The following is a 144,179-nucleotide window of genomic DNA, read 5'->3' as shown; positions in this document are numbered from 1 at the left end:
AGCCTTCTCTCTTGAATATCAAGTAAGAGAATTCATAGAAAATGATTGATATTTTTTTTCTAAAATATTGAACTTGAACAGCAGGAAAGTTAGAGAAAGTAACAACAGGAAAAATGAAAAAGGAATTTATTAAATTGGCAACAATCATGTCCAATTTGAGTCAAAGCTACAGGAGTCTTTTATTGAATTTTAAAATGGTGGTTGATCAATCAGAATTTTTCCCAACTAAGCACACCAGATTCTAAAGGCTCTTTTAAAATTAGTAACTTTAAGTGGCAGCACATCATTAAATGAACTCTTTCTAGTGATAAGCACTTATATTTGAAATAGAACTATAAAGACCCACTCCTGGGTCAGTCATGCTCTCCCGCATCACCAATTATAGTTTTATAATGCAGCTTTCAGCATACTGCAGGCAAGCCACAGTACTAAGCCAAACAAGGACTCACCTACTTATGATCAGTTGCACTGTTTAGCTACATTTAGGTAGATGTACCATACAGAGTGTTAAAATAAACAACCAGTCACAGAATGTTTAACAGATTACCTGTCATTGGCAGTAAATATAGTGACCCCCAATTGTACCACTTGGGCAACAGGTTTACCAAAAAGCTTACATAAGGTGCCAGATTTAGCTTCCCTTATTTTATGTTTCCTGAGCAGGAATAACAAACACAAACACCCCATAGACTTCCACTGCACTTAACTTTACAGGTTCAGCAATACAATATTTATTGATAAATGAATTAAAAAATATTTACAACATTCCAGAATGTCAGAAAAAATGTTTGTGCTAGCTATTAACAAAAATGTAAAAATGTAATGATCCTGTAATATATATGTGTGTGTGGGGGGGTGGTTATTGTGGGAAGGCTATGAACACTTGCCTCCATTTAATTCTCAACCGTCTGAATCCCCTACAATATCTGCTAATTATAGCGCTATTCATACAATCTGCATGCTTGGGCTTGATTATGGGATATGGGTATCTCAAAGTAGCATGGCTAAGGCCAATGTGCCCTAGAATTTGCATCAATAATATAATCCAGCTGATAGTTGACTGTGCTGTGACAGATTTTACATTGAATCAGGAGCCCTGACAGGGAGAGCTTTTCTACCTGCACTGCCACTATTGCCATAATGAATCAAGTCTCCCATAGATTCTGCAAAATAGATTTAAAGAGCATGAGCTGAAGAAGAAATTAGTCATCAACAAGGCTAGTGGCCACTGAAAATATTTTCACAAATACCCACACAGTCAGTGGGTCTTACATTAATTTGTATATACGTATCCATTCATCTGACATTTTAGCTGATATACATTGGTGGTCTTTAGGGATGATCATACTTTTTTTGCAATGTACAGTCTTGCAGCAAGGTTCACTAGCAACAAACTTTTTAATGAATATGTACTAAAATTTTTCAATGTAATCTGTTTCAGTGAAAAAAACCCAGTCCTTTTAGCCAGAAAAAAATAACATACGTCATTATTATCCATCCCTTGCCTTCCACATCAACCGATGTGTTTTCCTTTGATATACATGTTTTCATTTATCCAGATCAGGAAATACAGTATCTAGCAGTGACAAGTCTAAATCAATTGGACATACACATAAGAACCCTTACAAACATTTCACTACTCATCTTTTAAATCCAATATTTGAAGGAGCCTTTTATTTTATTTAAAAATCTGTTTAATACCCTCAGGAGAGAATAAGACTACTAGGAAGCACTGTGGGCGGCATGTAATAAAATATGTCAATGGACGTTAAAAATGGTGGTAATAAAAATGAAAGTTTAGCATTTTTCAATGCAATTATGTGCAATATACATTTAATTATGCTGCAAATTTTTATTGATCATTGCACATTTTTAAGATTGTGAGAGTGGAGTAATTATTTGGCACAAAATAAGTGATTTTTCCATAAGACATTTTTTTTTATTCTTTCCATTAACTCTGTTTATTACTTTCCCGCTTATGTTTATTATATATAAAAACATGAATCACTACATTTTAACTTCTAAGGGGGGACCAAGGAAATCTTTTAACAGAACAGGAGATAATTTTTCAGACAAAAATACCAAAAGTATTAAAAGAGGGACTGTATATAAAGAGCACTGTAAAAATGTTATGATTTGCAGACCTGCTTGTTTATAATTGTATCCCATAGAGCAGCGTGCCTGATATAGCAATAGATATAGTCATGTTATAGGTGCTTTCCCTCATAGGAAGAAAATATGTATCCTTTCCATAAATCCAAATACATAAATCTTCTGTTTGTACCTATCATTTAAATTTAATGGAGAACTAAACCCTAAAAATTCCATATTTTATATACTGCACCTACTATACCAGCTTAAAGTTTCAGGATCTCAATAGCAGCCATGATTAGGACTTCAGATTTATCACAGGGGCTCCCCATCTGGGACACTCACATGCTCAGTGCTCTCTGAGCAGCTGTTGAGAAGCTAAGCTTAGGGGTTGTTACAAATTATTATAAGCAGAATATGAGGCTGGCCTGTCATATGATAAGCTGATGCTACATGGCTAATTATTGAACCCCTGTTCTATTAATTTATTGTTCTGTTGTACAGTGCTGTATACATAAGTAGCACTATATAAATATAAAATATACAAACATACATACAAATGAGAACTATTGTTTAAAATGGCAGGTGGACAATCTTCGCTAATTAGAAAGACAGGGCTTTAGTATGGTCCCATACAGCAGAAAATCAGATGTGAAAACTTAGTGATACTGACACTAAAAAACTATTTTTAATGTACATTACGGGTCCCATTCATTAAAGCACAAATTTTCGCTAGTTAAAAGCACGATTGGAAAAAATTTGGACGTAACCACGATAATTCCTGATGTTTGAAAATGTCCCGAAAAGTCATTTCTTGGACGTACGAAGAATAGTGGTTGCGATCCGAAAGTTACGAAATTTTCTTATCTGAACAATCATAAACTGCGCCAAAACCTTTCTGGCTTTGAAACTTCAGTGCATGATTTTGGAAGCCTTCCATAGGACTAAATGGCACTCTGCAGCTCCAACCTGGCCCAAGGAAAAACACAAATGAGGAAAATACAAATTTTTCGTGGAAGTTGATGAAAAGCACAAAAAAGCAATTTTAACGATAGTATCGTGGTCATTAGAAAAAATAAGATTTTTTCTGCAAAAAATATGTGTGCTTTAATGAATGGGCCCCTACAAGTTACCTATAGGTCATGTTGATCGTTTTGCTCCAATATGGCTGCATTTGTAAGCAATTGTTACTTGCAGTTCCTAAACCTGACTGTTTTGCCAGCCTGACTGTCCCTTCTCAGCCTGCCAGTTCCAGCTTTTAATGCTTTTGGACTCCTGATGCACAAATATGGCAGCCCCCTCATAGAGGAACATGGGGGATCAGATAGGTAAAGTAAGGGTTTAGTTTCAAGTGTCAGTATCTCTTTAAAGTAGAAGCAAAAAGTGATTTACCAGAAGCTGAAAAATATGAAGAGGCTACAGTTATTGCCAGCTGGTCACATTTCTATCAATTATTTTTTTTCAAACTTTAATTTATGTTGCAATACTGTTTTAATGATTTAATTGGATTCAATTAACAGATTGTCATACTGCAATATTGCAGCATTCCATTTCCTAACTAAACCTACTAATTATCAAAGAGGGTTTTTTTTATAGAGATTAGTTTGTTGCTTAACATGTAGTAAAGTTGCTAATATGCAGCAAATGTGCAAATTTGAAAATGCTGGTATAGGATCTATTATCCAAAATGTTTCTGACCTGGGGTTTTCCGGATAAAAGGTCATTCCATACTTTGGCTTACCATACCATCAGTCTGCAAAAAAAGGTTTAAACATTAAAATAAACCAATAGAATTGTTTTGCCACCAATATGGATTCATGCAGCTTAGTTACCATCAAGTACAAGGGACTGTTTTATTATTAAATAGGAAATTATTTTTAAAAATCTGAATTATTTGCTTAAAATTTTGTAATTGGGACATGGCCTTCTGGTAATTTGACACTTTCTGGATAAGGGATCATGTACAATTTTTACTTCTTCACAGTATTTAGAAGATTCAACTTATGCCTTAGGGCAATAGCACAAGGTAAGATGTGTCACTCGCGGTTAAATCCATTAATTGACTAATGATAGTTGGTTAATTAAATAATGTAATTTTTCTTTTGAAAAGATCTTTAAACTAAACATAAGTTACAGATAACCTAAATTAAAGGTGTGGAAATAAAAGCTGTATAGTGCCTCAGTCTTTTATATCACAGTTAATATATTGGAAAAAGGGCCAGCTCTGTCTAAGAATGCAAAGACAAGAATATACTTTTAAAGTAGAGATTCCAATCTCACAAACAAGTAAGTATTTAGATATAACCCAAAATTGATGCTTATTTCACAGTGGTGCTGGGCACAGGGTGGGAATGGCTGTTGCTACTACCATACAAAGTGTATACAGGTAAAGATAAGCAGAACTCCATATCACAAGCGATATAACACTGCTTCCTAATGCTTTGCTAGTAGGATATACAATATTTATTGTACAGTAGTTGTTGTCAGTTGGTCAAGGACGTTTAGATTCATTACTTTGAAGAGTATATCAGAATATGGCTTACTTCAGTTCTGTGTTCCCACATGATGTTTCAGGTTGAAGTCCATCTTAACAACAGCATCATTCATTTTCTATTACAGCTGCACAGGTATTCTAGAAAGATTAGAAAAGATTAAAATGATTTTAAACCAAACTTAAATCAGTGCTGCCTTTAATTAAATGACTGCTGTACTCCACTTATTATGCAAGTTCCATTCTTACCGATACCTTACCTATATTTATCCTGCCATATTACACTGGTGGTGCATGTGTGCCATATTGGGTGCCAAGAGCTGCATGGTGATGCTTTAGAGTGCAGTTGCCCGTTTGTTTGCCCATTTTGGGGTCATATAACAGGTTCTTTGGTGTTCTGTTTGCTACATTTACTTTCTGGACCATTGCTGTACATCCAAAACATAATTGTGCAAGTGCAAAAAGTATATAGCATATTATGAAAAATAGCTGCTATGTGATAATACAGTATTCACAATTCTTTCAGAGCTTGGTCTGTGCCCTGCATACTATAAAATATAAGAATAGGTGGTATGGGATTTCTTTTTAATTGTTTACTTTTTCTGTTTTACTGTTTTACTGAGTATACTCGTATTTAGCTTAGTAAATGATGTCCATAACATCCCAAAGATTTGACTACATCTTCAAACATTATTTTTACTTTCATTTCTTTATTTTGGAAAGCATCCATTAGCTGTAACATTTATAGAGGATAGGTGATACAGCCACAGTCAAATGTAAAAAGCAACACAAGCATCATAAAAGTTCGTGGAGGAGCCAAATAAGAGCTAAGATTGGCTATTAGGCAGCCTCTATGCACGCTATCAGCTTACAGGGAGCTTTATTTGGTAGGAAATCTTGTTTTTATTTAACCAAAACTTGCCACCAAGTCAGAAATTCAAAAACAACTACCTGGTTTGGGGGCACTGAGAGCAACATGCAAGGGGTTGGTGAGCAAGCCACTGGTTGGGGATCACTGCCCTAGAGGTATGTTAAATTGTGATGGCAACTTAAACAGCACAAATGTGTGCTAAAAGCACACAATATAGATTGTATGCCAGAACATGCCAAGTTCTCAGATGCCTACCAAACTTCATATAAGTCTTCATAAGTCATCTCTTTTACTTTCATTTTAAAGCTAGTCATAGGCAAAGCAAGCAGAAATGTATAATACATGTCTATGAGCCATTAGGGTGCTTGATCCTGCTTGGTCTTGTAAGACAGTGGCCCTGAGAGTAGATGTAAAATCCATGCCATAAAGCAAGATAAGCTTACGTTGTTTCATTTCGTTGTTTGCATTCTGAGGACCTTATCTATATAAAGAACAAGGGAGATCCTAGATAAATAAACAATTCAAAAATAGCAATACCAAAAATATAATCTTATGTGAACCATCAGACCAATGACATATTAAGCCTTATTTATGAACGCTTGTAGAAGTCTCATTAATGAATGCAGTGCAATGTGGAAAGTGCACCTCTTGTCTTGTTAAAAATTGTGACTGCTGGCCAATTTTAAAGTTAAGATTACTATTTAATTACTAGAACAAATAGTTCCTATTATTTTTATATTGGTAAGTTGGTATGTAAATATCTTCCTTTTAATCACATAAAATGTACACTATCAAATGTCTTATTATGAGAAAGTGAATATAAAATCACAGGTTCTTACATGGATCAAACACAGTGTGAGTCTAATGCCAACTCCCCCCAAAAAAACGATTTAATTAAAGACCACTGTAGGGAGAGAACAGTTGGGCTGCTGTTCTTAGGAAAAGAGTCTAAACTTCAAACAAAAGGTAATTTATAAGTAAAATAAAATCTCCCTTCATTGCTATTTTTCAGCTTAGCCTGACATTGATGGACTCATTCTTGTATTTACTAACTATTCATAGGTAGCTAAATCAAATGCAAAATTGGGAACAAGCACTTCTAATATTCCTAATGAAAGAAAGAAAGTGGGAGGGAAATTCCTTTATACCTGATTTTGTTAGTCTTAAAATTGCTGCTTGATAAGCTTCCTTTTTGTGTTGGTGTGATTGCTGTATGTAGGCGTTCAAACAGGAATCGGTGTAGCAGCTAGAAATATGTGCAGGCTCCGCGGCAAGAAATAATTCGTACTATAAAACATATACTATAATATTAGTACATTACAAAGTTTTCCTTCTTATACAGTAATTAGATATGGAATCTTTGTTGTTGTTGTACCTTCTTCCAGAAACCTAAAGATCCGACAGTATGGAGTCAAGAAAATGTTGAATGTCTGCAGTGCATCTACTTATATATACTTATATGGTTTGCATACAAAAATCTTTTCTCACCTCTACAACAAAGCCTAATAATGTACAATTGTGCTAATGTGAATTCATTGTATAGGAAGAATCTGTAACTATAATTACATGAAAAAAATCATGGGAAGGCTTATTTATCAAAATTCAAATTTGTAAAATTATTGTAAAATTTTTTTCTGATACGAATAAACTCTTATTTTACAAAACTGTAATGTTTGGTTATTTAGTAAAAACTCCAAATATAAAAAAAACGGGAATGTATCAAATTCATATTCTATTCCTCATTTTAATGGGTCTACAGACTTTCAAAAAAATTCGAGAAATTTGAAAAATGTGAAAATCTTAAATTGAAAAAAAAAAAAAGTTAAAATTTTGCCTGAACTCGCATGCTTTAAAACAGTGTTTTTCAACCTTTTTTGGGCAAAGGCACACTTGTTTCATGAAAAAAATCACGAGGCACACCACCATTAGAAAATGTTAAAAAATTTAACTCTGTGCCCAGCAACAGTGCCCCCCTAGTACATTGGTGCCAAGAGCAGTGCCCCCCTAGTACATTGGTGCCAAGAGCAGTGCCCCCCTAGTACATTGGTGCCAAGAGCAGGGCCCCCCTAGTACATTGGTGCCAAGAGCAGTGCCCCCCTAGTACATTGGTGCCAAGAGCAGTGCCCCCCTAGTACATTGGTGCCAAGAGCAGTGCCCCCCTAGTACATTGGTGCCCAGCAGCAGTGCCCCCCTAGTACATTGGTGCCCAGCAGCAGTGCCCCCCTAGTACATTGGTGCCAAGAGCAGTGCCCCCCTAGTACATTGGTGCCCAGCAGCAGTGCCCCCCTAGTACATTGGTGCCAAGAGCAGGGCCCCCCTAGTACATTGGTGCCCAGCAGCAGTGCCCCCCTAGTACATTGGTGCCCAGCAGCAGTGCCCCCCTAGTACATTGGTGCCAAGAGCAGTGCCCCCCTAGTACATTGGTGCCCAGCAGCAGTGCCCCCCTAGTACATTGGTGCCAAGAGCAGTGCCCCCCTAGTACATTGGTGCCCAGCAGCAGTGCCCCCCAGTACATTGGTGCCAAGAGCCAGCCCCCCTAGTACATTGGTGCCCAGCAGCAGTGCCCCCATAAGTCAGTGTGCCCCGTGGCCCCCCCTAATACATTGGTGCCCAGCAGCATTTTACTCTTCGGCGGCTTCAGCAGCATCTTCCCCTCACGCGCGCCGCCTCTGCACTTCTGCCTACACGCGACCGCACACAGGCCCTTTTATAACGTTGCGCCCCGTGCGTACTGACGTCACCCGTACACACGGGGTGCAACCAATGACAGGGCCCGGAAGTAAAAATTGCGGCCCTGCCTACGGCACACCAGGCAACATCTCGCGGCGAACAGCGGTTGAAAAACGCTGCTTTAAAATACTAAAGTTTTACAACCAAGTTTTTTGCACTTGATAAATATAGAAATTTGACTTTAGGTAAAAAAAAAAATCAAATTTAATCATTGATTAATAAACCCCTTATTAAATAAAATTTCATGTGGACATCAAGGAACACTGGCGAGCTAAACACTATAGTATAGTAGTAACTTTATTAGGGATGCATATTATTACATGCTTCGGACCTCACAGGTCATTTTCTGGGGCAATTTACAGAAGATCCGAAACATGTAATACTATTCATCCCTAATAAAGTTACAACTATACTATAGTGTTAAGCTCTGCAGTGGATCCTTGATTTCTACATAGTATAGTGTCTACACTTTATAGTCTCTACACTTTAAACATATCAAGGACATTTATTAAAAGATTTATTGAAAGATTCAATAAAACATCTAATCTTCAGTTTGGCTGACACAAGTCGCATTGCACCATTCCACAGTGCAGTGTTGCTTGCATAAAAACTCATAAGGAGAAATTCTAACCTGCAACCTCATCACAAACATCAATAGTTGAGGAATGCAAAACTCCATATAAAAAAGGCAGAGGCCTTTGGGATACTAGTGCCATATCACCAAACAAGGAACAACGTTTGATGGGAAAAAAAAAAACCTTGCCAACTGGTGAACATGGAGGGTTGATCCATTATACTTTTTGATTGTGTGGCAGTCACTGGCAAAGAAAACACTGTACGTGGAGAAGAAGTAAAGAGTTTCATTAAACATCAGCATATGTATGGATGTGAAGGTGAAACAGTCAGCCAAACTCTGAAGCTGGAAAGGTAATGGCTCCTCCACAAAATAATGAGCCTAAACTTATCTCAAAAGCCAACTTTAAGCTCCTTGAAAAAAAAGCAAGCTAAAGGTTTGGGAATGGCCCTCATTCTCCTAACATAAATATTATTGAAAACTTTGGGTAGATCTAAAACATGCAAAGAGGCAAAAGAAGATCTCTGAATGTAAAGAACTGCAAGACTCTTTTATGGGGTTATGTAATAAAAGGCACTAAGTTTGCCCGGGAGCAGTAAGCCATAGCAACCAATCAGCAGGAAGTATTTTCTGATGACCTGTTTGAAAGCAAGCATCTTATTGGTAGCTATGGGTTACTGCTCCTGGGCAAACTTTCATTTCATGTGGGGGTTAGCTGGATACAATATCTTCTAGCCATAATAAATTGCTCAACCTCCACCTGCAACTTCACTTTTGGATCATGGTTTAGAATAAATGCAGGTTGTAATTTTTCAGTATTCGTATATGCAAAAACATAATGTCGGTTTGTATTCCATGTGATAAATAGTCACCGGGGCTCTTTATAAATTCTGGGCAAGCTTCACCTGAGCAGTAATGCATAGCAACCAATCTCTGATTTCCTTGTTTCGCTTATAAATGTGCTCCTGTGTATCTTGTCCATAAAGACTACTTATGGATTGGACTGGAGCAAAAAATGCAAATATGTAACAGCTCCTATAATAAAACCAATGGCAATTAATTATTTGTTTTTAAAAGTCCATAGGGACCAAATAGCTAAAGTGGTTACTGAGGAGTGTTATGCTGGTACAATATATAAGCAAAAAAAAAAAAAAGTTCCGGATCTTCCTCTCTTATTGTCAGATCAGATCATTTGCCAGGACATATGGCCAGAAAGTACAATATCTGACAGTTTATGGCCAACTTTAGAAGTTATAATTTCTTTCTGAATGCCACATCATAGTTACAGTTTCTTCTGCTGTCATGAGTAAATAAATTAAAATGAATGACTTGATCAATATCTTCTTGATGGCATGAAATCCACTGTATATCTGACTTTAATGCTACAGTTTCAGGCAAAGTTTCAGGCAAAGCACATTAATGGAATCAAGGTGACTACTCTTTAGTTTCCAACTTATCAATTAATTAATATATGGCTTTTGACTGTTAATGTATTTTCTTAAATTTTCTAAAGTTGTCCTTTAATATGATATATGTAAAGTGACTGTATAGAAATACAATAAAGAATAAAACTTTATTATATGTTAAGCTCTGCTGATGAACTTCATTAACAGTAAGGTAAGTCCTGGAATGTAAGTTTGTCTTGTGGAATTTTTTCCTTTGAAATGTGTTGCTAAATTGTTTCTTCTTTTTTATTTGTTGATCTAGAAAGTAAGCAAAGAAGAATGTAAGCCCACCCATACAATATGAGAAGAATTTTTACCTTGGGGGGTTACATTCATCATGAATTCAAGTTTTCCAGATGACTCATACATTGTATAAAAGGTTGCATTGTGAATCACACATTTATTATTGCTGCACCTTAGCCCTGTACATGTTATAACTCCTTGTATATATCCACATCAAAGGAGAAGTAAAGAGATATTTTTCCATATTTAGTGCTGATCAGTGGTCTAGGGAGTGCCTCTACCAGGGACATAGGATTAATGCTTCTCAGTGTACTAGAGCTAAGTCTGCAAATATTATTTTCCAAATCCCTAGAGGCAGCCAGCTCAAGAAGTCAAATGGAGCAAGTTACAGAATAGCACTAGTCACACACAGATGGCAAATGGGACTGACTTGATGGATTGGCCAAATGACTACCATATGTTCCTGATGGGATCATTGGTTAGCTCTGCTTTCAAATGTGGCAGATCTGCTTTGGTGCAATTGTGATGGGTGATTCAGTAAGAGGGATATCCGATTGAGGCCCAGTTTATTTTATTACTGCAATGTTGGCGTATCATTTTTTGCCTAATAAAAGAAAAAATAATTCTATTGCAATTTTTCAATATACATTCATTACAAATTTGCAATGTTCTTTGACTTATTTGTGTATATAACTGCTATTAAAAGCAGCATTTGTCTGTCCTTTTCTATTCCCTACCCTGGTGGCTCTGGCATTTGAAACAATGTAACACAAGGCACCAGACTGACAGACCTGCCTTGCTGGAGGAGACTGACCTTTGCAACATTGTTTAAATAGTAACAACCAGGAGTTCAGCAAATGATTCTTTTAATAGCAATTACATTTACAAATAACTTTTAAAGGAGAATGCAAGTCAAAATTTAAAAAGCATACTGCCCAATAGTCCTCCTATTGTTTAGTAAAAACGCCACACTTTTGGCTCACCTAATCAAATATTTACTCAGTCACACTTACTCACATTTTTTAGAACAGGCAGCCATCTCTAAAAAGGTATTCTCCCTTCCTTTCCCTCCTTGCTTCATACTGCACATGTGTTTCATTCCCTCCCCCCCTCCCCTCTGCCAGATCCGCTTCTGATTGGCTGGTGGGCATGTGTAGCTCAGAACAGGAGACAGGATCAAGTTACACACATGCTCAGAGAATAGGAAGGCTGCCGCTGGCACCTACAGGAAGGGGAGAGAGATTTCAGTGATGTCACTGTAGTCTTCACACTGCTGTAGGCTGCCAGCACCATATCTCATAGAAGCAAGCAGGGATCTGGGAATTTAGATATGCAGGAAGTACTTTAAAAGAATGCCTTTAGACTTACTTTTAATTTATATTAACCTTTCATTGTCCTTTAAAGCACTGAAATTTTTTATAAATTCACATCGTAAAGTAGCTTGGAATTATGTTTTCTTTCATTAGGCAAAAAATGGTTCTTGGGGTTGACATGCCCTTTAAATAATATTGTTCTCTTAGTAAATGAAAACAGGTTTAAAGGCTGTTGATATATCAAAGTGTGAGTGCAAACAGGGGTGCTTCTCCCATAAGGCAAGGTGAGAAGCATTAGAAAAATAAAGCCAGCACTTTTAACATAGGGAAAAAAGACAAAAAAAAATCCAATATAATGTAGTATTCCTTTTTTGAAAATATGTGTGTTATAATTTAAAATAGAAAAAGTGGATACTCACAAACAGAAGTTGCCTGTTGTGTCCAGCATTCCTGCCTCAATCACAAACTTTTATTGTATCCACTAATTCTGCTTTCATCCTGAACTAATCTTTGCTGGGATCTTTAAAGATTTCACAGGAAATATAAGGAAAGAAACCCATGCTCATAGATGCCAAGGAAGCCATAGACAAAACGCTTCAGCTTTGCAACATCACCCAGGTGCGCCTTTGTGACCTGCTATGCTGAACTCTGGCTTGAAACATCTCAACCAGCGGGAACCGATGCAAACACCTATGAGAGACTATTTCAAAGCAATATGATGGCTTTTAAATTGTGAGTGTGGTGATTTTAAATGGTTTATATACATATATATATATATATATACACTATTTGAGCACTCCTGTTTTATAGAATTTCCAATCTGCTGTTTGAAAAAGGATTTACTTAAGGCATAAAAGCTTTTGCACAGTTTGTGAGTACCCACCTTCACCATACAGTGCGCACCAAAATTAAGAAATAATTGCACCATTCATTTTGTGTGTTTGGACAAGTAAAGAGTGTGAGAACACGTTTCCCATTTTTTCCATTTTAAATTATAAATTGGCTTTTTACGCTATGCTTGAAGTGCTGGCTTTATTTTTTTATGGCTTGTTGACTACTATATCCAGAGGAGAACGGAGAGAAGCCGTCAGGGATTCCCACACCTTGTGTCTCAACCCTTTCTCCTTGTAGATTGTAAGCTCTTTTGGGCAGGGCCCTCTTCACCTCTTGTATCGGTTATTGATTGCTTTATATGTTACTCTGTATGTCCAATGTATGAAACCCACTTATTGTACAGCGCTGCGGAATATGTTGGCGCTTTATAAATAAATGTTAATAATAATAATAATAATATATTAGAGATCTGGGACAATTGAACAATTTTTCCTTAAGGTGAAAATCATGCCTCAGGCGGCAGTGCCCCACAAGTTACCAAGGACATCAAAAAGCTGCTCCTAGTAACTAATAGAGACCAATTTCCAGTTATTACCAGAAAATGTAGCGCTTTTAGTATAAATGCACTCTTTGCACTACCAATGCACCCAACTCTGTACCCCTTTCAGTGCTGGAAAGGTAAGTACAAAAGAAGTGGCATCGAAAAAACCCGCCTCAGTGTTGGTGAAGGGACAAGGATCACCCCAAGTGCAAAGCTCTAGTTTGGACACAAAATATTAAAACTAATTACAAGAGACCATACATGCTTCTAGAAATTTGAAACTACAAGGATTGCCAATGCACTTACTTAATAACAAAAAGGGAGATATGAGACACCGCTACTCACACCCATATATAAAGAGCATTAAGACTTGCATAAAGCTGCTAAAAATTGTCTTTTCCCTTCAAAATAAACAGTAATTGTGTGTACGTATTATATTGCAATATATACAGACGATTTGGCCAGTACTACACCACTTTCATCTAAGTTTTGCAAGGGTAAAACTTCCAAATTGTTGCCCTTTTAATTGGTCAATAAAATGGGCAACCATATGGGAGGTTTAATCTAAGAAAGCAATCCTGCAGGTTCAGCTTAGTGCCTATGAAAAATGTATAATGAAGTAATAGAATTCTTAATGACTTGGATGAAAGTAAGTGTAGGACTGGCCAGACCGGGGATGACTTTGACAAAGTTGGCCAGCTTGAATATATTGCAATATATGAATTTATTTTATCTTAATATCCTTAATATAGTGCTAAGCATCTTAAGAATCTACCACCATCTTGAATATGATGGGGGTTTCCTTAGCAGGATGCATCATAACTGACTAGCCATTATTAATGCTGCATGCCATTCCAACACATCATGTGCTGTAATTCGAAATGAATGCTACATTGCTTTCATGTTGGTGCATTGTATACAAACTGTGAGACTAGAAATGAAGCTGGAAGTCTTGGGGGGAAATGCTGCAAGTAGTTACAGCGCTAAATCTGATATTGCTTATGATTGTATTTTGAGGAAATGTTGCATTTGGGTAAAACATTGTACAGATTTTTTTTTTTATACTTTGCATTTTGAGCCTTTATAGTGGTTTAATAAATGATGTTTTAGAAAACAAATTCCTGAAAATTGGACTACAGGTAACCAGGTGATGTGAAAACAAGATCCTTGCAATAAAGGTAAAAAACGCTGAGGTAGATACTTGGGCTTACTTTGTGGTATAGAATTATGTTAACACTAGGGGGCTGATTTACTAAGACACGATTTCGAATCCGAATTGGAAAAATTCCGATTGGAAACGAACATTTTGCGACTTTTTCGTATTTTCTGTGATTTTTTCAGCGTCTTTACGATTTTTGCGAAAAAACGCGAGTTTTTCGTAGCCATTCCGAAAGTTGCGCAAAGTCGCGATTTTTTCGTAGCGTTAACACTTGCGCGCAAAGTCGCACCTTTTTCGTGGCATTAAAACGCAAAAGGCGCGTTGTTTCGCGCAAGTTTTAACGCTACGAAAAAATCGCGACTTTGCGCAACTTTCGTAATGGCTACGAAAAACTCCCGTTTTTTCGCAAAAATCGTAAAGACGCAGAAAAAAATCGCAAAAAATACGAAAAAATCGCAAAATACCGATCATTACGAAAAAAACGCAATCGGACGCATTCGGCCCGTTCGTGGGTTAGTAAATGTGCCCCTAGATATTCTAGGTGAAGAATTATGCTACAATTATACTACATCAAGAAATTGAGAGACAGACAGAGCACCAAAATGTGAGCACTGGGGATGCCTTTTGGTCTGAATAAATTTGTTTGTTGGAATGTGTGTGGGTTTTAATGGCTTGGTATAAAACAAATGCTTAACACATGAAGAACAATATAACAAGAGATTTACCTGTGCTCTCTCTGTTTCATTTTAAAGGGTGTGCTTTCCAAACCACAGGAATTTAAAGCCATCCTTCCAGAAAGGATAGTTTTTAACATTAAAAGACATTAATCTTCACTTTCCCACGCTCCAAGTTTCGATTAGTTATTCTGGGTAAGTTTCTATTATCATGGCAACCACTGAACCCTATCAATACAAACTATGATCAGTGAAATTCCATGCATTCTTAGGAACACAGCAAAGAGACACTAACTAAAACCTATATGCAGTTTAGATTTGCTGCTATACAAGCACACCAATACTACACCAAAGCGTGTGGTTTCCTCAAATAATCCTGATCTGTAATTGTCTTCTATAATGTCTTAATATCTTGTATAGATAAATGCTATTCATTTTATGGAAAAATCTACGTAGTAGCTGAAGATGAAAGAACACACATGTCCATCAGGTTTGACCTTTTTTTCAGAGAGATCCTCACCAACCTCTAATTGATCAAAAAGATGATTTAAAATATATTATATTTTATTATTATTTATTATATTTGCTATGTAAGCAATGCACACTTAATTTTTAAAACAACCTAATGAATTTGATATTATGGCTTGGAGGCATAGGAATATAGCACTTACTTTATATTATGACATCAAAGGGGTGGTTCACCTTTAAATTAAATGTGGCATGTTATAGAATAGCCTATTCTTAGCAATATTGCAATTGGTCAAATTTTTTTAAAAAAAACTTTTAAACTTTTAAAAAATTATTTTTTCAGCTTTCCAATGAGAGTAACTGACCTTGGCAGCCAAAAACAATAACTCTATAAGGCTACAATTTTATTGTACAATTCAATGTTTTAATACTTCTATTCAGGCCTTTCCTATTAATATTCCAGTTTCTCACTCAAACCACTCCCAGGGTAATTTGTAGCAGCCAGATAGCTCCTGAAGTCCCAATCTACAGAATAGTTAAAGTTAAATTAAACGTAAACCCCTTTAATGATAGTCTTATTACTTTATTAAATGCTTTCTATGGGCTTTTAGTAGCTTTCTATTGTAGGATCTTGTGCATTAAGTAACATATGTATTTGTGATTGGCACAAAATATTCATCTAATCTTTGTCTGTGGGATATTGACACATGGTTATATGTACATACAATTCATACAACATTCCTGGGTTAAAGGAGAAGTAAAGGTAAAAACTAAGTAAGCTTTATCAGACAGGTCTATGTAAATACAGCCATAAGCACTCACAGAAACGCTGCACTGGGTCCTCTGTCAAAAGATTTGTTATCGCTTTGTTTTCCTGTGCCAGAGACACACAGCTCTCTCCTCTCTCCCCTCTCCTGCTCCCCCCTCCCTCAAGAATGCTAAGAACTCCCTCCCCCCTTAGGAATGTGGATCTGAGCCAATCAGCAGGAAGCTTCTTCATAGTCTTACAAACTGAGCATGTACAGAGGTCTTGGTCTTGGTGCAGGAGCAAGGCATTATTGGAACCTTCTTTACAGAGCTCAGTGTTTTTTTTTCCTATGAGGCTTCTGATCATCTGAATGGGATAAATATGGGGAGACTTAAGGGTACTACTGAGAGAACTGAAGGTATGCCTGCAGCTTAAGATTAACTCTTTATTAGCCTTTCCTTCTCCTTTAAAGGGAAAGAGTTAGAAAGGGGGTGTAACCTGTAGAAATGTTGGCACTGTGCTGCACATGTACTTGCACATGTATTTTGTTTGAGATTCAGAATCTGGTAACATTAACACAAATTGATTTATAAAAGCATTAGAATTACAAACATACATGTGTGTGTATTATTATTTATGCACACCATTAATAAAACAGAGTTTAATAACAAAAAAATTTAAATAAATTAAAAAAAATAAAATAAATTTAATAACAAAAAAAAAAAAGATTTACATTCATGATTAGGTAGTAAATGTTAAAAGACAAGAGAAGGGAGGGTCCTGCCCTGAAGAACATACAATCTAGGTGGGTAACTATAACTATAACCTTCTCATTGCATTACTGGAACTCTTGCTCTACACAAACCTCACCCACCCGCCTCATTTAAGAAAGTGGCTCAGCCCACCATACTGGTTGGCTAGATCACTTCCTCTTACTGGCTCTAACTGACAGTATTTTACCAACAGACTCTGTACTTGAGGACTCTTTACTGGAGGAAACTTTTTAGACAGAAAAAAGCAAATGGCTGGTAGGAATTTGTCTCAAAGTATTCACAGAACAAATGTGTAACAGTTTTCCATATATATGTATCTGTTATAGGTCTGATTTGCACTTGTCAGTCACTATTTTATATTTGTGTAACGTCAGTATCCTTCTTTTTCCTTGTCTCAAAGTATTCACAGAACAAATGTGTAACAGTTTTCCATATATATGTATCTGTTATAGGTCTGATTTGCACTTGTCAGTCACTATTTTATATTTGTGTAACGTCAGTATCCTTTTTTTTCCTATTGATCTACCACTAGCTTATTTCTATGTATAAAGGTACAACTAATGAGACTATATAGGTATTCTGTAATAAGGTAATAATATGGTTAATAAGGTCATTGTAAGCCATAGTGATCAGCAGCATTTACTGGTCAGAAGGGGATCGTTGGCTGAGCTACAGTAGGATTTTTTAAACTTTGAATACATGGCGGGTGTGTATGGTTATTATAGTTATAGCCAGGTAAATCCAATTAGTAGTTATGCTAGACAGATGCAGGACTGCTGTATTAAATTTGTTTTATTAATAGTACGTACACCCATTGTGCTCTATGCAGTGACCATTCAGCTGTAATGTTCAGTATGTCTCTTTTGTGAGCCACATTTATGTATAAATGTCCAAGTATGTCCATATCCTCATGATGGACCATGGGGCTTTAAAATGAATTAATCCCCTTAAATGCTTTTATTGAATTTTTCATGTTACACAGTTGATCTGTTACTAGGGAGATGAAATAAATATATTTTTGTCAACAAATTATATGCCAGCATACACATACAGTATGACAGGCATTCACTACCTATACTACATAGAAGTATAGATATAGGATCTGTTATCCAGAAACCCATTATGTAGAAAGCTTCACATTATTAGAAGACCATCTACTATAAAGTTAATTTTAAACAAATAATAAAACAGTACCTTGTGTTTAATCCTAAATATGATCATTTATCCTTACTGGAGGCAAAACAGTCCTATTGGGTTTATTTAATGTTTAAATGATTTTTTTTTAGAATTTAAGTATGGTGAGTGGAAAGTAGGGCACTGGAAAGTAGGAATATTCTTAGGTTGTTGTTTTAATACCATGTAGTTTTGTAACTTACATATAATATTAAACAGTTTGTCATTTTCTTACATATGTAATTAAAGGTTCTCCTAGCTATCTGCATGCAAAACCCAATTCCTTAATATATAAATGTAATAAACGTCACTGAGGCATTCAATAACCATATAAAAACACAAGGCAGCAAACTGAATTACAGTATATATACAGGTCGTGGAACTCCAGTGCGGCTACAAATATTTTTCTATTTTTCAGTAGGGGTGAGTGATTTCATACAATACAATTGTTTCAGTAAATCATGTGACACAAGTAAAACCACCCTGGGAAATGTACATAGAAGCCTGTAGATGTTACAGCTATTTTTATTTCCAGTTTGTGATCAAATTTACTTTTTAGCATGTGTCCCTTTTAATACTGCCACACAATTAGGGGTATATTTATCATGCTGTGTTAAAAGTGGAGTGAAGCATTACTGGTGATGTTGCCCAGGGCAACCAATCAGCAATCAGATTTCAACAGCTAGAAAACCAAAGCAAAGCATCTAATTGGCTGCTATGAGCAACATTGCCAGTAATGTTTCACTCTACTTTTTACACAACATGATAAATATACCCCTTAGTGTATGCCATACACGTAAATCATATTTAAATAAAAATACATCTGAGTATGGAGTCATCAGTTACAGTTTAGACATAAGCTTAAAACTTAATTCAATTTTTCCACATTTCTAACAAGCTTCTTAAACTGGAAATCAGTCCTGTCCACCTGGAGGCCCAAGGGCCAGATTTGGCCCTTCAAAGGATATGACATCACTATATGACATCATCATTTTCATTTAATCTGGCCCTCAAACACAGCCACCATATGATATTTTATTTGCCCACTACATGTAATAAATTGGACAACACTGGTCTAAACAATGGTTTGTCAAGTTTCTCTGGGGGGAAACCTTGTGTCAGTCATGGAAATATGGCATATGGTACAAGTCAGATGCTCAAGGCAAGTCAGAGACACCTCTCCTTTGCCCTTGGTTTTCTGGTGTGGCAATATTATTGATTTCAGCATTTTTCTCATTGTATCTCAGATAATTTCCTCTTTCTCCCGTCAGAATTCTCTATATCTTGCCTCTGTCACTCAGCTTCAACAATTGCTACAGATTTGATTTAACTATTACTGTTGATTGGTTGCTCTAGGGTACTGCACTAATACAAAGATACACCAATATTTGTAAACTCCACCATAAGAGTTACCCATAATGTGTGATTAAAAGAGGGCTATGGTTCCTGGGAGCATTGTTTCAAGGCTTCCCATGAGGCAATAGGATTCTCTCAGTCTTTGTCATGTGGGCGCAGAATCACCAAGACAAGTACAGATTAGAGGAGAAGGAAAGGGTTAATAATTGGGGGTTATTATAATTGTGTATGTCACACCCCAGGCCAAATGTCTTCTTTTGCTGATAAACTCAGCAGCCCAGGATACTATTCTAATAAGTGCCACAATCCCATCTTCTTTCCTGTCTCTGGAGTCTTTGCTGCAGCCCTGGGCTGAAGTAAGCGATTATAATCACTGAGGGGTCCCTATCAAATTGGCAACCCCCAGTGACCTTTACTACTATAAGCATAATAGAGTAAGTGCACCTCAGGAAACTATGTGTAGACTTGTACTCAATGGGCTTCAGGTCAAGCATAAATGACCCTGTTTGTATACACATACTTTGAGGGGGACATTTTGCATGACTAATTGACAACAATGTGCAATGTTTATTTAGCTACAGCAGAGTTGGGTTTTGATAATGTTATAGTTACTTATGTGCTTGAATTGAGTATTGTATTTTCTTTTACTTGTTGCTATGGCTTTTTTTTGTCATAATGCAGCATTCCTTACATGCTTTATGTTCATGTTATGTTTTCTCGATTTATTTATAACACAACATTATGTCAATGTAATTACAAATTCTATCTGAAACCTTTTGTTAAAACCTGATTATTGGTAGATAGTATACATTACAGTAACTGTGCTGAACTAATTTAGTCTTCATAAAAAGTCAAATGATAATAGAAAAAAAGAAAATATTGTGAGATCAGTGTTAAATATCATTGGTTGTGTGAGGGGAACCAATGTGTAAATCCCTGGAGGTCAGCCTTGACCAGACGCATTGCACCAACTGCAAGCCCAGCCTCTGCCCACACTGTCACTTACTCACTAGGAAACTGTGAAATGTAAGCTCAGGGCTGTCTGAAACAAACTGGCAGGCAGTTAGGGCTGTCACATCATCCTTAAACCTGGACACCTGTAGTGTGGCTGCTTGCTAGTCAGTTTTGTCTCCTTTGTGCTATGCAGCAGAACTCATTATTAATCAGCAATGAAGCATGTATCTTACCATATTTTCAGTTTTAATGGGATGATTTGGCTACCTTGGTGGCAGTCATATGGCCTTAGCATACTGTAGGTACCACCAATATAGTGCGGATGATAGGTAAGCTGTTGGATTTAAATATGTATATGTGTGTGTATGTATGTATATATATATACATATATATATATATACACACATATATATATATATATATACACCTATAATTAAGGGTTTATTACCTGACGTGTCAGCAGGTGTGATCTTCTTCCCTTTTTTTGTTGATTTTAGCATAGGTACCACCAAAATAAAAGTGCACCTAAATTACAGATGATGGGCAAGCTGTTAGCTTTAAATATATATCACAGATGTAAAGGCAACAGTGCATACATACTTCTTGAGAATTTATTCAGTAGTGTGAAGTTTTGTACATGCAGTTAATTCCATATATCAGAACTGTCAAGTATCTTGTAATTATTGTAATAGTCACTGATGTACTGTATTTGAGATTATACCCCACAAGAAATGAATGTCACTCTGCTTCCTGCTCCTGTTGCTCTATGAGTTTTCCCTGCTTGTCATCACTAGTGGGAAGGAAAGTGTCCTTGCATCCACTGATTCCAATGCAGCAGAACAAGCCTTTCAAGGTCTATATTTAATAAATTATGGAATCAGGCTTGTATTTGTCTGTCTCTACCTGTAGCCTGTGCTTTCACTTACCTAGGATTTCTACCTGGACAGTACAAATGATATTAGAGGCTTGTGTAATTGGGAAGAAAGATAAAAAGTAAAGGAGGCCAGTATTTTTCTCAAGACATGGTGGCAACCCCATACCTACCTCGCACAGCTACCTTTCGCACCAGCACTGCTGCACTGCTGACATCTAGTAACAGTTCTGGTAGAGGAGTCCTGTAATATAGTGTTAACCATAGCACTACAGCAAAATTATTCCTTTCTCGCCTTCTTCGCTTTTATCCTTCTTTCACTCAACAAACACTCATTTGCATTCCCTTTTTTTTCAGAACTTTATCTCTGCTTCTCTCAATACCCAAGAGACTGGTTATGCAATATATGTATTATTATTAACATACAGCTGCATCTACTTTGGTACTTACTAGCTATTCTGAAACTTAAATCACATTTAAGTGATGATGGGGGTAATAACAGTCTCAAAGTATGCACCAAATCCAGCAACCTTTAGCATGTATTTAACAGGTAGTATTTACTGGCCACCTGTTTAAAGGCAGACATCTGTTTTAAATAAATAAATATATATTTATATACAGGCATAGGACCCTTTATCCAGAATGCTTGGGACCTGGGGTTTTCCAGATAAGAGAGATTTCCATCATTTGGATCTTCATAGTTGAAGTCTACAGAAACATCATGAAACATTTAAACATAGAATTGTTTTTAATAAGGATTAATTATATCTTAGTTTGGATAAAATACAAGGTACTGTTTTAATAGTACAGAGAAAAAGGAAATTAATTTGAAAAAAATTAAGTTATTTGATTAAAATGGAGTCTATGGGAGATTGTCTTTTCATAATTTGAAGTTTTCTGGATAACAGGTTTTCAGATAACAGAGTCCCATGTCTGTATATATATACAGTATATATATATATCCAACTGATGCACGCCATTTGCTTGGCCATGACCTGGGTGCTTGAGCTAAAATGTACAAAATATATGGGGTTTAAAATAAAAGATTGTTTTTTTGCACTTTCTCCATCCTGACGAAGGACCCTGTGGGGGACTGAAACATTGAAAAAATAAATTATTCTTTTCACTTTATCAAAGCTTTTTAAATAAAAATATAAACAGTTTGCAAAACTTTTATTGTTATGTAACTGTGCATACAGGCAAAACTTGTAAGAATAATGCAAACAGTGACCTCTTGTGGTAGATATAGACATATACAAAATGAAGAGAAACTGGATCTAGGCTTAGTACTACATCACATAATTGGATTAGAGCACAAATATTCTGATGTGTATGGGACTCACTACAAATAATTTAAGGCCACAGATCAGTACTGGGTTCAGGGGTTGGAGGGGCCTACAGTTTTTTTTAATGGTTTGCATACAAATGAGATAGTTGGTTGGTGCATGTTTCTTGCTAAAAATGTATATATATATATTTAAAATCCAAAATGGGAAGCACACCTACAAAAGTTACTATACCTAGGTGCTAGAGCCAGGAAATCTTTAAATCGACAAAGTGTCAGCACTCTTAGGATTTTCACACGGAATCAAATCAAACCATCAAAGCAATTATAATGCAAACGGTGAGGCTTTAATACCAACGTTTCAGTCCGCACTTGGGACTTTCGTCAGGGAATTCCCTGACGAAAGTCCCAAGTGCGGACTGAAACGTTGGTATTAAAGCCTCACCGTTTGCATTATAATTGCTTTGATGGTTTGATTTGATTCCGTGTGAAAATCCTAAGAGTGCTGACACTTTGTCGATTTATATATATATTTATGTATAAAACCTTTTCCTGGCTTTGGCTTTTCTACACAAAATCTTCAAATTGGCAGTCATTAAATCATTTTTAGCAGATATAAGCGCAGATTTATCTGTGTGAAGTGTGAAATTAGAGCTCGCTACAGAAAAATTCACCTACATTCTATTCATTCTTATGGGATTTTTATAAGTATGGATGAATAAGTTCACCATTTGATAAATACATTTCTAGAAATCCTATAGGAAGGAACAGAATGTAGGTGAATTTTTCTGTAGTGAGCTCTAATTTCACACTTTGATGAATCTTAGATTAAGATCTGTGGAATACTCAAGGTCTGAAGCATAACAGATAAATTAGATTATACATATTATACATAAGGGCTTTAAATATACTGGGAACTATACCCTCTGGTCTGGCACTTCTATTCTATTCCTTCTCCTTTCCATACAACTTTACATAGGGCCTTCCTACACCAGAAAATGTCTGTATCTATACCAAGATAAATAATACTGCAACATTTTCACATATCTGTTAGGGGGCCATGGGCAAATAAACCAAGCGTAAATTGAGCCCAAATGGTGTAAGGGCCAATGATGGTATCATCAATGGCACTCACCAATTACAATCACTTAGAACTGATTCATAGAGCCTGGTAAGCTTTTTTTTTTTTTTTATATAAGACCCCAGTTATGGGGTGGTGAAACTTCCCCAAGGGCTCCAAGAGAGTATGGCTAAAATCTTACTGCCCATTAAACAGGAGAGTCTATTTTTGTCTATTTTTGGGTCCTCGGAAATCTCAAATAAGGGAAACAAATTTGCGCATAAAAAAATAATATCGTGGGGGGATGCAATCATAAGCACTTTACAGAAAATGTTTTACAAAAGTCAAAGTGCTTTTAGACTTCTGTAACCATGGAAACCAACAGCTATAATTCTATACAGTGGTACCCATAGTGGTTAAAAGTTGGAAACGTGATAATAAAAAAGCAAAAAAGCATTTATACTCAGTAAGAGCACGTCACGCACATCTCTTTTTGACAGCTATAACCTCTGTTGTTTTAGACAACAAACAAATTGGCCATACACATGCTAAAGTTAAAATACTGTGATGGGACCTCTGAACAGTAGCAAAATGTGCAGGAGGATCTACCCACACATCATTTAGATTTACAAAGCAAAAGAAATGGGCCATTAATGCACTATGTGACAAGCTGGGACTTGGTATTGTAGAATAATCTGGAACACTTGCAGATTCTATTGCTGTCTTTCAACACAACATTATCTTAAGCCAACTGAATATCTTGATAAACAGGTAATTTTGAATGCATTATCATTATTTATTTTGCGCTATTATTTGTTTGTGTGTTATGACTCAGGATTCTTATACGTCTGCATTCTTGCTCTAATATCTGCCTGTTGACTATGAAGGATGAATACAAGCTAACCACTTAAAACTGTAAAGCATCCTGGGAGACTGCCATGCACTCTTGCCTCTCAGCATGCTGGTCTTCTCATGCACGCTGATGCACATTCTGGACACACTTGTGCGTGCTGACATCATTATGGCACTAGAATTTAATCTAAAAAGCCCTATCTGTCTGTAAACATATCCCAAGCTGGCTCTGTTTTGCTACAGTTTCTATTAAAGCCTTGTCCCTGATTCTGATTCCCTGGTTATTCACTTCTGCCTGTTTTTCTGATTCTGATTGTATGCTGCCTGCCCTGACTTCTTGCCTGCTTTTGACTACAATTTTGATTAACCCTTGTCTATAACGTGTTGGGATCTAACTCTGCAGTGTCCAGGTTCTCTCTCTCGGTCCAAAGCAGAAAGTTCTGGGGCTGAAAAAGGACATCAGTGAAGACCAGTTCCACAGTGCTCTCCTGTTCACTAAGTAGTGTGATCTTTTAGCAGTCCCCAGGGTTCCTGCCACACAGATGGCATGTGTGGCGAATCAAACATCAACATGCATGCACGACTTGTCAGAATGCATCATGAAGCACGTATGCGCAAAGAAGACCAGGTACCAGTGTGCCGGGCTTCCCAGATGCTTTAAAACAATCCTGTCTGTTTCCTTCTCTAAAACTATAGACCTGCTATGATGCTTTGGTCTTCAGATCACAACTTACTGCTGCAATCCCTTGTGTGAGGCCCCCAGCACATTTCTCCACCTTGTGATGATAATAAGTGCTTTGTTTGGGGTGGGGGCTGTTGTAGAATATGTAAAATATTCAACACTTGCACAAATAACAGTACTGAGCAATAGATACTGGACTGTAGCTAAGGGTGAAAAAAATCAGCATGAAGACATACAAGTTTTGGAAGCCAGCAAGGTGAAGTAAACTTCAAAGTCCAGTAATAAAAGAAAAAGAGCTTTGAAGTTTACTTTGGAGGGATTTTATTTACTATTTTACAAGCAACATGTTTTCAGTCTCTCCATGACATCCATCAACCACTTCTAATATGTACCAAAACAAATATATCTGTTTATCTATCATGGAAGAAATGTATCACCCCCCTGTTTATTGGTGGCTGCACAAACCAAGTGGGGATTCAGATGCAGTCCATGCATACAGGAAAATACAAACTCTGACACTCATTTTGCTTATGCAAGGAATATGGGGTTTCTTGCAACTATTTCTCTGTATACAGCATGTTTTTTTTGTCTTTAAACCCTGTTTGTTTGTCCTTTCCCCATGGGCAGCACACATATCCCCATGCTACTGGCATTATAACGAATTGTATGAAATTTCCTCCATAAAAGATTCAGCCGAATAATGAACCAAATCCTAATTTGCATATACAGGGAAGGGTTAAATAGAGGTGTATGCGTAAAATATTTTTTTTTACTTCTGTGTTCATGAGACCAAAAGTCATGTGAATATAAAGATTCAGATTCGGGACAACCAAGCACTTGGATTTGGGCGAATCCAAATCCTGCCAAAGAAAGCCAAATCCTGAACCAGATCCTGGATTTGGTGCATCCTTAATATAAATATTATTTTACTATTGGTACATGGTTTCATTGTGTTTATTGTACTGTGTTTAAATGGTAAGGTGTTAAGCTATTGTTGGAAATCTAAACTGAAGATCAAGTAGCAATATTGTGTTCTTGGTTGCTCTGTTCTTTGTCTATGTTGGGCTCTTTTTATAAACTTGAAATTATGCAATTACCTTGTGGACAGTCAAGTGTACTACAAATGCAGTTGATTCTAATCAGTTTATAATGTCAGTAATTTAATAATGTACATAAATGAAGTATATTCTGCAATGAATGCCAGCCCAGATTCATACACACAGCTAAGGTGTTTTTCTTATGGCTATCCCAAATGGCCAAAGGGCTTTCCAGATCCCTATATAACTTGTATCTGCAGGGGGATCACTGGCAGCTGATTTGAGCATGTTTGTGGCCATGGGCACTGGTATGTGGGTGGCAACAAGTCTAAATGCAAATGTGAGATCACATAACTAATTGTGAAGGGCACAGAAAAGTTTGGTGTACTTTTTCAGACCTACCCATGTCTCTGCACACAAAGATTTTTGAAGTGCTGTTGAAAGATAATCTTTGTGGACATAGCGGAAAGCAACTTAGATAGCAACTTGTATATTTAAATAATGGAAAAGTATAGTGCAATACGAAAAACATTTATTCATTTGCAGTACAATGTAAATTAGCACAAATATATAAAGAGTCTTGCCATGACCAGTTCTCTCATTTTAGTAAATAATGAATCCTGTAGTTACTGTCATCAATGATATTTTAATGCAAAGCAGTGAAACTCAAAATCAATTATATAATTTTATGTCAGAATCCAGCAGTGTAATAAGCAGGCACTGGGACCCCCAGCAAAAAAAACTTTGGAAGGGTGCCGGTGCACAGCCATTGTTACCTGGCACCATGCCCACCCATTGCCCACCTCCCGCCTGCCTGTTTTGCCATGCTCCCATCCACAGGTATGAGAGTGGCTGGGGAAGGGTGATTTTTTAAAAACGTCTTCAAAATTCCTAACCTTAGAGGAAGCAGACCTCACGGTCCGGGCCCCCCTGTCCCCTGCCTCACCCCCTTTGACTGTGGGGTCTGCTTCCTCAATATTTATGCCACTGTCCCAGAAGTTTCGCAAAGCAATTCGCCAATGGCGAAATGCGGAAATTTGCTGCAAATCCATGCCTGGTGAAAAAATCCGCTCATCACTATCTCTGAACAATATAAATATATAGGGACCTTACAATAAACTTTCTGCTTCCTTATTCAACAGTAGATCTTTCAAAAGGACACAGGGGCATCTATTGACATTAGAAGAAAAAAGGTTTACAGTGGGTTTTACAATGAGAAGTGTGATAAGAGTTGATACATTTGATAATCTTAAGAAGGGGCTATATGCTTCTTTAGAATGTAGGAAAATACAAGGTTATTGATATTATCCCTATCTATCAAAGTTTGCCCAGGCAAAGTAAGCTATAGCAGTCAATAAGATGTTTGCTTTAAAACAAGTGACCACTAAATGCTACCTGCCGATTGGTAGATATAGCTGACTAGACCTGTTACAAACTTTGCACCTTTTATTACATAACCTTAAGTACAGAGTCAATCCGTGGGTTTTAATTGCACTATTGCATCTTGAAGAATATATTCCCTTCTGAGACAACTTGTAGATAGCTTATGATTTTTTTCCACTATCCCCTGTGTCAAATAGCTTGGGTAAAACGTAAATCATCAGGAACATTTTTTTAGCTACAACTACTATTTAATTTTTGCATAATTCTGTTGTCATCTACTAATAGCTACATGTATATTTTTGGAATTAATGAGTTCTCCCCTTCTGCAGATAGCAACAGCAGTGCTACAGAACTGATAGCAAGGATTGGAATGCCTAGGATGGATGGACTTGCCTTAGTAGTGGCAGCTGAACTCTCCATAATTGTGCTGATTCTCATCTTTTTCTTTATCTGGTACGTTAAAACTGACATGATTCTTACCAATAAAATATGTAACATTAAAGGACAAGTAAAGTGAACCTCCCTGTGGGATGCCAATGTGGCACACCCCAGTGAATATAATCGCAAAAGTTTCAGTGGCCCTGAGTATTATTTCTGCCTGACAGTGGACAGGGGTAGTGGCCTAGGCTCTAAGGTTAGTGATTATATTAACTGAGAGCGTAAAAGGCACATTTATACTGGTGTAAAAAGAGGTTTAGTAGTGGTGTGTAGCTTACACACTTACTTACTACACAAGGGAAAGGCTAATACATTGGGAGGTAAAAGTTAGTTGGGCACTCCACAGTGTATTAAATTGCTCACTTTTTTCCCCTGAGCCCATTGTTTCACATAGGAAAAAACTGCTTTGGCATGGGGTTCTTTCTGTGTAAGTGGCAAATCCCTGTTTTACTTCCCAAGAATCCCTGAGCAGACTTTCTAGACTTACACATGCAAAGTTCAGTACATTTTTATGCCTACTATATTGCACAGGCGTAGATCTTAATAGGGTGCAAGGGAACTCTGGGAAAACAGGGTAAGATGTCAGTCAGGAGCTTGCAAAGAGAAATCCTTGGTCTGGCACACCTAATGAATTAGAACCCCAAGTATGTGATAAATGGGCAAAATCCAGGTGGTAAAAAAAAATTGTCAAAAAGTCAGAATTTATAAATAGGTGCTTCGGAGCTTTTACGTATAGAAATTATACACAAGGAGAAACTGGGTGGTCCTTTAAACCCCCCAGCTTTATAAATATGCTTTTGCACTTCTGATGTAAAATTACATTTGCATGTTTATAAATAAGCAACTTATTATATTATATGTATAAATAATAAGTCATGTTCTGATATGTTGTTTTTATTTGTTTTGTTATGGCTCATAGGAATCCTTAAGAGAATCATTTAATATAAATTGTAAATAATTCCCCATCTGGTGTTCTGTTTCAGGCATTTTGTCATGCAAAGGAAGATAGTTTATGATTCAGAGGAGGAGATCTATCAGTACACTGCAAAAGGTACTACAAAAATATGGGTCTCTTTGGAAGCAAGTAGTCCTTAATGATCCTGCCAGGGTTGTCAAAAGTGTGTCAAACCCAGGCACTATTGGGTTAAAGAGAAAGTTTGCCATTAAATAAACATTATGTTTATTTAATGTAGATAGATATGTTATAAACCACTTTTCTTCCTGTTTTTAACATGTCTGAATTATTAGCCTTCCTTATCTGCAAGCCTGCAACTATCTGATTGTGGTGCTCCCTGAACCAGGTGTCCAAAAAGAGATTGAACCTCATTTAATAATGGAGGCAAGGCACAAAAATGCAAAAACTGTGATGCAATATGATGCAATCAATTGTATTTATACTTCACTCAAAGTGTCTTGCCTGGCACCTGCCTTGTGAACAGCCTACACCAAATTTGAAAATGATGTCTGTAGAGAAAGAAAGTGCACACACACGGCAATAATGACACTATAATGAGACACAAGGTAATAAAAGGGAATGGTTCCCAATGCCACTAAGGTGAATGATAAGATTATAATAGGAGTGATGTAGTTGTTAATATATCAATATGCTCAACAATAGTACAAGCAGTCTTACAGATTGCTAATGCTTCAACATGCCGGTATTTAAAACAGTAAAGAGAAGGAAAAATAGTGTAACATAATAATATGAGTGCTGCTGGTTGTCAATTCACATGCATCTCCCAATATTAGGAGCACAACTACCATAAAATGTAAGGCTGGACTCATCAAGGGCAGTTAGATCCTTCAGGGTCCCCAGAGGAAGTGGACTGGAAAGCCCACAAAACAAGGGCCTGTGTGGTACACTGGGTTGGAACTAGAGGAAGGCAGAAGAGGAGCCTGCCTAAGGTACAATGGTGGGGGGGCGCTAGGCAGGCACCCTAGGCAACCCAGCCAGCCACCTCTGGCCTACCCCTATTGTTGACTCCTACCCCTATTTTGCCCCCACAGCTATTTGTTACTCTACTTGTCGCTGCATGCTCCCCCCATGATGCCACAGTATGTGTGTGCCTTTGTTAGTGTGCGGGTACATGTGAGGGAGAGGGGAAAGGTGGCCGGCTGGGTTGCCTAGTGTGTCTGACCAGCTTGGCCTGCCTCTGGTGGGACACGTTTGTCGAAAGCCAGCTGAATCCTGGCTCAATCTAGCACCAACTGCCCTAAATGAGTCCAAACTTTCGTAGATTGGTAGTTTTAGCACGTAATGTTGGGAGGCGCTTTTGAGCAGACAGCTGACAGCACTTATATTAAGGGCATATTTATTAACATTGGAGATGAATATCACCGGTGATTTTGCAACCAATCAGCAGTTAGATTTGAACGGTCACCAACAAGTTAGTAAATTGATTGCTATGGGAAACATCACCAGTGATGTTTGTCTCCTGTGTTAATAAATACACCTTACTACACTATTCTAACTCCTGTGAGTATACATCCTATCACCCCTATATTGTTTCCCCCACCAGAGGTGCGGGCTCATAAATCATGGCTGCCCTGGTGCGGGCATGTTGGGGCATGAGCTCATTATGCCCATGTGTGTGATGTGGGAGGGTGAGTGACATCTACCAGTCCTACATCAGGCGCATGTGCATAGTAAGTGAGCGGGGTAGATCTGCTTATGTATGTGCGCCAACATGGCTGTCCAGGAGCTCACTTCTGGTGCGGGTAGCCCAGGGTTTCCCCCAACCAAAGTGTGGGCTCTATAAGGCCGCACCTCTGGTAGAGGAAACAATATAGGGGTGATAGGTGCCCTTTAAAGGGGGACCTTACACTGGGATCACAACCTTACCTTGAATGTGTTGGGGATTTTTCCCTTTATTACTGTACTGTCTATTGTAGAATATTTGTCAGTATTATCCTATGTGTGTGCTCTCTTTCTAGACAGAAATAGCAACAAAAATCTGCAAGCGATACTGGGTGCATGTTATGCTGCAACAGAACTCATGTCTGTTTGTAAGTCCCATGCAAGGTACCCTGCCCTGTATTTAGTAAATGATTGGTATGAATTACAAGGAACCCTTTTGCACTGTGCCTTATGCCCGAGTGGCAACAGGATCATTGATGATAGCTATTGGAAAACCAGGGGACATTCCCTAGTGTATGGTCTTTTAAATTTGTGCTTTAAATGATTTATTATGCCATCATTCCACCTGCTGATAATAAATGAGGGTTATTAACTCTGAGGCTTCAATATTACTTTTTTATGTTTTCAATTCTTCAATGCATCTTGAATTCTGATTTCCAAGTTCCTATATGTTTGCTAGGATAATTTGTCCTTATCAGCCACAGAGACATATAATTCACAAATGCAAAAGTGGCAGAACATAAAACTTTTTAAAAAATGTATTATAAATAGAATTATCCCTTTTCTGCACACTGTGGCATTCACTTCCTTCTGTGTTCCTGCTTACCCTATTTAGCAAACCCTAACCCCTGAAACACTGATGCCCATGATGTTTAAGGTTTAATAAACAATGTAAGGACCTAGTTTCTCTGCTTGGTGTGCCCGGTAACATGTTATCGCTTTTGGTATTTACATATGAAATGGTAACCATGCAGACTATTACATATTCTGGAAAGTTGCATAAAACACTATACACTAAGCAAAGTGGAAACACATTAAGATAGTGTGACTTATTTGCACATTATTGGGGAAATATAATAAAAGGCGTTTGCTCAGGTGTTATTACCAATAGCAACAAATCAGTTGATTGCAATCAAACACATGACTTGTAAATGCTACATGCTGCATTCTTGCTATAGCTGACTAGGCCAATAGCAAACTTTGTATCTTTTATTACATTATTTCCAATGGCCATATGGTATCATCAAGTATTTGTAATGTTCAACTCAGTAGTAGAATTGGGAAACATGTACTATTATAGCAAATGTTATAAGGAAGAAAATAATAAACTAGAATATTTTATATTTAGATCTCCCGGCTGAACATGACCCACCATACCACGGGGGAGGAGATGACAAGAGATTTTACATGAATAATATGAAGCAAAAGCAGGAATTAGAATGGAAAGCACAGGATTCTTGTCAGAATAAAATAGCCAAGTATGACATTTTAGAAGAGGTGGAGAGCAAGAACAATAAAGAACACCACAAAGGCAAAAAAGATGAAAAAGCCCAGGACAAAAGTCAAATGGTCCTGAATCAATCAGCTGAGGGGGACACGGAAAAAAAAGATAAGAAAGCATGTGGTGCATGCTGCAAGATGAGATGCAAAATCACAATACCTGAATTCCTGAAAAACAAGTTAAAAAAGGAAACTAAAGACTTAAGTATGTAAGGAGGGCAGAGGAAAACACTGAAAAAGAAGAGAAGAAAAAATATAACATTAGAGATATTAAACAGCTGCAAACTAATGAACTCATTAAAAATCACAAAAACTTGCTTTATTTTTCTGTATGCTAGAGTTGTTATTAATAATTTACATTTATCCCAACACGTAACTGTTACACTGCCCTGTATCTAAACTGCAAACATTTTTACAGATTGTCTTCAGCCACTTCTTTTGTTCTCAGTCAGACCTGAAGAGGTTTATGGCAGGGCAATGCCAAAATGAGATACCTAGCTGATGTGTTTATAGACTTCTGCCTAAATATTCTGTAACCCTATCTTGGCTAAAAATGTCTGTCCAGCTAGATTTTAAATAGAGCATCGGTTACGACTCTAAAGGTGGCCAATGTCACTAAGCGAGCAGATCCTCTCCCAATATCCCCCACCTACGTGTGGGCAATATTGGGCGAATCCAGGCTAATTGGGTCATTTGGCCCGTATAGGCAAAGTCATATTGGGGACCGCATCAACGAGCTGATGCGGTCCCCGACTAAATTTTTTAACCTGCCCAATCGATATCTGCCCGATTTCAGGCCAGATATTGATCAGGCAGGCCCATCAGTAGTGCCCCTACACAGGCCAATTAGCTAAGGGACCAATATCGCCAGCTAGAATCTGCCCGTGTATGGCAGCCTTAACACACGAGGATGGGCATTTGATAGAAGGATTGAAGTGGAGATGTAGTGCAACCACAACTCATTTGTGCTGTGTGCTAAAAATGAAATAAAGGGTGCCAGAAGCTTCTTGCAGGAAACTCAAACAGAACTGATTTATTGTCTAAGACAAATTCCAATAGGAATACCATATACTCATAAATCCACAGATGCAATATTGCAGCAGCAAAAGATGGTAAAATGTCAATGCATTGGGAAGGCAGCGACAGCACGCTGAGGTCCATATTCCATACAGCAGACATGGATGAGGGAGAGGACTATTCCTGAATCCCTCATCAGAACTGTGATCCCTACACTTGGACAGGCAGAGCCTAGGGAAGAGCTCCAGAAAAACAGTAGGAGGTTAATCTACAATAACAGTTCCGACTTTACATATATGGCTCCTGCCAATAAGGTCATGCTGTATTTTATAACATTTATGGTACAGCTATAATAAAGCAAAGACATAATAATACTTTATAAAAATTGGGCAGCAACCTAATATTGGTTGTTGTTTGAATCAGGCCCGGATTTGAATAAGCGGCGGCATGCCGCCCCACCGCAACATAATTTTTAAAATTTGGCTCCCATACGGAGCAATGGGGACCCCTCCCTACTGCTCTGTATGGGACTTTAAATGTTTGCGCATGCGCACTTGAGCTCCCAGCTGGTGGGGGGCATGGGGTGTCCGCGCGCATGCGCACGTGGACGGGCACCAAAGGGGGCAGCCTAGGAGCCGCCCCCATTGGAAAAGACCCATTAATAGCTGGGTAATGAGCGGAAGCCACAGAAAGGTGAAAGGGAGGTAAAACAGATGGAAGTGCAGACTGAAAACCAGAGTCTAAATACAGGCCTGTGGTGAGGTTAATGATAGATAAGCAGAGTCTGGTAACAGGCTGGAAAGACAGGGCTGGCAGAAGACCGGTGAGGTCCATAAGGCAGGCTGAGGTCAGTGGCAGGCAGCAGGCAAGCAATGTTGAGAAAACAGGCCAGAGGTCTAACCATGGAATTCACAGAAGATGGGTACCAGGTGTGGACAGGAGAGCAGGAACAAGGAACCAGGCAGGAAGCAAAGGAACAAGGAATCAAAGGCTTGATCAGGTTTGGAGCTTTGATGATGAAACAACTGTGTTGCAAGGAGCAGCCCTTTAATTGCTTGATCATTAGCACCTGTTGTTAACAAGATAAAGTAAATTGGTAAATTGTCAGCAGGGAGAGATATAGGATGCATATTACAAATACCAAGCAGTCCAAACTCAAAAAATAAAACAGTAGCTCAGAAGGCAAATGCAGGATCTGTTCAGTGCACAGTTCAGAGTTTGATTCCACACAACTCCTGACATCATAAGATGAGATGATTTATCTATTTTTACTCTCCTAATCTCAACCCAGAGTTTCTAACTCATTTCTCTTCCTGCCTGTCCGCTATCTCCACTTGGATGTCCCAACGTTACCTTAAATTAAACCTCTCTAAGACTGAATTTGTTCTCTTTCCCCCATCCAACTCCCACATTGTTCCCGAGGTATCTATACAGGTTAACAATTCTACCATCACCCCATCTTCCCAGGCCCGGTGCCTTGGGGTTATCCTTGATTCTGCCCTGTCCTTCACTCCTCATATCCAATCACTTATCAAATCATGTCCCTTTGACCTAAGAAATATTTCCAAAATATGATCATTTATCACCCAAGATGCTGCCAAAATTCTTATTCACTCTCTTATAATATCTTACCTGGACTACTGTAACTCCCTACTAATTGGCCTTCCTCTCCAAAGACTGTCCCCTCTCCAGTCCATAATGAATACTGCTGCCAGGCTCATACACCTCTCCAACCGCTCCTCCTCTGCCATGCCGCTCTGCCAATCCCTGCACTGGCTTCTGCAGCTGAGTATCTCTGCTCTTCATTACACACCAGTGTCAATGGGATCTAGAAAGACATAGCTTTGATGAGGTCTACAGAATGTGTACAAAACTGAGGTTGCCATGGGACAGCATCTCTAGTAACTGTTTTATATGCCTGGTTTATAAATTATTATTATTATCATTTAGTTATAAAGCGCCAACATATTCCACAGCGCTGTACAATAAGTGGGTTTCATACATTGGACATACAGAGTAACATATAAAGCAATCAATAACCGATACAAGAGGTGAAGAGGGCCCTGCCCAAAAGAGCTTACAATCTGCAAGGAGAAAGGGTTGAGACACAAGGTGTGGGAATGGGCATGACTAGAGTTGTGAGAGGTGTGGCACAGGGTATTGCTAAACTAGATTAGGGTAAGCTTCTCTAAATAAGTGCGTTTTTAGAGATCTCTTGAAGGAGAGATTGGAAAAAAAAGTCTGACAGTTTGTGGGAGCGAATTCCAGAGAATTGGGGCAGCCCTTGCAAAGTCTTGAATGCGAGCGTGTGAGGAGGGAATGAGAGAGGAGTTGAGGAGCAGGTCAGTAGAGGAGCGTAACAAGCAGGTTGGATGGTACCTATAGATGAGTTCAGAGATGTAGGGTGGGGCAGAGTTATGAACTGCTTTAAATGTGAGGGTCAATAGTTTGAATTTTATCCTGGATGGTAGGGGAAGCCAGTGCAGGGATTGGCAGAGTGGCATGGCAGAGGAGGAGCGGTTGGAGAGGTGTATGAACCTGGCAGCAGTATTCATTATGGACTGGAGAGGGGACAGTCTTTGGAGGGGAAGGCCAATTAATAGGGAGTTACAGTAGTCCAGGCGAGATATTATAAGAGAGCGAATAAGAATTTTGGCAGCATCTTGGGTGATAAATGATCGGATTTTGGAAATATTTCTTAGGTGAAAGTGACATGATTTGATAAGTGACTGGATATGAGGAGTGAAGGACAAGGCAGAATCAAGGATAACCCCAAGGCCTGGGAAGATGGGGTGATGGTACAATTGTTAACGGTTATAGATACCTTGGGAGCAATGTGGGTGTTGGATGGGGGAAAGAGAACCAATTCAGTCTTAGAGAGGTTTAATTTAAAGGAACAGTAACACCAAAAAATGAAAGTGTATAAAAGTAACTAAAATATAATGTGCTGCTGCCCTGTACTGGTAAAAGTTGTGTGTTTACTTCAGAAAGTCTACTATAATTTATATAAATAAGCTGCTATGTAGCCATGGGGGCAGCCATTCAAAGGAGAAAAGGCACAGGCACATAGCAGATAACAGATAAAACACTATTGTATTCTACAGAACTTATCTGTTATCTGCTATGTAACCTGTGCCTTTTCTCCTTTTTTCCAGCTTGAATGGCTGCCCCCGTGGCTACACAGCAGCTTATTATATAAATTATAGTAGTGTTACTGTAGCAAACACACCAGTTTTACCAGTGCAGGGCAACAGTGCATTATATTTTTATTACTTTAAAGCTCTTTCATTTTTTTGTGTTACTGTTCCTTTAAGGTAACGTTGGGACTTCCAAGTGGAGATAGCGGACAGGCAGGAAGAGACGCGAGTTAGAAGCTCTGGGTTGAGATCAGGAGAGGAAAGATAGATCTGAGTATCGTCAGCATAGAGGAGGTACTGAAAGCCAAAAGAATTCATTAATTTGCCAAGTGAGTAATAAAATAGTATAAGACTTATTTATTATCAGGTATTTGTTTTAAATGTACAACTTGTATAAAATTGTTTCAAATTGATTGCTGAAGTGGGATAACTAATCTGTTTTAAATAGGTTTGTTCATGGCCTGACCTGCTCCCTCATATTTGATGCAAAGAATGCTCCAACCTAACCTTATCTCTAAAAGAATGTATCTACTGGGCAGTGTTAAGAGAGTGCCTTATTTACCCCTCCATGGCTCACACTCACACCATGTAACTATCATCTTACCCCTAAATCTGAAAGCTGAAGCTTCTGAAACCTCGCCTTTGCTAATGCCCCAGTAGTCCATCAAGTGTGAGATACTTTGCACTATTTCAATATAGTCTTCACAAGGTCACAACATGTTTGCCAATATACATACCAAGTGTAATTCATAGCAGAATGTGCTGCCACTACAGAGAATTAATGAAGTATGCTTCTTATTACTGACTTCTATTTGTCTTCATGTTCCAAACCGCATCAAAACCTCACTGATATAAAGCTGAATAGTTTATACCATATTGTTGTTTCTCACTACTTTGAATAAATTTACAATTTTAAAAAAACTTGAATGTTTGCTTATTTACACGCTGTTCCAAATTATTATCCAAATGATATTTTTCTCATTTACCAAAATAACTGATGTAAATAACAGTCAGCATAATTCTCATGTAATCAACTATTTAGAGTACAATTTAAATTTTATTGAACAAACCTCCAAATGATACAGTATTTTTTTTAAGAATAAAAAACTAACAAAGCACTGTTCCAAATGATTACGCGCAGTACGTTTCAATACACTTTATAGGTTGTAAAGAACTGAAAATTGTCATATGTTGTGTTTGCAGCATATTTACTGAAATCAAAAGCTATTTCAATCAAGCTTTTAACAACATTTTAACTTTTTAAACATTTTAACAGGTCACGTTACATTTTAACATAGGAGCCCTTATTTGATAGCAGCTTGACAAGTCTTGCATCCATTGAACTTGTGAGTTTTTGGACAGTTTCTGCTTGAATTTGTTTGCAAGATGTCATAGATCTTTCGCTTGAGGATGCTCTAAAGGTTCTTAATAGGACTGAGGTGAGGAGAGGATGGAGGCCATGACCTTATCCCCTTTTATCCCCATAGCAGCCATTGATGCAGAGGTATTCTTTGCAGCATGAGATGGTGCATTGTCATGCATGAAGATGATTTTATTACGGAAAGCATAGTTCTTCCTTCTGTACCAGGGAAGAAAGTGGTCAGTCAGAAACTCCACACAATTTGCCAAGGTCATCTTTACACCTTCGGGGACCCTAAAAGGGCCAACCAGCTCTCTTCCCATGATTCCGACTCCACCACCTCCTTGCTCCTTGTCACAGCCTTGTTGGAAGACGGTGGCCTTCCACCAACCATCCACTATTCCATCCATCAGGGCCATCCATGCACGGCATTCATCAGTGAACAGGACTGTTTGAAAATTAGTCTCCATGTATTTCTCTGCCCAATGCAGCCGTTTCTGCTTGTGAGCATTGGTGATGGCCAAACAGAAGGTTTATGCACAGTTGCAAGACTCTGGAGGACTCTACACCTTGATGTCCGTGGGACTCCAGAGGCACCAGCAGCTTCAAATATCCGTTTGCTGCTATGTGATGGCATTTTAGCGGCTGCTCTCTTGATCCGATGCATGGATCTGGCAGAAATCTTTCTCAATGTGCCTTTATCTGCACAAACACGTCTGTGCTCTGAATCAGTCACAAATCTCTTAATAGTGCGATGATCACACTTAAGTTTTCGTGAAATATCTGTTTTCATACCTCGTTCGAGGCATTGAGACACAATGCCATCCATGATTTTAATTGAAAACCAAAAAATCTAATCTTTGTGACACTTAAATAGAATTTGCATAATAATTTGGAACAGTGCATTGTAAGTTTTGTATTCTTAAAAAAAATACTATTATCATTAGGAGGTTTGTTCAATAAAACTTGAATTGTACTCTTAATAGTTGATAACATGAGAATTATGCTAACTGTTATTTACATCAGTTATTTTGGTAAATGAGAAAAATATAATTTGCATAATTTGGAACAGGGTGTATTAAAAAATCAGAATATGAAAACTTTAAATCAAATAAAAAACTCGAATACCTCAAATTTGTGAGTTTACAAATTGAATTGAAAAAATGTCTTGAATTTTGCCTAGGGTAACTCCCATTGATTTCTACATAAACTCTCAAGCTTTTACCTGCCGAAGTTTTACAATTAAGTTTTTGGATTTTTTGCACTTATTGAACATTCAAGTTTTTGAACCAATGTGAAAGGGCAATTAATTCTTTTAAAAGAGCCAGATGCCCTGCAATATTTAATGCAATATACTCTACAGGTTGGACAACTGATTCAAAACATTTCAATACTAGTGTCAATAGCTTTTATGTCAGTATTTTATGGCAGAACACTGTAATTCCTTATTCAAGTTTGACAAACAAGCTAGGGATGTGAAATAGAGTCAATTAAGAAACCAAGGCAGGGAAACACTATAAGTCATTAATGGGTAAATCATGGTGCAGTAGCGGAGTGCTGGCAACACTACCCGTCTGAAAGGTGCTTATTGGCAGGACTGGCCTTTAGGGGTGTTCAACCTGTGTGGCTACACCGGACGCCATAAGGAAAGGGGTGCCAGACTGGCCATTACACTTCTGTACAAACACTTAGAACTAACATACTGTATTACAGAAAACGTTATTTAATTGTGCCTCTCTGTTTCTTATTTGTGCACCTTAATTATACATGGCTACCTCTTGTATTCACAAGATAATATGATTAATATTGAAGCTAGGGGGGCTGTCATTTCCCCTAGACCAAGTGAGAACCAGAGCATGGTGCCTAAAGCAAAGTATGTTGTTGATCCAAAAACACCACCACATGTAGAAGTCAATGGCAGATGTATCTTTTACAACTGGAAGATCTTTCTTTCCTTCATGGTTTTAGAGGTTTTTGGGGTTTTTTGACACTTGTGTGACAATGTGAAAAAGTCAGTTTTCACGTTCTTTTTGCATCTTTTTAAATTTGTGATTTTTCAGTTTAGATCTTCTGAAAAATAATTGACATTCATAGAAATGAGTTTAGTTGTGGTTTAAAAATTTTTTTAAACCACGAAAATCTGAAAGTTGATAAATAACCCCTATGTGCCGAACTAGAAATCCAATGCCTGCCGGGGGGCCTGACCTCCAGGACCCCAGCCATGGACAAGCCACTTGCCCCCCCACCTACTGCCAAACCCTCCCTGCCATTGCACACATACATACTTTACCAGCATGCTGTAAAGTTAAATGTATGTAATATATATTTTATAGTATATTTTGCAGATCTTGCAAGCGTTAAAGGAACAGTAACACCAAAAAATGAAAGAGCTTTAAAGTAATAAAAATATAATGCACTGTTGCCCTGCACTGGTAAAACTGGTGTGTTTGCTACAGTAACACTACTATAATTTATATAATAAGCTGCTGTGTAGCCACGGGGGCAGCCATTCAAGCTGGAAAAAAAGGAGAAAAGGCACAGGTTATTTAGCAGATAACAGATAAGTTCTGTAGAATACAATAGTGTTTTATCTGTTATCTGCTATGTGCCTGTGCCTTTTCTCCTTTGAATGGCTGCCTCCATGGCTACATAGCAGCTTATTTATATAAATTATAGTAGACTTTCTGAAGTAAACACACACCTTTTACCAGTGCAGGGCAGCAGCACATTATATTTTAGTTACTTTTATACACTTTCATTTTTTGGTGTTACTGTTCCTTTAAGTGATGAATATAGGGATCATTTATGACCAGAAGTGCAGTAGCAATTGGCAGGACTTGTTTGCATGTAATTCTTTGGGCGAAAACCTGCTGCACCTATTGATGCAGCCCAAAGAGGCAACATTGTAATTGCTGCCACCTTGCTGGCTATAGCCTGGCTATAGCTAAAAGGGCTCATTTACACAGCAATCCAAGTTGCTGTCAGGTAAAAATGGATGAAGCTCTTCAATGTGACCATTAAGAACTCAAACTGATGAGTGTTTTTTTTATGCATTTACAAATACATGCTAAGTGCAAAAAAAAAATGCATATATTGCATTTCTATGTGTTTTTTTAACTCAGCAAAGTGCGTTTTTGGCAGTTCAAAAAACATAAAAAAATGCTCATCAGTATGAGCCCTTAAGTACATGCATCCAAAAACTTGCATAGTATGGCTCGGCACTGCTGTATCCATCCCACCTTCTGACTTTAACCCCAAGATACCACTTTTCGCTCAGACCCCTTAAACAAAAAGGCAAGTTTACTGGTTCTTGAAAATTAGTGTTTTAATGTGATAAGGACTTTAAGCTTAGACTGTAAGCTCCACTGGGGCAGGGGTACATATGATGTTTAATCTTCTGTAATGCACTGCAAAATATCTCAGCGCTATATGAAATGAAGAATAATAATATAAACTAATAAATGAAATATACAGCCAGGAAGTGGTAATTTGGAACAGTCTTCAGTACATCAAATTAGGATAATTGAGCCCTGGTGGAACTCTCTTCACAGATGGAATGAGTTATAAGGAGAACATTAAACTACTTATTCAAGAACACAAATACAGATACCAATATGTTAGAGCTAGCAGAACAATCTTTCCCAGTAGTAGGGAGTAGAAGGCAAGTAGGTGTATACCAAATTCATTTAGCATTTTGCTGAATTCTAGCACTTTTGCAGAATTCGGATTTAACCAACCCTTAAGTGCTGAGCTAAACTGAATCTGAGCCCTTATGACTTTAAAGGGCTGGACAGCAGGGTCTATGGTTGCCTCTTGTCTGTTTCTAAGCTAAACAGATCAGTTTATATGTAGTGATGACGAATCTGTCCTGTTTCGCTTCGCCATAAAATTTGCGAAACGGCACAAGATTGCCGAAACTGCAAAAAATTAGCAAAACACAATTTCTTTTGTCATGCATGTCTTTTTTTGGTCCCTTGCCCTTTTTTACGTTTTTGATATGACCAAGCCCAATTTGATGTGCCCAAATTTTTTTTTTTATGTGTGCCGAATTTTTCCTTTTTTTGACACACCGGTGCCCAATTTGCCGCAACCAGAACCAACCCTATTGCCCACGACCACGCCGAATTTGACAGCAAAAAAATACACAATATGAGTCATTAGGCATAATACAATGTAATAAAAACACTGACTTAATGCAGATAACTGGTGGTGAAGTGTGGACACACAGTGGGTAGCTTGTGCAAAGGTAACCACTAATTTACCAGGTTGAAGAAGTAGGCTTCTTTGGGCAGCACTGTGTTAGCCAGTGGCAGTGAGGCTGGCAATTCTGACAGAGCAACTGGCCTGCAGCCCATCACAGGGTCAGGCTTATGTTATACACAGTTTGCTTATTCAAAAAGTGCAGAGCAGAGCAGAGATGGTGTGAAGCTCCATGTTCTGCCTCTGTCTGCTCGCTCCATTCCAATGGTTAATATTAGTTGCTGTCAATCAGCATTGCACTGTAGCAAAGTGTTATGCAGCGGGTACCCTGTAAACTACCAAGGTATTTCCACAGCCAATAGTAGAGAAAAATAACTTACCCACTATAACTCATGGTTTGATATCTTAAGTAACACCATTTCAGCAGCAAGGGAAGGGGAGAAACTTGACCGTCATGGCACTTGCAATGGGAAGGGGTTTGCAGCAGTCCCAGATTCCATGCACTTCATGCTTCAAATGATTACCAAGACCCTGGCCCTACCACTAGATAAGATAATAGGACCAAGGGTAAAGTTATAAAAGTACCTGAGTTAGAGTTAGAGAATAAGACAACTGACTGCATAATCACTTCCACTGACCCAGGTCTGGAGAAAAAGTACCAATGACAATCACAGATCGTTGAACAAGGTTAAGGCCTATGGCACACGTTGAAGTTTCTATCAGATAAAAATGTGAGCAAAATACGAACAAATTCAAAGGGGTGCTGAACTCTAACACCCTATTGATCAGAAAGCAGCTTCTGCTGAAATAATAAATCTGCATTGATAAATATATCAGTATGTATTCACTTTCCTCACTATCCACAAAGCTTTCTGAATGTCCTAATATTGTAAGTGCTGATAATTCATTGGAATTCACCAGTGGAAAATATAGTAAATTGGCCCCTGAGTGTTTAATCTTGGAATGTGACTTCCTTGAAAATTTTAGTTTTTTCCTGCTTGCTTCAGCACCTCACAGGGAGTTATGTTCCATAATGAGTACCCAGTAGAATCAGCATGTGTTTTTCATTGAACCAGACTGGCAGCATATGTTAAAGCAAAACAGTTGCAATTAATGGTAAATATATTTTTGGGTGAAGCAAATATTTCATATTTTGGGCATAAACAAGAGTGAAACAGATAGTATACAATACATTTTGGATTTATGCTTATTAGCAAACTTTTTTGTTTACCTTTTTAAAAGGAACAGTCATAAATCAGCATCCATGCTATAATGACAGGTTTATAAGTAGTTTAAAATATTTAGTGCAAAAGTGCAAAGTAAAAAATGTGTAATTGACCATGTTTTTACCCACAAAGCAACATTTGTTCCACAAAGTTTTCATTTTCAAACATTACACCACTAATCTCGTTTTCCTGAACGTCTACTATTTACTAACAGAAATTGCAAGGAAAAGTCGCTGCGTCATAAAACACTTGTGTTTGACACATGTGATGTAGACAATTGTCTATTCTGAGACAATTTGTATTGTTTTTCATTTTTTTATTTTATGTGGTTTTAGAGTTATTTAGTTTTTTGTTTATAAGGTCTCTAGTTCGGAAATTCAGCAGCTAATGGGTTGTTAGGGTCTTGTTTACCGTAGCAACCAGTGGTTTAAATGAGAGACTGGAATATGAATAGGCGAGGGGTTGAATAGAATGTAATAGAAAAAATGAAAAGTAACAATAATAATAAACTTGTAAGATGATGAGCAATCGTTTTTGGCTGCTGGGGTCACTGACCCCCATTTAAAAGCTGGAAAGAGGCAGAAGAAGAAGGCAAATAATTTAAAAAACTATAAAAAATAAATATCTCAAAGTTTTTAGGAATAGGACATGCTATAACATACTAAAAGTTTACATAAAGGTGAACCACCCCTTTAATGAATTCATACAGAAATTCTTTGAGTATGTATTAGATATACTGTATATTATAATTTAAATGTTGGAAGTCTATAGACCCTAAACAGACCATCTGAATCTCTCTAAATTCAGCTTTTACAGTTACTAACTTTTTTGCTTTTCTATTCTGCAATATTCTAACTTGAAATCGAAATTGCTGTTTAGTTGCTATGCATAGCAACCCTGGCAACCATAAATTAAATTTGTAGTTAATCCAGATATGGAATCTTCATTACTTATCCTTCTTATATGGAATTCCCTTTTTTTATTGTACAGGTTGTACCATCCAATCCGGGTTATTAGAAAGGTAATTTGCATTTTATAATGTTGTATTGTTTGTAAAACAATTTGATTGTGATTTTAATTATGAATATTGCTTCTATAACCTATTATTATAACCTATTATATTACAAACTTTAATTTATGGGGTGGCAATGCATGCAGTCCACAACAGCCACAGTACTTACCACTTGCCGTATGGTAAGGACAGAGTTGGTCTCTGCTTGCCTATGCAGTGCTCTGCATCTTGCACCAATTTTCTTTTCAGCACCCCTACCCCAAGCTCAGATGCTCTTATGCTCTGGCACTCCTGCCTATTATTATTATTATTAACATTTATTTATAAAGCGCAAACATATTCCGCAGCGCTGTACAATAAGTGCTAGGGTCTACGTAAGTGACCCCTAAGCTCTGTGCTGGTACCTAATAGAGATGAACTGAATCCACTATTTTGGAATTCAGACGAATCCTAAATCCTTTGTAAAAGATTCAGCTGAATACCGATCCAAACCCTAATTTGCATATGCCAATTAGGATATGGAAGGGTTAAAGAGAACAGCCCACACAGCACGGGGCGAAAAATGTTCAACTTCTGTGTTTATGTGACAAAAAGTCATGTTATTTTAAGGATTTGGATTTGGTTCGGGGAGGAGTGTGGATTCGGCCAAAAAAGGCTAAAGGCCCCCATACACGGGCCGATAGAAGCTGCCGATATCGGTCCCTTGGACCGACTCGGCAGCTTATCTGCCCGTGTAGGGGCAGAAATGAGCGGGCTGGCCGACCGATATCTGGCCTGAAATTGGCCAGATATCAATCGGCCAGGTTAAAAGATTCAGTCGGATCGGGGGCCGCATCGGCTCGTTGATGCGGTCCCCGAACCGACTGCCCCATTGCCGCCTACATAATCCGGTCGGTTGGCCCCAGGGCCAAATGATCGGATTATTTTTTTTTTAACTTCAAGCTCCCCGATATCGCCCACCCGTAGGTGGGGATATCGGGGGATGATCCGCTCGCTTGGCGATCTCGCCAAGCGAGTGGATCTTACCTTGTATGGGGACCTTAAATCTTGGCCGAATCCCAAACTGAATCTGGATTTGGTGCATCCCTAGTACCTGATAAAATAAACTCGGAATAACGTCTGACTTTAGACGTTATAGAGAACTATACCCCTGGGCTCAAAAAGCACCCATAACTATAACTGCCTAGACCCCCTTATCGCATTGTTTTTAAGTTTAATGTCTGTCCCTACCGCTAATGACTTGTGACTTCAGTGCCAGCCAACCGTTATTGCACTCTGATATATAATAATAATAATAATAATAATAATAATAATATAAAGAATAATTATATAAATAATAAATAAATATATATATTTATAAAATATTAAGCATCCTAATTGCGCCATAATGCCTTTGCCAACAATCGCATGAACAAAAAAAAGGAAGTCAGGTGTACACAGGGAAGGAGGGCATTAAAGGGCTATTGGCTCTAGAGAGCAGTAACCCCTTGCAAAAGGGTTCCTTGAAAAATTCAGCACCTGATGTTGTTAGACCACAGATTGACACTCAAAGCGTTGCTCGACATTTTATATAGATCAGATTGTTGCCCAATATTAGTATATTAGTAGTTTTTATTACAGCGTAATTCCAACAATAGGAGATTTCTGTATCTGCTTTCAGTAACTCTGCTTTTGTTATTCAGCTCCCAGTATGCTTTAACCCTTGCTGAAGTATTCTGGGCATTGAATCCAGTAACATCTATGTCAAGGCCATTTTAAGGTACCAGTGGGCCCAGGGCAAAAATCTCATTGGTGGGCCCAACAACTGCTCCAATAAACTTCTTTAAATACCAGCTTTTTATTAAAAATATATCCTTTAAGAACATTTGGTCTAATAGAACATAAAACAAATGGTTATGTTGAGCTTTACCATCAGATTAAAATGAGGGATCTGCCATTTTGGGGGGGAGTGCATCAGTCAAAAGTTCTGGTGGGCCCTGGGCAATTGTCCCTTTTGCCCATTTATTGAAACGGCCCTGAACTGGGTTGCTCTGAAAGGTTTAGTCCCCCCTTAAAAGTAGTTCAAAAGATAGTTAGTAAAGAAAAGTGGAATGAAAGGCAAAATGCTTTATCTGACCGGTAGGACAACGTCACACAGAATGATACAAGAATCCTGTCCCTGCAGCAAACAGCTTGGTAAGCAGGTACAAAACACTCAACAGTCATTTTCTTTCTTTTTTTTTATTTCGGTAATCACCTATATGAGTGTAGGTGCACTTGGCACTCAGGCACTGGGTGCTTAGGTGATTGTCGATTGCAAACTTTAAAAAAACACCTTATGCAGAAATAAAAAATACACGTATCTATTCTACAAATGCAGAGCTAGAATTTTATGGTTATGAGAAACTTGTGGCCATGTCCACATATTTTTCCTAGACCACAATGTAACTTTGCCAACTTCTTGCCAAGAAATTCTGGGCTGATCCTTATTTCATAATCAATACCTCTACTATGTAATAAGTTGTATTTATAGAAAATGTAATTTCACATGGTGAAAGGAACACCATTTGCATTTTTACAAGTACATTTTACAGGGTACAAGATGAGATCCAAATACAGTCCAAAATAAAATACAAGAGCCTACAGTTTCCCATATTCTGGACAGCAGACAAGTTTTTTCAGCTGTCTACTGACTTAATAGTTTGTGTTTATAATGGCAACCAATGAATTGGAGATTAACTCTTTGAAACCAAAATAGGTCAGCCATAGGAAACTGATATTTAACCAGTTATCAATTTTCCCACCTCAACCCCTACAAGATATTTTTTCTTAAAAAAAAGCTTTGGTATTATAACTTGCTTAGAGGAAACATTACACAAACTGGCCCTCAAAGAGGCTCTCCCAGGCTGCTTAATGGATGTATATTCCTTTCTGCCCATTACCTACTACTGTATTCTGATGTAAAGGAAAACTATACTATATAACAATGTAGGTCGCTATAAAAATATATCACATAAAAATGTCATAAAAATATATTTATTTTAGTAGTATGTATCATTGGGTAATCCTAAATAGAAAATTGCCATTTTAAGTACTAAGGGCCCCCCTGGGTATATGTACCAAGGGTACATATACTGTACATGTTAGGTCACATCAGCCAATCACTAGACAAAGCCCTGTCTTTTACTCCCACACCTTTCCCTGTTATATTTCTAGTCAGATGATCTCTGAGGGAGCACACAGCCTATCACTGAATGGTGGATCAAGGAGAAAGATGTAAAAAGACAATATTTACTGATATATATTTTCCAGTTTGGTAAGATCCTTTAATAGGCCACTTAATATGATTAAAACTATCTGTTGGTTAAGTATTCATTCTGGGTTTTAGTTTTCCATAGCGTAAACACCTGACTATACAATGCACAAGGGCATAAGTTGCAACTAAAACAAGTTATACGGATGGCAATGCAAAATCAGTGCAGCTATGTTGTACTTGAAGTTCAACGGTGCAATTAATAGTGGTGCACTGGGGACACAACAAGCTGAAATTTTTTGCGTGTCCTGTCCCCAATGCTCTGTATGTAAGCACAAGCTACGTGCATGCTACCCTAGGACCAGGCCTTTGTGGCCTTGCCATGAATCCAAAATAAATACAGTCTTTATATGCTGAAATCCAGCAGCAAAACAGTTATTCTCTTTCTGCATCATTTAAAATCCTGGCAGGGGAGCTGGGACTAAAACTTTGATGTTATAAATTGTAACAACTTCTTCACAGCTTACAGACAGCATGCAGGAACTACATAACTTACAATGCATTGCACTGTGATGTTCCTTCACACATCATCATATGTGCAGGACATTGTGGGATTTAGAGGATGCAGGCTGAGGACAGTTGACTACTGTTACATTTTCTCAAAAAGAGTCTCAAAGTAGTCAGCCAGATCAGTAGGAGAACAGGGGTCCAGGCCTAGGTAACTGTACCATATTATTTCATTTAAAATCCTGAAAAGGCTGTATATTTTTTAATTAATGTATATTGCAAAGTTGCTTGAAATTATGTTTCCTTTTCAAAAAGCTCAAGTTGTGTTTGGGTGGAGTTCCCGTTTAGCAGACCTTATTCTTGCCTATGACAACTGAACCAAAGTGGTTGTGCTAAAATGTGTAATGCATGTTAACCACTGCATGTTGCATCTCATGTATATTTGGGGGCTGATTTACTAAGACACGAATTCCAACCGAATTGGAAAAATTCCGATTGGAAAACGAACATTTTGCGACTTTTTCGTATTTTTTGGGATTTTTTTGGCGACTTTACGACTTTTCGGAAATTATCGCGACTTTTTCGTTACCAATACGATTTGCGCGAAAAAACGCAAGTTTTTCGTAGCCATTCCGAAAGTTGCGGAAAATCTGGTGATTTTTTCGTAGCGTTAAAACTTGCGCGAAAAGTCGCGCCTTTTCCGTAGCGTTAAAACTTAAAAGGCGCAATGTTTCGCGCAAGTTTTAACGCTACGAAAAAAATCGCGACTTTTCGCGCAAGTTTTAACGCTACGAAAAAATCTCCAGATGTTGCGCAACTTTCGGAATGGCTACGAAAAACTCACGTTTTTTCGCACAAATCGTATTGGTAACGAAAAAGTCGCGACAATTTTCTGAAAAAAATCGCAAAATACCGATCATTACGAAAAAAACGCAATCGGACGCATTCGGCCCCTTCGTGGGTTAGTAAATGTGCCCCTTAGTGTTTCCGTCCAGTCCTGTTGTTACAGACAACAATGTGGTGGAACACATAAAAGTGACTGCACAGAAACATGTATAAATTGTGGCTCAGCTAGGATCCCCAATTCAAAATCCATTGGCAGAATCCTGTGATAAAGCAGCATGGCCATCAGTGGGCATCTATTAGAGATATAATTAATATATGTTGTATGTAGGATGGCCAGGTTTGCAGTCTTTTTACAACCACTATACTGCTTGCTGCTTACCACGGGGGAGGCAGTATTCTCTGCATATTAGTATTCTCTGCATATTGCATTAAAGGACACATAAAGCAGTTTTCCCACTGCTGATTCGGCAGCCCTACTGCCCTGATCATGTGTTAGTGGCAGCTATTCAATCTGGCTCTTACTCGACACAAGGGACAGATTTCAGCCTGAAAATACTTGTGTGTATTTTTGGGCCAAAATCCGCCACGTGTACGCGGTGACAGACAAATTGCACTCATTGTACTGCAGTCTTCCATAAAGCAGTAAGGGCAAAATGAACAGGTTCACTGCCGGTGTAAAAATGCACTAGTTAGCATCTAGATTCTTATTACATCCCTTGGAGCTGCTACTGTGTTTGTACCATACTAGGCATTTTCCCGGCCTCTATAGCAAACCAGTACCTTCCGCAGATTTCAGGCAGAAAGCAACAATGTAATTGCTTTCCTATGCAGGCTGTGACTAAACATCTTTAGGAGCTTTTGAATAAGGAAATCCCCTGCAAAAACATGTAGAATTGTTGCTACACATAGCATAAGAAGTGGTTGGGGCAAATGGTGGACCTAATTCTGGGTGTGGACTAAAATTCCAAAGAAGGCTGCTTAAGGATGCTGGTAGTTTTAGTTCAGCACAGCTGGAGATCTGTGGGATTGTTATGCTTAGGCTGTAGCTTATTCTGTGCCGTTCTTAATAAATCACATATTTTCCTTCATACAGCTGTAATTAATTAACTCCATTTGCTAGCGAGGTAACTCCTTCCACTGCAGATAGGTCTTGTCAGGCTGAAAATTCTAAGCTTTGTTTGATACAAACACTTGCGCTTTAGAGATTACAATATATACATTAACATTTGTGCCAAATTATATTGTAAATATGACACATAAAAACAGTAACATAGCATCCCAAACTGAGGGAGTGGCCTCCCAAGTACATCCCAAAGCAACAGATGGGTGCAATGTTAAAGGCCAGATAAAGGGAAAACAGTTATTTTCAGTCTAAAGCTGGCCATTCACATAACAATTTGTCTTTATTTAATAAGCAATCTCAGTGCAATCCAACAAAACCATTAAATCACACATCTAGCAATCTTTTATCAATCGATCAGCCAGGTTTAAAAATGTTTGTCTTTAACAATACATTACATTTGTCCATTGTCCAATTGGCAGGACCAAGCAGGCAGCTACCACAGTTTTTCCATAGCTTCAGCTAGACAATATCATTTGAAATGATCATGATCATTTGAATGTTAATGGACAAATCCTAGTTTTAAACTATCGTTTCACAATAAGCTTGGTTGTGTGAAAATAAAATTAAAAAACTGCCTACAAAAGGTGCTGATTCTGTTGCTCCAGACCAAGTCGGCACCTATAAGTTACCATGGGGCCTAGGGGGAAATGTGCCTCCACCCTCAAATGGGGCAAGAAAAAGTTCCTCATATCCCCAAGTAACTGATGCAGTAACTGCAAGTTCTGCGGCTTCTCTCCCATCTGTACTATTATGTGTAGGCCAGGTACACAGAACATGGAGGCAATTAGATGTTCCAAAGTAAGTGATACATGTATTGAACTTGGACCCTATGAATAACAGGACTGACCGGTTCTTTTTTCCAAATTATGTCACCCATTACGTTTTATGTATAGTGCAACACATTTTTTTATATCCTTTTATATCCTTTTTATATAATTTTTTTTATAGGTTCCTACAAACCTGGCTTGAAAATTCCATCGGACAAAGACCGCATTGGTGTATTGATATGGTCCTTGTCCAACAGACCTCCATACAGCCCTGCTGTATGATCCAGCCTTTGGTCCCTGGGCCAGCAATCAAATAAGCATGATTTAGCAGCATGTAGCTTACCAAATCATGACAAGATTAACTAATTTAGCAACCTCTCCAAACAATCTTAATTTTTTATGGCCACTTTAAGGTACAGGTGTGGGACATGTTATCCAGAATGCTTGGGACCCGGGGTATTCCGGATAAAGGATCTTTTTGTAATAAGTCTGCCAAAAAATCATTTAAATATTGAATAAACCCAATAGGATTGTTTTGCCTCCAATAAGGATTAATTATATGTTAGTTGGGATCAAGTACAAGGTTCTGTTTTATAATTACAGAGAAAAAGGAAATCATTTTTAAAAATTATAATTATTTGCTTATAATGGAGTCTATGGGAGATGGACTTTCCATAATTCGGAACTTAATGGATAATGGGCTTCCCGGATAAGGGATCCCATACCTGTATTCCGATAACCCAGTTAGGGTGAGAGTTTGGCTGAACATTCATTTGCATTTCTAAATATTCCTGGAGCTGAACGACTGAAACTAAAATGTTTTTATGCAAATGCAACCTTGTTATAAGGAAATCAGCCCTGAAAATATTGTGTGCCATAAAGGGGAGCCTTAATATGAAAAAAAAGTAATCATCAATTTTAGACATATCAGTTCAAATTTTACATGATAGATTAGTGCTTAAATGTAATAAAAAAATTAGAGGTAACGTTGCTAGGGGTCATAAGCTTTTACACTGATATCTATGGAAAATGCTGAGAGAAGCACTGCTACATCTCATATGCACAAGGCACGCTGGCGTATGTTTTGTTATTCTGATCTGAGCCCTTTGATAGAAGCCAAGTTTGCATCATACTGCATCTTTGGCTACAATTACTGTAGCTGATTGATGAATTCTGTCCAATTGAATGGAGTAAACAAGATATTCTGTGCAATATTAACTCATTCTTTTTTACTTTAATACTTCTTTACCACCTTAATAGATGGGACCAGGGCCTCTTTCGAAAGGTTACAGCAGGCACTGTAGTTAATGGACTACAACTCCCAGGTTGCTTTAATACATTTCATTATATGTTGGAGTAAGCTGGGAACTGTAGTCCAAAAAATATATGGGTTAAGCAAAATTAACATAAAGCTCTATGAACCCTAGTAGCAATGGAAGTTTAGAGAGGCACTGACAAAAAATAAAGCTTGTTTTATTACTTGAAAATCAAGGTTTTAATGTTGCAAACAGCAGTGTAACTACCTCTCCCACAGGCCTGTTGGCAAGATTTGCTCCTGAGTCCCTCCTGCTCTTGCTCTTTCTGGCCTCACAGACTTACCCAATTCTAGATGGTCCTCTATTTCTCAGTCATGTAGACTGTAAACACTGCTAGCTTGTGTGTATGTTTATGTACCAAGTCTCAAATGTGTCCTGTCCACCACTTATTAATGCCAATCGTGGTGCCGTTGTTGGTGACTTCCCATACAGCAGGACCATATGTTGAGTAAAGAATTTCACTGTTTGGCTTCTTAACTAGCATATATCATATATGTGAAACACCATGTGGGCTCTATTTGACATATACAAGCCAAAAGGGAAAACGTTACAGTTCAAATTAGAACATTAGCTGGCTGTTACACGGCCCTCAGTTTTGTAGAAGGGTAAATGACTTCTAAGGGCAATTGCAGACCAGAAGGTGAACGAAAGGGATAGAACATCTGGTTACAACAATTTTATACTGTGACATATGCCTGGTGTAACTCAAATGTGTTACCAAATGGCCAAACATTCTCTCACAGTGAGTATCCACTGAGCTCTACATGCCTCTGAGGCAATGACAAGGAATGCATGAAACATAGAATTAGTTGGACTGGAAAGGAAATCTGTGGCTGAACTGTTAGAATGACAAAATATGTTTGTATAAGTGTCATTTGCTGCAGCAAAATGTTTTTTCAGCAGCAGGAACAAAAATAAAGATTTACAAGTTTACCCAATTCAAGTAGACTGTCAGTAGTCTGCTTAACACATGTTCTGCAGTTATTCAGTTATAGAAAATAATAGTAAAACACATACGTGTGAAGAATGTGTTAAATACTGAGCACCATTCCCTACCTCATCATGGTGGCAGCTTTAAAAAAAATGGTCTGCAGAAGGCCCTCACTAACAGTGCAAGGATTAAACAAATAGCTGAACCATTAAATGCAGCCCAGCAAATGCTCGGGGTGTTTGTAGGACAATATGGTGAACATGTTGGGCGACTTTAAGGTTTCAGTCATCAAAGTCTTGGGAAGGCCACACACAGAGTGACTATGTTAATCAGTTCACTTTAGACTACTGCCTGATGCCTGCTTGGTGTCTCCAATGCTGTTTCTTACAGGTTTTGGATCCTTTGTGAATACACTGGTAATAATTGCCTCAAAACAAAAAATTTGACTGGATGATAACATGACCAGTGTTTTGGGGATGGGGAACATGCTTGTATATGATCTTGCTAGTTTGCTAATACTAGGGGTGGGTGAGGGACTTGCTGAACCTTTTCTATGAAGGGGGCCATTATTATGCATTGTCTTTAGATCAATAAACTTTTCAGAGATTATACATAATTTATTGTCCCAATGGAGTTTATAATCTAAAGTCTTTATCACATTCACACTCACCTTGGTCAATTTTATCACAATCTTCTGAACTACAACTCTCAGCATAATCTGAAATATTGTAAATGCATCATAAGAACATACAAAAACCTTCAGTTCCAGTATTGCATAATTGTTGCTAGATTGCAACTCTCAGCATACCACAGCATGTAATAAAGGGTTCAAACATTATGGGAGCTGTAGTCCAGAAATCATACAGGTGGAAGCCACACTGCACAATACGACCAGTGGCCCAGTTGATGCAAGTGCATTTTAGATTGCTTTTGATTTTAGATTGCTGAGAGCTATAGTTCAGCAATATCAGAGATGGATTCATAGCACAAAAACACTTTCCTCCATCTCTCCAGGGAGGAATTCTAAATATTTCTTCTGGCTTCCACATATAAACAGCACTATATCCCCCTTCTGAAGTCTTCCTATAGGGGTAGATTTATTAAAGTGTGAAATTAGAGCTCACCACAGTAAAATTCCTCCACTCTGTTCATTCCTATGGGATTAATAGAGGGGTATTTATCATTATATCCGACCAATTTATCATATGCCATAGGAATAAATAGTAAGGGGAGGAATTTTTCTGTGGTGAACTATGATATGAACTATGATAAATCTGCCTCATTTTAAATCAGTTTGATTTCAAGTAGACACTAATAATGTTTAGGCGGAAGAATCTCTCATTCTGTGAAGTTCTTCTGGAGTACTAAGAAAGGTTGTGGAAACAGGAAAAGGAAGTGAGATGGAGAGAACAGCCATGAATAAAGCTAAGTTCTACCCTGCAGTCTGGTATCCATGTATGGATTTTTTTTAGTTCTGCTACACCCCGCATTAGGCCATTACAAATGACATATTCCTAATTGTATTCTTCTTCCTTTGGGTTTTTCAAGCTGACCTACAAAAACCGCATGGTAACCTCAGTTTGTTAGATAACAGAGTGATGAGTGTTGTAGTGCTAGTAGGGATACATTGCACTGGGGAATCCTCTTATATATCTAATTAAGTTTGGACTGTATACTTTGGAGAGCAAGTGGACACAAATGGGAGTTCTTGGAAGGCTTACGACTCCTTTAAATGATGTTGTTACAACACCTGTACAACAACAAATGCTGTTTTTGTACCTTTTCCTGGTTGCATTGTGGGTAATCCCAGTCTGTACTCTATTTTAGGTTGCCGGGTCACAGACTGACCTATAGACAGATTGCATCCCGTCAGTAATTTGACTGCCCTGTGGACAGACAGATCAGACAGCATGTACATTTCCCAGTGTGTGGCCAGGTTTAAAAAAACACAAGCAAGAAAAATGTTATAACTTGTGTTTCATTTTGTACATTATTCTAAAAATTTGGCTAAATAGATCTCCTGAGGTCTGTATCTCAGGACTGTAAAATGCATAAAACAGCTGTTCTAGTTCCTGCTAGCCTTCATGTACTGGTTTATAACTTCAGGTTAAGTCATTATTTTGTACAGCAGTGGTACATAACTGTCTTCTGTGTAAAAGGGAACCTTTGTGCTTTAAGAATCTAGCCCAACATTGCTGGACTACAACCCCCAGTATAATTTAATCCTTGATAAATGTTATCCAGTATGCTGGGAGTTGTAGTCCAGCAACATTTGGGTAAGCTCTGGTTGAGCAGCAGTGTTTACCTCTACTATTAGTGATCCTGACACTTTAAGACTGTCATGTCATCTTTAGGACATCATTTTATGTCAAAGGATGACTTTTTTAGTAGTCCAGCCACCTGAAATTCCTGCTGTGACTCAAACACCCATATATAACGAAAGTTTGCCCAGGTGCAGTAACCTATAGCAACCAATAAGATGTTTGCTTTTATACAGGTGATCAGTAAATGCTACCTGGAGTCTGGTTGCTAATGACTCGACCTGTAGCAAATTTTGCACCTTTTATTACACAATTGCAAAGTAGAGTTTAGGATATCAGGTTGCTACAACAAAAAGGTGGCAGCAACAACTTCTATAGCATATGTAATACACTGTAACATTCACAATTTTTTCCCACTGGTGGATGTGGATGACAAATACTATTCAGGATAACAAAAGCTTTATTAAATTTACGCACAGGAAAAATGGTTAACTTTTATTAGATTCCCCTGTGTCATTCTTGTTCTCTTGCATACAAGGTTAGGCACCAGTTTAACAAGCAAATTGTGCAGAGTATTTCTGTGCACACCATTTAAGTTAACTGTGCACAAAAGATCATTCACACAGCTTAAAATAAATTGGAAGGAATGTCGGTTGCAAAGGCTACCTTCCTTTGGTACCAGAAGCATTCACTGCAGTAAAATTAACCCAAATCTCACCCTTAGATTAGAACCATCTCTCTTCTCTTTCGAGTGCCCTCTAGGGCTGCTCCAGAAGTAGGAACCTCTACTATAAACTTTATTTCAGTGCATTTTGCTCTGTCTAGGGTTTTCTCATTAATTAACTTGCTGTTGGCGCACTGAAGCAAAGCAGTACTGGCTGTACAGGAGTGGCAGACTCAGTACAACATTAGCCTTATGGATTCCTTTGTAAAGTTGTAGCATAGGAACTATATGGGAGGTCCCTAGATAGATAAATAGACAGAAAAAGTGTTCCCTGCCATGTCCTATGTTTGGGGGGGTTGACAATTATTGATAATTATATTATTCCTAACTATGACATCTACAGTTACTTTGTTTCACTGTTTCTGTAACAAATAATCATCAACACCAAACTACATTTGATGCTGTGGTAAAATGAACCTTATATACATCAACACAAAACTTAGGGCCTATTTTCAGCTACTAATTTCCATATATTCTATCCTTGTTGATAACTTTACCTATTTGCCTATGATTTAAAAAGTCCAGTTTTGTTTTTTATATATAAATTTCATATTTCAGATTACTTTTCAGCTGGCTAGTCCAATAATATTATCACCCTTCATTTATATAACCCCAGCAGATATTTACAGAGATTATACATCATTAACAACATTCCCTACCTAGCAGAGCATACAATCTAAGTTCCCTATCACGTTCACACTCACTATTGGCAATTTTATCAGGGGCCAATTAACGCGCCTGTATGTTTTTGTGGTGTGGTAGGAACCGGAGGTCAAATAGGAATGCAACACAAGCATAGGGAGAATATACAGGCTCCTTACAGCTAATACCCTCGCTGGAATATAACCAATAAAAGACTTTTAAAACAAATCTTAATTAGCAAACAACTTGTAACAGCATAACTGAGTATATATACATTCTATGGAGCATAACTGAGTATATATACATTCTGTGTAGCATAACGGAGTATATATATATATTCTATGGGGGTTTTCAAAGCTTAGAACTGTTCCTTGCTAGAATGGCTGTGCAGTGCAATCACCCTTTCCTAAAGTGCTTGCTGATGATGTGTAATGTTTCAGCCCCCATAGAAATTTCAGCCCTAAGCCCTGCCTTGATGCTGTAGTTGGGCAGGAGGCGGTGTTGTGCTGATCACTTAAATTCTTCCCTAACTTGCTCTGTGACTTGCAGTAGCTGCTGCTGTTCTATATTTGCTTTGGAGCAGAGCAAAATCTCCTTACATGAAACCCAACTATTAAAAAGTAAACAGGAAACTATAAAAAAAAAATAGCTGCAGGAGAAAAGAACATTATATTCTGATATAAAACTTATGTCATTTCCTTTAGGTTGGAAACTGCATTACTGTATATTAACCCCTAGTCACCCTTGGTGGAAAACAAAGAAGGACCAAGAAGCGAAGCATGATACAGAGGAGTACAACAGTTTGAATGCACATGGACTGAAAGGGCAGCTTGGCCTTGCTAAAGAAAAGTTATGGATGCTTAAACAGCCACAATAAGAAAAAAAAACACCAGGTAATTAAACAAACTTTATTCCTTTATTTTTTTCATTCTTTCGAATGCTTTCTTATGACTACATTAAGACTCTAATGTCTGAGTCTTTTGAATACAAATGTTGTTATACTATGAGAAGATAAAGTGTTTCCATGGGCATCACAGGTCAGCACAAACTTGTAAGCCACGTGTAAAAAGAACTCAGGTTGCCAAAGTTGCACGAACACATTATTTAATAAGATTATGTAGCTGCAGACTATACGATATGGGAGCAGCAAGGATGTTTAAAAGCTGCACAATATGTTCATACAGAGTGTTACACACTTTTGATCTTTATGAAGTTTTTGAATCAGGGTTTGTCAGTGGATGGTGGGAATTGTAGTTCAACACAGCTGTGTTAATGCCTATGCCAGCGACCTGTTCCTTCTTCATTTGCCTACTAACATGGGTTTAGCTGAATTTGCATGAAGTTATGGGAATCAGACGCTGTATATACACATGCCAACACAATCTGCAAGGAATATAATTTCATGCGAGCGAGCTTTATTGATACAGCTGATGGCAAAGTAGGGGCGTAACATTGTCGCTTTTGTTCTCAGGGCCAATACACAGAGACTACCAAAAGATTACAGGAAACCAAACATTCTGTGCTGTAGTGATGAAGACACAAAAAAATGTTGGGGGAGGGTTAGATCTGAGATGAGTCAGATCCAGGTTATGGGGGTGACCAGGAGAGAATAAGAAATATTTACTAATGGCTGTAATGTCCTTTCCCTTCCAAACATGGAAAATTGTCCATAAGTTTTAGGACGTAACTGCTTGTGTTATTCAGTTCCAGAATCAGGGAGAACTCTCTCTTCTCGTACTTTCTTATGTCTATAGTTTGACACTAAAACAACGGAAGTGAGCAGTGCAAGTGAAAATAAACCCTCTCAGTCTGATGGGAAAATAAAGAAAAACTGTGCATGCAAGAGCAGTGTCTGGAAATGTATCCGTACATTTGTGTATGTCATTATAGACTTATGGCATCATTGTTTCTCTACCCCCCGCCCCAACTCCAATAAAAATTCTCTACACCTTGGTTTGCTTGTACCAGTAAGAATCCACACTGCTGGCAGCAGTCATTGCGGGGTGGGGTAATTTTCCCCCACAGCCGTTACATCACTCCAGCAATTTGCACATTAAATAGAAACTTCTGTTAAAAAATTGAAAGGGTTAAAAACAGAATAATCCCTTGAGCATCACAGAAATTATGCCTTCCTGAAGTCTGCTAAAGGATTATGGAAGTATTCTGGAAAACAGGATTTTGTCACAGAAATCTATCACTTCATACGTGTCATGTTACAGCACCAAACAATAATATGTTTCATATAAAAACCTGCAGCCAGAATCGATCATTCTCAAGCTACAGTTTTACCCTACTCTTTTTTGTTTAAAAGAGATTTCCTGAGTCTTAACTCATTGATTCCTTCCTTATGGAACCACTTATATGATATTATATATAAGACATGTAAAAAACATTGAGGCAAGATATATACTCATAAATGTCCGATCGCCTGTATTTTGTTCACTTTGGACAACGCAAAAATTAAGGCCTGTCAAAAATAGTTGTGCTGATATGCTCACTAATCATTACCATTCATGTCCTTTTATTATCATAGCTGTATCGTGTATCGAGGGTTGCCACCTGACTGCTATTCTACTGGTCTGGACAGTACAAATACTATTTATGCCAATAATATTAAGACAGATAAAAAGACAGGGAGGCTGGTCTTTTTTTACAGTGGCACAGTCAGTGGCAACCTTATATGTAGTGTTTATAATAGAGGTTGCCTGATTTTACTTATGTGTTACACTGTCCTGAAGTTACATTTTCCTTCCCAGCTTAAAACTTCAGGTGGCAGACTGCAGTGATGCAAAAACTTCACTAAAAGTAGGCCATTCATTGTTATTGTTATACTGCTGCAAATTAGAGATACTTCAGAAGGGTTTTTTTTGCCTTTCTCTGGATCAACTAGCAGTTAGGCAGGTTGTATGTATGTATATCTTTATTTATAAAGCGCTACTTATGTACGCAGCACTGTATATAAAAGGTTGAACTTGATGGACAGCAGGGCTTTATTATATTTGTAAAGTACTGGTATACATGCAGGCATGAACACCAACTTTGAAGGATAGTTCACCATTTAGCATGGTGGATACCATGGGATTCTAAGGCTGATAGCATAGGGCTGGACTTCAGCAGTTGGAAAAGCTACAATGTGAAAGTTCTGGTATTAACAGCAGAGAATAAACCCTGCTTGCCCTACCCCGATTTGCAATTAGTATTAATTTTTGGTTCTGACTTTTTACTTTTCTTTGTTCTGTCTCAGCCTTGGAATTTTAAACTGCTGGTTGCTAATGTTCAGATCAGTGAACTGATATAGAAAGCTAAAAGCAAAACTATTTTCATATGAAGTTAGTAGGCTATATGATCACACATATAAAATGAGTTTCTGAGATCTCAAGTACAGGTATGGGATCTATTATCAAGAATGCTTAAGACCTGGGGTATTACCACAACAAACCCCTTTAATTAGAATTATTTGGCCTCCTGTATTTTGGAGCTCTCTGTATAAGAGATCCCATACTGGCAGTAGTTTGTTGTGAAAAGCTGTGCACATAAAGATATTTGTACAATATTGTCCTCTAAAGTTGTTATTATATGCATGATGAGAGGCTACAGTACTTTACTCCCAGTGTGATGCTTTTGATTCAGGGCCATGATCTGTTTCTCACAGCAGGCTATATAATACAAAAAAGGTAGAAATGGAAAATTATAACTGTATCTTCTTCTAGTTTGTTGGAATTTCTGTGCCACATCTTTATCCCATCAAACTAGGGACTTTCATGAATCAGTTCACTCCAACAATAATAATTGCCAAAGAAGAAACACTGGCGTGCATAGGGCAGTCCATATAAATAAATGCTAGCAAGAGCACAGGTCAAATGGATTTCTAGGATGCTGAAGCTTTCATATTCCTGACCTAGATGCAAATTTATGGCAAAACTTTGCATACTGATTCAGAGTTGTATTTAGTAGTTGTTGAGCTTTCCTCCACCCCTCCTGCCTACAACTGCTGCTCTACAGGGCTCCCCTATGTTCCAGCCCCAGGGAAGTCACAGACACTTTGATCCCTTAAAGGAACAGTAACACCAATAAATGAAATGTACCAAACAAATTAAAATATAACTTACTGTTGCCCTGCACTGGTAAAGGTTATGTCCTTGTTTCAGAAACCCTCCTATAGTTTAAATAATTGCTCTGCTGTGTAGCCATGTAGGCAGCCAGTAAAGCTGTAAAAAAGGAAAAAAGGCACAGGTAACATAGAGGATACCTTTGTATTCTACAGGACTTTTCTGTTATCTGCTATGTAACCTGTGCATTTTCTTCTTTTTTCCAGCTTGAGTGGCTGCTCCCATGGCTATGCAGCAACTTATTTATATAAACTATAGTAGTGTTTCTGAAGCACATACACCAGTGTTACTAGTGCAGGGCAAAAGTACATTATATTTTCATAAATGTAAAAAGATGTGAGTTTATGTATGGGTAGAGTTTATAGGAATAATAATTTATTTTGGCATATCTGGATAAAATTTTGCTTGCATGGTCTTTATTTATAAAGACACATTTTAAAATTTCTATAATAAAACCTATATATCAATTATATACCTATGTATCAATATTATGTCAAAATCAATATGAAGTAATGAACTTTTTACTTATTATGTATTTCTAAATTTCTTTTTTTGTTCTGTATAATGCAGGCAAGTACATGATGAACTGGATAGTAATATTGCAGCCAACTATTCTGGTAGCAGTGTGGCTAGTATGCTCATCAGATATATCACAAGGGACATCCCCGAGTAGGGGCAATGGAGATGTTGAACGGCACAGGACATCACACAGAGATAGCAACCCAGGTTCTGCTCAGCGAAGAGCAGTTAATTCTCAAAGAAGATACCCTGTAAAAAACCAAAGGCCTCATGTTTTTCAGGAAAACAAAGATGAAGATAAAAGCAACTTGTCTCAAAGTATGTTAAATGATGAAGGTCAAAGACACAGAACACATGAAAACCAGGGTCAGAGACATGCTGGTAGCAGAAATGCAATGCAAATGTTAAAAGATGATAGTGCAACAGCTGTGCGGTCAAGAATGGCACGTTTTCCTTCCACTTCAAATTCTCCAAATATTCTTGCAAGTTTTGCTGGAAAAAATCGAGTTTTGATCATCTCTGCACCACATGCATCTGATGGCTACTATAGGCTCATGATGAGTCTTTTAAAAAACGACGTGTACTGTGAACTTGCTGAAAGGCATATTCAACAAATAATATTGTTTCATGAAGAAGGTGAGGAAGGCGGCACAGTTAGAAGAATTACAAATGAAGGAAAGATAATGGAACAGACTCTGGACAAATCTCTTATACCAAAGTTGATGAGTTCATTTAAGTTGGAAAAGGGAAAATTTGGCATGGTTCTTCTCAAAAAAACTTTACAAGTTGAGGAAAGGTATCCTTATCCAGTGCGTCTAGAAGCTATGTATGAGGTTGTTGACCAAAGCCCTATAAGACGCATAGAGAAACTTAGACAAAAAGGTTTTGTACAAAAATGTAAGGCAGCTGGCGTTGAAGGACAGGTACATGAAGAGGGACAGACTGAGGGTGGTAACATTAAAAATGTAAAACCCACACAACCTAGTGGCACTGTCCAAACACCATCAAGAAAAGAGGAGACAAAGAAAAGTGTAGTAATGCCTACACGATTCTCTAGAGTGAAACCTACAAGGAAATCAGTTGGACCTCCAACACGTTCACCAACAACTAGAGCAACAACAGTTTTCCCATCAACGAAGGCAACTACACGAATACTAACTACAGCATCAAGGCCACCAACAACTATACCTACAACTGTGAGTCCAACAACACAAAAAATGTGGACAACTAAACTGTTTACTACTCCAGAGCTTCACAGACATGGCATTCAGTCTGAAACAACAAGAGACCCAGACACTCAAAGCCAGCACATCCCTGTTAGAACTGATAAGAACAGAAATAAACAGATGGGAAAGAGTCATGCTACTACAAGCAGAATAAATAAAGTGGCAGTTCATACAGAGGCTCCAGTTATTTCAACAACCAGGACAGAGCTTACTACCAAAGAAAACACAGCACAATTTGTAGACAACCAGACAGACAGGAAGGATCATGGCACACATGATGTCACTCCAAGTCAAAAGAAATTTACAAAGACAAAGACATCCAAAAAGAAAGGGGTGGATAAAATATTAAACAATGAATATGAGGAAAAAATTGACACTGGAAAAGCTACTACTCCCCATGTTGATTACACCATAGAAGAATCAAATGTTCCACAGCAAAAAGAAAAAGAGCAAAAGAAGGAGGAAAAACTGGACAAAACAGATAAAAAGAAAAAGAAGACTGAAAAAATAGATAAGCCCCCCAAAAAAGAAAAGCAGGCAAAGAAGGACAAAACAGAGAAGAAAGATAAACCTGAAAAAGATCGCAATAAAAAAAACAAGAAAAGTGGCAAAAATGATAACGATGGATATATTAAACCAGAGCAAAAGGTGTTTGTTGAAAGCCCAAAACGATCATTAGCAACATTTCTTGCAAATTTTGAAGGAAAAAGAAGACTACTGGTAAGTGCTCATTGAAGCAATACAAACACGCAATACATTATTTTATTTTTGCTGGCCTAAACCTAATATAACAGTTGTGTTTTTGCTATGTTTGATAATAGTCATAGTAATACAACTGCAATAATATGAATGTCTATTTCTGCCTTCAACTTACTGTTTTATAGACGTTTATATAAATATGTAAATACTGTTATTATCCCATCCTTCCTTATAACAAGCTTGGGCCAAGATTCTCCTATCCCTATAAGTAACCACCAAGGAGCTGTTGCAGTTAAAATAATGAAAACATTCATCTCACTGGTTGCTGTGGGTTATAAGGCTAGAGTAATATTTTCCTGTGTTGGTTCAGACTAGCAAATCTGCCTGCTTTCTTATGATTTAGGGCAGTGTTGTCCAACTGGCAGCCCACCACCTGCCTGGCTGCTGTGACTGTTTTAAGGGTTAAATGGAATCAGTACTGAGATTAACTGGCCCCCTGCATTGTTCACACCTCAGATTCAGGCTGTAAACCCCTGTATTGTTTATAGGGATACACCGAACCCACTTCTTGGGTTGGCCGAACCCACCCTGACGGATTCTGCCGAATCTTGAATTAGGATTGGGAAGGGTTAAAAGACATTGTGGGTGCAGCATGTGGCTAAAAAAATTTTCACCCTAAAATGTTACCCTTTCTGAATGCTAATCAGCATATTCTAATTTATGCTAATTAGGATTCAGATTCGGTTCAGCCGGGACCGTGGATTCGGCCGAAACCAAATCCATCAGTCAGTGCATCCTTAATTGTTTACACCTGTAATCCCCTGTATTCTTTACAATTTTTAGTCCCTGCATTGTTCACAACTCAGGCTCAAGCTGTAAGCGCCCACATTGTTCAGCTGGTTCACACCTCAGACAGACTGTAGGAGCAGTGCCAGCACTGTGTCACTGTATGAACTGCGCTGCCCTATGCTGCTGTGTGTGCCATACTCTGCCTGCCCTATGCTGCCTGTGTGTGCCATACTCTGCCTACCCTATGCTGCTTGTGTGTGCCATACTCTGCCTGCCCTATGCTGCCTGCGTGTGCCATACTCTGCCTGCCCTATGCCGCCTGCGTGTGCCATACTCTGCCTGCCCTATGCCGCCTGCGTGTGCCATACTCTGCCTGCCCTATGCTGCCTGTGTGTGCCATACTCAGCCTGCCCTATGCTGCCTGTGTGTGCCAGACTCTGCCTGTCCTATGCTGCCTGTGTGTGTCATACCCTGCCTGTGCTGCCTGTGAGCACCAACCATCAGGGTTTTTGCTGCAGGGCCCCTATCTACTACAGTACCCAAGCTTCACACAGCGCACCTTCTCTAAAACCTCCAGGACCCCTGTTTACTACAGTGCCCAAGCTTCACACCACTGTCTCTCTATAGCTCTTCTCCAAGGTCCCTAACCTAATCCTACACACTCACAATCCCAATCTGGTGTACAATCAAAACTGGAGCGCTAACCCCAAAAACTGACTCCTTGTGAGGACCCAAACTGCCCTTACTAGCTAGCCTATCTAGCTCTTGTTCCTACAAGCTGTTTTCTCCTTCTACCTTAATGTCTAGCTCTAGCGTAATAAGGCTTCGGGTAGTCAACTGGACTTAGTGACATCTGCTTGTCTGCTGATCTTATCAGGCCAAAAGAGAGAGTGCACAACTCATGCACTGCCTTTTAGGAGTTTCAAGATGGATCTGGCATCACCTGCTGGCTATCCCTGCATATAACTTAACTATTTATATTATAAAATAAATGATTTATTTTACCACTTTATGGGGCAGATTTATCAAAATGTGAGATTATAGTTCACCACAGAAAAATTCACCCACTTTCTATTTATTCCTATGGGATTTTTAGAAGGGTATTTATCAGTGGTTGAGAGTTATAACTCACCATTTGATAAATACCCTTAAAAAAATCCCATAGGAATGAATAGAACATGGCTGAAATTTACTGTGGCAAACTCTAAACTCACATTTTGATAAATCCCCAATATGTAGTTTAGGGGCTCTATCTTATATATTCATATGCAGACACCTGTTAAACCTTCACACTACAGATTGAAGTGGCTTCTATGCAAGCATACAGCAAGAAAAACAACCCTACAGCATATGGATCTATTTATTATTGATTGTGGCAGATAACCTCTTGAATTTGACACTAATAAATAGCAAAAGAGGCACATGCAAAAAAATCCACTTGCTGCAGAGCATTTTGTTAAATACTTCAAATTCAAAGGAAATGGCTGTGCAGTTCAAAATGCATCACAACTCATTTTAAATAATTCTGCATTAAAGGGTTCATATCTGGGGGGGTTGTCAATTTGTTAAGAACTTGCTAACTAGGCTCCCCTTTACTGAAAAACCCACTAGCCTGGGGGGCTATGCCCATTCAAGTAGCAGTTTGGATTTTACTTACAAGTGAATTCTGTTAAAGAGCCCCACACAACACAGAAACCCCTAATATGCCAATCACCGTAATCTTTAAATAGTATAATTAAATACCATTAAATAACCAATAAATACCAATCCAGCTGCAAAACAGTTCTCTTTCTGTATCCTTTGAAATTCTGGCAGGGGCGGAGGGACTAAAACATTGATGTTACAAATTGCAACAACTTATTACAGACAGCATGCAGTAACTACATAACCCACAATGCATTGCACTGTGATGTTCATTTCTTATTACATCCTCATGCAGGGACTTTGCAGGGATTTGGAGAATGCAGGCTGAAGGCAGGCTGAGGACAGTCAACTACTGTTGCTTTTTATTTTTTTGGAGTCTCAAAATAGTCAGCAGGAAAACAGGGGGCTAGACTTAGGTAACTGTTCCAAAATATATTAAATTATTACATATTTTACATTATTATCCGGAAACCTGTTATCCAGAAAGCTCCGAATTACAGAAAGCCTGTCTCCCATAGACAGGTAAAATATCATATGAGTGTGTATTTACATGTGCATATCAGTGTCAAGAATTCATAGCTCTGCATCAGCATATGCGCTAACCTTTTGCTAGTCCAGGCTAGCCATGTCCATACCGTCTTAGCTGCAGGTGGAAAATACGGGGCCCCATTGCAACCATCGTCCTCTGTCACTCCCTAACTTGCGTTTCTGAATAATGGGACTGGTGTAGGTGGATAAGGGAAACATCTACATGCCTCCCCTCTTGCCCCTCATGGATACAGCACTACTAAATGCAGGCAGTGCTGTATTCATGGGGGCAACAGCAGGTCTATGTGCAGCGTCCTGCAACAATTAATCTCGGCAGGTTTAAATGACCCCTTAGGTCTGAGCTGGCACAATTATTGCAGTTAATATTCCTTATGAATAGGGCCAATTGAAAAATATAGTTGATGGTGATTGGGAGAGATCATGAAGTTTTAGCAATAGGTGACAATTATAACAAACCATAACAAACAAACAATAGAATAAATGAGCTCTGAATATTTAGAGGGTTGAAAAGTTCTCTGTAATATACTTCCCCTCTTTCCCACTCACCGTGACTAAAGGTGGCCATTTGTGGGAAGATTTAGGGACATTTTTATTAAGCTACAGCATAACTATATGCATCAATGTATGTAGTAAATTTAACAAAAATGTTCTTTAAACTGCCGATTCAGACCAATTTGTCAGCTTTTCTGCCTGTGTTTGGCCCAAATGACGGGCTTGCCCAATTGATATCTGGCTGAAAATCAGCCAGATATCAATTGAGCAGGTTTGAAAATTCTGTTGACAAAGTGCATAAGCAGTCCTTATCCAGTGGGTTTCTATAGGCCCCAGTGGATATTCCAACCATTGGCCCAAGAAACAACATCTTGTGGATAGCCAAATCGGGCCCATATCAGCTTGTTGACCATGGAAACAAACAGATCTGACAGCAACTTGGCCACATTTGTTTTAAGTGAATTGCCTTATTTCAACAAATTAGTGCCTGCTGTGGAGCACAGCTAGAGAAACATATGTTTTTTTTTATAGTTCTAGGTCTGCAATCTTTTTGAGAAAGTAGGTGGTACAACTCTGGCCCGACACAAACCAGCAATAACTTCACCTAGATGATGATTGCATAATATAATATATATGTACAGAAGTTTTCTTATGTTAAGGCTTGGTAATTTATACAAATGTATGTGTTAGTTATATTTTTTAGACAACTAAATAGTTAGATAATTGATATATACAAAAATAAACATGTGTGTTACTGCTACATAGCTAAGACTAATAGGTGTCTGCTTTTTTCTTTTCATTGTAGCTAATGACAGCACCAAAAGAAGAGAATAAGATGTATTCTCAGCAGCGGGATGAGTATTTGGAGACAGTGTGTGAAATGGCAGTAAGGAAAATCTCCATTGTCACAATATTTGGACCTCTGACAAACAGCACTATGAAAATTGACCACTTTCAGCTAGGTAAATAAAACCTTTGTGTGCTTTTACCCTAGTAGATTAAACATGTTTACCTGCAAGACTATATTTATGGCAGCAACAGCATCTTGCACTTGTCCATTCAGGATAATTATAGAGACAGAGATTGAATTTCAATATTTTAAAGGCACTTGAAAAGTAAATACATTTATGGCATAAATTAGATTATTTTGGCAGCTGTAAACTATTAATTGTCCTTGTCATACCATGGAAATTGTTTTATTTTAGATATCATATGTGCATTGGATAAATATAATTATATATTTGATCATAAAGCATCAGAAGAAAAAAATGACTCCTTAACTGAACTGAACCTGGGGAAATTCAAATTTAGGTTTAATGCAATGTGAACAATTTTGACTGTATAATTATCAGTCTATGCAGTGGTGTAACCACATGCTACCGGCCCCCCCCCCCCCCCCGTGCACCCTCACGTGTGCATGTGTGTCTGCTCATCTGCATATATAGTATAGTGAGCACACAGATTTTCAGTAGCTATAGAGGAAGCAGATCCTGCAGATTGCGGGGTTTTATTGCATTTTAGTTACACCACTGAGTCTGTGTGTGTGCCCTGCATTAAATGGCTGACATGTAGTGCAGTTGCAGCCTGAAAAAAATGTCATAATAGCTAGTGACCCCCATTTCTACTTGTATTGGGTCATCAGCATACCAAGATTTATATGGGCCTCTATCAGCCTGCATGACTATCAGTCAAATATCCTGAAACCAAGGTGTATGTGTGGCAATTACTTTGTACAGTACTCGGCTCCTCTTGCACAGGTAGCACTGGAAATAGCACGCTCATTATTACAGCCCAACAGCTCTGACTAAGGGGCAGATTTATCAAAATGTGAGATTATAACTCACCACAGAAAAATTCACCCACTTTCTATCCATTCCTATGAGATTTGTAGACGTTTATTTATCAAATGGTGAACTCTCACTTTTTACCCTGATAAGCATTTCTAAAAATCTCTTGGGAACAAATAGAAGGTGGGTGATTTTTTTCTGTGGTAAATTCTAATCTCACATTTTGACGTGTCGGACTGGGACCCCAGGGGACCACCAGAAACCTTACACCATGGGCCAACTTTCTAAACTATTTTTCCTCCTTTTTCACTCAACCACTTTATTCTCTGTGTCTTTTTTATTTAATGCTAGCATCTATTCTTCCATCTATTTCTCTTTTTTGTTCCCATTCAGAAATATGGAATGAGCATGAAGTAGACGAAATAGATAGGAGCAGGAGGGCCCAGTGACCTCTTGGCCCACTGGGAGTTTTCCTAGTATCCTGGTAGGCAGTTCCAGGCAAAGCCGGCTGGGCGCTCTATGCAACCCAGCCAGCTTGGCCCGTCCCCCCTCCCGTGGGTGTATCACATGCGCTAGCCCTCCTCCCATGTGGGGGGAAGTAAAGGGCACTGAAATAGGGGTAAGTGAAAGAAGAGGTAACTGCCTGGTGCCCACCCACTGTGCCTCTTCTGCCTACCCATAGTTCCGGCCCTGCTGGTAAGCCAGTCTGACACTTTATTTTGATAATTCTGCCCCAGAGAGAAGCTATTCCTTTTTTTTAAAATCTGTTCAGGGCAAATTACCTTGTGGGTAACATCATGTGGGTAAACTAAATCTCTCTACCTTAACTGTACCCAGCAGTTTGGTATTTGCAGTCATCTGTGCATTACATTGGCTACTCGCTTTGTAGAATCTGTGTGACCGTAGCTGCATAATGTACATAGTTGTGTTCTTTGTGTACTAGCATACAATAGCTGACATTAACTACCGCTTGCTGAATTTGTGTTTCCTTGGCCTTGACTTATTGACTATGACATTTCAAAAGCTGGCAATCTGCTGGTACCGGGGAGGACCCTTACCCTTTGTTTTAATACTTGGGTTCCAGAGCCTTCTGTGAAATTTAAAGGTGACTGTAGAGGAAGAATAAGGTGAACAAAGTAGTGCTATATCTCAGGCATATTCATCATCAAACAATCTGTTTTACCTGTACAGCCATCTCTGCTTTTGCCAGGACCCCATCTGTAACCTGCTTTCTTCTAGGCAAATATTTACTGATCTGTGGTCAAAATGTGCTTTTTAGACACATTCAGAGTGCTGCCAAAGGTATATTATGCTGTCCTATTCAATACTCAGTATCTTTAGCAATAGATTGCTGTGATATTGCTCTGTCAATACAGTGTGTACAGTTTTTTGAGGTGGGCAATTAAAATAAGAATTACATTCTATAGCAAAATTATAACAGGACTTATTTAGTAAGTGTCAAGTATAACTTGACTTATTTTGTCAACAATAGTGCTGTCTTTATTGAATAGCAACTATTTCCATAGTAGGCATGGAGTTACTTCCTGAATGTTAAGATGTGTGGCTTTAATAAGACCATTAGCAACCACTTTGCCTAAAGCAGCCCTTAAGCCACTCTAAAGCAGCCTGCTAGCGCAATATAAAGTATTTTATAGATAGAAGGAAATGTAAATGAAATTGGTTAAATCAGAAATTATAAACTTAGCTGATTCTAGCTAGTCGGACTGGGCTGGCAGGACACCAGGAAAAAAACCTAAAAACCCTATTGAACCCTGTGGCCCCCCCAGTCGACTTCTCCTGCTCCCCCTGCCACAAACTGCATGTCCCAGCTGCTTCCTCTATCCGGAGCTGCTCCTACCCTGATTATAGAGGGGGTACAGTACAGCAGTGTGGGGGTGGGGGACCAGGAACTCGTGACTTTAAGTGACAGGAGGCTTTGGGAAAGTGTTCCTCTATATCAGTGCTGTCCAACTGGCGGCCCGCGGGCCGCGCCCCCCACCTGTCTGGCTGCTTTGATGGCTTACTCTTGTGTAAGCTTTAAATGGTATCAGTACTGTGATTAACTGCCCCCCCCCGCATGGTTCTCACCTCAGATTCAAGCTGTAATCAGGCTGTATTGTTTAAATATGTAATCCCCTGTACTGTTTACACCTTTTAATCTCTGCATTGTTCACCCCCTGCATTGTCCACACCTCGGGCTCAGGCTGTAATCACCCACATTGTTCACCTGTTCACACCTCAGGAGCAGTAGAAACCCACAAATAATCCCTACACACTACAAAAAGAACATTTACTGAGGTGGTACTGCAATTAAAAAGTTTTTTAATATATAGTTACAGTGGTGTGAAAAACTATTTGCCCCCTTCCTGATTTCTTATTCTTTTGCATGTTTGTCACACTTAAATGTTTCTGCTCATCAAAAACTGTTAACTATTAGTCAAAGATAACATAATTGAACACAAAATGCAGTTTTTAAATGAAGGTTTACGTTATTAAGGGAGAAAAAAAACTCCAAATCTACATGGCCCTGTGTGAAAAAGTGATTGCCCCCCTTGTTAAAAAATAACTTAACTGTGGTTTATCAATTTCAATTTTCAATTTCAATATCAATTTCTGTAGTCACCCCCAGGCCTGATTACTGCCACACCTGTTTCAATCAAGAAATCACTTAAATAGGAGCTACCTGACACAGAGAAGTAGAACAAAAGCACCTCAAAAGCTAGACATCATGCCAAGATCCAAAGAAATTCAGGAACAAATGAGAACAAAAGTAATTGAGATCTATCAGTCTGGTAAAGGTTATAAAGCCATTTCTAAAGCTTTGGGACTCCAGCGAACCACAGTGAGAGCCATTATCCACAAATGGCAAAAACATGGAACAGTGGTGAACCTTCCCAGGAGTGGCTAGCCGACCAAAATTACCCCAAGAGCGCAGAGACAACTCATCCGAGAGGCCACAAAAGACCCCAGGACAACATCTAAAGAACTGCAGGCCTCACTTGCCTCAATTAAGGTCAGTGTTCACGACTCCACCATAAGAAAGAGACTGGGCAAAAACGGCCTGCATGGCAGATTTCCAAGGCGCAAACCACTTTTAAGCAAAAAGAACATTATGGCTCGTCTCAATTTTGCTAAAAAACATCTCAATGATTGCCAAGACTTTTGAGAAAATACCTTGTGGACCGACGAGACAAAAGTTGAACTTTTTGGAAGGTGCGTGTCCTGTTACATCTGGCGTAAAAGTAACACAGCATTTCAAAAAAAGAACATCATACCAACAGTAAAATATGGTGGTGGTAGTGTGATGGTCTGGGGTTGTTTTGCTGCTTCAGGACCTGGAAGGCTTGCTGTGATAGATGGAACCATGAATTCTACTGTCTACCAAAAAATCCTGAAGGAGAATGTCCGGCCATCTGTTCGTCAACTCAAGCTGAAGCGATCTTGGGTGCTGCAGCAGGACAATGACCCAAAACACACCAGCAAATCCACCTCTGAATGGCTGAAGAAAAACAAAATGAAGACTTTGGAGTGGCCTAGTCAAAGTCCTGACCTGAATCCTATTGAGATGTTGTGGCATGACCTTAAAAAGGCGGTTCATGCTAGAAAACCCTCAAATAAAGTTGAATTACAACAATTCTGCAAAGATGAGTGGGCCAAAATTCTTCCAGAGCGCTGTAAAAGACTCGTTGCAAGTTATCGCAAACGCTTGATTGCAGTTATTGCTGCTAAGGGTGGCCCAACCAGTTATTAGGTTCAGGGGGCAATTACTTTTTCACACAGGGCCATGTAGGTTTGGATTTTTTTTCTCCCTAAATAATAAAAACCCTCATTTAAAAACTGCATTTTGTGTTTACTTGTGTTATCTTTGACTAATAGTTAAATGTGTTTGATGATCAGAAACATTTTGTGTGACAAACATGCAAAAGAATAAGAAATAAGGAAGGGGGCAAATAGTTTTTCACACCACTGTATTGTGCAGACTGTAGGAGCAGTGCCAGCATTGTGTCACTGTAGGCTGCCTGTGTGTGAGCATAGGGCAAGCAGAGTATGGCACACACAGGCAGGGTAGGGAAGGCAGAGTATGGCACACACAGGCAGAGTAGGGCAGGCAGAGTATGGCACACACAGGCAGAGTAGGGCAGGCAGAGTATGGCACACACAGGCCAAGTTTGGCACAAACCAGCCAAGAATGGCACACACAGTGAAAGTATGGCACACGCAGGCAGGGTAGGGAAGGCAGAGTATGGCACACACAGGCAGGGTAGGGCAGGCAGAGTATGGCACACACAGGCCAAGTATGGCACAAACCAGCCAAGAATGGCACACACAGTGAAAGTATGGTACGCAGGCAGGGTAGGGCAGGCAGAGTATGGCACAGACAGGCCAAGTATGGCACAAACCAGTCAAGAATGGCACACACAGTGAAAGTATGGTACGCAGGCAGGGTAGGGCAGGCAGAGTATGGCACAGACAGGCAGGGTAGGGAAGGCAGAGTATGGCAGACACAAAGGCAGGGTAGGGCAGGCAGAGTATGGCACACAGGCAGGGTAGGGCAGGCAGAGTATGGCAGGTTTTTGCTGTACTACAACCATTAATATGGGTATGGTCATGTGATAACATGGGTGTGGTTTCAAGTGGGTGCGGTTTCAAAAAGGGGAGTGGTCAAAACTGGCTTCCATTATCGGCCCTCCACCACGTAGGTCGGAAAAATTCCGGCCCTCGGTACAACAGAAGTTGGACAGCACTGCTTTATATCTATAAGCAATACAGGGGTGCCATATTTTCTTAAATCAGGTGTGTTTGTCAAATGCAATACTTCTCTCTCTCTTCTTCTCTCAATAAGCTTATCCTACGCTAATGGTCAGTGTGATATGTTTTCCATGTGGTGAGACAGTTATCCAGTAACATGTTTGGGACCAGATGATAATAAACAAATATGCCACACAGAGAGTTTTATTGATATGCTAGGCTGAGAGCAAGGCAGTATCTGGACAGCCCGGATTTAATGAATCAATTTAATCTCTTCTACAGAAACTCACTTTTTTAAAATGATTATATAAAATATAATCAATACATTAGGTGATGTTTTTTATTTGGTAATGTAATAAAGAAACCTGTTTGCAAACAATGCCTTTAGAGTGACCAGCTGTGTCAACAGAATGGGATATAACCTCATGTGAACATGGAGAAGCACAGTCAATAAAACAGTGGGCAACTACAAATGCCAGCAAGAGTCTGAAAGAAGCACAGCTATAAATAAGTAGCAAAATTAAACTCACAACTGAATATCACACTTTGGGTGTAGGTGATCAATATGTGAAAGTAAAATTCATTGATTTAAGTTGTTTGTAGAATAAATGACAACAATCTGTAATGTTATTTTTACATTTACTGAATCATACCACATTGCTTGGTCATCAGACCATGTTGGTCCACTGAAATGATCTGCATCATAAATAAGCAGTAGTAAAGATTACTTAGAGGTTAAAAGATCTTTCTTAGAAAAGATGTGATTGCAGTTAAATGCTAACAAATTTGTAGAAAATGTAATTCAGTAGGCAAGAGAATTCTACAGACAGAATAATCCTGTAACCAGAAAGAGTTGAATATTCTGAGAGGCACCCAGGGTGGGGAGAATTCACTTACATGGTTAAAATTTGCAGCAATACTGCTTTAGCACTACACAGATCAAAGGTAATGGCTGATTGTCACTTAGGGGTTACCAGACTGATGCAGTTACACCTATATTAGTGAACTTTCCCCTGGCAAATATTAAGCAATTATCCTGGCCTTCAGTCTAGGGACAAGGCAATCACTATGAGCATTTCTGCTTAATCACGTAAATAATGTTTCATCCTATTACAACTCTTTCCTCATCATTCTCATACTTTTATTTTCTTTGCTCCCCTTTAAGTTGTTTTATCCCTTATTATCTTTGTTTGGATCAACTGCAGCCCAACAGAAGGAAGGACCCTTCCCTTATTGTACAATGATGAAAGGGAGGCTGACCAACTTGGTGAACTCTAGGGCCCAGTTATGACTAGGTGCACCAAAAATTTTCCTGGTGAGCCAGTTTTGCCTTGACATGCAGCAGAAAATCAGAAGTGAAATCCACAGGCCAAATAGTAAATTATTGTGGAAATACATGGAGAATATCAGGGCCAAGTGATGAAGTGAAAGGATAATTTTAAATAAGGCGTTAAGAGACAGCGTGTGAAGATTATATCATACAGACAGGATCTAGGCTTTTGCATATAATATGTATCTATAGCACTGTCTGTAGTATTATTCACATTAAAGTAGATCTTAGATTGGCAGTTGTAAAAATACCAACATAAAAATGGAATATATTGTATTGTATGAAGTGATATTAATTTAATCAAATATTGTCATCAACCAATGCAGCTCCTGTTGCTATGTACTGTACAAATCAGTTACACATTGTTCTATTTACCACATTTAATGGTAAAAAAAAAAGTACTTAGTACCTTAGTAGGTCCAGTCTTTACTGGGACCCTGAAAAGCATATACATTCTATACAGTAAATCACAACAGGCTCCAAATATTTAATTTTTTTCTGGGCTCAAGAAGGCCAGGTGACTTTTCAATATGTTTTTCATGTTTTTGGCAATAAACACAGCTAACCAACAGGAAACTTCTGGCTTTTTGCTAATTCTACTTATGCCATTAGCCTCAGACTGAGTTCACACTTTGGCTTTCTGTGAGGAATGCAGTTTTGCAGGGAATGTCCAAAGATGTTGCTAAAGCCAATGATGCTGTAACATGCAGGAGGTTAGAGAGTAAATAATTGTATAGCCAACTATTTGTACTTGGACAGAAAACTGTCTGAAGGATCAAACAGGGAGTATTATGAATGGGCCATTTTCTAGTTGGGGCAATGCTCTCAGTGAACTACCTCAGGGCTCAGTCTTTGGACTAAATTTGTTCATGAATAACATTGAAACTGGCTCTGAAAGTATATTAGTGTTTACTGATGGCGGAGATTTATGCAAGGCACTAATCTTCATGCAGGATGTTTATACTTTACAGAAGGTGCTAGCAAATATGGATGTCTGATCAACTAAACCATACATAAAGATCAAGGCAAATTAGACAATTACTCATTAAATTGTACTGTAATTGGTAATTTATTTCCCATAAGTGGTAGAAGTAAGAAAATTCAGCTCAGTCAATATTATGACTACAGGTAAATCACTGCATATGGAATTTCTGGGGATAAGAATTCCCTGTTTGACTGCAGCCTCCCATTTTGCTGTGTCATTAATTGCAAAGAAATGATTTAAACTGTGTGTCCAACAGATACTTGCTTAATACCACTATTGTAGGTCATTCCGCAGAATGAAAAATATGTACAGTGGAAGGGTGTTCCCCATTTAACTGAATAAAAAGTTTGTACAGTGGAATAACTTAAAGAACATACAATATTTTAGTAATAATAAAACAGTACCTTGTACCTGATCCCAACAAAGATATAATAAATCCTTATTATTGGCAAAAAAAAACCCTATTGGGTTTAAATGTTTTTTTTTTAGTAGACTTAAGGTAAGACTAAAGGAGATACAAATTACTGTACTTAAAGATCCCAGGTTCCATGCATTCTGGATAACAGGTCCCATACCTGTAGTGAGGTTTCCAACTGGTTTCCAACTTGTCTCCTAATTCAGTTCCAGATTTTCCCATAGAGCCAGATGCAATTTACTAGTAAAATGTATCTCTCTGTTTATCACCTGAATACTCTATTAAAGTCTATGAGAAAAACTGGAACTGAATTAAGCAAAAAGTTTTATTCTCCTTAAATTGAATCTCACCCCAAACTTTTTTACATGATAAACCATAAACATGTTTTTCCATTAATTTAAATCTGGCCCATAATTGGTAGGAAATACCACTGACATCAAGAGGGGCAGGAAATGGGGCCATTGGGGCATGACGACTGGGGAAAATAAGGGAAACTATAAGACTAGGGAATAAGTCAGATGGGAAAGTTGTAAAAAAATGTACCTGTCTTTCATAAACACGAACAGACAATAATAATATGGATAGCAACAGGGAAAAATGAGCTGTTTGGTTCAAATGTCACAGGGTTCAGAGTGAATTGATTCTTATGACTCCTTTACTTTATACATTTACCATCACTTCTCACAGCATGTGCCATTTTCTGGAGTGTGCATTATGTAGAACTGCATAAGGAGCAACTATATTTTTAATGTTACCAGCCTTTTCAGTATTTGCCATAACGTTAGCAACCGCAGACACAAGCCAAACATCTCAAGTCACATAATGATCTATTTAGAGATCGACACATTTACCTTCCTTTAAACTGAGTCATGCACTTGTGTCTGTGTGGGCCTGGTTTTATATTTTGCTTGAGATGTTTGCCTCTCTCTCGTAACAGAAGAGTCTGTTATACTGAGTGGTCATAAAGTCTCTGGTATCAAAGAGTAGGCTGAACCACTGTATTTATGTTTTTTACCAAAACAGCATGAAATATAGAAAACATATAAACCTTTGAGCTTTGCCACATGAATGATGATTAACCAATTCTAGAAGGCTGACAGCATAACTCATGTATCTCTACAAGTATAAAAATATTACTTGATTTAGCAACATTTTTGTAAAATATTCAGTCACCCTTAGCATAAGCATTTTGTGTCTGTATATATAAATACTGACCGTGTTGTTTTTAGCTTAGTCTCCAGTATTTAAAGATGTTATAATGTTTCATAATCAGGATAAAAGTATAACTTTCTCCTAATGTTACTTTCAAGTGAATATTTTATTCTGTAAATGTCGATAAAGCAGGGCTTAGTCTATTTTTATAAGTGCACTGTATAAAAAATTGAATTGTTGCAAATGAAATTAAAAAAGGGTCATGAAAATGAAATTATTTGCAGAATGCGACAATTGTCACTGTTTGTTTCAGTTATGCTTAAAATGTAAAGGTGATCAAAGGCTAGCTAAACAAGTAGGTCTCTGCTTGATTTGACTGCTATACCCTGACCAAATTGGCCTGATCCAATCATTGGTTAGGATCATGTAGCATCAGAGAACAACAGAGATCTGTTGGACCACATCAATGTACCATAGTAAACCTCATCCAACAAGATTTCAAAAGCCCAATTTTTGGCCACATATCAGTCAAACAGACCCATCCGAAGGCTCAGTACACAGGGTAATAATAAACATTATTTTTACTAGAAAATAGTTTTTTTTTAAGCTGCTCTTGCACAGGCCTGTTGTCCAGGCAGTGTATTTACCACTTCTGATAGCCTGCCAACAGATACCTTGCCAAAAGATCAGCTGCATCTCTATTGGGCAGGATTGAAAATCCCATCAGGTCAGGACAGTAGTGAAGTATTGGTGTGGTCCTCTCCCAACATGTCTGCCTAGATCTGCATTAGGATTCAATCAGTGGCCCCAAGATAATTTACTATCTGCCTCTTGCTGTGCTATGTGTTCTGCCACCTTATGTATTACAGTGGCTTGCAAAAGTATTCGGCCCCCTTGAACTTTTCCACATTTTGTCACATTACAGCCACAAACATGAATCAATTTTATTGGAATTCCACGTGAAAGACCAATACAAAGTGGTGTACACGTGAGAAGTGGAACGAAAATCATACATGATTCCAAACATTTTTTACAAATAAATAACTGCAAAGTGGGGTGTGCGTAATTATTCAGCCCCCTGAGTCAATACTTTGTAGAACCACCTTTTGCTGCAATTACAGCTGCCAGTCTTTTAGGGTATGTCTCTACCAGCTTTGCACATCTAGAGACTGAAATCCTTGCCCATTCTTCTTTGCAAAACAGCTCCAGCTCAGTCAGATTAGATGGACAGAGTTTGTGAACAGCAGTTTTCAGATCTTGCCACAGATTCTCGATTGGATTTAGATCTGGACTTTGACTGGGCCATTCTAACACATGGATATGTTTTGTTTTAAACCATTCCATTGTTGCCCTGGCTTTATGTTTAGGGTCGTTGTCCTGCTTGAAGGTGAACCTGCGCCCCAGTCTCAAGTCTTTTGCAGACTCCAAGAGGTTTTCTTCCAAGATTGCCCTGTATTTGGCTTCATCCATCTTCCCATCAACTCTGACCAGCTTCCCTGTCCCTGCTGAAGAGAAGCACCCCCAGAGCATGATGCTGCCACCACCATATTTGACAGTGGGGATGGTGTGTTCAGAGTGATGTGCCGTGTTAGTTTTCCGCCACACATAGTGTTTTGCATTTTAGCCAAAAAGTTCAATTTTAGTCTCATCTGACCAGAGCACCTTCTTCCACATGTTTGCTGTGTCCCCCACATGGCTTGTGGCAAACTGCAAACGGGACTTCTTATGGTTTTCTGTTAACAATGGCTTTCTTCTTGCCACTCTTCCATAAAGGCCAACTTTGTGCAGTGCACGACTAATAGTTGTCCTATGGACAGATTCCCCCACCTGAGCTGTAGATCTCTGCAGCTCGTCCAGAGTCACCATGGGCCTCTTGGCTGCATTTCTGATCAGCGCTCTCCTTGTTCGGCCTGTGAGTTTAGGTGGACGGCCTTGTCTTGGTAGGTTTACAGTTGTGCCATACTCCTTCCATTTCTGAATGATCGCTTGAACAGTACTCCGTGGGATGTTCAAGGCTTTGGAAATCTTTTTGTAGCCTAAGCCTGCTTTAAATTTCTCAATAACTTTATCCCTGACCTGTCTGGTGTGTTCTTTGGACTTCATGGTGTTGTTGCTCCCAATATTCTCTTAGACAACCTCTGAGGCCATCACAGAGCAGCTGTATTTGTACTGACATTACATTACACACAGGTGCACTCTATTTAGTCATTAGCACTCATCAGGCAATGTCTATGGGCAACTGACTGCACTCAGACCAAAGGGGGCTGAATAATTACGCACACCCCACTTTGCAGTTATTTATTTGTAAAAAATGTTTGGAATCATGTATGATTTTCCTTCCACTTCTCACGTGTACACCACTTTGTATTGGTACGTGGAATTCCAATAAAATTGATTCATGTTTGTGGCTGTAATGTGACAAAATGTGGAAAAGTTCAATGAATACTTTTGCAAGCCACTGTATATGCTGTGTCACTTTCTGTGTTATATTTTATTGGTCATGTGCTCTGTGCTGGGCCATTTGTCAGCTATCCCATCTAAAAAACAAATTTACAAAGATCTCTGCTCAGGATGTTTTTCGAACAAAAATTATATGAAATGCAAGACATTTTTTGACACCAAAAGGCTCTGCAGCATGACTTTCAAGGCATATTTGCTCACTCTCCTGTATGGTGCATTATGGCTCCCCTTTTCTCTAAAGGTGGCCATACAGGGGCAGATTCAAGCTTCTGATGCAAGTCCTTTTGACCAATTGGGGGATCCCTGGCGGCCCTACCGGAGCTGTCGATCAGGCAGGTTTGATTTCTTAGTTGGATCAAGGACCACATTGGCTCATTGATGGGGTTCTTGCTCCAACCACTCCTGTCTCCGTCGCTGTAATTCAATGTTTGGCCCTAGGCTTTATGGCCTTGTACAACAATGAAAATCTCAACTTGGCACAACTTTTACAGTAGAATCTTTGCTCAAATTAATAATAAACTATATCAATTAGCATAAAGAGGCCAAAAAAGTATCTCCTAATTCAATTACAGATCTCCCATAGATTTCTAAGGAGTTCTCATAAAATAAACCAGAAAATTTTTCTCAAATTCAATTAAATCTGATCCTTACGGTGCCCGATAAAAACTGCTGACGGTCGGCAGCTTATTGGCCCGTGTATGGGGCCCTAAGACAGACCTGTATGACCAATATGTGGCCGAGAGCCAAATGTCAATCTGGCAGGTTTATAAATCCCATTGGCACGTTGGTGCAGTCCTTGTCCCGATGGCCTGCATTCTGTCAGTGTGATCCCTTCAAGCTGAATAATAGGATCGATCAGATATTGCCTACCTAAAGGTGGACATATTGGGGAAAGATCCACTTGTTTGGCCAGCTTTAGTAAGATAATTGTTGTGGCTGATATGTCGGTTGATTCTTACGTTTTTCTCTCCCTTTAATTAAAATAATATACCTTCCGCCAATTTGTCTCGGGAAGGTAGAAATCATTCTTGATTGGAACGAACAGCATTGTTACTTTTCTGACTTTACATTTATATTAATAATTTTTGAATCCTCAAATAAGTAATCAGCAAAGTCTAATTAACATTTTAGATAAATTACAAAAATGATTAAGTGAACTGCAATTGATAATTACACAGACAGACAAAAATGCCACTTTCATGACCTGGTAGTGACCTACGTACACATTTCTGCTCAGTTACTTTGCCTTGGGCTTGGTTCCATCTAAATGTATTAACCACCTTTAAAACATGTCAGGCAAGAGTTCACTTGAGTCACCCCTGACTCTTCTTTACTAGTGTCTGGCTACAGATGTGGTCATTGTATGAAATTGCTAAAAATGCAGTCTTAAGAAGCTAAAGTGGTTGCATCAAAACATGAACATTTTCCAGTAATTCATCTAGTCAAAAGGATGTGGTATGTGTCCTTGCATACATACAGAGTGCATACTGGTGGCATAGTGGTGTACAATAGCTATAGCTGTGACTTCTAGAGAATGTGGAGAATGACAGTGTAGTTCCAAGTACCTTTTAAATAAACATTTATCAAAGATTTTAATGGTTTTTAAAGTCATTTGTAACTTATTTGTGTTTAAAGTTATTTGTAAATTGCTATAAAAAGCAATGTCTAGCTATTTATGTTCTCTACACTCCTGGCCCTGAATCCTGAAACAATGTTGCAAGCCAGCTGAATAAAGGACTGACTCCTGTTACACTTTTTCAAGAGACAGACTGAACACAAAGGAATAAACAAACACTGCTTTTAAAAGCAATTACATTTACAAATAACTTTAAGGGCTCTGGCACACGGGGAGATTAGTAGCCCGCAACAAATCTCCCTGTTCGCGGGCGACTAATCTCCCCGGATTGTCATCCCACGGGCGAAAATGTAAGTCGCCGGTGGGATGGCACACGCTGCGCAGGTGATTTCAGCAAATCGTCAAAAATGCCTCGCGAGGCAACTTTGCTGATTTGCCGAAATCACCTGCGCAGCATGTGCCATCCCACCAGTGACTTACATTTTCGCCAGTGGGATGGTAGTTCAGGGAGATTATTCGCCCGTGACAAGAGAGATTTGTCGTGGGCAACTAATCTCCCCGTGTGCCAGAGCCCTAAAATATTGAAAATGTAAAATCAATACAATCTAGATTATTAGAATTAATTGATATTGGAATGCTGCTTAGAATTTTATTTTCATTATGCAAAAAAAATGTTTTTGTGGTGGAGTTATTATAAACTGGTTAGGATCAGTTGGATTTGTAGAACTGTATATTCAGTCAGTAGCCCACAAAATCTGTGTAGTTGACACCTCAGTTTAAGAACACATAAGCAAGAACAAAGTTCTTTGGGGATGTTAAATTGTGATTGGCTCTCTGGTAGCCCCATATGGACTGCTAGCCTGCAATAGCTTCTGCTTGGAGTAAAACTGCATGTCTGTGCTTCCAAATCTTGCCAACCCAGAAATTTAAACAATGGGCACCTACTTTGAAGCCACTGGGAGCAACATCAAAGGGGGTGATGAGCAACATGTTGCTTACGAGCCACTAATTGGGGATCATTGCCATAGACGATGGAGCAGGGATGGTGGGGGAGGGGGTATTTTATTGTGAGTAGACCAATGGGACTCAATATCCCCCTAACAACTAAATGTCTTACACAGTCCCTGAGAGAGTAAACTCCACCCCATCCATACAGCTGTTTTAGATAAAGCTTTAAGGAGCAACAGCATAGCCTGGGCCACAATGCTCTCTTTTGTTATTTAAGCTGCACTTTAAATTTTAATGAAATTATAATGAATCTTTTATTTTTTTCTATCCTAACAAAATGCAAGAATCATGCTGAAACTTGTATTTAGAAAATGCTAAAACATTTTGCTGGACTTTTGCTCCGGTTTATAACAATGCTCCGGCAGATACAACAATGACATGCAGTACTGGGCATGTTTGAAGGTTCCAAATTACCAGAGAAATCCTAGTCAACAGCCCCCATGCTAAACATAGTGAAATAGCTCATCTCCACACAACCCTAATCCAGAGACTGAATTTTATACCTACTACTTTTCAGAATGCTGTTATCTATGAACCCTGCAGTTACACTTTGTAGCATGGCTTTGCCACGTAGCTGTGTTTAATAAAGCATGTAGTATCTATGTCCATTCTGTGCTATAGCTTTGGTTTCCATATGTTTTCGCTGGCACTCTTGAATTCCAGTCTTTAAGTTAACTTACATTTTTATGATGTTAGGATCAACAACAATGACAGGCTAAGGCATATTTACATAACCAAATCTTGAAAAACAACAAGTTACAGTATTCCCAATGATTATGCAGCATGAAAGCTTGTTTTCCATTAATTCTTTGTTTTTTTTTTGTTGTTTTGTTTTTGCTTTGTTTTTTTTTTTTTAAATCAAGATAATGAGAAGCCAATGAAAGTGATTGGAGAGGATGATCTGCTGGATGTTGATCTCATAACTGAATTGAGGAAAGAGTATGGCATGACTTACAATGATTTCTTTATGGTGCTAACAGATTTAGATATGAGAGTCAAGGTAAGAAACATATTATTGTATCCCAAAAGAGTAAAAGGGTAGAACTTCCAAGATTTGGATTCCACCTTTTTAAAATAAACACATACTGTATTTTGTAAGAGATTTCATTATGGCAGAATAGTTCTATTTACTAGATGTAATCAGTGTTATTCTTACATCAACAGTAGTGAATAATGGCCCAGTGGGTTTACATGGTAAATTAGGCCTTAGAATACATTTGCAGACAGGAAAACTTGTGTTCGGCAGTTTGCAACACTTCAGCTACAAAGTCAGCCCTAGAAAAGAGCTTTTGATTATAAACCCTATCTACAAGTGTGCATGAAAGAAAGTAATAATTCAGTCCTGAAGGCAGGGCTGGTGCTTTGCTTTAAGTTTACATATACCACTTCCTACATGCCATACCTTCCTTCTAATAAAAGCCTCACTGTTTAAAATTTCTTGGATAACTAGGATCTTAAAAAAAAGAATTCATTTGGTAAGTAAGAATTTTTGTCAAAAGGCCAAGCCTGCTGGTTACATGTTAGGTCCAGTCATCTAGCCCACATAGAACAGTGTGTTATATGTTTTGCAAAAACACTCTATGAAAAGGTCTTAACGGCAGATTTTGGTTACGGTCAAGCTAAAAATGATTTCAGATGTAAGCAGCAGGGGGTCAACGTTCTAGGCAATTTGAAAGATTGTTGCATGGAAATGTCTGAAGAATGTGAAAAGCTATTTTTTGTAAGAATTGTTAAAAGTGCATTAGGCATACAAGTTTTAGAAAGGTTTTGGTCTTCTCTGGGTGTGATTGTTGTAATTTCTATAATTTTGCAAGCAGTGCTCTCCTTTAACCTGCGTGGTGCCTCTAAAGCTGAGTACAAAGCAGCAGGTACATGCCTACATTTGCCTCTTTTAGCTGGAAAGACAAATTGTGACTCACTGCCTACACTCCCCCAATGCAGCAGGCTTGTTGTTAGCCCTAGGATTTTTGAGGATAGAGTTCTGTAAAACATGAAGCATATAAATTTCACAAGAAATGTTATTGCTTGCCCAAACCTAATTAAACGAAATAAAGTTTACAAGCCATGTGTTGATCTGCTGCTATTATATTTTCATATTATACTCTTCCAGATATTAAAAGAATTAATTTATGATTATTGAAAAATTATAATGAAATTCTACAACTTTTTCCCCACACAGCAATACTACGAAGTCCCTATTAGCATGAAATCTGTGTTTGACCTGGTAGATACTTTCCAGTCTAGAATTAAGGAAATGGAAAAGCAAAAAAGGGATGGAATAACATGCAAAAGGGAAGACAAAACAAGGTCTCTAGAAAATTTCCTTTCAAGGTAGGTTTTCTTTTGAAGTTTGTATTATTAGTTTGTCTGATTTTATATTTCCTTCACAATATATGTTCTGAAAGTTCAGGGTTGAACTGGGGTGTGTGAGGCTCAACAGGGCTGCTACCCCAGGGGTCCCCACACTCGCTCAGGGTCCCTCGACTGCCCGTTCACACATTGCCAGCCCCCCGCGTGCATACCTTACTGCTCCCCTGCCCCCATGCGATCAGGGGAGGGTAGCAGCAGCAGTGGGGATCGGGTCTGGGCTTGCGGGGCCCACTGGGTTTTTTCTGGTGTCCTGCCGGTCCAGTCCAACCCTGTAAAAGTTAAACTTGTGGCCCTCAAGCTTTAGTTCAGCTATAGCTCCTAGCATACTAATAGCAGTAGAGAGCTTCTGGGAGATGTAGGTCAGGAAAAACTAACCATTTGCAGGTTGAACATCCTAGATATTTTCCCAATTAATACTGGTGGCCACAGTCTGCATTTCTTTGAGAGACCTTTTTCTAATTGGATACAGATTAGAAATAATTAATCAGTATAAGTATGCAGCCATATTTTTACCTCTTAAAATAAATGCTTTGCAGTTTGTACATATCCATCAATAAAGTCTGCTCCATCTGCAACTTAAAGTAACTCATAATGAAATATAGTTGGATGTACCAGCAAAGAAACAAAAAAGTAATAGGGCTCATATGTGACCGCAAGTGCAGTGAGCAAAATGTAATTTTGAGCACAAGCACTGTGGGGTTTTTTTCATAATGCAGTATTTTCCCCTAGAATTCAATTGTCATTCCACTCACCAGGTAAAGTTGCACCTGTCGCAATTGCAGCCAATGCATCAAAATTAACGTACTTCGGTCTCAATTGAACAAAACTGTGCTGAAAGTCTTCCAAACCCAGTTGGCTTAATTTATGGTGTTTGGAAAGAGAGTGACATTCACCCAATACTTTAGACGCAAGTGCTCTGCACCTATTGACATAGGATGATGAGGGAACCCTGGAGCTACCACCTGGTCCAGAGGTGGCAGTAGTTTTACGGCATTGTGTCAATAGGTGCAACTACATTAGATTCGGAACATGAATCATAAAGGACTGACGAATGGGGTTTTAAGCACAACTAACTGCAGGGAAATGTGCGCAACTGCAACTGTGCTTATATTTGTAAATGCGCCCTAATACCTTGTAAAAGTTCAATAGGATTAAAATGTGCCCACCTACAGGGTATGAGTGAATGTCTGTTTGGAAAGGGAACACGTTTAATATGTTTCACTTTCATTTACATAGACCTGTTAAATATCAAAAAGGGTTTGTTTCTTCTCGTACATATGGAAGTGCAGAATGCTTCTCTAAGTAAAATATATGAGGTGCTGGGTTTGTGCCAGGTCAGACAAGGTCACTGGCGCACCACCATTTGGGAAGTTGGAATGTCAGGAATGAAATATCAACATAGTAGCTTTTTGTTTAGAAAAAACATTCTGGCCTAAATTAACAGGATGGCATAGAATGGAATACTGAAGGACCCAAGTAAACAAGGGTTGTTTATATTAGGATCAAAAACTGCCCCCTGTATATTAAATAATTTATATGTTTTTAAAAAACAAATAAAATTTCATAAAGTATTAACTTTGTATGCTTTGCATTTTATCTGTTACAACATTTTTGTTCACGTAGATTTAAATTTGGTCTCTTTCTCAGGAATGGTAAACACTCTTTCTGAAATTATACATCATTCATATTAGTCCCACCCCCATTGGAGTTTACAATCTTAGGTTCCTATCAGATTTAAGTTATATGGTTGTGAGGGGTTATTGTCCTAACATGACCTAATGTGAATTGGGTGTAAGTGCTAGCCAAGCATGGGGCTTAGTAAAATAGGTATGTATGTTATTTTTTTTTCAGGATGTTCCTGGGAAGGTTAGAATAATCTGTGTACAGAATACAGATATCCAGCCACTTTTGAACTGTACCCAAATGATTATGATTAAAAACCATAATCATCTGTGTATTGTGGTATTTCTTATTACATTTGCTCAATAATAAGTAGTGGTTGAAGTGACGCAATAGATGCTTTTCCACTACACAGAATAGTGTGCTGCCCCCATCCATATGTTTTTCTAAGGGTTCCTCAACCTAAAACTTTTTTTGGCATAATGAAAAATGTGCTCATAGCCACGTTGTCAAGTCGGCTCGTCATCACATTGAGGTTTGGCACAAAATTTAAAATAAAAGGATGCCGAATACCCGAGTTCAGTCCCAAGTAGAGGCCTTACTCTGGGTGTGCTTAAATTGCTATTTTGATTTGATCCTTCAGTTCCTGACGTTTCTGCTCTGATTCTGACTTCACTGCTCACTGCCTGCACTACCTTGTGCCTGAATCTAGACCTTCAACCTCTTAACCCTTGGATACCATGTTCTGGATTATTACTGTCTGCCTGAACCTTTGCTTCCTCCTTGGTTCTAACTTCTATCCCTGGTAGGGCTGAGACACTAAGCAACTTTCCAATATGCATTATTGGGAACGGTCGGGTTCGGGTTGGGAACGGTCGGGTTAGGGTCGGGTCGAAGTTTTCTCGACCCCCTCATCACTAATGCAGAGCATAAAAACATTCAGATTTACCAGCAAGCAGTAACATATATAAATAACTTGGACTTGAAATTTGCATTTTATTTCATGATGCAAAAGACATTTCTTTGAATGAAGAACTGGTTTTCATATCTTTCTTTCACTAGACATAGCAGAGTGCCGCTTCCCACTCAGTCTTTGATTTTGGTGACATGGTCTATTTTTCCAAAGACATAGTGAGTGCAACCAGGCAAGGAATGCCACAGCTGAGTTAACTGCTGCACCATCAGTGGTAGTTTGTGGGTGAAGTTAGGGAAAGGGAGCCGAATGCTGAGGGTCACAGAGCTATCATATGCTGGGCAGTTGCTGTGCTAACATTGTAATTGAATGCTGAGGCCATAGTGCTATTCTTTGCAGTGAGGGGTTGCTAGTACGGTAGTCAGAGAACTACTCGCAGTACTAGTCACTGCTTGAGGTAACAGTGTAATTGTGTGCAGTGACTTGGAGTCACAGTGATCCTGTGCTGAGAATAAGGTTTCTGGGAGTAGGGCAAGATTTAAACTGTAGGTGCCCCTAGGCCTGTATGGTTCGTCTCCCTCTCCCCTGCAACAAATGCATGCACACATCTGCATAGTTTTTTTTTTCCACACTGAGCACTAGGGATTGGTGCACCCGAGATTTAGTGAGCTATCAAATCTCTTGATCCCCAGTACTTTCTACCGAATTCATATGCGGCTGGACAGCATGCCGTCCCTAAAATGCCATCCCTATGCTGTCCTTTCCACAAATCTGGGCCTGTCTGAGAGTCACTATATAGTTTATGCTGGGTGTCACAATGCAGTTCTATACTGGAGTTCCTTGGAGTCATTGTCCTGTACTATGCTGGAGTGAGTTTTGTTAGGTGTTGCAATGTGTTTTATTGGTAGGAATCATAGTGCTCTATGTTTGATGTTTGCTAACAGTTACAGTGTAATTTTTTGCTGAAAGTGACAATGTTGTCCTATAGTAGATTAACTGCGTATGTGTATATGGTATGTATGGTAGTAGTCACTATGCTTTTCGATGCTGAAGTCAAAGCAGTTTTATGTTTAGAATTTATAAGAGTCATAGTCATGGTAAAGGGCTGCTGGCTGTTACAGTGCCGTTACATTGCAAAATACAGCCAGTGTCAGACTGGAGTTTCTAGGGCCCAATAGAATATCCAAGATTCACCACAGGTATGGGATCCAGTTAATCAGAATTTTAAGAAGGATCTATCCCATAGACTCCATTATAAGCAAACAGTGATGAGCAAAACTTTTCACCAGGTTTCACCATGAAAAGAACACCCATAGACTCCAATGCTGACAGGAAAAGTTACGGGGTAAAAAAAAAGCTGTGAAAAAAATGGCCAATGACTTCAATGCATTCCTCTAGGGGGGTGTGGGGGCCCCTGGGACAGCAGCCCTGGTAGGCCCTGCACCCCCCAGTCTGACCCTGTTGCTGATTCACCTATTTCCAGACAATATATAGGGGTTATATGACTCAAACACTTTTACTGGAAAAATACTGAGTACTGTACTTAGTATATAAAGGTTTCCCAGCCATGTGGAGCATCTACAGCTGGTATATGAGTTAATGATTCAAGAATAAAATATTCGTAGCAGACTAGCCCCCAAGTCCCAGGTCAATTTATGTAAGACATATTTAACCAGTCTGATATTCTGCAGTTGGCTAAGAGCTAGCCTGCCTTCCTTTAGACTTTTTTTAGTGTGTACTTGTGTAATTTAGAGAACCAAATAAATACAAGGAAATCTCTGTAAAAAAAGAGCCTTGGTTTAATTAGGCTTTGAGTAATCTAATCTTTTACATCATACAAAGTAGCTATGGGTCTCACTAAGTGCTAACAAAGTGAAAGCAATGAAATGGTCCTTTCACTGGTCAAGTCTTTTCCGTATATACTATGGGGAAACACTGTTTTTTCCATCCAGAATTTTTTAGATAGTTGTAACTTTTATTTCATGCAAACTTTCCAGGAGCAGGGGGAGGTGGCCACATGAGTCTACTTTGCGTCGAGCCCATTTGAAGATTTTTTTGCAGGGGGGAATGGCACAGAGCAGTTACACCACTGTAATTCACATATCCATCTTTATATGTCCCCATGCAGGAAAACCAAAATTTTGTGTGACATTTTAAACACACCCAATTACAGTACTAGTCCTAGAACAAAATAGGAGTAATTTTTTATCCTGGTGGGGGCACATACAAGAGCATACTTGTTCATTTGCAAGTATTTGCACTAACTTTGCATGTTGCTCGGCACTGAATGGAGGATAAAAAATCTGGGGCTCAGTGACAAGCAAAGTGCTAGGAGGCACAGCTAGCCCTGTCCTTACCACCTGCCTTACCACCTAAATGCCTCCCCCACCCACCATTTACTAATACAGTGCTGAGTAGCACAGACAGTGCTATATTTATCCACTTGACTTGTGTTTGCAAATGAGCCCTATTATGTAATTATAAATATAGCTAATAAAACAACATTTAGTAACAGTTCTGTACATGCAAGGCAAACATCCGATTGGGAACCCTTGCAAACTCTTCTTCCTAACAATTTTGTGGTGAAGCTGCATAAATGTTAGCTATACCTTGCCTGAACACATAGTAAATGCATATGAAAAGGCTAGTGGTAGGACTCCCTATTCTGGTCAGCCCAAGGCAAATGGCCCTTTTACTCATTTATTACAGCTCCCATGCAATGCTGAGGTAATAAAGGTAGATCCAGGTAGGATCTATTATTCAGAATGTTTTGGCCTTGGATTTCCTGGATAAGGGATCTTCCCATAATTTGAATCACCATACATAAAGTCTGCTGAAAATCATTTAAACATTAAATATATACTATAGTTAACACTGGCAATTGGCACAGGTGTAATAATTATACTCCCCAATATTGGTAGGATGCTTCCATCCCAAAACAACCATAGAATCAAAGCCGAAGAAATAAATGAGATTTAGAACACATCAATCTTATATAAAAAGATAAAAAAAAGTGCTGTTTATTTGACCAGTTACTCAATTCAGCATCCCAGAGCACAACCCCATGTGCAGCAAATTTATCAAACATATAAACATTAAAAACCATGCAACTGGTGTTGCATAAGATAAAACATGGTACTAATGGTACAGTACGAATACAATGAACACTATTAAACATTAAATAAACCCCATAGGTTAGTCTCGCACCAATATGAATTCATGCAGCTTAGTTACAAGTACAAGGTACTGTAGAAAAGAGGAAATCATTTTGAAAATGAAAATTATTTGCCTAGAATGGACTCTATGGGAAATTACATTCCCTTAAATTGGAGATTTCTGAAAAATGTGATTACAAATACTGTTTGTTTTAAAAATAATTTGGAACCACAGTGTGTCTGGAAGCCCACCTTCTATCTGTAGCCCCACTGAACACCCCTACCCCCCCCCCCCCCCCACTGGGTATTTTCCCAGTGTCCTGGCTGCCCAGTCCAACCCTGCTTGGGTAAGGTTGGTGAAAGTTGTACTTCTCCAACCCCTTTAAGCAGATAATAGGATAAACACAAACATAGGTTTAGGTTCATGTGCCAGCCTGGAAGTGACAGTGACTTCACTTCACTTAAGACTCATTTGACCATCATGTGTGTGGCCAAACACCACATATTTAACACATTCTCCCCTGCACTTTTCTGCAGAAATGCAAGATGATGTACTACATTCTACATCATTTCTCTGTAACTTTTTACTGAAAGCAAAAAGAGTTTTTCTTCAAAATGCAGCCAGCAAATTCCAGTTTCTGAGCAAATGTTCTGTTAGCTTTTCACTTTTTCTGTCAATAAATACACAAGTATTAATGAGCCTTAGTTTTAACTTGCTGTGTTTTTAATAATGGAAATTTCTGTCCCTTGTTGCTTGTTGTCTTTAGAGAGCTAGCCTTGGTCCAATTATATAGTGAATAATGTACCCCCTATTGTAAAAGGGGCATATTATAAGTCACTGAGGAGTTGAGTGACTGTATAAAGGCATGAGGGAAGGTCACCCTTTCTTTCTAGATTGAAGTTAGTTTACTACTGCTGCTAATGCTGTTAATTATCATTTAGCAATAGTTCTCAGTGCCAGGCCTAGAGGTATTTGTGCCCAGGCATGTACTTTTTGTCTTAGCTTCCACTCCCCCCCTCCAACTACAACAGAGCCACATGCAAACCTCCTCTCAGCAGCAGCACCCCTCATCCACCTACCAACACCCTGCGATGGACCACTCCAGCTCACCTTTTCCAGAGCAAGGCAGGGTGGGAGTGCCAATGGAGTGACCATAGAGCAATTTTTTTCTCAGTTGTGCCATAAGTAGCTGCCTACCCCTTATTTTTTCCCTCAGCCGGACCTTCCTGCATATCATTGGATGAGCTCCTTCTGACTTTAGCTTTGGCTGTTGCTGTCACCTTCCTTTACCTAAGAAGACATATTATGTACATATTTTGAAACCTAGACAGTTGAATACCTGCAAAAGTGCAAATCGAGAAACCTGATATTTTTACAAATGTGTTTGCAGGTTCCGCTGGAGACGAAGACTACTTGTTATTTCTGCTCCAAACGATGAAGAATGGGCCTATCAGCAGCAGCTTTATGCACTGACTGGACAAGCATGTAATATGGGTATGTTATATGTGCTTGCCATAAATACATAGTAGATGTATATTGTAATAGCAGAGAAAAAGAGTAATAGGCTTTTTGTGAATGCAAATGTACTGTGCAAAGTGCAATTTCAAGTGCCTTGCCATGTTTTTATTAGCGATATATCATTTTCCCCAAAATACCAGCATAATTGCGCTACACAAGTGGAAACTACACAAGTGCGGCCAATGCACAATTATGCTAACATTTTGACCTCTCCAAACAACTGGTAAAACAGTACATAGTAATATTACATTCACTCTGTACCAATAAGCAGTGGCGTATCTATAGAGGAAGCAGAGGTCTGCTTCCTCAATAGAAGTAAAAAAATCCCCCCCTTTCCACTTTCCTACCTGCGGCCAGGAAGGGGGATGTGGTGGGTGAGAGGCTCCAGTGGGGGGCATGTAGTGAATACCTCCCAACATTTTAAAAATGGAAAGAGGAACAAAAAGAAATGCTGCGTGCAGCGCGGCAAATGTTTTTTGACTATGCCCATTTTTGAGACCACACCCCCTAAATACCACTCATATTTGACTAAATTTGTCAGGTTATTTAAAGTTTGAACACATTTCTGGGGGTTTTGGGGGTCTTGTTTTATGTGTGAGCAGCAGGCCCAGGCTGGAATTCAAAATAGGCTCTAGCATTTCAAGTACGCAGGCCCAGTAATTGATTGTAAAGCACTGCATAACTTGCTGCTGTTACATAAATGATGATAGTCACTACTTTGCTGTAATATAGGGGGCAGTAAAACAGAGATAGGAGAATTATTTAACTGAAGCAGCCTGATAATTCAGATATTGTGGTAGAAACACTCGTTATCAATATATATTATTGGTTGTATTGGTGGATTTTCTGTTGAAAGATGGGCTGCATTGCATGCATAGTTTGGAAAAAATTAAGAAACATACAAATTGAGAACCTTCCCTGTTTATTCAGCACATGTTCTGTGGTCTCCACCTAGTGGCAGTAAGATACAATGATAGCAATACTGTAATAATACCTGGACAGCTCTGTAAGGCTGTGTCTCTAAAAGGGTGCTTTTAGAGAGTTAATCTGTGTATTTAGAAAGGTCTGCCAGAAGAAATATCATCCTTTATTTAACACTCACTTGGACTGGGTGGAACACATCCAGGTGGTAAAGAATTTCAGTTGTGAATTGGAAAATGCAGTTAGAATTGGAAAAAGAATGTAAAGAAAATGTAAAGAGATGACAATATTTTTACACCTAAAACGGGAGTGCAAATACTACTTAGCCAAGCACTGGTTTGAGAACTGTGTTAAAATATTATAAAAAAAAAAATACAACCTTCACATGAATAAAACTCTAATTCTGCGGTGCATATTATATTCATAACAATGTTCTTTTTTTAACCTTTAACTAGGACTTCGTCACCTTGCAGTGCTAAAAATGGTGGGCATGGGAGTTGATGCAAATGGGGTATTAGAACTCTACCCTATCAACGGTAAGTATATTTAAGCTATCCATGTTTTTTTACCTATAGAAACTATAATTGTATTTCTATATTAACAAAGCTAATGTTAAATAGGTGGTTCACATTTACATTAACTTTTAGTATGGTATGGAATGACCAATTCTAAGCAACTTTTCAATTGGTCTTTATTACTTTTTTGCTTTCGTTTTTGAATGATTTGCTGCCTTCCAATTCTTTCCAGTTTTCAAATGGGGGTCACTGACCCTAGTAGCCATAAAACTAGTGCCCTGTGAGCCCTATAAATATGTCAGTCTCTCATTCATACCACTCCCTGGTTGCTAAGCTAATTTGAACCCTAGCAACCAGACAACTGCTAAAATTTTCGTAATGGAGAGAGGTTGAACAAAAGTAAAATTAAAAAAAAAAAAAGACCAATTGCAAATTGTCTAAGAATATTTTATACATAATTCTCTCAAAATACAACTAAGTTTCCTAAAAGGAAATCTCAACCCAAAAAGGGGTTTTTGTTACTGGTTTTTTTTCTTTTAATAACAAAATAAAATCTAATTCTAAACAACTTTCCAGTTTACAGTTATTAATTGTTTTAAAGTTGCAAATGTGATTTAGCTGTATAAGGCAGTTTGTATTCTCTGCACTTCTGGCTCTGACTCTTGAGACCATGCAGCATAAGGCAGTTGATTAAAAGACCTGGAAGAGTACAAAGTTGTGCCACATTGATTTAAGAGTCAGAACCAGTGGGGTATTGCTTTCAATTGCAATTACTTTCACAAATAATTTTAAATAATTATAACACTAAGGGGATAATATAATATAATTTGCAACATTTTCTATAGATTTAGTTATTTTATAGTCACCTGTTTAAAAGCACCTGGACAAACATTTTTATTCTACTCCATAGGTGCCTGCTTTAAAGGGGTGGCTCACTTTTCCAACTTTTCAGTTGGTCTTCATTTCAGGCTACAGTGTTACTTTTATAATTACTTATCTTTCTATTCAGACCGGCTCCAATTCATATTCCTGTCTCTCTTTCAATCCACTGCCTGGTTGCTCCACTGACTTGAGAGATGGTCGCACCACCCACATCAAACTATTGAGAATAATTGTGTAATGTGCAGGAGGAGTAATAAATACAAATATAATGAAATAGTCAATGAAATAATTAAATATTGTGATCTCAAAAGAACTCCAATAAGATCCTGCACCATTCCCACAGAAATCAAACAAGGCAGAAGGATTCCAGGATAAAACTAAAACTTAACTTTTCTTAATCACATTAAAATTCCCAAATATCATCCCTCCATATGTGTATAAATAAAACTAGCATTGGATAAAGAATTATTACTCCATAAGGGAACCTCAGGAAGATCAAGTAAGAAAGTAATTTTGTACCTACCTATAATGCACTGAATGTGCCATTTTCCCTTTAACCAAGTATACAGCACGAAAAAAACGAAAGTAAATACAGGAAACCTTAGCAACCATATAGCTGCAAAATACCAAACTGGAGAGTTGCTGAATATAAAGCCAAATAATTAAGAACAATATAATTGTTTTTTTTACATTTTTATTCCACTCCAGGAAGCTCCAGTGTTGAAAGGGAAGATCTTACATCTGGTTTGGTAAAAGACATAAGAAACTATTTTCAAGTCAGCCCAGAATATTTCTCCATGTTGCTTGTTGGCAAAGATGGCAATGTGAAGTCATGGTATCCTTCTCCAATGTGGTCCATGGCTATTGTGTATGATTTAATAGACTCCATGCAACTCCGGAGACAGGAAATGGCTATTCAGCAATCACTGGGGATGCGGTGCCCAGAGGATGAGTATGGTGGTTACGGCTATCACCATGGTTACCCCCATCAGGGTTATGAGGAAGGATACCAGGATGATTATCGACACCATGAAGGATACTACCACAGATATCAAGACTAACCAAAAGGAAAGAAAAATCACATATGCAAAGGGTAAAAAAAAAAAAAAAAAAGAGTCTTGAAAAGGATCTAGAAGTGTAAATGACAATAAAATTGCTCTTTCTTTAGCACAGCTGTAAAAATAACATATTTTGTAGATTTTTTTTAAGAAACTGGTTTGGACCATGACTGCTAAGAATTATTTTCCATTGTTAATGGCAGCATATCATGTAGTTTAGGCTACTTTATTCTTTATATAGGAATATACTTTTACATGTATTTATTGGAAAAAACACTTGGATTCACACAGCATCACACACATAGCCGTGGAGCTAATTAAACTTACATACAGTGTTTATGGGCTCTTCTGGCCCTTAGCTTGTTCAAAAGGTGCTTTGTGTGCAAGTGTTTTCCTTGCATGTGTTTTACCAGCATCACCTCTTCTTTTCGTAAAACAAATTCCTACTTTTCATAGATAAATGTGAGAACTTTACGTGTGCACCTCTTGCAAGGCTGTATTATCCATAGTGGTAGCAGGGGGTGAATGGTTGCAATGGTTATAATTTGGGCGCATGAATCTTAATTTTGGCACAGGGGCATTAACTAAACTCTGCATAAATGGGAAAGGTAGCTGAGAATGTATAAAGTAATGTGTGGAAAAGTACAATATCGAGGCTTTGCAACTAATGGACAAATGTAGGGCATATTGTTGGCCTCTCTAAGATCAAAATGCAGACACAGGTTATGCTATTCATATATTTATGTCCAATTAAACATCATCAGTGTAAGCCATGGACAATTTCTTGTTTATTTAATAAAACAAGGACTGTAAAGATGTTTGGTGTTGTGCCTTTAATACAGATCAAATGATAATACAACAAATGGAAGCACTATGTAGAGAATTGAGATATTCCAAGCATTCCATTGTGTGGCTCCGAAGACATCTCAACCCTTACTGATACCTCTAAACATATATAGTTATAGGGGATTTATGCAGAGGCTATTAAAAGCAGGTAGGATGCATGACTCCAGCCTAACTCCAGTCTCACACCATGTTGTACAACAACCATTATTAATATGTGCAAAGTTGTCTCTATGACGGAAGTTCATTTCACTCAGATATAAAGTGATTGTGCAAAGTTGATCTGAACATGTTTGTGTCCTGTATGCCAGCAGATGGGTATTCCCAACCTAAATACAAATATGATGGAAGGTGGTGTATTTGGTCAATAAAAGATGTAGTGCATAGCCCCTTTGGGCTGTTACACCTGCCGAGGCACATCCATTTCAGTAGATGAATGACTAGTATAGTATTTTTGAGGCCTTAGTTATTGTTGTGAAACTACATTTCGGTATATTTAAGGGGTTTATGTTGATCCAAGTGGACCCTCTGGTTAATGTGGTGGTTCAACTTCAGGTTAACATCATTTCTGTTGGACTTAATTTTTTATTTTACATAGTTTTTTAATCTGCCTTCCTCTTATGACTCTTTCCAGTTTTTAAATAGGGGGCCCCAGCAGCCATAAAACGATTGCTCTGTGAGGCAACAATTTTATTTTTGATTCATATTCCTGTCTCTCTTTCAAACCACTGCCTGACTGCTATGTTAAATTGGACTCTAGCAACCAGATAGCTGCTGCAATTGGCAACTGGAGATGTGAACAAAAAGCTATATAATTCAAAAACCACAAATAGAATACCCTAGCTCAGTCATAGTGATTTGTTCTTCATTGAAAGGGTAAGTTAAATTTGATCAGGTTGATGTTTAGCTGAGCACTAATCTAATGAAAATTTCCTAAGGAAAATATTTCCTTTCACACATCACCCTACAATACCCTACAATGAGAGCAAAATTACTTCTGTATTCTCAGACTGCCACTAGTAAACTCATTACACTGCACTGCTTCTACATTTCATGTAATTAGGGTGAAAGTAAAGTCTAATCTGTATATTTAAGGTTACTTGTGTACAGAGTATATGCAAGTTAAAACAAGTCAGAAGACTTAGGAGAATAGTGAAGAAGCAAAAAACTAAAATTCTCACCAGTAGTGTGGATTTTGTTTCCCTAACTGTCAGTAGCTAGCATATTATCAGCAGCCCTTCTGCTTTAGTACAGAGGTGGCATCATTAATTGCTTGTCTAATTAAAGCTAATAAAGGATATTAAGTGTATAATTAAGATCTGCAGCATGAAGCCACCACTTTGTGTATCTGCATTTTTCATAGCATGTGTATCTACAGCACAGTCGCTCACAAACCAGAGAGAACACCGTTTCATTTTCTAGGATTTAATACTATTTTCTTTTCAGCGTTAATGTAAAGGGATGACCTATTTTAGACATACAAAAATATTAAAATCCAAGGCACATTTGTAATATTAATTCATCTAGTGCACACAATATCCCATTACAGGTATGGGGGTTTGTTATCTGGAAACCTGCTATCCAGAAAGCTCAGAATTACTGGAAGTCCATCTTCCACAGACTCCGTTCTAATCAAATAATCCCAATTTTTAAAAATTATTTTCTTCATCTCTGTAATAATACAACAGTACCTTGTACTTGATCCCAACTAAGCTATAATTAATCCTTATTGGAGGCAAAATAATCCTATTGGGTTTATTTAATGTTAAAATCATTTTTATGTAGACTTAAGGTAAAGAGATCCAAAGTAAAGAATGACCCCTTATCCGAAATCCCCAGGTCCCAAGCATTCTGGATAAGAGGTTCCATACCTGTACAAATCTTTTCCAAGAGAGACTGCAAGCAAGAAAACACGTTGTAAAAATATTTTGATTTCCCCTGATGCTCTGGCAGCTCAACTGGTGCTGAAAGTCCTAGCGGGAAGAAGTTCTCCAACTGTGGTACCAAAACAGATGTTATAATGCAAGTGTTTCTCAAGTTCAGATATGTCCTGTGCAACCAAAAGGAGATGATTTAATACTGAACTGAAAAAAGTGCACCCTGTGCAAATCATAAATTAAGTTTAGGGTCAAAGTTCTATGTTATTCCCCCTCTTGTGCTACAAGTTCCACTGCTTTTTTCCAGGCGCTTGACATTAGTATATGATTTTGCTTTGCTAGAAGATTTCTTCATCAGTCTCAGAGTCTTCATTTGCTGCAGTCAGCTTCTCAAGCTCCTGGCCATCCTATAATGGAGAAACAATCAAAGAATTTTAGTTTATAAGACTAATCCTTCAATTTTAAATTAAAATGTGGAACAGTTAACGGACGAAAAGACAAAATGACAGAGCCTCACGCAATTATTTTAAGTCTATTGTACCATTATGCTACACTTTCACTTTAGACTCTGTGATACAAATGATAGAATAATTGTAGAAGTTTAAGCTGCCGTACAGAATCCGGTACATCTCCCTGTGGGCCATCACCCTTAAGTATACTTTAGAGCAGTGCTGTCCAACTGGCGGCCCCTCTGTGTGGCCCCCCACCTGTCTGGCTGCTTTGATGGCTTACTCTTGTGTAAACTTTAAATGGTATCAGTACTGAGATAACTGCCCCCCCTGCATGGTTCTCACCTCAGATTCAGGCTGTAATCAGGCTGTATTGTTTAAATATGTAATCCCCTGTGTTGTTCACACCTTTTAATCTCTGCATTGTTCACCCCCTGCAGTGTTCACACCTCAGTTCACACCTCAGGCTCAGGCTGTTCCCCTGTTCACACCTCAGGAGCAGTAGAAACCCACAAATAATCCCTGCACTCTACAAAAAGAACATATACTGAGGTGGTACTGCAATTAAAAAGTTTTTTAATATATAGTTATTGTGCAGACTGTAGGAGCAGTGCCAGCATTGTGTCACTGTAGGCTGCCTGTGTGTGCCATACACACAGGCAGCCTAGGGCAAGCAGAGTATGGCACACACAGGCAGGGTAGGGAAGGCAGAGTATGGCACACACAGGCAGGGTAGGGAAGGCAGAGTATGGCACACACAGGCAGGGTAGGGCAGGCAGAGTATGGCACACACAAAGGCAGGGTAGGGTAGGCAGAGTATGGCAGGCAGAGTATGGCACACACAAAGGCAGGGTAGGGTAGGCAGAGTATGGCACACAGGCAGGGTAGGGTAGGCAGAGTATGGCACACACAGGCAGGGTAGGGGAGGCAGAGTATGGCACACACAGGCAGGGTAGGGCAGGCAGAGTATGGCACACACAAAGGCAGGGTAGGGTAGGCAGAGTATGGCACACAGACAGGGTAGGGTAGGCAGAGTATGGCACACAGGCAGGGTAGGGCAGGCAGAGTATGGCACACAGGCAGGGTAGGGCAGGCAGAGTATGGCACACACAGGCGGGGTAGGGAAGGCAGGGTATGGCACACACAAAGGCAGGGTAGGGTAGGCAGAGTATGGCCACAGGCAGGGTAGGGCAGGCAGAGTATGGCAGGTTTTTGCTGTACTACAACCATTAATATGGGTATGGTCATGTGATAACATGGGTGTGGTTTCAAGTGGGTGTGGTTTAAAAAAGGGGAGTGGTCAAAACTGGCATCCATTATCGGCCCTCCACCACGTAGGTCGGAAAAATTCCGGCCCTCGGTACAACAGAAGTTGGACAGCACTGCTTTAGAGGAAGACATTTCTTTAAAAAAATGAAAGCAGTTTTACAACCTTAGTCCCCCTCCAGAGGCCTTCTACCACCCTCACTAATTACATCACTGCAGACCACCAATACTTACTGGTTTGCTGCACCTGTAATTAAAACAAAGAGTGATGCAGTGTGGTTGGCAGGCACCATCTTACACAATGGTGAGATTCAAGATCAGGTGGCATCTGGAAGGGGCATATAGCTGTAAAAGTATTTTACTTTAAACCATAATAGTGTTGGAGCTGCAGGACATAACAATATAATACAGTGGTTCTCAACCTTCCTAATGCCACAACCCTTTAAATACAGTTCCTCATGTTGTGGTGACCCCCAACCATAAAATGATTCCTAAGACCATCGGCCTAGAACCAGGCAGCCCTGAGTTATGCAATCCACTTTTACCAGTGAATAACAGCACAGCTCCGGCCTTGCTGCTAACTGTGAATTCCGCATGTTCCTGGTTTCAACTGCACACATAATCAAAAAAAGGGTTTCGATTTGTACTCCCCCCTTTGGTCTCAGCAGAGGCCACAAATATTAAAAAAAAATTAATGCAAAACAGATATGCAATATGTAAGAATGCACAGAAAAATATGCCCAAGTGTTGTGAATTAGGTATTAATCACATGTTTATTAACAGATCATAGTAGTGAATCTCTGGACTGCCAATACCCGGCTTATTGTAAGTCTCCTCTGTTCTAGCTATCTGTCATAGGTTTAAATCCCCATCCCCGTTACCAGTTTAGTGACACGTTTTTGCAACTAACCTTCGAGAAAAAGTTTTTGATTTGAAGACTCTGGGACTCTCTAATGACTCATCTATGCAACAGAGGGTATCGAGTAAAGTGCCAAGACAATGGGAGTGTTGGCAAGATGGCATCTCTGCATCTAAATACAGAGCAATGAGGCATACACAAGGCACGCAACCTTAGGGAACTAGGTCAGTGTCCTGGGGCACTCAAGATTTTAAAGCTGACTTCTCCTTTAAAAGGGTTGTTTACCTTTAAATTAACTTTCAGCATGATGTAAGCAGTAATAATCTGAAACTGGCCTTCATTTTTTATTTAGCTGCTCTCCAGTCTTGAATTTTAGCAGCTATCTAGTTGCTAGAGATCAACTCGGCAGTGGTTTCAGTAACAGAGTGGAAGATTAAGCATGAGGCCTGAATAGAAAGGCAAGTAATAATAGTAACAATACAGCCTCACAGAGCAATAGTGCTTTGGCTGCCAGGGTCAGTGACCCCCATTTGAAAACTGGAAAAAGGGCAGAAGGCAGCAAATCAAAGACTCTAAAAAATTAAGACAAACTGAAACATTATTTAAAAACGGACATTTTATAACATACTAAAATTTAACATACAGGTGAACTATCTGTAACACTGTTTTCGCATTATCAGTTTCTTTACTTGCCCCAGTACCTTTGTTGGTGTGACTAAAAGATACATATTCCTTCGCTTTTGGTTTAATAAAAAGCCACCTATTTTGTTTCTGGTCATGAAAATTGTAAATTGTTTTGTAACCCTTCTAGACAGGATGGCGAAAGTGGATGGTGCTTTATATTAATAAATATATAAACCAATATCTTCCTCTTTCTTGAACTTAACAAGACATCATACAGTATTAAGAAAACAATGGTTTCTAAATCCTTACCCCATTTGAGCGTTCCCATACATCTCCATTTATTATTTGGAATTTCTCTCGTTGTGTGGCACCACTGGAATCAGTAATTCTGCTTGCATTATAAATATATATAGAAAGCAGGACAACAGGCGCTTCCAGAAAGAAGTCCAGAGAAGGCTTAAAATTGAACACAAAATAGGATACAATGGTAATGATCACAGTCGTTAATTGTGCTGTAAGCACGTGAAACATGTTGTCTCTGAATTTCAATATAAAGGCCACTGTCAGTCCAACAAAGGCCGTTGAAAAAATAAGGGCAATAGAAAATCCATTGTGACCATAAAAAAATCCACAGGATTTGATTTTACTAAAGTGTTCCTCATGCAGAACCAGGGTGAGGCCATTGAACAAAACTCCGAAGACATAAAGTTTGCTGTTTTGTATAAAGATGCTTTCCGAGATCTGCTCTCCCTCCTTCAGAATTTTCTCATTGTAAATATTTGCCAATGCAGAAATCACACACTGCAGCAAGATCAGGAAGTGGCCGATGCCAAGGTGGAAATACTGAAAGTTGGCTATTGCTTTCAGGCTGACTGTGTGGGCTTCAGTGTCCAGCTTTTTGGGGTAAATGCAGCTGTTTGAGGGGGCGGAGTGAAAAAGGTGGTGATGAATGTTGACGGATACTTCTTGATGAGCAGTGTCGTTTTGTGAAGTCAGCCCCATAATGGACAGGAACAATATCAATAGGGAAGCCCACTGGACACAGGACAGCTGGCGCCTAGCAAGAGAGAAACAGCAGCAGTTTGGAGAATGTTTTTAAATTGAGACAGGAAACAAAGAATTGATGGAATTTGCTATGCCATTGAAGCTACTATGCAATCATATCACAGCTATGGGATCCCTTAAGTACCATATCATTATCCATAACCATCCTGTTGAGTTTAATATTTAAATTTTTTTAGTAGACTTAAGGTCTGCAGATCCAAATTATGAACCAGGGGTTATCCCGGAAACCCCTGGTTCCAAGCATTCAGGATAGCAGGTCCTATACCCGTACAAATCCTTGCAAAGAGAGACTGTCAGCAAGAAAATAAGTCGTACTTGAATACACTGATCTAGATGAGGAAAAAACAATATTTGCCCTTTACAGTCCAACATACTGTACAGGCATACAAAGTTATCTGGAAACCTGTTATCCAGAAAGCTCCGAATTACAGAATGACCATCAACCATAGGCTCCATTTTAAGCAAATAATTAAAATTTTAAATATTATTTACTTTCCCTCTGTAATAATAATAATACAGTACTTTGTACTTGATCCAGATTCAGATATAATTAATCCTTATTGGAGCCTAAACAATCCTACTGAGTTTATGTAATGTTTAAGTCATTTTTTTTTTTAGCAAACAAACAATGTACGGAGACCTATATTATGGAAAGATCCATTATCCGGAAAACCCCAGGTCCCAAGCCTTTTGGATAACAGGTCCTATACCTGCATATCTTACCAAGTTAACTAAGAAACTAAACTTCCATAAATTCCTTCAATTGTTTGGATGAAATAAAGTGTTATGTGTATGACTGAGAGGAATCCATTTACAATGTAGAGAGATGGAACACGTTCCTATAATACAAGCCAATAGGGCTTTCTTATCATGCTATGTAAAAGTATTTACGTAGAGATAAAAGCTTGTATATTCTTGTACAGCACTTTTAGTGTGTAAACAGTTCAAGTCGATGAGAAAAATTCAGGAGGCAAGTAAATTTCATGGATTATCTACATTTTTAAACAGCATTTTCAAGCAGCTGCTGATTTGTACACCATGATTTTAAGGCTGAAACTAAATATGTGATTAAATATGCCATTCTTTTACATGGCGATACCCTGTGATGTATAATTGATTATAATTTCATAAATAGGCCCCAACAGAGCATGCTTTTGACCACTCCGCCTTTAGGAGAACAACATCTTAATATACCTTACTTTCAGAAATCACAGTCCTCATTATGGTGAACTTGAACACTATCTTATTCGTTACATGCATTTCCAGACCCTCTACCTGAGCACCTTTTTTTCTATAATGCAGCCCCCATTTTTGTAATGTTTCTGCACTCTACTTTAGTATCAGCACATTAGTGAAATGAAGGGACAAGTGCAAGAATCAGCTGAATTGTACTGCGCTTGCTTGTTGCTCAGGGCCGGCAAGAAGGAGCTATAGGAGAGAAAAGGCTAGGTATAGTGCAGCGCACAGAAATACTAAAGGTGATCTTCTGGGGTGCAGTAAGTGCACTGTACAAGATCCAAGTAGACTGTTACAATGCAACCTGCTTGATTTAAAGGTTGCCTTGTCCAGGTCTGAGGGACTGATGATAAACCTATCAATATCAAAGCAGATAAATAATAAATAAAATATACCGTATTTTCCGGTGTATAAGACGACCCCCAACTTTTCCAGTTAAAATATAGAGTTTGGAATATTCTCGCCGTATAAGACTACCCCTCTTCCAATGCACAAATGCAGCCACCAATCACCTAACACCAACCGTGCATACACAAACACATACCGTATATAAAATTTAGAAAAATCAAATAAATCAAAATCACTGTAATTAAGCCTAAATACTAGAGTAAAAAAGCAAAAGAGAACATAGAAAAAAGGAGAAAGAGAAAAATTAAACAAGATGCAGGAAACCAACCCGTATAGCTGAACTGCAACTCACACACTACGTCGAGTCTATCAAAAAAATTTTAGGGAGAACAATGTAATACAGGGACATGGCTAATCTCTGTTGGTTTACACAATACTGGATAATATCATTGTAATGGGTCAGGTACCTCATGTAAAGTTCTGTGCGCCGTAGGTGCGGGTTGCTATGGTAACCGAGACGCTCAATGCAGGAAAAGACACTGAATGAATGGGCACGTGACGTCACTTCCGCCCCACGTGCCAGCAGAAGAGCGCAAAGAAGAGAACGGGGACTGGGCTGCACAGAGCGGGGACTGGGCTGCGGCACCCCCCCATATGCGCCGGACATAAGTAAGTACCCGGCGTATAAGACGACCCCCAACTTTGGAACTGATTTTACGGGGTTTAAAAGTCGTCTTATACGCCGGAAAATACGGTAATTTCATAGAATTTTCTTTCATTGTAAATAACAAATTGTGTCGAGTTTCACTTTAACAACAGCACACATAAAAAGATGGAAAGCTCCTCATTTGCTGGCATCATTTTATATCTTTCTGTAAATGCTCAGAGAAATCCGTGGGCGTTGCTGTGGATATGCTTCCAGGAATCATCTTGATCTAATTAGTGGTCATAAAGGCATTTCCTTTCTTTGCTTGACCAAAAGTGTGTGTTCTACTGTTGACAATGGTGAAATACTGTATTATCTTGTGAAACCCTGGAGGTATTCTTTTCTATTCTTTAGTCATACTGGTACATATGTTTCATTACATTTCTTAGGGGACCCACTGAGCCACCATGCTGACACATACACGGAAACTGAACAATCCACCACAAAGCTTGTGTTTCATTAACATACTGTACATAGGTACAAACAGTGATTTTGGGTGCTTTATCGCCTGAGCATTTAGTAACTCTCCTGGTATGAGAAAACAACCGTATTTGCTTCCCATTTATTTCAGAGGCAAGAGGCCTAGACCAGCATAGTGTGTTAATATCAAGCTGCAGGCATACCTTCAGTTGTCTCAATAGTGCCCTTAAGTCTCCCTATATTTCACCTGTTCAGATGATCAGAAGCCAAACAGGAAGAAAATACGCTGAGCTGTGTAAAGAAAGTTCCCATAATGCCTCACTCCTGCACAGACAACCAGACCAAGTGAACAAGCTCAGTTAGTAAGACTATGAGTCAGCTTCCTGCTGATTGGCTCAGATCCACATTCCTAAGGGGGGGGGAGTGAGTTCTTAGCATTCTTGAGGGGGGGAGCAGGAAAGAGCAGAGAACAGAAAGCTGTGTGTCTCTGGCACAGGAATTAGACACAAGAAATCTTTTCACAGAGAAGTCAGTGCAGCGTTTCTGTGAGTGCTTATGGCTGCATTTATATAGACCTTTCTGATAAAGCTTACTTACTTAGTTTTTACCTTTCTTTCTCCTTTAACTGGTCAGGCGATTGTCCCTCGAGCATTTAGTTGCATTTTCAAGGGACAGTCATTGACAGTCATTAACATAACTATGTAAAACCAAAACGGACTCTGTTTAAGTAGCCAGTAATTATTGTATACTTACTTTAATATGAATCTGAAGAAAAATGCTGTAGTAATGATAACAAAATTGGACAACAACACAGCCATGGCCTAAAAAAGATAAGAAAAAGTCTGGTTATTTGTGGTTTCCCCAGAAAATTGTCATTAGACTGAACAAAATAAGGACACCCTAAAATCATTATCTCTATTACTCTATGTGTATAAGAGGAGCCCTGAGCGGCAACATAGTTTTTATAAAAATAATAAAAAGACTACTCCACCCAAATATATATTTTTTTGCACAGTGAAAAACATTCTAATTCTAAGTGACTTTCCATTATGCATTAATTAGACTTTTCCCACGGAGTCAATTATAAATATAACTGCTGTTGAAAGCAGTATTTGTCTGTTCCTTTCTGGTCTGTTCCACTTGCTACTGAAAATATACTTGCAAATTACGATTATAACAATTTATCTACAGAAAAACTTTGCTTGCAATTTCTTATTCAGGTGAGTTTTTGGATGGAGTCTAGCAATGAAAGTGCACATGCAACAAAAACCGGTATTTAAAGAGGAGAAGGAAAGGTAAAAACTAAGTAAGCTTTATCAGAAAGTTTTATGTAAATACAGCGATAAGCACTCACAGAAACGCTGCACTGAGTTCTCCATCAAAAGAAACACAGGATTTCTTGTCTTCTTCCTGTGGCCAGAGTCTGCCCAGCCCTCTACTCTCTCCCTCCCTTCTCCTGGTCTCCCTCCCTTCTCCTGGTCCCCCTCCCAGAAGAATTCACTCCCCCTCCCATCAGAATGTGTGATCTATGCTAACAGCCTCTAGAGCTGCAGCAGGGAAGTTACAGGAGACCAAGCTAAAATGGCAACTGCTATCTTGAACAAACGGAGGGAGCTTCTAGGGCTATTTACTCAGGTATAGTAAAGCTTCCTGCAGAATAAATATAGCATTCTAGGTGGCACTAATGTGGCAAATCTATTGGCAGTAAAATGCCAAAATGACTTTCCTTCTTCTTTAATATTTTACATATTATGTGCAAATTCATACTTACTGGTTGCAGATAAGCTAAAATATAAAAGATGATCAAATTGTCCAAAAAGTAAAGAAATGCTGGAACAGCCCATTTCATGTACTGAAAAAATTCCTTTAATGATGCATGGCATCTAAATGAGCGTCTTTCTGAAAGAAGAAAAGAAAAGGACAGTACAGTCAATGCACTGCTCAATGGCATTAAAAAAAAAGGACAGTTCGGTACTACACAATAGCATTTAACAAAAACATGAAAAGTATGTATAAATGTCACATTTGGAAGGCTACAGCATGGGTCTCCTCTTCCTCACTGACAATAATGAGTGCTCGAAAGTGATTTTTCAGAGCAAGCTAGGTGTAGTGGCTTACATCAGAAACAGGGATCAGGCACATGAAAGGAATGCTAGGGGTGTTGCACCCCCCAAATACATACTTTTGTTTTTATTAATATTTAAAATAGGACACGTTCCAGTAGCACATTATACACAATGGATCTAGGACAAAAACTCACAAAGTTATTAGCTGCAGTTCCTATTATACTCAATGGAGGCATCATGGGCAGAATCTGTCTCTTTTGACATTAACATAAGGCTAGCACCACACCAGGTTGATTCTGCCTTGCTTGCACCTGGGACTATTGCGTTGGTGCGGGTCAAGACATGAGTTTTCCTGCTGAAATTTGCTGCTTGCCCCTGCACCATCGCAGTGGTTCCAGTTGCAGGCAAGGAAGAAGGCTGATAACAGAGTAAAGGCTGAATCAGGCCAGTGTGGCATTAGCCTAAGGGCTCTGGCACACGGGGAGATTAGTCGCCCGCGACAAAACTCCCTGTTCGCGGGTGACTAATCTCCCCAGACTGCCATCCCACCGGCGAAAATGTAAATCGCCGGTGGGATGGCATACGCGGCGGCGTGATTTCACTGAAATCGCGCCGCCGCGTATACCATCCCACCGGCGATTTACATTTTCGCCGGTGGGATGGCATTTCGGGGAGATTAGTCGCCCGAGACACGGGAGATTTGTCGTGGGCGACTAATCTCCCCGTGTGCCAGAGCCCTAAAGGTTCCTTTGTCACATGAAGGTGTTTAAGGCAAGAGAATGCAGATAAGAGGGACCTAGTTGCTGTGCTTAAGGACACCTTGGCTACCGACTATGAAAGCCCTTTTAAGCAAGTGCAATACATTCTTTTAAGACTAATTCTTGATAAAAGCAATCATAAAAGAAACCCCTGCAAGAGTTTGAGTTTCGAGCAGAAATAGATCAGCAATTTCCGTCAATTTCCCTGAATGGGCTATTGTTATAAAGAAACACTTTGGCAGCTTTGTTTTTTATTCAATTAAAAGAATAGCAAGACATTTTGAAAACAAGCCCTATTTACTTGGCTCGTGGTGGGCATAGCTGCACATTACCCTTTTAAGTTTGTTTCTTATACATCGAAAACAACCCAGTAATCCATGGTAATTCAGGGTTCCACACGTTCATGAAACATCGTGTGGTATATATTTATATTATTAAGGCCTGATGATTTGGTTATTTGAGATTCAAGAAGCAATCACAGGAAGTCCCCTTATCTGGAAATCTCCAGGTCCCATACCTGTACAAATCTTGATCCTAACTAAAATATAATGAATCAATATTGAAGGCAAAGCAGTCCTATTGGGTTTATTTAATGTTTAAATTATTGTTTAGTAGACAAAGTATGATGATCCAAATTACGGAAAGACCCCTTATCCGGAAATTCCCATGTCCCAAGCATTCTGGATAACAGGTCCCTGTAGTTTACACATTAACCTGCAAAAGTTTTAGTGTAATGCCAACTACCCAGAAAATTCAGACACAGTATTTGGATGTATAACTTATTATAAGTCATGCAGTATTTTTAGTAGTACCAGTAATGGGAGCACATGGAATGTACTTACCTTTCATTATTATCCTAACAGACATCACCATACAGAATAGGAGCTTTACTGCCTCCGCACAAACATTCACTGTGGTTGGAACATAGTCATATGTATTATCTGTAAAAGTAATTATTTGTAATTGTAAAAAATTAGATGAAAGGTGCAATTGTATTATTTCTGTATCACTTTACCAGCATGCAATCGATGCAGCAAATTCAGCCATTCCTAGATGTTATACAGATCACTGATCTCTTAGGTTTGCATCTATCTATTTTCAACAAAGGAGTAACAGATATCAATTATGATCATTCTAGTGCTGTCCCTTGAGGACCTTGCTTCAGACGGCACTTTACCATGGGCTGCATAAACCCACCAGCTCTCTCTGGCTCTCTGTCTCTACCACAGGACACCAGTGTGTAGTAAAGCAGTAGTGTTTACTGTGAGTTAACTTGTATATTACTTAACATAACCCCCTTTCCCAAGGGATTAATAACACTGGGGGGGGGGGGGGGGGGGGGGGGGGGGTGTTAGCTGTCTTCAACGAGTACCATGCATCAATGATTAAAAATGTCAATGTCACAGTTCCTCAAGCTTCTAACTGGGATTCACAAAGGAAGTGTTCTGAATATTTACAGAATAGCACAGGAACTCACAATATTTTGAATACACTTTTCGGCATTACCTATCCACTATCTTACCACCAAATTGATTTGAATAATCTGATAATATGCACTGCTGGTGAGTCTAGAGTCCAGACCCTCAAACTCGAATGCCATATCTTGTGTGACTATAGTGAATTTCCCCCAACCTGCTTTATCCACAAATCTCCCTTCCCAGAGTTATAACTCCGTACAATGCACACCTCTTTTTACTGTTTCCCTATCATCTACTAGAATCTAGACTAATATTTAGTGAATAAAGTACCCCCTTATTGTGAAATATACCAGAATTGTGCTTTCATACAGATCATTGAACTCTGACTTCAAAAATCAACAGGGAGTAATTTATTTATTATAAAACACAATTTTCAGTGAGACATTTGACAGAAATTACATCACTAAGCACCAATTATAACTGATAACATTACTAAGCACCTGTTTTTAAGGAAATAATTGACATGATATTCACAGCTTTGTAAAAATGTACACACATGTAATCCCCATGAGTGCAGTACTCAGTCCTGCTACATTTATATATATATATATATATACATATATAAAAATGTCCAGACTCATATGATAGCGGAAAAAGGAAAAATTTACTGCACCATGCAGATCAGTTACAACGTTACAAGGCTCCCGCCTCTTTATCAAATAAAAAGATAATGAACATATACCACACAAGGTATAAATAGGGGCAAGTCCATAAGCCACTCCCCCAACAAGGTAATGGATGCAAAAAGGAACATTACACAATTCCTATAATAGAATATCCATGTTCATGGGTTTTCCCTTTAGTCAGTAGTCAAAAAGATTTATTATATATATAACTGTATATGACAATAGCTACACAGTAGCTTTGTTGCCATAAACTGAATTAGTCTATTTGAAGCAAACACACCAGTTGTACTAGTGCAAAGGAACATTACATAATATTTTAGTTACACTGTTCCTTTCAGATATCAGCATCTTCCAAAAAAAAAATAAGCAAGAGAAAAATGTTTCTCTTTTAATATTACCAGATGCCTTAAGCAAGTTGTCAAGTAAATATGCCATTATTAAATGAAGGTACAAACAGCAAACAAACCAACCTTCATTTGCAGAAAATTTCACAAGTAGAACACGACTTGATCCAAGACTAACATAGGCAAAGGCAAGCAGCAACGTATGTAAATATGATCTGGAGAGCCATGCTCTGTTTAGACAGCATTTATACCACATGTTACTCATTTGATATGTAGCATTCCAACGTTCTGAAATTAGAAGGGTTAGGGAAAAAAAGTATGAGGGCTAATCACTGTTATAAATAAAATCAATTTTATTGTACTGCATTTTGATTGCAACACATTACGATTACAACACAGCAGGGCCGGAACTAGGGGTAGGCAGAAGAGGCAGCTGCCTAGGGCGCAACGATTGAGGGGCGCCAGGCAGGAGCCTCTCCTGCTACCCTTTGTGCTACTTTGTCATTGCCACCGCCGCTTGTCATTAGCGGCGGAGGCAATGACCGATCTAATTGCCCCGCCCCCCCTGCTGTGCTTTGGCGCGCATGCGCCGTTCGAGGGGGGGCGGGGAGGTGTTCGGAGTTGGCCGACCGGGTTGCCTAGGGCGCCCGGTCCGCTTGGCCCGCCCCTGCAACACAGGACAAGAAGTTGTCCCGATTTTACTTGACCCAGCTCCTCTTGAAAACCTTTGACTGTCTCTAGGATTCAGGGAATTATAGCTCAGCAGAACAGGGTTATATGGTGCCTATGCCTATGCAAAAATATGCATTTTCTGGCATTTAGTAGCCATGACAAGTAGCTGCTACTAAGGAGCTCCATGTGTATTCACCCTAAAACATACATTACAAACTTGCAACTGAAAAAAAGTATTTGTGAATCCCTTAAAACAAAGCAGGATAAATAACCTCACCTCTATAATTCTGCTTGAATCTGCAGAGCCAGCAGTACATAAAATAGTACATAAAATATTCAGAGCCAGCAATACATTAAATAGTCTTTAGAATTCCATAAGACTTATTTCATGTATATATACACAAAGCCTGCTGATGCCTGTGCTAATATTGCGGAGGCTTAGTTTAGAATAGCTAGCCTGCATGCACAGCTGTACCCATGTGGCAACAACATGCCTAGTTCTATACTAATTCACTCTGTGCTGTGAATGATCAAGTACTTGCTAAAGTCCCCTACACCCAGCGGTTTCCCCGTTAAAAGAAAAGTATTATTCTTACCTTGGGGTTTGTTAAACAAGAGCTAACACTTAGGAGACACGTCATCGATTCATTCGTAAACATACCGCTACAATCTGTAGATTACAGAACATAGCCCACGCCTACCAGTTCACTCTTCCGGGTCCACCGATTTAGCATCATGCGTTCCAAGCCTCTTTTCTCATTTACGTGACGTCAAACGTCCGTACAACAAGATTCCTGGAATGAGTTCCACACGAAACTACGCCGAAGAGTGTCTTTCTATGAAAATCACACTTCCAACTCTACGTCAACTTCTCTAACCTGTTTTCTTTTCACGCCTGCGCAGCAGCTGTTTCCGGGCTATACTCCCACGTGATTAGTGGTGAAGAAGGAGGTGGGTGTGGCCAGGAAGATTCAGGAGTACCACCGGAGACCCTGGGTGCAGGTGAGAATAGTAAATGGGCTAGGAAAGAGCCGGGGCGTTGCCATAGCGACAGATGCGCTTCTCGTCTGAAGTTTCTTTCAGTGTTTGTCAAACACCAGGGAACCTGTAAAGTGGGGGTGCGTAAAGCGAAAGTGTAACCCGGATGATGGATCGCTACTGATCTGTTCTGTTTTCTGTCTTTAGACCCGGCTAGGTGAAAAGGAGTCATGCAGAGCGTTATTAACACGGTGAAGGGCAAAGCGCTGGAGGTGGCCGAGTATCTGACACCTGTACTGAAGGTTTGTACTACTCTGTACTGTGTGATGATGCTACATATCAGCTGGCTACAGTATTCCTCCCAGCAAATCCTTTACATTCTGAAAAACAGCAATACCTATGTATTCTTGAACAATCAGAATATCCAAGGCTATTGTGATACTAATATCTACAGTTAGTACTAGTGGTTGTATTTATAGTTTATGTATGTGAGTGTATAGATGGGTAGGTGTGGGTTAGGTGTGCTGGGTTTACTTGGATGGGTTCAACTTGATGGACACTGGTCTTTTTTCAACCCTATGTAACTATGTAACTATGTAACAATAAACCTTGACCCCAAACATTGGCAATCAGACAATTTTTATATAGGGAATAATGTTTCCCCTATTGTAAAATATAAGGATAGTGTACAGTCACCAAGGAGTTACATGATCATATAAAGGCCAAAGGCTGAGTGCTTTTATACAGGTCATGGAAGTCTGAGGTGACTTTTAATATTGATATATTTTATGACGGGGTACATTATTTATTTTAATACACAAGTTTCAGTGAGTAATGTGACACAAATGACATCACTAAACACAAATTATAACTGATGACATCACTAAACACATTTTATTAGCATTTATGTGTATTTGAAAATAAAACTTTTTGGATTTTACTGATACCTGAGCTTTACATCTACTTTTTGGGAGATCTGGAGTGCTTGCCTGTTCTATTGTTCTGTTTAGAAATTATCATTATGGTGTATTGTCAGTTAAAATCTTTAGTCGTATATCTGAACAATATACATGGTATGTAGGATCGTCTGGAACATGTACCAAAAAGCATGTAACATAGTGTTTTGTTACACTGCCAATCTAGTGAGAAGCTCTGCCTTCCTTTTATCTGGTGATCATTATCAGGAAGCACTAGAGCTCTTGTAATAGTGGAAGGCTGGGGGAAGAGGTGGGAAAGTTCAAGTGACTTGATGGGGTCAGAAATGGTATTGGATAGTAAAGGATGGTGGCGATCACTAATTGGAGCAGATTTTGCACATCACTGGTTACTATGGACCTGAAAGACTGCATTATGTATTTAAAAATGGTTCTAAAACTTAATGTGGTCTAAAGTGGGTTTGGCTTAAGTTGGGTCCCCAATCTTTCTTACTCGTGAGCCACAGTCAAATGTAAAAAGTCTTGGAGAGCAACACATGGCCATGATCATAAAAGTTCATGGAGGGGCCAAATAAGGGCTAAGATTGGTTATTAGGTAGCCTCTATGCACACTATCAGCTTACAGGGGGCTTTATTTGGTAGTAAATCTTGTTTTTATTCAACCAAAACTTGCCACCAAGTCAGGAAATCAAAAATAACTACCTGGTTATACACGGAGTTGGCGAGCAACATGTTTCCCCTGCGCCACTGGTTGGGGATCACTGGCTTAAGGTCTGTGTGCCTCTTTCTGATTTTAAAATACTGATTTTTTTTTTGTAACTTAAATTTAATTAGGATTTTGAAAAAACAAAATATCACATAAAATATAATGCATATCAGCAATGCCAAAGCTTATTTCCCATAAATACTATTTTATAGTATTGTATAGTCAGGTCAGAGACCATATTAGGGTATTCAGATGGCAATCCTTTACTATTTTATTTTCAATTTGACTAGTGAGACCAAGTTAATATCTGTCTTAACTGTGCTGCCTCATAGTACTTTTGTAAATTGGGGGTTCCCAGGCCCCCCCATCTGATTGCTTTCATCATTACTGATTTAGATATGAGATGTCGGCGTTGCCACAAAATGATAATGGGAAGTATTGTTTGTGTAGTTTTAAGTGTGGCAGGAGAGATTGCAAACGGGAGAGTCTCAAATAAATAAAGATATTTAGGTAATATGCTCATGTTTATAGCTGCTACTCTCCCTAGCATTGAGATAGTATATTTTGACCACTTCTGGAGCATTCAGAAGGTTTAAAGTAAAGATCTTATAATTGGCTTTAGTTAGCTGAAATTTTGTGTGCCTAAATACATTAAGGATTCAGTTTTCCACTTATATATGAAGTTAGTTTTTAGGGTGGATAAGGGTTTATTTAAGTTATTTTATGGAAGAGCTTCCATTTTTGTGACCTTAAGTTTATACCCTTTAAGTTTGCTAAAGTTATTTAGGGTCTGATGTAAGTTTGGAAGTGAAATGTGTGGCTTAGTCAGTGTAAGTAAATCATCATCTGCAAATAAAGCAATTTTGTATTGATTAGTACCTATTGTGACTTTACAATTTTCTTTTTTGATGTAGAACTAAAGTCACTTCTTTATAATTAGGCCCTTAATGTGTATGCACAATTAAAAATATCTTCCCTTGCCCTATAAAATGATATAAAAAAAATCACTTGTGATCAGGAACCCATTTTGATAAACCCCATAAAGACTGCATTGTAAGGAGGTGTACACTATTCAGGGTTATGTTCTTGCTGTATTTTTGCACATGTGTCTGTAAAGGTATGGGATCAATTATACATAATCCCATTACCAGAAGGTTACAAATAATAAAAAGATCAACTCTCATATACTTGATTTGAAGCAAATAATTGTATTTTTTTACAGTTTACTTTTTCTCTGTAATAATTTAACAATACATTGTACTTGATGGTAATTGAGCTGCACGAATCCGTATTGGTGGCACATCATTCCTTTCAGATTTATTTAATGTTGAAATTATTTTTAGCAGACTAAATATACTGAGATCCAAATGACAGAACAATATTTGGAAATCCCCAGACCCCAGTCATTTTACATAATAGATCCTATACCTGTAATATAATCATATAATATAATAAATACTTCTATCTTTTGCAGGAATCAAAATTTAAGGAGACTGGTGTCATCACTCCAGAAGAGGTGGGCAGCATTTCAGCTATGCGTAAATCCCAATACCCATTTACACGGTTTTGTTTCAAGAGCAGTATTATTTATGCATCACTTTTCTTATAAATATACTATAGAATATTAGTCTTTTAACTGCCAGTTTTAGTGTTTGACTTTGAGACACCCGAGAAAGTGTGATTTTGAGCTTAAAACAAATAGCGTGTGCTAAACAAAAAAAAGACTTATTTTATTATTGTTTATATCTGTAAAGCCTATAATACACTAGGTAGAAGTTCATTCTAAAATGTAAATATTTTAACTACAGAGGACTCTGAAAAGAATACATTTTTTGCCTCAATATATACTATACAAAAAATCCATTGCTGCAGAACTTGCACCATAGTAATGCAGACGTTTTACTTAAATAGCTGGTCAGCATGTAATACAGCACCTAGAATACACTCATGAGTAGTCAGAGAGCTTTTTCAGTTTTCACCAGACCACATATTTTTTACATGTTAAATTTATTTCTGTGCATCCAGTACCTACAAACTATTTCTTGGCAACAAATCTCCTGTTTTAATTGTTTTTTATTCTATAGCTATGTACAGAGCCAAGATAATTACATTTGACCCTGTGTAAGAACAATTGTATTTTTCTGTGCTTATTTTGTTTACTTGCTAAAAACTAGCATCTTATTTACATAAATTATATTTAAGTATTTGAAGCGCACACACACAGTTGTACAAGTGAAGGGTAATAGCACATCATAGTTAAATGTATAGAAAACTCTTTTAGATTTTTGGTGTTATTGGTCCTTGGTGTTACGTAGGCGAGTCCTTTATGGAGAAGGGCCTACAGTAAACAGTAGCAGGCAATGCAGGTCAGCAGCAGCTAAGATATTGCTAAGTATTATAAAGCGGTATATAGTCACAGGATAATGGGAGAGTTTAAAGAATAACAGATATTCCATGATTAGCACTAAACAAGCTGCATATATGTATGGTATTTATGATTTTATTATGTAAATTATGCCATCATATATTCCCTTACAGTTATTTATTTTTATGTTCCAAATGTAAGTTGCATCTCTGAAAAGTTCCAGTGGCTTAAAATAAGCTTAATGTAGCTATGGCTCACTATATATCCTGGTCATTGCATGGTGGAGCTACATATAGCCAGATTTTTTAAGTGATATATGAAAAGATGTTTCTTTCAGTTATGCTCCATGTTTTTCAGGTGTTTCGTTTAAAAAAATCCTCAAAAATATTACAAATGTAGTTTACAAACTAATAAAAAAGGAAAATACTGAAAAATTGAGTTGAAATGTTGTGTATTTTTGAATGTATGTATGTATGTAGAGATCTGTTTGAGTTTTGTGGTTTTCATAGAGGAAGCCGTTTTTCCGAGCTTGCTTAATCACTGCCCACATAGAGGAACTCCAGTGCTCTCTTTGAATTTCAAAGTAAGGCTATTGAGAAACCATTGCCCTAAATGAGCATGGATAACATTTTTCTGGACTCCACTGTAATGTTGAGCAACCTGTAATGCATATTTGCCTTCCTCATATTGTGTGCTGTTATTTGAAATTGCATCTACAGTGTTAAAGCTGCAGGGGTCAGTTTTAGATAAAAAGCTTTACTACTTGTTTTTCACATAGGGTACCCAAATGAATTAGCAGAATTAGCTTTGCTGTTTTTAAAGCATCCGTAAAATCTTTTGTAGGCACCAAAATGGGGGACATAATGCCCATGCCCATACAGAGGCTTCACAATTATAGCCTATGAGTTGGAAGGGGGGATGTGAGGAGAGCAGTAACATCTAGGAAGTGCTGAATAGAATTTAATGGAATTGATTGTTTCTCCTTTCTTTCTGAAGCATATATGTATAAAATCCTAAATATCCCAAATTACTTCAGTAATAGCCTAAAACTGTTATAATTTTTTTAGCCTGTTATTGACTTATATAATCTACATAAAGGGGCACATTTACTTACCCACGAACGGGCTGAATGCGTCCGATTGCGTTTTTTTTTTTAATGATCGGTATTTGGCGATTTTTCAGAAAATTATCACGACTTTTTCGTTGCCATTCCGAATGTTGCGCAAAATCTGGCGATTTTTTCGTAGCGTTAAAACTTGCGCGAAAAGTCGCGCCTTTTTCGTAGCCATTCCGAAAGTTGCGCAAAATTTTGCGATTTTTTTTCGTAGCGTTCGGATTCATTCAAGCTTCAGTATGGTGACTTTTCTTGGGCCAGGTTGGAGCTGCAGGGTGCCATTGACTCCTATGGGAGGCTTCCAAAATCATGCTAAGTCTGAAAGTTTCGCCCGCCACTTACAAGCGCTCAATACGAAAAAGTCGCGACAAGATACGAGCGAATCGTAATGGCTACGAAAAACTCACGTTTTTTCGCGCAAATCGTATTGGTAACGAAAAAGTCGCGACAATTTCCGAAAAGTCGTAAAGGTGCCGAAAAAATCGCAAAAAATACGAAAAAGTCGCAAAATGTTCGTTTTCCAATCGGAATTTTTCCAATTCGGATTCGAATTCGTGTCTTAGTAAATCAGCCCCTTAGACTTTCACCAGATATATAGATCACATTGTTGTTTTTGTTTCCCTTTCCCTTCTTTTTTTTATCCTATATAGAAAGTAACATCTATATATATTCGTCACAGTCATTCTCAGGGCTAACCTTGCTTGAGAAATTGTCCTTGTATTAGTAGCAAGAGGCATACCTTTATAACATGCATATGCAGGGAGCACTTAAGTTTTAGTATGTACTGAGAACAGGTAAGCAACATAGTATTCTGAGGTCTATAGCACACAGTGTTTCTGAGCAGTTGCCATTGGCAGAGCATTTCGCCGTGTTTTGCTGTAGGAGGCCAAGACAGGCAATTAAGGGCAAATTGACCACCACCATTCTCCATGAGCTTATCTCAGTGATTAAATATCCATGTGCCATAGGCTTTACAGGTAAAAGTGGTAGAAGGTTATAAGAGAGTAAGGGGCTGATTCATTAAAGGTCGATAACGCTTATCGCATGCTTTTTTGGGTTAAAAAGCATGCGATAATTAAGTCCTGATTCATCAAAGTCATTTCGCAATGCGTTATTTACCTCGCATTGCATTAATTTTCGCATAGAAATAATACCAATGCATGATTCACAAACACATATGAAGCGTTAAATGCGCTAAATATCGCATTAGTCTGTGCGAGGATTAACACCTACTTGGGGCAGGCGGTACTTAAAGAAAATTGTGGTTAGTGAGCTTTTGGCAACACAACATGGACTTTGCAGTGGGATTTTTTCAAGTATGTGTTGGCCCTAGAGTGATGCATCCTCCAGTTTTCAGGGAAATGGTAATTTTCAGAACTGTAGTTTTCCGAAAGTAATGGTTACGTGTGTAAAATCATGTGCTAATATAGCACGAAATATATCGCTCGCAGCGGGAAATAATGCAAGAAAAACGTTCATCGAGAGTTAAATAATGCAAAGAACATCACATTGTAATTATGACGCCTGTCCTTTTAGTGAATCAAGCGTTAAGTTGCAAAAAATAAGAAGCAATAACATTTTTAACGCATGCTATAAATAGCGCTCGTTTTATCAACCTTTAGTGAATCAGCCCCATAGTGTGCCTTAAATCAGAAAAATCCTAAGGAATGGGACAGATTTAACACTGGTGCTAACTTTTAGCAGACTGATCAAAAGTGAACATGTACACAGTGAAGAAATTGGTTTTGGTGTATTCTTCAAAATTGTACTGTAATTTGTGTTTTAAAACTGTTAATATACTGTTATCAATGGGTGAAAGTTAGGGTTCATCAACTGATAAATACACTTCTTAAAATCCCAAAGGAATGAATAGAACATATTTATATTTCCTATGTGTCTTTTGATGAGATATGTTCAGCAGTGCTACATTTAGTTAGCATCTGTGCTTTAACGGAAACATTTGTATGTTTTTGAAACTGCATTTTACATTTTTCTCAACAGTTTTTGGCAGCTGGAGATCATTTAGTCCACCACTGTCCTACTTGGCAATGGTAAGTTTAACCTTGGCACAGCACAACAAATAACTTTATTTTTTCTGCCCAGCTCTCACTGTAAAAAGAAGTAAAATATTAGAGGATAGTAAGATATGCAGCAGACACACTAGTAAAGGTTACACATAAATCCTTTAAAAACAAAGTTTAATATTTATCTCTCTCAGATAGAAACACACTATTCACTAAACTGTCATTGTTTCATTCCTTACAATCTGTTCTGATAAATAATTATTTTAACTGTTATTTTTCCTCTCTTTCCACTCTACTAGTGATGTGCTGGTCAAAAAATATTCAACCCACAGTAACCGAACCTGCACTACTGCAATGATTTATATACATATGCCCACCCCACTCCTTTTTTGGTGTAATACAAGGGGGCTGGGTAAGCTCAAGTCAGTAAACCAGTACCGTCCTGTCACTTGGGCTTGGTATGGTGTGGAGAGGTCATGGCAGCAACCTGGTGTTGGTGACTTTGGCCCTAATGTAAATCAGTGGCCCAATCTAAAAAGCACTAACAATAAAAAACCTGAATAAGAATATATGTGCACTTACAAATAAAAAAATTATGAAAACCTCCTAAACCACAAATTAAATAAACATTGTTACAGTTTGCCTAGGACAGCTCCCATTGACTTCTATATGAACTCAAAAGCTTTTACATGGTAAAATTTAGTATTAATGTTCGTGGTGTTTATGCTTAATAAATTGTTAATTTTTCATGGTTTAGGGTAATTCGTATAATCCATAAAAAAATATTTGGCTGGGTCTGTTATACACAAATCTAAGGCACGTATAATATTATAATAATACAGTTACAAATGTGGACCTGGTTTCCCATTCATGTTAAGTTCCCCTAAAGGTATGGGCAGATCTCAACATTTCTGCTTGCAACACACACAAGGAGTTGCACAACTCAGGGTGCACAGCTGTGTGTAATGTGGCAGTTGCAAAGGCCTGCTCTCACCATATTATTGCTACATCTTCCGACATGTTTTACTTGCTGCTTGATCATGGCCAGTTAACTCAAACCCACTTTCACCATAGTTAAGAAAACTGGAAAGAATCTTAGTCATTGCTCCGCAGCTGCCCCTCTTCATTACAAATAGTAGGCAAAAACTGAAGTTGTTGGAATCATTTTGTCTATTTTGATTGCAGCTGGTTTAATATACTGGCCCATTCTAACCACTGGAACCTGTAACATTTTTGGCATAGGGAGTTGTAATTGAATCGATTCTGCCTGTGGGATATGCTTAATGATAATCTTTCTCTATTTGCTTATCTGGGAAGGGAGAAACCCTAAACTGTTCTCATGATGCTGTTCTACTAGCTTTAATCTTGCTAAAATATGTACGTTGTGCTACCACAAATGCAGATTTTTTCAAAGACTTAGAGAAAGTAAATACTGTAGTGTTAATATATAAAAAGTACCCTGGAAATGATCATGCTTTCTTAACAGGGCCACAAATCATTACACATGGCAGACAAACAAAAGGGGGAAGGCAACTTGCAGTTCGGGACAGAGTACAAGACACTGAAAAAAAGTTTTAAATTAGCAGCAGCCATTATGTTAAGTTAGAGAGGCAAATAAAAACTCATGCAGTGTTTCTGGGCTATATTTATTAAACCAAAATGGTGCTTTGCATCAAATTTTGCATTTGCACAACAAAAATATACTGTTAGCGAACCCTTTCCATTTCTTGTGACGGTAGGTTTCAGATTGCAACAATGCACAAATAAAAGTCGCAATGCAATAAAAGTAAAATGAAAATATTACATTGTTGCGGTCGACTAATCTCCCAGATATGATGGCATACGCGGCGGTGCAATCTCCGAAGTTGCCTCTTCAGGCGATTTCCGCAAATCGCGCTGACGCTTATGCCATCCCACCGGCGATTTACATTTTCACCGGTGGGATGTCATATCGGGAGGTTTAGTCGCCCGCAACAAGGGAGATTTGTCGCAGGCGACTAAACTCCCTTGTGTGCCAGAGCCCTTAGTATCTCTTTCCTGTTTCTGATCTGAGTATCAAACAACTGCTGTGTAAGGTTAAGGACCCACTGAGTGGTTCAGTCACCTGCGATAGATCTCTGCTATCGCGGGCGACTGCAAAATTCTTTTCCACTGGCAACAATAAGTTGCTGATGGAAAGACTCACAAAGTTTCCTTCTGCAGGCAACTTCGGAAACAGATCAGAAATGGGAAAGAGACATTTAGTGCTATGGCACAGTGGCACACTGTCTGATGCTGATGAACTGTATTTATTGTTGTAGTGAGAAGTTGTATAACAGAATTAGGCTTTGAACTGTATGAAAGATAATAAAAGAGCCCATTAAGTAATTAATTTGTTTGAACCATGATTGCATAATACTTTTATTGATGCTGCTTACTACTAATGCTATATTTGGATATCATCATCTTATCTAGAATTAGTTTATATTGATTTTGCTGATTAATTTCTGTAATTTTTCTCTTCAGGTCAGCTGGTGAAGAATCGAAAATAAAGCCTTACTTACCAAATGATAAACAATTTTTAATGACAAAAAATGGTACGGGTTTGTTTTTTCCTATTGAGGTAACATTGCAGTAATTAGTAGTGGTAAATCAAATTCAAGTGGACTTGCTGAATATTCTGGACATCTTACCTGATACCCTGGGCCAGTGCTTCTGTTAGCAGAAAACTACACTGGCCTGGGGTACTTGCAAGCAAGTAATCTTCTTCCGCCCTTAAAAATCCCAGGGGAGAAGCATGCTCAGTGAGAACCAGCTTTTTGCTATATTGCGCAGGAAGAGGATCGCTTCTTGCAAGTACCGGGCAGGTGCAGTCTTCTGCTAACAGGGGCACCAGTCCAGGTGCAATCACTGTGGGGGTGCCTAACATTTGACACCCCCCCCATCGATTGAACCTTTCCTTTTATTCAACTTGAAGTATAGAAGAAACTGCTTAGATAACTGATGAAAAGTTTTGAAGATGGCTAAGCAAGTCCATTGGCCACTACTATGTACTGTACATTATGGACCTGGAGGAATAAAAACATTCAAAGACAAGATAACATTTATTTCAATATCTGGTTCTTTTGGATGGCCTGTCTACTTATGGTTTTCATATACAGTGGCTTGCAAAAGTATTCGGCCCCCTTGAACTTTTCCACATTTTGTCACATTACAGCCACAAACATGAATCAATGTTATTGGAATTCCACGTGAAAGACCAATTCAAAGTGGTGTACACGTGAGAAGTGGAACGAAAATCATAAATGATTCCAAACATTTTTTACAAATAAATAACTGCAAAGTGGGGCGTGCGTAATTATTCAGCCCCCTGAGTCAATACTTTGTAGAACCACCTTTTGCTGCAATTACAGCTGCCAGGCTTTTAGGGTATGTCTCTACCAGCTTTGCACATCTAGAGACTGAAATCCTTGCCCATTCTTCTTTGCAAAACAGCTCCAGCTCAGTCAGATTAGATGGACAGCATTTGTGAACAGCAGTTTTCAGATCTTGCCACAGATTCTCGATTGGATTTAGATCTGGACTTTGACTGGGCCATTCTAACACATGGATATGTTTTGTTTTAAACCATTCCATTTTTGCCCTGGCTTTATGTTTAGAGTTGTTGTCCTGCTGGAAGGTGAACCTCCGCCTCAGTCTCAAGTCTTTTGCAGACTCCAAGAGGTTTTCTTCCAAGATTGCCCTGTATTTGGCTCCATCCATCTTCCCATCAACTCTGACCAGCTTCCCTGTCCCTGCTGAAGAGAAGCACCCCCAGAGCATGATGCTGCCACCACCATATTTGACAGTGGGGATGGTGTGTTCAGAGTGATGTGCAGTGTTAGTTTTCCGCCACACATAGCGTTTTGCATTTTGGCCAAAAAGTTCCATTTTGGTCTCATCTGACCAGAGCACCTTCTTCCACATGTTTGCTGTGTCCCCCACATGGCTTGTGGCAAACTGCAAACAGGACTTCTTATGGTTTTCTGTTAACAATGGCTTTCTTCTTGCCACTCTTCCATAAAGGCCAACTTTGTGCAGTGCACGACTAATAGTTGTCCTATGGACAGATTCCCCCACCTGAGCTGTAGATCTCTGCAGCTCGTCCAGAGTCACCATGGGCCTCTTGGCTGCATTTCTGATCAGCGCTCTCCTTGTTCGGCCTGTGAGTTTAGGTGGACGACCTGTCTTGGTAGGTTTACAGTTGTGCCATACTCCATTTTTCCACTTCCATTTCTGAATGATCGCTTGAACAGTGCTCCGTGAGATGTTCAAGGCTTTGGAAATCTTTTTGTAGCCTAAGCCTGCTTTAAATTTCTCAATAACTTTATCCCTGACCTGTCTGGTGTGTTCTTTGGACTTCATGGTGTTGTTGCTCCGAATATTCTCTTAGACAACCTCTGAGGCCGTCACAGAGCAGCTGTATTTGTACTGACATTAGATTACACACAGGTGCACTCTATTTAGTCATTAGCACTCATCAGGCAATGTCTATGGGCAACTGACTGCACTCAGACCAAAGGGGGCTGAATAATTACGCACACCCCACTTTGCAGTTATTTATTTGTAAAAAATGTTTGGAATCATGTATGATTTTCGTTCCACTTCTCACGTGTACACCACTTTGTATTGGTCTTTCACGTGGAATTCCAATGAAATTGATTCATGTTTGTGGCTGTAATGTGACAAAATGTGGAAAAGTTCAAGGGGGCCGAATACTTTTGCAAGCCACTGTATCATAGAAGCTGATGCTACAGTGCTGTTTATTATTGATTCCATTGCTGCCATATAATGTGAATCTAATTCATTGGTCATCATTGAGTATATATAGTTATACTGTATATTGTAATATTGTTCCTAAGCATAGAATGTACTATGCTTTAGCAGAGAAGATGATGGAGTGTTTCTGGAGTAATTTGGAGACATAGATCTTCAGTGCTACAGGGCTGTTAGACTGGTACGGAAGGCCAAAACATTAGGTGCAGCATTTAAGCTTAACTGTTCTTTAAAGGAGTTGTTCGCCTTTGTATTAGTTTAGTATTATGTAGAGAGTACTATTCTAATACAGTTTGCATTTGGTCTTAATTTTTTTTTGCATTTTTGCATTTTTTTTAATTATTTAGCTTTTGTTTAGCAGCTCTCCAGCTTGGAATTTCATCAGCTATCTGGTTGCCAGGGTCCAATTTAACCAAGCAACCAGGCAGTGATTTGAAAGAGTGAGAGGAAAATGAATAGGAGAGGACCTAAATAGAAAGACAAGTAATAAAAAGCAACAGTAAAAATAAAATTGTAGCCCCATGGAGCAATAGTTTCTTGGCAGCTGGGGTCAGTGACCCCCATTTGAAAGTTGTCAGAAGAGCAAGGCAAATTATTTAAAAACTATAAAAAATGAAGACCAGTGGAAAAGCTGCTAAGAACAGGCCATACTATAACATGCTAAAATTAACCCGAAGGTGAACCACCCCTTTAAATGTTTATTTTATGATTTGTAAGCAGTTATTATAGGTAATATATGCTATTTCTTAGCACCATCTGCTGTTTGGCTCTAATTTTATTCATATTCTATACAAAAAAATGTGCGTCAGATATGGCTTCCTAGTTACATCAACTTATTCCTCTAGTGCCATGCTACAAAAGATGCAAACAGATGGAGTATTCAGATGAACAAGAAGCCATTATAGAAGAAGATGATGGAGATGGAGGCTGGGTAGACACATTTCATCATAGTAATTATATTTACATTTTTTAATATTTGTGGGTGTTATGTGGGGCACAAATAAATTGCAGTGTATGACTGGCTAAAAGATTTTAGATTGCTATATGTACACTTGCAATCTGACTGGTTCCTAAATAGCTGTAAATCTAACCTTTTAATTTCATTATTGTAAAAGTGCTTTGCCTATTAGCTTAATGGTGGTCATGGGATACTGTACATTTTCAGGAAAAGGCTTTATTGGATACGTCACATTTGTTTTTAACGCACTGAAGTTTTTAAAAAAATATACATCCAGCAAAGGCTTTTTGGTTCTAAAGGCCAGTTAAACAAGTAATATTGCTGAATTCTGATTTATCCAATATTTTATTTAATTGGGCTCTGATGAATCTTGGATTGTAACAGTGACCGTAAAACTAAGGGGGCCATTTACTAACCGTTGGATATTTTTTCCAGTTCGGATTTTTTGCAGTAAAAGCCGTGGAAACATAAAAGTCACAATTTTTCCAAGGTTTACTATGTGTCCAAACTGCTAAAAATCCAACAGTTCGCCAGCTAAGACTTGCTGAGATCATGTAGAAGTCAATGGCAGATGTCCCTTTCCTGGAGTATCCTTATTTTGCTTTAAAACTTTTCAGATTTTTGACACTGTTTTTTTGTTCAACAATACAAAAAATTCACCACTTGGAAAAATTCTGGTTTTTCTAGAGTTTCTGCGGCTTTTCCAATGCAGACTTTTCCAGTTTAGACTTTTTAGTAAATCTAAGACATTCATGGAAACAAGTTTATTCGAATTTTAAAATAAAAAAAAGAGAAATGTTTTTGTAAATTTGCCCCTAAGACAAAGCCAATGTGTCACTTTTTATTCACACTGCAACACAAAACCCCTCTTACTCTTTCCAACTTCTTTCCCCATCTCCAAGCCTTCTCCCCACATCTCTGTACCCTCTTCACCTATTTGTGCTTCCTCCCATACTCTCATTGTGGGTGTCTGTGCCTTTATTTCATTCTCTCTCTGCTCCTTTTCTGATCGATGTGACCACACCGCTTAATCTCTCATCTACTTTTCTGTCTGGTTAGTTCCAGCTTCTTCTGCTGTATCTGTGCTATCAGTCTGCTCCCTGTTTAATAAACAGACACTTTTTGCTACTAAATAAATAAAATAAACACTTTTCATCTTGTTAAAGGTTTGACTGGTGTCACAGAGGCTGTGAAAGAAATAACACTTGAGACCCAGGTAATTTATAGGGTTATATTATCACTTAATTAACTTTTTTTAAATATCATAACATACATATGATATCATACCATTAATCTTTTGTCCAAAGTGCAAGGTTCTTTTTGGGTTTAAGAGACTTGAACTGGTCTATGCACTGTAAGTTCCAGTGAGTGCTGGTAGCTATAGGACCTAGCTGTAAATTGGGCAGACAAATGGCAGGTTGGGCAAACTGTAGATTTGTACAAAACCTTTATAAAACTAGCAGAATTCAGCAGTATTTTGAATTGAAAAACACCTTTATTTGCTGCAATCATGCCATGTTTTAGGATACTTCAAAAGGAAAGTATGGAAAGTTGCATGTGGATAGAAGGTCAGAAAGCAGTGGGAATAGACTTACCTATAGTTTCTGCAAAGCCTCCCATATTTAGCATTATTTCAACAGTATTGTCCTTGAAGCTCAAGCAAATAGCAGCAGACAAAATCGGTTTGTTTTGCTTCATCTTAACCTTTCTTATCTCTCACAATTTTTACTTAAGAGCAGGGCCAGGGCCAAATTTATAAATATAGACACACCAAACATTGGCATGGATCAGACACATCCCACCAGCTTGGTAGGGTAAGCAAGCAAGCCCCCGGATATAGCATATAATATCCCAGACATGGTTCATATAATAGGCAGTCCTCTGAATTTTATTGTAACAGCCCTTACTTACTCTAGCTGGTTTCCTGTGGCCTGTACACTAAGCAAACTAGATATTGCCCTTTCACCATCTCCAAGCAGCATTCAAGTGTTGCTGTAGAATATTGAGTTTCATAGTTGACACTACAACCTGGAGTCTTAATTTCTACCTCCATGGTGGAGTAAGCTATGCTTCTGCACTACTGCTGCCCTAAGTTATGGGGAAACAGTTAAAGTATTGTCTTGCACTACTATGGAGCCACCATGGAAGTCATGGTTCAGTGCTAACAATTAGGACAAGCCAGAAGTAGGACTCCAAAAGTGGGCTTCATAGTAGCACAAGAGCATACTTTAATTGTTTTCATTATTCAATACATGCTTCTAGGCTGTATACCCAGTTAGGGTTATTCATACATTGGGGTATTGGGGTAACTGTTCTATATGCATATGCATGCTGTAACTCTGCCTTGTCAAAACCAGCCAGCATTCCAACGTGGATGCCTGGGAGCGAGTGGTTGCAGTGTAAGTTGCAGATTGCAGCAAGACCGGGGGCGCCTTTATTGCTTTGCACTCCTTCTCCTATTGTAAAGTAAATTACCTCTGTATTATTCTTTAACCTGTTGGGGTTTTTTTTACTGTTCTGCTTTGTATGTAATTCACTTTTAGTCCAACTTGTGAACACCATTTTCCCTTGTGTAATTTACCTATTAAGGATTGCGGTAAAACAACAAGTAATATTGCCGTTGATGATGACGATGATGATGATGAAGGCGAAGCTGCTGATATGGAAGGTAATTGTCTTAATAATATTAATATACCAATATATTTATTTATAATTTCTTCAAAACATACACATTGTACAAATGCTTTTTACCTGATCCACAATCGATTTAGCATTACCCCACACCACATCGTTTGACTGACATGATGATGCCATCTAAAGGCAGAACTAAAAGCTTTAAAATGCATTCTTATTTTAATGCTTCACACTTTGTAATTATGTGGGCAAGACGTTTTCAAGTGTTCATGACCTTGTGGACTCAAGTGCTCCAGAGCCCTGTAATTAGCAGTGTCCAAAGTTTATAGTGTTTTTTATCTACCGTAACCAGTAGACCTTATGCAGCTGAAAACTGCATCTTGGTTTATCTGACAGGTCATGCAGATGGTGACAGATGCCAGAAAGCATTGCAGTATGTTCCTGCACATGTTAATGCAGTAGCAGTTGGCCTCTGTCACTGTATGGCCAAGAAGAATACATTTGTATTTGGCACAGGGCTATTTGGCAAATTGTGTTTTTTTTTTTTGCATTTCAAAGAAAACACTATAAAACATGAGAAAAAAACACAAAGAAAACTGCCCATTGACTTTAATGCATTTGGCATAAGAAAAAACAGCCATTTAAGAAAAACACACAGTGAAAAAAATATCTGCTGACTACAATGCATTTGACAAAATTTTGCCATTTAATAATTTTTCAGCAAATCGAAATGCAGCAGTTTCACTTATCACCATTGGCAACCTTAGTTCCACTGTCTATAAAAGCACATAAAGTATTTAGTGACCTTATACACCAGGGAAGGTGTATTAATATATTGTTTGCACCAGTGTGCAGTGTATGTAATAAAACATCTTTTTTTGAGGCAACAGAGTACACTACTTTTAAGCAAGCTTTGAAAATATGCTATGTGCAGTTAAAATTAGCATTGTGATAAGTGTCTAATGGAGACTATTTTAAAATTTTAAAATGTAGACTTGTATACAGTTTTTTCCATGTATGACTTTTATTACATTTCCCCCTTTATGTATTACTTTTAGCTGTTAACACCCAAACAGCACTATATTTCCTTTTTTTTATTACAGTGTAAGAACAGCAAGCACAACTTGTACAGTATATCCTCCCCATGTTAGATAACAGTAAGATAACATATGTAGCATTGGTAGGGGTCATTCTCAAATGTGACAGTTTTACAAATGGTCCCCATGAAGCATTAGAGTTTTGCGCAGAGCTTTATGTAGAAAAGTTGTTCATCTGTGTTGTTCATCTTTTTCATTGCAGATTATGAGGAAAGTGGATTGTTGGACAATGATGATGTAAGAATTATACATTATATTTTTTTTTATGTGTGTATGTATGTATATATATATATATATATATATATATATATATATATATATATATATATATATATATATAATGTGTGTATAATGAAATGTTGATAACACTACAGTATTATAATTTAGGGTGTCACCATCCCTATAATTCATTAGGCAGCACTAACATTTGGGGCACCAAACTGTACCATATTCATATGATCTGATATGATCATATTGCTGTAAGTTCTATCTGTATTCTACATGGAAGCCTAGTAGCAGTTCTACATATCATAATTTCTGCCTGTCTCTTTTCCCTAATCATTTTTGTTTAGTTGCTCTCGTCATTTTCCAAAATATCATGAGATTTAAGTTGCAACTTTTTATTTTAAATCAGGCAACAGTGGACACTAGCAAAATAAAAGAAGCCTGCAAACCAAAAGCAGACCTTGGAGGTGAAGATGCCATATTACAGACTAGAACCTATGACCTTTATATCACATATGACAAGTATTATCAAACACCAAGGCTTTGGTTATTTGGCTATGATGAGGTAAGAGGTAATGAAGAGCTAAGGGACTCACCCACAATATACTGTGTATATAATTTTATATATATATAGATGTACAGTATATATGTGTGTGCCTATATGTATACAGTATAAAGTAGTACTACACGTATACACACACACATTTCCAATAGTTCCAATTTCATTCCCAGTGTTGTTGGTCTCTCTCTTTCTCTCTCTCTGTCTCTCTCTCATTATTCTGCAAAAAAATAACAATAAGCCTTGTAACATCAGTTCAGTGACAAATATAACATCATTTTCTGCTTGATGATTTGTGGCAAGCCCTAAGCTTAGCTTCTTAGCAGCAGACCATGGGGCACTGAGCATGTGAGTGTCACTGACACTTTTAAGGCCTAGATAAATAATGTTACTGGGCTGCTGAACCTTAAAACTGAGTTCACAATATAAAATACAGAATTTCTAGCGATATTCGTTTTTACATTTTAATTCTTCCTTAAAAATTTTTGACCCTAAAATTTAGGGTAATGGAGGCAACACATGGTAGGTTCCCACATTTTATGTGATGATCAACAAGCAGACCACATGACATTAAAGGAATACTGACACGGGAAAACATGTTCTTTTTAAAACTCATCCGTTAATAGAGCTTCTCCAGCAGAATCTTGCATTGAAATCCATTTTTAAAAAGCACAAAATTTTTTTTTTATATTTTAATTTTAAAATTTTACATGGGGCTTGCCATATTCTTCATTTCCCAGGGTGCAACAACCATGTGACCTGTGCTCTGATAAATTTCAGTCACACTTTACTGCTGAGCTGCAAGTTGGAGTGATTACCCCCCCCCTCCTCCCAGCAGCCAATCAGCAGAACAATGGGAAGGTAGCAACATAGCAGCTCCCAGTAGATATCAGAATAGCACTCTTAGTAAGAAATCCAAGTCCGGCTTGGGACTCCTCCAGTTACATGGGAATAGGAGAAACAATAGGTTACCTGAAAGCAGTTCTGATGTGTAGCACTGGCTCTTTCTGAAAGCTCAGACTCCTGGCGCCTACACACCAATATTACAACTAAAAAAAATACATTTCTTGTTTCAAGAATAAAATGTGACAGAGATATTTGCTCTGTAAGCAGTGTAATTTAGAAGTAAAAAGAATACCATAAAAATCATGACAGTATTAAATGTGAGGAAAGCTATGCAGCAGTTTAGCATATCACCATTTAAACAATTATTATTATTTAATTATCAGCAAAAATGACTGGGCAACATGGCAAATGAAAATATTCTTTGTAGCTAGCTTACTCTTCTTCTCAAGGAAACCATGCAGAACCTCTGTTCATAGGTTATGTGATTGGCTTTTTATTGTATTTTTAATCTTTTTCTTGCTGTGACAATTTCAGCAACGGCGACCATTAACTGTAGAAAACATGTATGAAGATATTAGTCAAGACCATGTGAAGAAAACTGTGACGATTGAGAACCATCCCCATCTTCCCCCACCTCCTATGTGTTCAGTTCACCCATGCAGGTAATCTGGAGTACAGAGATGGGATTCTTAATCCAGAAAGCTCCGAATTATGGGAAGGCCGTCTCCTATAGACTCCTTTCTAAGCTAATAATTCAAATATTTAAAAAATTATAAATGTAATAATAAAACAGTACCTTGTGTTTGATCCTAGAAAACATATCTTTATTGGAGGTAAAATAATCCAATTGGGTTTATTTAATGTTTAAATTATTTTTTTAGTAGACTTTAGGTATGGAGATCCAAATACAGAAAGACCCCTTATTTGGAAATCATTAGCATTCTGGATAACAGGTCCCATATCAAATTGCCTCTTTATGTTTCACTAATTTTCAAGTTAAATCACTTCTATTCACATCCTCTCCTATAACAATATCAGACTCTCATTCAAACCACTTCCTGGTAATTTGAACCCTAGCAACCAGAACCGCTGAAATGCCAAACTGGGGAGTTGCTTAACAAAAAGTGAAATAATTTAAAAAAACACAAATAATAAAAAATGAAGACGAAAAGCAAATTGTCTCAGAACATCACTCTCTGCATCATACATCATTTAAAGGGGTGATTCATCTTTAAGTTAACTTATATTATGTACAGTAACTATTTGCCATATTCTAACTTGTTTCAGCTTTAAAATAGGGGTCACTGACCCCAGCAGTGACCCCCGGCAGTCTCTCATTTAAACTGCTCCCTGGTTGCTTTGAGTAATTTGGACCCTAGCAACCAGATAGCTGCAGAACAAAAAGTGAAATAACTAAAAATAATAAAAAATGAAGACAAATTGCAAATTGTCTTGAAATATTACTCTCTACTTCATACTAAAAATTAACTCAAAGGTGAACAACCCCTTTAAGGTTTAGAGAAGAAAGAAGCCATAAGGTAAGCTCTGCCAGAATGGGGGCTATACATGAACAAAGATTGGTTTCTGCTCTAGGAAGTGGCACAGAAGCCTGAACTTTAATAATAACTTGTGCAATTCCGGCTTTAGTAGTTCTCACTATCTAATGATGTATGTGGGACTACAATCCAACTGATTACATTAAGGAAATATTGTTTCTTTCAGGCATGCGGAGGTCATGAAAAAGATTATTGAGACTGTTGCAGAAGGCGGAGGAGAATTGGGAGTACACATGTATCCTTTTTTAATAACTAAAAATACTTAGAGTCTTGAAGGTGCTTTGCAGATGTTAATCGGTGAGTATCTATAAGCAAGAGCAGTGTTCTGAAACTAAAGGGGATGCAAGCACAAAATCACATGTTCTGGGTCACATCACATGTATGGTGAAAGAAAATGTAATTTCAAACAACTGTCCGATAGACATTCATTAATAAGGAGCTATAGTGAAAATTAAATTACAATAAGATGTTCATTTCATCGAAATATAGAACTTTTTAAATTGAATCAATGCAACATTCGCACTGTTTGTGAAATAATCAACTTACTCTCCTCTCAGCAATCTGTTGGAGTCAGATTTTGATGGACACACTGCTATATTGGTGTGTGCTGTATTTAGAAAGTCTTTTATTTCCATGAAGCAAAACTTATGTTAATTTTCATTTTTCAAATAGTCCCCCTTTGCAGAGTTTTGGAGATTTTAGCTTTTTGTAAATGTAATTGAAAGCAGTTGAGCACAAGCTTATCTAAAAGGAACCCCAAATGGAATAATCACCATGCATGTGGGGAAAAAATAGTGAAAATTGCATTGCTCCATTTATGTTAATCCATTTATTTTCCATTCATTTTTAACATTTTAATAACAGTTCAGTAATAAACTTAAAAAAAACCCTCAAACATGCACTTGCTTGAAATCTTCTGAGATTCTTCCCATTGATTTTTCTTGAATTGCATAAAATGGTCTACAGTTTTAATAAATATGCCCAAAAAAACAGAAATGACGAGTTCTGAAAACATTTTTCGAGACCCATTTATGAAGGGATGCAAAGTCCAATTCCCTTGTATGTGCATGTGGAGGATCCTCTGGAGCATTGTCCTTTGGAATATATGTCATAACCATACAATTTGCTGATATTTTGTTTTGAATTTTGCTAAAACCCTCAAATATTTTCTTTAACTGATGCCCCAGGTACCTTCTTATTTTTCTAAAATTTGTACAGGCTGTCATACCAACCATAGAATATGATTACACAAGGCATTTTACTATGTAACTCACACATGTCATACATGAAAATCACATTAAAACCCATTTTTTAAGACTGTTGCAAAGTGTTTTTGGTTTTCCCATGCCTATAAATGTGCAACATTTCTGTAATGTATAATAATTCTTTGATTAAATTTCTGCATTTAATGGAATTATGTTTGTTTCTAAATGTTTTCTTTAATACACTTTATATGATTATAATACAAGAGGAAATGTGGAATGATAGGGCTACTATGCATGCACAATATAATCACCCAGACAGGGACGTTACTCAAAACCAGTAGTTTTTGGGTAAACACACTAAAAAGAATGTGAGGTCCAGGTTTATAATACAGGTTTTTTAGCAAGTGAGAATAAACAGGGCTACTAAAAATAGCTCTTAGAACAACGTGGTCCGATTGACATCTTGGAGTCAGCGAGGACAGCGCAGGTTTTATATAAACATAAAAGGACATGTTTCTTTTATCAACCTCTAAATTACTATATATATATATATATATATATATATATATATATATATATATCAAATAACCTATCAATCAAATGCCTAGCACATTATACAGCAATAGGTAATGAAATAACACCCCTAGCACTAAATCAAGTGAGAGCAATAAGAAATGGAATTTACAGAACATTATATGATGAGGGAACAGTGGCGTAACTATAGAGGGAGCAGACCCCATGGCGGGGGGGAAACTGGAGCATGGACTGTGAGGTCAGCTCCCTTTATAGTTGTAGAAATCCCCTGCCACTAAAGGTGGCCATACACGGACCGATTTTTTACTTACAAACGACCGATTCCCGAACGATCCGATGCTATCGTTAAGTTATCGTATAGTTGGTGGTGTACGAACGATCGTCGGCCCACTAAAGCTGGCCATACACGTAGCGATCCGACGATGTTTCGTACGACCATCGGTCGCACGAAACATCGTCAGATCCGCCACACACCATTCAGGGCTGAATCGGCAGGTAAGGAGGTAGAAACAATAGGATTTCTACCTCCTTCTGCCGATTCAGCTCTGAAGGGAGAATTTTGGTCAGGCGCCTTCTATGGCGCCCGATCAAAATTTTCTAACCTGGCCGATCGACGAGCCGACCGATTTCAGCAGCTTCCTGCGACATCGGTCGGCTCGCTGACATACCATACACGCACCGATTCGTAGGTTTCGTACGATAATATCGGTGCGTGTATGGCCACCTTAAACGAGCCGACATTATCGTCCCCAAAATCGATCGGCCAGGTTTAAAAATTTTGGTCGTTTAACGATAAAATCTGCCAGTTGGTGTGAGTGTCAGACATTTGTCTTTCAACGATTGTTCTCTGCGCATGTCACGATTGCCAGCAGCGGAAGTCAACGACATCGATCGTACGTAGATGTACGATCGTAGGTATTTTACGATAATGATGCGACAAAATCTTTCCCGAATTATCGTTGCCCGTGGATGGCATATCGTATGGGAACTCGATCGCCATACGATCATTTGTCGATATAATCGTTCATCGCACAACGAGCGAAATCGCCTCGTGTATGGCCACCTTAAAGGTGGCCATACACGGACCGATTTTTTACTTACAAACGACCGATTCCCGAACGATCCGATGCTATCGTTAAGTTATCGTATAGTTGGTGGTGTACGAACGATCGTCGGCCCACTAAAGCTGGCCATACACGTGGCGATCCGACGATGTTTCGTACGACCATCGGTCGCACGAAACATCGTCAGATCCGCCACACACCATTCAGGGCTGAATCGGCAGGTAAGGAGGTAGAAACAATAGGATTTCTACCTCCTTCTGCCGATTCAGCTCTGAAGGGAGAATTTTGGTCAGGTGCCTTCTATGGCGCCCGATCAAAATTTTCTAACCTGGCCGATCGACGAGCCGACCGATTTCAGCAGCTTCCTGCGACATCGGTCGGCTCGCTGACATACCATACACGCACCGATTCGTAGGTTTCGTACGATAATATCGGTGCGTGTATGGCCACCTTAAACGAGCCGACATTATCGTCCCCAAAATCGATCGGCCAGGTTTAAAAATTTTGGTCGTTTAACGATAAAATCTGCCAGTTGGTGTGAGTGTCAGACATTTGTCTTTCAACAATTGTTCTCTGCGCATGTCACGATTGCCAGCAGCGGAAGTCAACGACATCGATCGTACGTAGATGTACGATCGTAGGTATTTTACGATAATGATGCGACAAAATCTTTCCCGAATTATCGTTGCCCGTGGATGGCATATCGTATGGGAACTCGATCGCCATACGATCGTTTGTCGATATAATCGTTCATCGCACAACGAGCGAAATCGCCTCGTGTATGGCCACCTTAAAAGTGAGCAGGCATCACAAGATGACGTGGAGTAAGGGACTTGAGCAGGGCAAACGGGGTGTTGATGTGTGCACAATGCTTCTCTAAAGTTTTTTTGGCGGAGGGTGGGCTTGGCGTGTGATAGTTACGCCGCTATGAGGGAAACTGGTAATGGGTAATGGATATTGGTAATGGCTATAATGTAATATGTATTATATGTGTTTGCACTCCAAATCCTTTAGAGCTCAGTGAAACACAGCTGGTATCATACCCAGAAGCACATTACATGCACAGTATAGTGAAAGGTACTGAGTTCTGGCATCTTAAAGTACACTAAATGCAGTGAGAGCCAGCAGGTCCTGCCACCCCCAGAACATTGTATTAAGTGATAGGCAGTGATTCCTGCCCCCAAGCACTTCCTTCCCAAAAAAAGGCAGGACACATGAAGCTGTGTGCTTGCACGTAATTTGTAGGCACAAATAATGGTTTCTTCCGGGCTACGTTGAGTACATAGTTTGTTTGCTTAAAAAGATACGTTTTGTACTGAGCAAGCAAAGACGATATTTGCTCATTTAAACAGTGAGTTAATATTTATCTCAGGAAATCAATGACGTTCCTATGAAATTTTAAACATGTCAGAATTACTAGACAAGAATGGCCAAAACCTTTTTCTTTGGTAAAAGTGTCCCCCAGCTGCCCCCAACCTGGTGGTTCATGCAAACATGAAGAGGACAAAGACCTACAGGAGCCAACTTGAGTTGGTGTGATCCTCCCAAGCATTGCACTGCTTCCATTCCAGCCACATTGATACTGCCGGCTCTCTACTCATTCCTACTCCTACTCATTCCACTCATTCCATTCAAGAATTACACAGGTCTCACTGTAAAAAACCTTCTTTTGAATTTTATGATGGAACATTCTCTCTTCATGCATCTACTAGTGAAAAAAGGATCAAAGTTTATTGTATGGTTTCCTATATTTATACATTATCATATCTCATCTTAAATGCTTCTTATTATACACAAGTAGCCCTGGGCTATTATGGATTTGCTTAGTGCAGTCCTATTAAGGGTATAATTGGCTTGTGTTTTTTTACACAAGCCAATTATCCACATTTATCTACATTAAATCTAATCTGCTACTTGGCTGCCCAGATTTGCAGTTTAAAAGGCCTATGTAGTTTTGTGTCATTAAAACACAGATATATAGCTTACAACAGTGATCCCCAACCAGAGGCTCAGGGCCGGATTTGTGGAGATGCCACAAAGGCCCGGGCCTAGGGTGGCAGAAGTTTAGGGGCGGCAGGCTGCCCCGCCGCAAGAAAATTTTTTACATTTGGCTCCCATACGGAGCAGTCGGGACCTCTCCCCACTGCTTCGTATGGGAGTTTAAAGGAGCGCATGCGCACTCGCAGCTGCGGGGGTTTGTCGCGCATGCGCACTGGGGGCGCGCGTTTGCGCATGTGCACGGGGGGAACCAACAGGGGCGGCCTCGGGGCGCCCAGAAGAGAAATCCGGCCCTGCAGAGGCTCGTAAGCAACATGTTGCTCACCAACCCCTTGGATGTTGCTCTCAGTGCCCCCAAACCAGGGAGTTATTTTTGAATTCCTGACTTAGTGGCAAGTTTTGGTAGAATAAAAACAAGATTTACTACCAAATAAAGCCCCCTGTAAGCTGATAGTGGGCATAGAGGCTGCCTAATAGCTAATCTTAGCCCTTATTTGGCACCTCTAAAAACATTTTGTGTTGCTCTCCAAGTCTTTTTACATTTGACTGTGGCTCACGAGTAAGAAAGAGTGGGGACCCCTGGCTTACAATGTCTTATAAGTCATAAATAAACCAGTTTAATTAAAGTGTAACCAATACAGATCCTGAGGGACCCCACTAAGAACCTGCACCAAGTAGAGAATGTGCAATTGACAACCACCCTTTGTACAAGGTCCTGTAGCCAGTTTCTTATCCATGTACAAATAGCATTACAGACCAACAGGCCTAAGTTTAGAAACCAGTAGTTTATGGGGCACTATTAAAGGCTTTAGTCAAATCCATGCCAAGCTAAAGTATAAAGAGCTGCATAGTCTCCCCAAGTTTCTAATGCATTTTACTAACTGTTCCATTTCTAAGCAAGTTTTTAACTTGTGCAGCTTTCTTACACAACTTGTAAGGCTGCAAATTGTGGGTAAGAAGTGTCTATGGAAATGTAATTCTCTTTCTTTATATACAGTGGCTTGCAAAAGTATTCGGCTCCCTTGAACTTTTCCACATTTTGTCACATTACAGCCACAAACATGAATCAATTTTATTGGAATTCCACGTGAAAGACCAATACAAAGTGGTGTACATGTGAGAAGTGGAATGAAAATCATACATGATTCCAAACATTTTTTACAAATAACTGTAAAGTGGGGTGTGCGTAATTATTCAGCCCCCTGAGTCAATACTTTGTAGAACCACCTTTTGCTGCAATTACAGCTGCCAGGCTTTTAGGGTATGTCTCTACCAGCTTTGCACATCTAGAGACTGAAATCCTTGCCCATTCTTCTTTGCAAAACAGCTCCAGCTCAGTCAGATTAGATGGACAGCGTTTGTGAACAGCAGTTTTCAGATCTTGCCACAGATTCTCGTTTGGATTTAGATCTGGACTGTGACTGGGCCATTCTAACACATGGATATGTTTTGTTTTAAACCATTCCATTGTTGCCCTGGCTTTATGTTTAGGGTCGTTGTCCTGCTGGAAGGTGAACCTCCGCCCCAGTCTCAAGTCTTTTGCAGACTCCAAGAGGTTTTCTTCCAAGATTGCCCTGTATTTGGCTCCATCCATCTTCCCATCAACTCTGACCAGCTTCCCTGTCCCTGCTGAAGAGAAGCCCCCCAGAGCACGATGCTGCTGCCACCACCATATGTGACAGTGGGGATGGTGTGTTCAGAGTGATGTGCCGTGTTAGTTTTCCGCCACACATAGCGTTTTGCATTTTGGCTAAAAAGTTCCATTTTGGTCTCATCTGACCAGAGCACCTTCTTCCACATGTTTGCTGTGTCCCCCACATGGCTTGTGGCAAACTGCAAACGGGACTTCTTATGGTTTTCTGTTAACAATGGCTTTCTTCTTGCCACTCTTCCATAAAGGCCAACTTTGTGCAGTGCACGACTAATAGTTGTCCTATGGACAGATTCCCCCACCTGAGCTGTAGATCTCTGCAGCTCGTCCAGAGTCACCATGGGCCTCTTGGCTGCATTTCTGATCAGCGCTCTCCTTGTTCGGCCTGTGAGTTTAGGTGGACGGCCTTGTCTTGGTAGGTTTACAGTTATGCCATACTCCTTCCATTTCTGAATGATCGGTGGAACAGTGCTCTGTGGGAGGTTCAAGGCTTTGGAAATCTTTTTGTAGCCTAAGCCTGCTTTAAATTTCTCAATAACTTTATCCCTGACCTGTCTGGTGTGTTCTTTGGGCTTCATGGTGTTGTTGCTCCCAATATTCTCTTAGACAACCTCTGAGGCCGTCACAGAGCAGCTGTATTTGTACTGACATTAGATAACACACAGGTGCACTCTATTTAGTCATTAGCACTCATCAGGCAATGTCTATGGGCAACTGACTGCACTCAGACCAAAGGGGGCTGAATAATTACGCACACCCCACTTTGCAGTTATTTAATTGTAAAAAATGTTTGGAATCATGTATGATTTTCCTTCCACTTCTCACATGTACACCACTTTGTATTGGTCTTTCATGTGGAATTCCAATAAAATCGATTCATGTTTGTGGCTGTAATGTGACAAAATGTGGAAAACTTCAAGGGGGCCGAATACTTTTGCAAGCCACTGTATATGTCCCTTTATCTGATAATGAGTTTGTTGCATTTGGTGGTGAAATAAAAAGGCGCCATTCCATTTTCCTCCCTCACAATTAACATTCTTTTAGTATGGCTGCACTTTGTCTTTTTTCCACCAAATAAACACATTTACTGTAAAATATAAAATAGATAAGACTAATGTCTTGTTGGGAATGGAAGTTATTTTGGATTTGGAAGAGAGAAACTTGCAAAAAATGTTCTAAATAGTCGTATCTAAAATAACTAGATAACTATAAGGTACATGTTTGGAGCCAGTTGGTAGGTGGTACATCAAAACCAGGTAACATGTGTTTATTGACCCCTTACATACCAGAAATAATATTATCTATGTTATGACATAAAGGCTTACTGCCAGCCTATACTCTGTATTCTACCATGTCTGGCTGTGGCCCTATAAGAGCCAATTGCTGTTTCCTAAGGAGAAACCATACTCCTGAGCATTGCAGGTCTCTGTAAAAATAACCACATAATTACATTACATTAAAGCTTTTACATGAAAAAAGGGCAATATTTAAAGATATGTATATGAAAATTTGGCAGTGTTCTTTAATGGGTCACTTATAAAGATACACATTATCAATTGGTTAAGTATTTATACTGAATGTATTGTTTGTCTTTAAGGGCACTGGGGGCAACACTGTGTGCTCCAGCAATTCACCTTTGAAAAGCATGGAGGGGATTCTGAGATCTGGGGAGTGGATATTGAAACCCTATGCTCTGAGAAACACTGAGTTTAAGGGGCACATTTACTAATCCACGAATCCGAATCACGAATGGGAAAAAATCGTATTGGAAACGAAAATTTTGGAAGATCGCAAATATCACGAAAATGCTTACGAAAAAATCGTATTAGTCACGATAATATCGTATTGGCGATCCGAAAGTCACGAAATTTTCGTACCGAACAATTGTAAACAGCGGTAAAACCTTTCCGATTTTTTTCGTGCAAACGTCCGAAAAAGTCGTGCGCGGTACGAAAAAGTCGTGCGCGGTACGAAAAAGTCGTGCGGACACCCGAAAAAATCGGCAAAAAAACGCTCGAGCGTTCGTGCCTTTGTAAATGTGCCCCTAAGTGTACTTTAATATTAAGGGTACCTATTATTATTTTGAATACAGTGTCCAATGTCTAAATGTGTTAAAGAAAATACAGTATTTTTACTGCACATACAATGTGTCGAGTATTGGTCACCCATATAAAGAATTATGCCCCTTAAGGCCAGGCATTTAGGTGAGCTCAAAGGCGGAGCAACATGTATATCCATTTGTCCAGAAAACTGTCAGGGTGTATGTAGCCCAGGCCCAGCCAAAAGAAACACTATGATCAACCAGTAGATTTTTGTCCATTTGACATTCAAGTAGATCACTCATTTGTGTATTTCCTATTATTTAGATCCATCAGAGCAGGATTGGCAGATGCATTGACGCCAGACACAACTTGCAACTTGTATGGGTGCCAGTACCTTTTATGGATGGCATCAATGCACACTCAGTTTTGCATCCATTTTGTACGTGTGCTTGCAATCATAAATGAGGCTTCATATCTACATTTTAAGTTCTTATTTTAAACCTTTCTGCCTGATATATGGACAAGAGAAAGAGCCAGTGCACTTACAGATAAACTATATTTACCCAAGAGCACTACTGGCCAGTGTACACAATTAATAACATTACTGTAGGTGTTTTTTTTATTGTCGGTACATGCATTTGTTGTCTGTTACTTACTGTACCAGGTATGGTTTATTAAAATTGTTTGATTTTGATTGTAATATCTCAAAAGTGATAGTTTTTTAGTACTAATTGTAACTGAATTTTTAACACCTTCCCTGTCCAGGGCCTTTACCAGAAACTGATTTATTTCTTTCTGGGCGAGGTCGACCAACTGTCAGTACAAGCTGTGCGCTGTGAAAAGACACAGAAATCTTGCGTATAAACTGAATTCCTAAACTAGAATGTTGCACTAAAGAGAGGAACCAGCTATGATCCCTTACATTCCATTCATTGAGTAGACAGTAGAAAACAATACCAGAAAAGCTCTAAAGCTACATTTTGTATGATTTTTGAACCGTGCGTGGGCTCTAAATTATTGACAATTGGTCATTTTGTCAGTTGGACTGGTTCGAAAATTTTGGTCAGATAACAATAATATCTGTGCATGTATCCTTGGGTGACCTACAGTCCAGGAAATAACTTTCATACGATTGTCAACTGGCAATTACTCTTGTTCAGAACATTGTCTAATTTGTTATTTTTAGGACTGTAATCCTACAGTTTCAATCGGAATGTTAGTTTTAGATTGTTGCATTAAAATGTATGATTAATAACTGAATGTTCATTGTAAGATGACAGTTTTTTTTTTCATTCGTGGGCTAAATGCCACCTGTAGAAGTGAGGTTGCCATTAAAGGAAAACTATACCCCTGAACAATGTAGATCTCTATAAAATATATTGCATTTAACAGCTCATATGTAAAACCCTGCTTCATGTAACATAGTAACATAGTAACACAGTAAGTTGGGTTGAAAAAAGACATACGTCCATCAAGTTCAACCATAATGCCTATACTGTATATAACCTGCCTAACTACTAGTTGATCCAGAGGAAGGCAAAAAACCCCATCTGAAGCCTCTCTAATTTGCCGCAGAGGGGAAAAAAATCCTTCCTGACTCCAAGATGGCAATCGGACCTGTCCCTGGATCAACTTGTACTAAGAGCTATCTCCCATAACCCTGTATTCCCTCACTTGTACTGAGAGCTATCTCCCATAACCCTGTATTCCCTCACTTGTACTGAGAGCTTTCTCCCATAACCCTGTATTCCCTCACTTGCTAAGAATCCATCCAGCCCCTTCTTAAAGCTATATAATGTATCAGCCAGCACGACTGATTCGGGGAGGGAATTCCAGAACTTCACAGCTCTCACTGTAAAAAATCCTTTCCGAATATTTAAATGGAACCTCCCTTCTTCTAAACGGAGTGGGTGCCCTTGTGTCCGTTGGAAGGACCTACTGGTAAATAAAACATTAGAAAGGTTATTATATGATCCCCTTATATATTTATACATAGTTATCATGTCACCTCTTAAGCGCCTCTTCTTCAGGGTAAACAAACCCAACTTGGCCAGTCTTTCTTCATAACTGAGACTTTCCATACCCTTTACCAGATTAGTTGCCCTTCTCTGGACCCTCTCTAACTCAATAATGTCCCATTTGAGCACTGGAGACCAAAACTGAACAGCATAAAACCATAGTCATAAATAGTCATATTCCTTTTAGTTATATTTCCCATTGGGTAATTTTAAATAGAAAATTTACATTTTACGTACTAAGAGATCATACGATTCATGGTGCACACAAACAAACCAAGGGTACATATACATGCTATGTTACATCAGCCAATGAATGGCATTGGATGGGGCATGGACATTCACTCCTATATGCTTTGCCCTGAATCCTATTTATTATTATATGTTTTTTATAAAAGTTGCGATTATGTGTTGTACTGTGTTGCACCATAGTTCAGAAAAAGAGAAAGAATTTTTGTGCTAATGTGACTTTAACGTATCTTTTTTTTTGGCAAACAGATATATAACAGATATATCTAAAAATTCAGGCATTCAAGAAAAAATTGAAACCTAAAGATTTTCATATGTATGTGTATGTGTGTATATATATATATATATATATATATATATATATATAAACAAGCAGAGTACCGCACACAAAGGGACTTTATGAAAACAAAAAAGGTTTATTGGAAAAAATCCGACGTTTCGAGCACCAAACTGTGCTCTTCCTCAGGGACAAACCAAAAGACAAAATGCATGCATAACCCCTTAAATACCCTAAAGTGAAAAAATGGCGCCAAACAGTGCAGGTCATCACCATAGTAACCCATGTAAACAAATAACATGAGTTGTAGCTTGCAAGTGTGAAAACAAACAGGCATAACTGCATATATTTCTAGCTACTGAACGAAAACAGAGCAGAATGAAACAAACAGAATATGTGTAGCCGATGTAGGCAATAAAAGTATCAATTTAGAAGGGAAACAGTGTTGCAAATAAGTGAAATGAAAGAGAGTTCCCAGCAGAAACAAGTGCAGCTTACCGTTTAGAGAAAACCAAGGAAGTAGAGTAGTAAATGTCATACCAAGAGGCGGTGGAAGAATCCATCGTCCTAGGCAGGGAGAGATCGCTGCTGTGCATACAAGTTACTGCCGCCCGACACGTTACCATTGTCACGGTGATACGTGACGTCATCATATGGAGTCAGGCTTAGCGTCGTTACTATGGCAACGGCTGAAGCAGAGCCGAATGGGAAAACTATCGCGCCCTATCTGTGGGGGCATATGTAGGACGTTGGGCACATCATGTGCCATTAGAACGATTACAGATCAACATAGTTTTAATACACACCATGTATAAGGCGTAAGTGTGCGGCCCGTGTAGTCAAAACACCTCAGTTGCCAGTACAATATGTCACTAGGGCACTGCTCATACCTAGATCGGTATAGCAAGTGTCTAACACACCACTCCGGATGCTTAGCAATTACACCACTGCGGGTGCTGAACAGTATTAGTTAAGAGGGCTAGTAGCTGCGCCGCACCAGGTGCCGCTCCATGCCAACTTTTAGAAACCGTTCTTGATAGCACTATGTGCCAAAATGAGTGCTGTTTCGTCAACACTGTAGTGGGCAAAACTGGTTATATCCCACTTCCAGGGTAAAACTGGTTACACGACCACCGGTGACAGAATTGGCACATGATGTCTTAATCAGAACGGGCAGTGAGTGTAGAACAGGGGGGCACTGTGTGTGACTGTGTAAAAGGCCAGGGTAAATTGTCGAAGTGTGGGTGCTGAAATGATAGCAGGCAGCAGAAAAAATGGGATATTTCACATTCAATGCTTCAAAAGTAGCGGCACATCTCCATTAGACTATAGATGGTGGGCATATGGCTAGAAACGTGTCATGCTGCACTTGCAGGATCATGAAATAAGGTAAATAAAAATGCAAAATAAAAATAAAGTGAAAGGAAAAAGATGAACAGTAAGCAGAACAAAAAAACACCAGATATAGTGAAAGATGCTGCAAGTACCGTAAAGGTGAAAGGCTGAATAGTGTAGGGACAGCAAACTATCTAAAAGACATACAGTGATATTGAAGATAAAATAAATGAATATTTCGTACATGGTATATATAAAATCAAAGCTGTACTGAGTTTGGGAGAAAGACAAAAAATATATAGGTTATAGAGCACAATCATAGCAGTGCTTAAGTATCTGTATAAACTGGAGCACAACAGTAGTGTCAACCAGTGGTCAGGGTTCTATATTAAAGTCACATACGGCAAAAATTGCGCCGGAAGATAAACAAAGATCAAATCAATAAACTGGAAAA

The 144,179-nt window shown here is 38.6% G+C and overlaps 4 protein-coding genes across 5 annotated transcripts; 3 read left to right on the top strand and 1 right to left on the bottom strand.

Annotated features, from left to right (window-relative positions):
- The first annotated feature begins 17,109 nt into the window (after positions 1 to 17,109).
- LOC116408681 lies at positions 17,110 to 32,506 on the top strand. The gene is made up of 4 exons (XM_031896352.1): positions 17,110 to 17,210; positions 27,938 to 28,061; positions 29,030 to 29,097; positions 32,033 to 32,506. Exons 1-4 carry the CDS (start codon positions 17,204 to 17,206, stop codon positions 32,395 to 32,397), a joined length of 564 nt encoding a protein of 187 aa, XP_031752212.1. The 5' UTR covers positions 17,110 to 17,203; the 3' UTR covers positions 32,398 to 32,506.
- Positions 32,507 to 56,964: 24,458 nt separating this feature from the next.
- On the top strand, positions 56,965 to 95,743 carry ccdc80 (coiled-coil domain containing 80). Its single transcript, XM_012956921.3, has 9 exons — positions 56,965 to 57,105; positions 57,190 to 57,378; positions 61,165 to 63,059; positions 67,318 to 67,474; positions 82,838 to 82,974; positions 84,154 to 84,305; positions 91,424 to 91,527; positions 92,928 to 93,008; positions 94,578 to 95,743. Exons 3-9 carry the CDS (start codon positions 61,173 to 61,175, stop codon positions 94,928 to 94,930), a joined length of 2,871 nt encoding a protein of 956 aa, XP_012812375.1. The 5' UTR covers positions 56,965 to 57,105; positions 57,190 to 57,378; positions 61,165 to 61,172; the 3' UTR covers positions 94,931 to 95,743.
- Positions 95,744 to 97,179: 1,436 nt separating this feature from the next.
- slc35a5 (solute carrier family 35 member A5) lies at positions 97,180 to 111,434 on the bottom strand. Of its 2 annotated transcripts, none has more exons than XM_002935785.3 (7): positions 111,161 to 111,434; positions 110,019 to 110,180; positions 108,287 to 108,385; positions 106,392 to 106,519; positions 105,374 to 105,441; positions 101,155 to 101,902; positions 97,180 to 98,054 (listed from the first exon to the last, which is right to left on the bottom strand). In XM_002935785.3, exons 2-7 carry the CDS (start codon positions 110,155 to 110,157, stop codon positions 97,986 to 97,988), a joined length of 1,251 nt encoding a protein of 416 aa, XP_002935831.2. In that variant the 5' UTR covers positions 110,158 to 110,180; positions 111,161 to 111,434; the 3' UTR covers positions 97,180 to 97,985. The 2 variants fall into 2 exon arrangements, with proteins under 2 accessions (XP_002935831.2, XP_031752663.1); XM_031896803.1 differs by lacking the exon at positions 111,161 to 111,434 and adding an exon at positions 110,842 to 111,038.
- A 113-nt stretch (positions 111,435 to 111,547) lies between these two features.
- atg3 (autophagy related 3) lies at positions 111,548 to 132,769 on the top strand. The gene is made up of 13 exons (NM_001011420.1): positions 111,548 to 111,566; positions 111,750 to 111,844; positions 114,658 to 114,699; positions 118,664 to 118,713; positions 121,192 to 121,262; positions 124,326 to 124,430; positions 125,605 to 125,654; positions 127,028 to 127,106; positions 128,372 to 128,406; positions 128,804 to 128,959; positions 130,334 to 130,461; positions 131,522 to 131,590; positions 132,543 to 132,769. Exons 2-13 carry the CDS (start codon positions 111,773 to 111,775, stop codon positions 132,622 to 132,624), a joined length of 939 nt encoding a protein of 312 aa, NP_001011420.1. The 5' UTR covers positions 111,548 to 111,566; positions 111,750 to 111,772; the 3' UTR covers positions 132,625 to 132,769.
- Positions 132,770 to 144,179: the final 11,410 nt, after the last annotated feature.

The sequence above is a fragment of the Xenopus tropicalis genome, chromosome 2 (assembly GCF_000004195.4).
Source record: "Xenopus tropicalis strain Nigerian chromosome 2, UCB_Xtro_10.0, whole genome shotgun sequence".
Lineage (NCBI taxonomy): Eukaryota > Metazoa > Chordata > Amphibia > Anura > Pipidae > Xenopus > Xenopus tropicalis.
The sequence above is the reverse complement of the archived record's forward strand: the minus strand, read 5'-3'. Positions and strand labels throughout refer to the sequence as shown.

Excerpts from the sequence above, each read along its gene's own strand:
- LOC116408681 (XM_031896352.1), top strand. Across the intron at positions 28,062-29,029 it reads CTCATCTTTTTCTTTATCTG|GCATTTTGTCATGCAAAGGA; the intron begins GTACGTTAAAAC and ends GTTCTGTTTCAG. Across the intron at positions 29,098-32,032 it reads CTATCAGTACACTGCAAAAG|ATCTCCCGGCTGAACATGAC; the intron begins GTACTACAAAAA and ends TTTTATATTTAG.
- ccdc80 (XM_012956921.3), top strand. The coding sequence starts at position 61,173 with ATGATGAACTGGATAGTAATATTGCAGCCAACTATTCTGGTAGCAGTG. Across the intron at positions 67,475-82,837 it reads AATTGACCACTTTCAGCTAG|ATAATGAGAAGCCAATGAAA; the intron begins GTAAATAAAACC and ends TTTTAAATCAAG. Across the intron at positions 93,009-94,577 it reads AGAACTCTACCCTATCAACG|GAAGCTCCAGTGTTGAAAGG; the intron begins GTAAGTATATTT and ends ATTCCACTCCAG.
- slc35a5 (XM_031896803.1), bottom strand. The coding sequence starts at position 110,893 with ATGTACTATTTTATGTACTGCTGGCTCTGCAGATTCAAGCAGAATTAT. Across the intron at positions 110,181-110,841 it reads ATTCAAGCAGAATTATAGAG|AACGTTGGAATGCTACATAT; the intron begins GTGAGGTTATTT and ends TTCTAATTTCAG. Across the intron at positions 105,442-106,391 it reads TTTTAGCTTATCTGCAACCA|GCCATGGCTGTGTTGTTGTC; the intron begins GTAAGTATGAAT and ends TATCTTTTTTAG.
- atg3 (NM_001011420.1), top strand. The coding sequence starts at position 111,773 with ATGCAGAGCGTTATTAACACGGTGAAGGGCAAAGCGCTGGAGGTGGCC. Across the intron at positions 124,431-125,604 it reads GGTAGACACATTTCATCATA|GTTTGACTGGTGTCACAGAG; the intron begins GTAATTATATTT and ends ATCTTGTTAAAG. Across the intron at positions 125,655-127,027 it reads AAATAACACTTGAGACCCAG|GATTGCGGTAAAACAACAAG; the intron begins GTAATTTATAGG and ends TTACCTATTAAG.